General features: G+C 36.2%; 3 protein-coding genes, 1 long non-coding RNA gene and 1 pseudogene across 6 annotated transcripts; 3 read left to right on the top strand and 2 right to left on the bottom strand.

Moving 5' to 3' along the window:
* Nucleotides 1-47,829: 47,829 nt before the first annotated feature.
* Nucleotides 47,830-53,597, bottom strand: LOC122195745 (uncharacterized). 2 transcript variants are annotated; one of them, XR_006186441.2, is made up of 6 exons: nt 53,297-53,597; nt 49,786-50,861; nt 49,227-49,379; nt 49,016-49,153; nt 48,693-48,940; nt 47,830-48,609 (listed from the first exon to the last, which is right to left on the bottom strand). It is a non-coding gene; the product is annotated as an uncharacterized LOC122195745 (long non-coding RNA). The 2 variants fall into 2 exon arrangements; XR_006186442.2 differs by lacking the exon at nt 49,786-50,861.
* Nucleotides 53,598-60,440: 6,843 nt separating this feature from the next.
* Nucleotides 60,441-64,559, top strand: LOC111903588 (NF-X1-type zinc finger protein NFXL1). 2 transcript variants are annotated; one of them, XM_023899355.3, is made up of 2 exons: nt 60,441-60,813; nt 61,018-64,559. In XM_023899355.3, the coding sequence occupies exon 2, from the start codon at nt 61,024-61,026 to the stop codon at nt 64,267-64,269; it is 3,246 nt and encodes a 1,081-aa protein (XP_023755123.2). In that variant the 5' UTR covers nt 60,441-60,813; nt 61,018-61,023; the 3' UTR covers nt 64,270-64,559. The 2 variants fall into 2 exon arrangements, with proteins under 2 accessions (XP_023755123.2, XP_052622141.1); XM_052766181.1 differs by having other exon boundaries at nt 60,443-60,596.
* A 2,443-nt stretch (nt 64,560-67,002) lies between these two features.
* Nucleotides 67,003-74,096, bottom strand: LOC111903617 (uncharacterized). Its single transcript, XM_023899385.3, has 12 exons — nt 73,395-74,096; nt 72,404-72,909; nt 71,396-71,586; nt 70,986-71,147; nt 70,580-70,894; nt 70,277-70,435; nt 70,039-70,188; nt 69,749-69,952; nt 68,927-69,178; nt 68,307-68,609; nt 67,915-68,076; nt 67,003-67,637 (listed from the first exon to the last, which is right to left on the bottom strand). Exons 1-12 carry the CDS (start codon nt 73,762-73,764, stop codon nt 67,277-67,279), a joined length of 3,135 nt encoding a protein of 1,044 aa, XP_023755153.2. The 5' UTR covers nt 73,765-74,096; the 3' UTR covers nt 67,003-67,276.
* A 7,914-nt stretch (nt 74,097-82,010) lies between these two features.
* Nucleotides 82,011-89,688, top strand: LOC111903586 (protein fluG). The gene is made up of 18 exons (XM_052765979.1): nt 82,011-82,372; nt 83,349-83,600; nt 83,730-83,799; nt 83,901-84,026; nt 84,293-84,398; nt 84,524-84,680; nt 84,774-84,869; nt 85,007-85,055; nt 85,329-85,615; nt 86,585-86,757; nt 86,820-86,940; nt 87,062-87,114; nt 87,194-87,323; nt 87,417-87,562; nt 87,658-87,846; nt 88,889-89,121; nt 89,208-89,350; nt 89,422-89,688. The coding sequence occupies exons 1-18, from the start codon at nt 82,205-82,207 to the stop codon at nt 89,482-89,484; spliced, it is 2,562 nt and encodes an 853-aa protein (XP_052621939.1). The 5' UTR covers nt 82,011-82,204; the 3' UTR covers nt 89,485-89,688.
* A 1,053-nt stretch (nt 89,689-90,741) lies between these two features.
* On the top strand, nt 90,742-93,031 carry LOC111903616 (transcription factor DICHOTOMA-like; annotated as a pseudogene).
* Nucleotides 93,032-144,179: the final 51,148 nt, after the last annotated feature.

Genomic DNA, 144,179 nt, shown 5'->3' with positions numbered 1-144,179 from the left:
ATATATATATATATATATATATATATATATATATATATACATAGCACGTATTTTACAAAATACTTCATATCTATGTGTAAGATGAAAGTGACTATACACTCACACATATAAACAACTTTATATTATACACATAACACGTATTTCGTATAAAATACTTCATAATTATGCGTTAGAAGAAAGTAACTACACACTCACTTGATCAGAAGATGATCGGACAGCACTACGGCTTGTAGAAGTTTGCCCTCGACACCCTTTTATAGGGGGCTGGAAACCCATTTACGCTGGACGTAAATCTACATTACACTGGGCGTAATGTGGATCAGATCACTGACTCCCCTCATGGATAATATCGGTTAATTTATAATTAAATTAAATATCGAAAATATTTAATAAACTTCATAAATTCATATCTTCCTCATACGAACTCCGTTTTCGACGTTCATTATATCCCCGCGTAGGTGAGACTATGCTCTACAACTTTCGTTTAGACTCCGTTGGCTAATTTTGAATTTATTTTTATTATTTATTTTTAGTAGGCCGGGACAGGAAAACTCCGTTATAAAATCATAACTTCTTCATCCGACGTCCGTTTTCGCCTATCTTTTTGTCATTTTACTAAAATTAATGAGATCTTTGATTCTCATTTAGATTGTTTCGACTAAAAACCGCTCGGTCTCAAATCGAGTATTCGGGCTGCATACCGCTAAGTCGAAACTTCGAAAAATCATAACTTCCTCATACGAAGTCAGATTTGGGCGTTCTTTTTATGCACGCTCACGGTTTAATGTATTCTATGACTTTCATTTAGATTGCTAAGGCTAAATATCGCTCTAACGTAAATTCACTTTTTACGTCGCGCTGTGTCGTGTCGGTTCTGTCGCGAAACTTCGACAGGTCATAACTTCTTCGTTATAACTCGGATTTCGGCGTTCTTTATATGTACGGAATCCTTGTAACATATACTACAACTTAGTTAAGATTATTCATTCTAAATAATCTTTCATCAAAAATTCATTTTTGACGCCTATCGTCTCTAAATTGACTAGCTCTGATCTACGGGCGTTACACTATTGCTCCCATAAAATAATTCTTGAAGAAGGTGCAAAGCCAGTTGTGCAACACCAAAGGCGTTTAAACCCACACATGTAAGAGGTGGTCAAGAAAGAAGTTGTCAAACTTTTAGATGCAAGGATTATTTACTCCATTTCTGATAACCCATGGGTTAGTATCGTTCAAGTGGTGCCAAAGAAAGGGGGAATGACGATTGTGATAAATGAGAAGAACAAACTTTTACCAACAAGAACTGTAATCGGGTGGCGCGTTTGCATCGACTATCGAAAGCTTAATGATGCTACATGTAAGGATCACTTTCCGCTACCATTTATTGATCAAATGTTTGAAAGGCTATCCGATCATCTTTATTATTGTTTTCTTGATGGTTTCTCGGGGTACTTCCAAATTCCAATTAACCTACAAGACCAAGAAAAGACCATTTTTACTTGCCCAAGTGGGACATTTGCATATAAACGCATGGCTTTTGGGTTATGCAATGCACCGGCTACATTCCAAATGTTCATGATGGCTATCTTCCATGATATAATCGAGAAATTTATGGAGGTTTTCATGGATGACTTCTCGGTTTTTGGGTCCTCGTTTGAAGATTGTTTATCTAACTTAGACCTAATGTAGGCAAGATGTGAGAAGACAAAGCTAGTCCTAAATTGGGAGAAGTGTCACTTCATGGTGAAAGAAGGGATTGTGTTAGGACACAAGGTTTCAAGGTTGGGGATAGAGATGGATAAAGCAAAAATTGATACCATAGCTAAATTGCCACCCCCAACTAATGTAAAAGGGGTAAGGAGCTTTCTAGGCCATGCGGGATTTTACCACCGTTTCATTAAAGACTAGACTTTTCTAAGATAACGAGGCCATTAACTCAACTTCTTTTGAATGATGTCCCATTTGACTTTTCTAAGGAATGTAATGAAGCATTTCAATTGTTAAAAGAAAAGTTGACTAGTACTCCTATCATGATAGCTGATAACTTGATTTTTTGTATATATTTTAGCAATTGTTTTCTTTTACTTTTAGCATTTTTAATATTCTTTTTGCATTAAATCGTTAGATTTATTGTTTTGAATATTTTTACTTGTTTAAGCTATTTTTGTGCAGATTTGTACGGGTAAGATGGTATTTTGGAGCATTGTTAAAGCCACATTGAATGCCTTATAACCAAGATTGAAATCTCGTAGCAAAATCCGGGAGTGAAAAGAAAAACAAAGCGATATAAATTAATTTTTTGGATTTTGACAGCTTTGACCGACTTTCTTCAAGCGATCAGACAAAAGGGCAAACGTTTTCCGATTTAGCTGAAATTTTACAAGCATCTTCCCAACTCGTTGATTCAATCTCACAAAAATATGAGCACATTTGGACATGTTTTGGTTGGGTTTTTGGTCTGATGAGCAACAATGCAGATTGCTGCCATATTTAGTTTTGGCAGCCCAATACATGAAGTCCAATATGTAGCCCACGTTAGTAAATTATGGCAACCCAATAGAACAATTATACAGCCCCTTACTTAATACTTCAGCAGCCCAATTTATAAGTTGAGTATGGAGCCCATTTTGAACTTGTGGTGGGAATTGAACGCACAGCAATCAAAAGATGCAATAGGGCATCTCATTCATTTCGTCGACGGTAGGAGTAGAGGGAGTGACGGCGCCTTTGGTGTCTCCTCCTTTCTTTTCCTTTCTTATTTTTGGAATTCAAATAATATTATCATTGATATATTTATCATTGATTTTATTATCTTGTAATTAGTTATTTACATTAGATTAGGTTAGGTTAATTTTTGTATTAATACTTGGATTACGAATGGAGTTTTTTTGGAGCAACAAAAAGTGACGATTTTCAAGAAGCTTTATCATCTTCATTTTGTAATCGGTATTGGTATAATTTTTATTTTTTTATTGTCATTATTATTATTATTGTGTGTAGTTAGTTTTTATTTTCAATATTGGGTGAATCTATGGAATAATTAATTGATTAGGAGTAGTTTTGTGTGGTTTTGATGGTATGTTATTAAAAAAATTTCTAGTAAAACATCTATTTATGTTCATATATCTTTAATCATGAGTTTAGATATGTAAATGTTTAATTAGTTGGCTAATTTCTTGATTACGTAATAGATCTTCAAATTAACAAGCAACAAATGGTTCTTGTGATTGTTTTTCTTTCACACAATCATAAAAAAAATTTCTCCAACATGGTAGTGAAAACATTTTGACTCCTCTTGGATTTGGTGACTTTTTCATTTTTAGTGCTAGTTAATTTTCATTAATTACATGTTTCATGGAAATTATGACTTTAACTAATAAAATGTGTTATGAGCTTCTCTAACCATTGTATCAACTAAGAAAAGTCTTGGTGATCTCAAGCTTCTTAGATTGTTATAGTCAAATTAATATCCATTAAACTCATTGCACCACAAAGTTATGATGATTAGTCAAATAGTTGAACTTATGATTTATCCAAATATCAAAACGTTTTATTTTATAGATTTTGTATTTTTCCATTTTAGTTATTTTTGCAAGAGTTTTTATCGTATTTATTATTACAAGAACCCCCCCCCCCCCCCCCCCCCCCCTTTTTTCATTTTATAATTTTATTTTATAGAAACTGAATGCATAGATTTCATTCGAACCAATCCCGGTGGATCCAATCTCTATTACCACTACTACAATTCACTTTTGTATGTTGTCGTGTTTAGTTTTTTTTTTTTTATTTGGTGGTCTCGACACCCACAAAATTTTTGGCACCTTTGCCGGGAATTGGTTATTTTGATCGATTTTTTTTCTAGGCTAAAGTTTCTATATGTATGTATTTTTTATGTCTTACTTTTGTTATTGTTTTCGTTTTCATGCATTTTAGGTCGTACATATAGTTGCATTTTAGATCATATTTTATCGAAAATTCCAAAAAAAAAATTTATTATTTTTAAAGTTTTCATTTTAGCATCGCATTTAACTTAAGTTTTTCATGCATTTTTTTATTTATTCACTTTTCTCATTTTATCTAAAACCCAAAAAGATTTTAGTTTCTTCTTTTCAAATTCTTTTAGCATAACATTTAGTTTAGGTTCATTCTCATGCATTTTTGTTGTCTTTTTATTCTCACATCTGAACATCTTTAATTGGATGTCTTAATACGCCAAATGTGCAAATCTTTTCAAAACATTAGAATTGTTCATAGGGACCTTCATTTGTCACATCTCTTATAACACACATAAGGTAGAGTACAAGTTATTTATGCAAATGAATCAACTTATTGCAAGCATGACATGACGTGTGAGACAAGTTAGCCCTAAAGCCTTAGAAACCGTCCCCCACAAGCGTATTATTTGTTAAGCATATCGTTCTTCCAAAGAAAGGAACAAGAACTAGAACTTGCTAATTTGAGTTCTTTTATGTCTAGTTAATACATTCCATGTCATCCTACTTAATGATATAGACATATTTTCTCATTTGATCTCAATTTAATTTTTACTTAGTTTTTGTTTTGCAAGTTGTAGCTTGTATATAGTTGTGCTGTAATACCCTGTTCATTTATTAGATAAATAAATAAATTAATGAACGAATGGTAGCCTAAAATAAATAATTATATATGTAGGGTGTTGGGTTCAAGGAGTTAATTGTCACCATTTTAGAAGTAGAGGGTTAAAAGAGTAAGTTACAAACCCAATTTGTAAGTAATATTGAAGGCAGGGACTACTTAGTAATTAGTGGGACTTAATTTGAAAAGATTTCATGGAAGTCAGGGGCTAAAAGGTAAGTTTGAGGCTTAATTTGAAAGGGACCATGTAGGGAGGGGCCAGACTTGTAAATATGTCAAAGATTTTGAATGGTCGGGGTTTAAAACCCGCCACCTTCACCATACAAACCCTAAACCTAACATCTTTCAGCCGCCTCCATTCATCCTCTTCATCTTCAACCTCCGACAGTCGTTACCTTGCTTGCTGCCTCGTCGATGAAGCGCGATCATCGTTTCTCTACTGTCGGAAACCACCAAGGGTTGTCGTGTTATTTAGCCGCCGGTGTTGCTGTCCTCGTGGTTTGATGTCGCTGCCGCCGCCATCACTGTAGAAGAAGAGCCGCCATCCTGCCTTCGCCACCTTCCCTCTCCTTCCCTCTCCCGATTGTTGCTGCTGCTCGCACACCGGAGCCACTGTTTCTTCTTCTTCATTTTTGGTGTGATGTTTCAGCCGCGACTGCCGCTGCCACAGCTCCGAGCGGCTGGCTTGTGCTCCTGTTGCCTCCTGCCACCACGAAGGCACTATTGTGGGGTTTCGTGTGTATCTTCGTTGAGTTTCGTGTGGGTATGTTTGCCCGGCTGGGAATTGGAAGAACCTCCGCCACCACTATGAGGTGGTGGCTGTTATTGCAAGGTGTTGTTATCGCTGCCGCTGCTGCCATCGTGTTATACTTCTGCCGACGCCAACCACCGCCAGGAGGGTGGATGGGTTCTCTTGCAAGAATTCCTCGTGGGTGTGTGTTATTTCAGTGAGGTGGAGTTGGGTTGCGTGACCGGAAAACCGAGAACCGCCACTGCCACCACCGTGAGGTGGTGGCTGCCACCTTCTACCACCACCGACCACCATAGGGTGGTTGTGTGTGTGTGCTTATGTTGTTTAGTGTGTGTGTGTGTTTATTTTGAGTTTCAGCATTGTAAAGTGTAAATTACAAATTGAATAATGCAAAGAAATTCGAAACCACCACCACCGTGAGGTGGTGGCTGCCGCCTCCTGCCGCTACTGGCTGCCGTGTCCGGTGGCGGTGTGCTTTGATGGTGTTTGGACTCGTTTGTGGTGTTTGGATAAGGGACATAAACCTTAATGGGCCTAATAGACCTTAATGGGCTCAAAGAAGCTTAATGGGCATAAAAGCCCAAACATTTGATTAATGGGCTTAAGGAAACCCTAATGGGTCTAATGGACCCTAGTTAACCCAAAGAGACCCTAATGGGCCCAATAAGGCCCATAGTGACCTAAATGCCCAACCAATGGGCTAATGGGCTAGTGTTGGGTTTGGAAAACCTTAAGGGCATAAAACCCTAATTCTGAGAACTAATCGGGACACAAACACGAGAATTATTTAATAGTTTGAAATATTAAATAATAATCATTGGCAAAGACTAATCTAAGCAATATGGGACCTAATCATCATTTTATGTGAAACCCTAATTTCATTTAGGTTTATTGTTGGGCCTTTCTATTGGGCCTTAGTGATTGGGATATCAAATGGGCTATCCACGATCAAGCAAATGGTCTAGAGTAATTTAATGGGCCTAGGGTAAGGCCCATGTAAGGGGCTTGGGCCAATTTGGAAAATTGGGCCATAGATGGGCCATAGTTTGGGCCATAATGAGTATATGATGTTGGGCCTTAGAATGAGACCATGTATAGGCCTAGGCCTAATTTGGAAAATTGGGCCATGTGTTGGGCTTTGAGTCCTAATTGACTTTGGGCCTATGGATTGGGCCTTGGGCTTGAATAAGCCAAGATAGGGGTAATGTAGTAATTACCCAAAGAATGTACTTATGGTTATATATTGGGACCCAATTATTAATTGGGTGTTATTTTGGTGTTAACAGTTCGGGAATCTGTTAGCCGGCAGCCGGGGTTGAGTCTGCAGGACTTCAGCAGTGTGGGATTATATCTACGGGACTTTAGCAGTGTGAGGTGAGTTACCTTCCAGTAGCGGTGGGTCTACGGCCACTATGCGGCCCACCAGTAGGAGTTGTATGTTAGATGATTGTCTTTGTGATATCATCTAGGTTTGCTACTACTTGATATGTTATATGCTGACATGATATGTTATATGTGATAGTGGTAGTAGGAGGGGAATAGTCCCCAAGTTCGGTTGTTAGGACCGAAGGGTAGTTCAGACACCCCAGGTATGTCTGATAGTATGTTTGTATTATGATATATGTGATAGTAGCTGAGTGTGGGCGAGGCCCGTATCTCCCAGCTAGCGGAGTGTGGGCGAGGCCCGTATCTCCATGAGTGTGGGCGAGGCCCGTATCTCCTAGTTGTTCATTATATGATTGTATATACTGGTATGTTATGGTTTAGTAGCTTAGTGTGGGCGAGGCCCGTATCTCCATGAGTGTGGGTGAGGCCCGTATCTCCTAGCTATTCATTATATGATTGTATGGTATGTGGTATGATGGGGGAACTCACTAAGCTTTGTGCTTACGGTTTACAGTTTTGGTTTCAGGTACTTGTTTTCAAAGGAAAGGAGCCGGCTTGATCGCAGTGCATCACACTATGTTTTCCGTACATGAGATCCTTGGGATTACACTCTGATATGGTTTTATGTTTTGATTACTAACATTTTGGTTTGACACGGGATGTTATTATGAATGTTTTATACTGATGGTTTTATGTAATAACTTATTTAAAAACGAAATTTTTGGCCTTGAAATTTGGGATGTTACATGTGCTTTGTATTTTTTATTAGATGTAATATTTGTATAACTCCTTGGTAAACCAAAAAAGTGAGCCGAAAAAAAATGAAAAAAAAAACAAAACAAAACAAGAAAATGAAAAAAAAGAGGCAACTACCCCTTTATAGTATTGTTCATTTTGTTTATGTAAGTGTCTTTGTAGTTATTTTTGTGTTTTGTAAATCAAATGCTAGTTGTTTTAAAAAATCGTTCGGAAAATTTTGTACTAATTTTCGACAAATTTTAGTAGAAGCCTAATAATTAGTATGTGTTATATGAAGTCTCAAATGTTTTTATTGTTGTTAGAAAAGTCAAGTTTTGATCCTATCTTTCTAGATAAAGTTTGAAATTCGTTTATTTATTTATTTTAGTCTTTAAAAGTCTTTAAAAAAACGTTTAAAAAAGTCGGATATTATCGCAATCATACAATGCGAATATAGTTAGATTTTTTTTAGTATTTCTCTCATTATGTATCTATAGATTTTATGTTAGTAGTTTAAGTCTTTGTATTTTTATTTGTAATCGTACATTTGGGGTTTTGTTGTCTAAAAAAAGTAACAAAAAAAAAAGTAAAAAAAAAAAAAGAAAGAAAGAAAAAAGTAAAAACAAAAAAAAAAAAGTGGTCGGGCCAAGGAGTTGCATCTCTTTTTTGTTCATTAGATGTTTAGATTAAATTTCTTCTTATATATTTCTTTTCCGTTTTGATATTTTTTTAGGCTAGAATTCGTTTTTTGTTGACAACTACAATAGTGTTCCATTATCATCTTTTGCTGGGGTATCCTCTTTACATGGATCTCATTTTGGTATGAGCATTTGTATCTTTAGATGAGTGTAGTTTTGTCAACCTTTTTATATAGCTCGTTTCTCATTTGTCTTTAGATTCGAGTTATTTTTCTTGGTCTTGTTCCTTGATTTGGAAGAAAGTTATGAATGGTGAGTAGTATGCAAAGGGGGGATAACCTCTTGTGATGTGAAGGCTAGATCAGAACACAAATTGTGTCATGTGCGCCATATTAGTGAAGTATGCATAAATAGTTTTGTATCTCTTTCATATGTGTCCCTTTGCTAGAAGTGTAACAAATGTTCGTCATTTAAAGTGATTCTTAAATCTAAAATGATGGTTTTTATTTCTAAATGGTGTTGTTTTGATTTGCTACCGAAGATGTTCATTCTTTTTATTTTGCTTGTTTTCTCATTCCCGTCCCATTCTTGTTTTCCTTGAGGACAAGGAAATGTTCAAAGCTTGGGGTAGGATGCTTTATTTATTTTATTTTATGCTTTATTTATTTTATTTTTAATTATTTCATTTTTTTCATTTAGGATAATTTTTTTATGCATTGTATTTAGTTAATTTCATGTTTTTATATGTCAAAAAAAATATTTTTTTTAACATTCTCATGTTGCATTAATATGATAATTTGTTTTTAGAATGTACTTTATGTTTATTTAGTTAATGTATGTTTGCTGAATTTTCACATGTTAAACTTAGTGGTTATGTTGCTTATCTCAGTTTTGTTGAAATTTCTAATTTCCGTTTTTTTTGTTTCAACAATTGGGTATAAGTTAGATTTTTTTTGCATGCTCATTAAGATGGTGTCTTAACTGCAACTTACATAATCTTGGTCAAGCTTTATTTTATATTAAGTATTTGAAAAAAAAGATTTTTTTTATTACTATTGATAAATTTGCATTAGTCGTATTTTTATTTTCGTTGTTTTTCTTCGGTTTGACTTTTCGTTATTGTTTTCCTTGAGGACAAGAAAAGGTTAAGCTTGGGGGAATAGCCCCAAATTTGAGTCTTCCTTTTGAACTAATGTGTGATACTAGTGACTATGCGGTGAGCGTTGTTTTGGGACAAAGAATTGACAAACATTTTCAACATATCTACTATGCAAGTAAGACTTTAAACCCAACTCAAGAAAACTACACTACTACAGAGAAGGAGTTACTCGCGGTGGTTTATGCTTTTGATAAATTTCGCCCATATCTAGTTTTGTCAAAAACAATTGTATTTACTGATCATTCTGCCCTTAAGTATCACTTTGCTAAACAAGATGTGTAACGTCCCATTCCTTGTACACATCTAACTTATTTAAGTGTTTATTCTGTAAGAGCTACTCGGAGAGTTGGTAGCCCTAACTCGTCGAGTAGATGCCCGTTTCGACGTGGGATTTAAGTGGTCTACTCGACTAGTCGAAAGCCTTGACTCGATGAGTAGGCTCGTCAGGAGGAAACTCTAATCTTTAGGGTTTGTACCTTATTTAAGCATCATGTCAGGCCTCCACCCCAGCCTCCATCACTTCCACAGACCACTATCGAAACCCTAATCAACCTTGTGCGTTATTGAGCTAGTTTCTTGCCATTTTCTGATTTGAAGCTAGAGGAAAGAAGGAAAGGCTAGAAGATGTGTGGAGAAGGTAGAAGATCTAGATCTTGGGTTGCACTTCAGACTTGTTGAAGGTATAAAGCTTATACATTGGCTCCTTTTCACTTAGATCTTCGTTGTAGCTTGCTTGTTGGCATTTTGGGCCATTTCCGAGTTGTGAGCTTTTGGGGATGTAAGGACTTCAGATTTGGTCACTCTTGAGCTCTAGAAGCTCAAAGTTGCCACCTTTATCCAACCATGTTCCCATTACATGCATTAGGTCTTCATTCTAGTTAGGTTTTGGTGTTTTAGCTTCATAACACCATACATGCACGTAAAGTTAGCAACATTACGTGTTATGCTAACCTAGGGAGTCTAGGTCTGTGAGTTGGGAGCATTAGAATCGATTAGAGTCGACTATATGGTTTTGGCATGCAAGGGACTCGACGAGTTGTTCATGTGACTCGGCGAGTCGAGTTGTGGTCCCTAAACATTTTCTGTTTTCGAGTGAGCTCATTGAGTTAGGGAGTAAATCAGCTAGATGGATGAGGTCTAGACTAAGAATCTGAAGAACTTGGCGAGTCTGTAAGGGGACTTGACGATTTGACTCGTTTTGTACCGAGTTTGTACTAGATAGAACTCGGTGAGTCTACGAAGGGACTCGACAAGTTGACTCAGTTTATCATGGGTCTGATGGCGTAGAACTCGATGAGTTATCAGATAACTCGGCGAGTTGGGTTGACTGGGAGTTGATCTTGGCTTCGACTTTGACCAGAGTGTAGACTTTGACCTAAGGTAAAATTGTCATTTTATCCTAAGAAGGATTTTTAGATATTAACTAAGTATTATTGTGATTTTGATAGTCTGGGAGACGTTAGAGCAGCTATCAGGTATTCCTCATCGCAAGATTTCACAGACAGCTTTGCGAGGTGAGTTTTCCTCTAGTAGGAATGGGTCGAAGGTGCCAATGCCGACCCGTTTATGTATTTAGATTATGTCGGACTTCTGTCCGATGACCGGGTTAGCTCGATGCAAATTATTTGTTTCCGGACTTCGGTCTGATGTCGTAGCGGTCCTGAGAAGAGTATATGCATGCTTGATGTCTTTGTGATTCATGCATGTTATTTGTTAAGTGTTCCGGGGCAAGCCCAATGCATGCTAGTTCTATGTTATATGTTATGTTATGTGTTATGTATTCTGGGGAAAGCCCAACGCTTGTTAGTTATATGTTATATGTTATATGTTATGTGTATATGATATATGATATGTTGTGTATGTGTCGGGGCAAGCCCGGTGTCGGGGTGAGCCCGATGCCAAACGTTGTCTGATGCCGGGGTGAGCCCGATGCCAGACGTGGTCTGATGCTGGGGTGAGCCCGATGCCAGGCAGGAGTCCGATGTCGGGTTCGTCCCGATGCAGTTGGGCGTTGTCCCATAGTTGTATTATCTGTTATATGATATATATGTGTATGGTATGTCGTAGTTTGGGGGAGCTCACTAAGCTTCGTGCTTACAGTTTTCAGTTTGGTTTCAGGTACTTCAGCTAGCAAAGAGAAAGGCTTAGGGTGATCGCATGACACACATCATAGTTTTCATCCTGGGATATTTACTCTGATATTTGATACATGTTTTGATACATTGACATATTTTTATGATGTTTCGAGTTACATGACTTATGTTTTGATGTGAATTTTGATATTCATGGTTTTTGGTAATGATTTAAAACGAAATTTTTTGGGTTGTATTTTTGGGATGTTTCAAGTTGGTATCAGAGCCTTGGTTTGAGGGAATCAGGCACACTTTCGGGTGTGTCTGAACTCAAACTAAGGAATTGGTATAGAATTTTTTAAAAGAAAAAAAAACATTTTATAAAAGGATTTTGAGAAAAGAAAAGAATTTTAGAAAAAGTAAAGGGTTTTAAACAAGAGAAAAAGGGTGTCATGCATGCAATCAGTCGAGCTCAAGTAAAGGGTTTTGATTTTTGGTTATTACTTGATGGACATTAGATTAATGCATGGATGTATGTGGGTTAATTACCCTAGATGTATGATAAATAATGTTGAGGTGTCATCATATAGTTCCATGCAAATCTTTTTTTATTAGTTTGGGCCGAGAATTGGGCTTGGAAGAAGGGATTGAAGAAATTTGGGCCTTCACTTGACTTGTTCGAATCTATGAAGCCCAATTAAAGGGGTTTACGGCCAATTAGGGCAAATATAATCATTTATGGCCCAATAAGGCCCAAATGCTAAAATCTTGTGGATGTGGGTCCAATTAGAGCCCAATTTGGGTTCTTAGGCCCAAAATAGTCAAGTTGAAGGTTTATTGATTCATCAAGCCCAATGAGAGAATCCTAGTTCATATTAACTTGAACCGGAATTTTTAGGGTTTCCAACTCATAGTTGACTGTATGAGATGTATTGAATTTGGTTATGGGCTTCTTGAGTAAAGTTTGATTCAATGGATGATTTTTTATTAAGCATAAAATATGATATTCACTTAGAGTATATGTCTTACAATAGATGTTTACATGAGAATGGAATTTCCGAGCTAAAATGCTAGTTGTGTCAAGATCCAGACACATCAACATAAAATATCACTTCATACGACATCGGATAGAAGAAGGACTCATCGTAGTAAAGAGGGTATCATCAGAGGAGAACCCAGTAGATCCCCTTATGAAGGGACAGAGTAGGGTTAAGCACCTGCAGCACACTAAGAGCATTGGGCTGAAAGACGATATTAGTTTTAGTGATTAGATAGTTGTTTAGAAACTTGTAATAGATAAAATGTAATTGACATTTGATGATTAAATAAAAGGAGTTTTATTTATGAGTAAAGTTACTATCTTGTGTCTGTTGTTTACTATTGTTTCATTTTGTATGTTTTGACTTCCAGAATAATAAGATTATTCAAAGTATCCACAGTCGATCATACTTTGGAAGTAGGTATTAAGGCAAGACTGTCATGAATTAGGTAGTAGATTGTCTAAAGTGTTTAGACATAGCAAAAAGTTTGCTACAACATTCATAAGTGCTCCTGAAATAATATTTGAGTATTGGGTTAAACCCACGCTCACATGAATCACTTCATGGAATTTATCACAAGTGATTGTGAGACAATAATATCATATAATCTTCAAACCAATATATATGAGTTGTTGATTATGAGTTGGTTATACATTGATAGTGCGAAAACGCATCAGTGACTTGATGTTATAAAACGTGCTGTTGTGTATGATTTAACAAGTGATTATTACAAGCATATAAGTCGAATTTTATTTGTTCCTTTTATCCTAAGAGGATTAAAAGCGATATCTTGGGCGCCTCGATGATTTTGTCTTGACTTATGTGACGGGCCCGGTAAGGACTCAATTGATGTGTTCACTTAAGCTCTATCTCAAACAAATCGGAAATCGGGAAACAAAATTTTGGACATTAAGTATGACTGTGTTCCATGTATTTGTCCGCATGATATCTTGAAGAACAGAGGACTATATGATCCCTTATCTAAAGGACGCGTCATAGTTTGACAACGGCTTTTGAGAGCAACAATTGCTACTCGGTTTCACTTACAGTTATAGATATTAGACTTATCCAAGTGGGAGACTGTTGGATTAGATGTCTAAGCCCATAACTATAATTCGTATGTACATGACCTGATAGTAGCATGGTCTTTTTGGGTTGCATCCACCAAAACAATCTGATAGGATGGATATTTGAGAGAGAGGTTATTTGTGATTTATTAATATATTATAAGTATGATATATTAATTGAGAAATCATATTATTTAATTAGTATTGATCAAGAATTAATTTGGAATTAATTTAGTGATCAAAAGAGACTGATTAAATTAACGGGGACTGATTATGTAAAACGGTGATACATTAAGTTTGGGCTAATGATCCATGATTGATTTGTGATGGACTAAGCTTATGTGAAAGTCCATGAAGTGTTAGTCCAAATAAGTTATTGGATCATAACCCTAAGTATATGAATTAGGGTTTATATGTGACTTTTGGAATTCTACACTATAAATGTAGCCCCTTAGTACCAAAATCGGTACATACAAGTATTCTAAGAGGATATAGCTGATTTTGGTGCTCCAAGCTCTCTCTCATTGTCATCCATATGTTGGTGGTGTTTGTGATTTATTAGAGGCATCACATTTGAGGTGCTAAGCTCTTAAAAGGCCAACTTCTACAAGCTACAACAAGAGGTAATCATCTAACTAGTTTTTTATGTATCAAATACCAAGTTTGTATGCTAGATAGGCTTAATGCTTTAGAAAAAGAATGTTGCATGTATAACTAGAGAAAACATAGATCCAAAGCATTAGTGTTATATGTACACCATAGGGTTGTTATAGTGCTCGAAATCCAACAGTGGCCATGTCATAAAAGTGCTCACAATGAACCGTTACGAAGACTATTTGGAATTTGCTTTAAAAGCTAAGTTTACAAAGACACTGAGGAAAACCTATGAGGAGTGTGTGAACCCTTTGCCAAGTCCATATGAGTGGGAGATCCCTGACAATTTGATGATTATGAAGCCATCCATAATGGAGAGACGTCAGTCGAGTAGGCCAAGAAACACTGGACGTACTCCGTCGCAAGGTGAGTGTCGCATACGACAAGAATGTTCTACATGCAGTCAGTTTGGACACACGAGGAACGATTGTATGGGTAAGGGTTTGGGGAGCGGATCTAGGGGGATGAGAAAATCGACACAAAAGGGGATAATGACTGATGAATTGGCATCCGGAAGCGGGTCACATAACGAAAGTGTGTACCTTACTTTTGATTTCGACAACACATTTGATTTAAATTGTCCTTACATTAATGTAGGAAAGTAATGAATTCAAATAAAAGAGCCTTATACATGAAATATTTGTTATTTTTAACTAGAATCCAAGCATCTCATACTCAAAGTAACTACCCTCGTGCTCGAAAACATAATGATCTTTAACAATTTCTAAAATATCTTCCTCGTTGTTTGTATAATGATAACTAAAAGATCTTCCTCGTTTTTTGTACAACATAAATTATCATTTTTAGCTTACCATAAAAGTGTGTTTTAAGTCTAATTTTCATGTTTATATGTTGATTACGTTTTTTGTACATAGTTGTTCTCCGAAAAATATCCGGATTTCAAATCCGATATCGTTACCTCATTGGTATTATCCTCTAACGTATGCTCCGTGTTGTTATAATCGATATAAAATAACATAAATTGACATTTTTAGCTTACCATAAAAGTGTGTTTTTAAGTCTGATTTTCACATTTTATATGTTGATTACGTTCTTTGTACATAGTTGTTCGTCGGAAAATATCTGGATTTCAAATCCGATATCGTTACCTGATTGGTTTTACCCTCCAAAGAATGTTGTTAAAATCGACATAAAATAACATAAATTGTCATTTTAGCTTACCATAAAAGTATGTTTTTAAGTCTAATTTTCATGTTTTATATGTTGATTACATTCTTTGTACATAGTTGTTCATCGTAAATTATCCGGATTTCAAATCCGATATCGTTACCTCATTGGTTTTACCCTCCAAAGTATGCTTCGTGCTGTTAAAATCAATATAAAATAACATAAATTGTCATTTTTAGCTTACCATAAAAGTATATTTTTAAGTCTGATTTTCATGTTTTATATGTTGATTACATTCTTTGTACATAGTTGTTCGTCGGATAATATCCTGATTTCAAATTCGATATCGTTACCTCATTGGTTTTACCCTCCAAAGTATGCTTCGTGCTGTTAAAATCAATATAAAATAACATAAATTGTCATTTTTAGCTTACCATAAAAGTATGTTTTTAAGTTTGATTTTCATGTTTTATATGTTGATTACGTTCTTTGTACATATTTGTTTGTCGAAAAATATCCGGATTTCAAATCCGATATCGTTACCTCATTGGTTTTACCCTCCAAAAATGTTTTGTGCTGTTAAAATCGATATAAAATAACATAAATTGCCATTTTTAGCTTACCAAAAAAGTATGTTTTTAAGTCTGATTTTCATGTTTTATATGTTGATTACGTTCTTTGTACATAGTTGTTTGTCGGAAAATATCCGGATTTCAAATCCGATATCGTTACCTCATTGGTTTTACTCTCCAAAGTATGCTTCGTGTTGTTAAAATCGACATAAAATAATATAAATTTTCATTTTTAGCTTACCATTTAAGTATGTTTTTAAGTCTGATTTTCGTGTTTTATATGTTGATTACATTCTTTGTACATAGTTGTTCATCGGAAAATATGCGGATTTCAAATCCGAAATCTTTACCTCATTGGTTTTACCCTCCAAAGTATGTTTTTTGTTGTTCGTCGGACACATTACAAATAAACATAACATAAAACTGAAAAGAAATTAGAATTACAAATACACATAACATTACTAATAAACATTACATAAAACTGAAAGGAAATTAGAATTACAAATAAACATAATAATTAAACATAACATTAATAATAAAGATAACTTAACATTCTACTGGCGTGCAAATGGTGGTAAGACGATCATATTTTCAACTGGTATTTCCCAATGCAGAAGGATTGGAATAGGATTGACTGTCTCAGCTTGGAATGCATTTCGATAAACCGCAGAAGTCAACTTATAATTTACCAATTGTTGTATTTCTTCAACTGTAAGCCTACTTAGTGATGTTATACCATGTTCACAGGGTATGCTGCATTTTTTCCATTTGCTGCAAGTACAAATACCACATTCAACTTGTACCGTTTTCAGGCGAGTTAAATTTAAACTCGCTTCAAATTTGTCACTACCAATATATGTAACCTCATAACCATTAGACTGGTTCATTCTTCTTTCAAGCACGTGTTGTGCATAAGGGGTAAGATGACCATGCATTCCCTCTGTGAAATTAATTGAGTTACAATTAAAATGGGGGTATATTAAGGGAAAAGTTAAATAACAAATATTTATTACCTCCAAATTCAGCTCGTTGGGTGTACACTATTGGTATTGACTAATGGACCACTTCAATGATTGTCGTTATTGGTAACTTGTGCGTGTTTGTTCTTAGCCAATTCAATCCAATCGGAATGCTAATGTATTTCACATTGAAACGAACTTTAGAAAAAAAGGCTCGAGCCCATTTTGCAATTGCAATATTTTCAAGCTAGTGAAGATCATTCCCGTTAACCTCATTTCTTAATTTGTTCATACAAACGTAAAATTCAGACACACTATACGTTTTGCATGTCTTCCAGAACTACTGTTCGACAATGGTACTTCGTGTAGAAGCCTGACCTTTATCTGCTATATTTTTACAACAATACCCATGATACGAATCTGGATATACTTGCCTAATGGCGTAGTCTATGGAGTCAGATATATGGCTTATAAAACCAACTTCAGTAGTATCACCTAAGCATTCTTTCAACCTTCTCATGAACCAAGTCCAAGCCTCGTCACAGTCAATGCTTCCCAAAGCGAATGTTATGTTGTCCAAAACAAATAGTGTTGGTATCATGGATGTGAGAAAGGTAGTAATCTGCAAGAAACGATACCAACATTAGGCAAATATGAAGTTGAAATAAATAATAACTTACTATAGAGAAGGACTTACCACACATCCCAATGCAACAAAACAAAATTAAAACCTGTCTCTCATATCTTTCTTAATGATTGTGAAAGAGTTACGATTTGTTCTTTCAAGATTATGAAAGAATATCGGTAGGTTGGAAAAACTTTTTTTGTATATCTCATTGAATCCACTCATTTTAACAATTGATATGTTTCAATGAATAAGTTATCCAATATAAATGGATTTAATTTCAAATTGAATGCAGGGTTAATTATTTGTTTTTAGAGTAGTCATTTCAAAATGACAATACATTATAAATAAAAGAAAGTAGTCAAAGTATATAAAACAGTAGTCAAATAATGTCAACGAGTAGTCAAATTGTCATATAACTTACACAAAAATACTGTTTGAAATGACAATTTTACTATTTTAAATGACAATACATTATACATGCTAGAAAGTAGTTGTCAAAATCTATAAAACCATAGTCAAATAATGTCAAAAAGTAGTCAAATTGTCATATAACTTACACAAAAATATTGTTTGCAGTTTTGAGCCTATATTTTTTTACAACTACTTTTTCTTAAGCATGTTAATTTTTGTTAAAAAAAAAGGTAGGTGTTGCATTTATATAAATATAACTTAAACAAATAAAGTGCATTGTAATATAAGGTAAGGTTTTATAAAATGGAAACTTTTTTTATTAAAGGAGTATCTCACAACCTATTACATAATTAAATTGGTTTCCACTAATTAGGAAACTGTTTGGGATACAAATTTTGTTCACGATCGATAAATTTCCCTCTAATTCTAACAACATTTGTTAGACGGTCCCGTTCTGCTTGAAGCTTATCAAACTCTGTATTTGCATCTCGAATCCACTTCTTGGCCTCTTTGATTTTTTTGTGGTTTCAGCAATCCATTTTTCTTTTTCAATTACTTGATCTGCTAGGTCGTTTACACGTTGGTTGATTTTGCGACTAATTTGAGAGTCCCTTTTGTTGGCTTCTTCGGCAGCCTTCATAGCTTGGAAAATGTCATCAAGCATGTTATCTGGAAGTGGGAAATCTGGGCCTTCCGGAATTGGGTTGTTATCCGAACAAACATAGCAATCTTCTTCTTCACAATGCCAAACACCAAACTCAGATGAATTCATTCTCAATTTTTGAATGTTGTAATGTATCACGTTTAATATGTATGTTAGTTGCATATTAATAGTGTGAGAGACCAACATATGAGCACTGTTTCAAATGACAATTTTACTGTTCGAAATGACAATACATTATGCACACTAGAAACTAGTAGTCAAAGTTTATGAAACCATTGTGAAATAATGTGAAGGAGTATTCAAATTGTAGTATACCTTACAAAAAAAATATTGTTTAAATTTTACAATAACTATATATTCTAGATGCTATTATTTGTTAAAGAAGAGTAAATGTTGCAACGCAATTTATTTGAATTTTACCACCTAATGTTTAGTAAATATGTTTTTGATTTACAATAACTATAAACGATATGGTTTTGTAAAATGGAAATGTTCATTACCAACTACAATTTCGCTTACAAATGTAAACAATTACGATTATATGCTTACATAGGGATTTAAACCACAATCTTAAGTTACAATAACATAGGGATTTAAACCGTAATCTTAAGTTACTTCACATCTATTTAAAAAGACGACACATAAAGTAGTAGTCAAATTTTAGTAGACAGTAGTCAAAACCTATAACACAGTAGTCAAATTACAATCATGTGTCTGAAATTTACTATTCGATAAGACAACACGTAAAGTAGTAGTCAAATGCTAGTAGACAGTAGTCAAAACCTATAACACAGTAGTCAAATTACAACCATGTGTCCGAAATTCACTGTTCGATAAGAAAACACGTAAAATAGTAGTCAAATGCTAGTAGACAATAGTCAAAACCTATAACACAGTAGTCAAATTACAATCATGTGTCTGGAATTCACTGTTCGATAAGACAACACGTAAACTAGTAGTCAAATGCTAGTAGATAGTAGTCAAAACCTATAACACAGTAGTCAAATTACAATCATGTGTCCGAAATTCACTGTTTGATAAGACAACATGTAAAGTAGGAGTCAAATGCTAGTAGAAAGCAGTCAAAACCTCTAACACAGTAATCAAATTACAATCATGTGTCTGAAATTCACTGTTTGATAAGACAACACGTAAAGTAGTAGTTAAATGCTAGTAGACAGTAGTCAAAACCTATAACACAGTAGTCAAATTACAATCATGTGTCTGAAATTCAATGTTCGAAAAGACAACACGTAAAGTAGTAGTTAAATGCAAGTAGACAGTAATCAAAACCTATAACACAGTAGTCAAATTACAATCATGTGTCCGAAAATGTAGTCTAATGGTAGTATATAATTGAAGAGATTTAGTTGTCCCCACTAAGAAAAATTTCATTCTCATAAACCAATGAAAATGGAAAATTGCAGTTGTGGGGCTCAAGGTATTATAAGGACCTCAAGAACTACAAACAACCCTGGAAGATTATTTTATGCTTTGTGACAACCCGAAATTTCTATCTTGTAAAGTCAAACAATTTAATCAAAAGTCATACTTGTTTATGTTACATTTTTGCCTTGTTAAGGGTCTGTATGAGAGTTTCTAAGCCTAGTACACTCAAGAATTGTGTGATAGGAAGTGTTAGCTTGAGTTCTTGGAGTTGAAATCAAGCCATAAACACCATCAAAAGGAGTTCACAGCCGTGAACCCATCCTTGGCCGAACATCCTCTATATATATAAAATGGTTCATTATTTCTTCACTTCTTCAACTCTAGCCGTGAACACCACCCATTCTCTCTACACTTTCTTGAACCGTGAACACTCCAAAGGCTTCCAATAAGTAAGTTTCTCATCCATCTTCTTCTTGTCCATTAGAAGCACTTGATTCCACATGAAACAAGCACCACTTTGCATGAATCTTCAAGAGTTCACGGTCGTGAACCCTTCATTGGGTCGTGAACACTTCATAAGATCAAGCTTAGGCCGTGAACCCTCCTTCCATGGCCGTGAACCCTTCATAAGATCAAGGTTGGACCGTGAACACATCATGTGTTCTATGGCCGTGAACCCTTATAAGGTCGTGAATACTCCTTGTGTGGCCATGAACACCCTTCATTCAATCATATGTGATTCTAACACTCTATTGAGAGTGTTTCCTAGTTCCTAAGGTTGTTTCCCTTACATGTTAGCTGTTATATACACTAATTATATACATATACGTGTTATTATATGCTTAATAGGATCCGTTTGTGCTCGAGACTTCACTTGGCATACTTAGCATCCTATATCAATCTTTCAATCGAACCATTCACTACAGGTGAGTTCATACCCCTACAACTACACTTTTAAATGCTTTAAGAGGGGAATACAAGCAGAACACAATGAAATTGTGTTAATCATTTACATGTGAAGACAACAAACAAAAGGATTTCTTATACTCTAAACTTGTTGAAAACTCTTTTAAAGCTTTTATAAACTTCTTTTATATCAAATCATATTTGTCTATTTATTTACGTATAAGTATGCCTTAACGGACTTAAGACTACTGTTGGATACCTTAACTCTTGTTCCTTGTTTGGTTGTGGGCTCAGGGTAGGATCACTAGTCAGAATGTCGGCTAAACCACAGTTATACATACTAAATACATACATGAATATTAAACCCATTTTTAAGGTACAAACTTAACTTAGTTGCTTATGGTGAGTAATTTAGTCTTTTCTACAATTAGTAATAGTTCAAACACACATACTAGTAAACTATAATAGGTATAGTTTAGAAGTCACTACATACTATTTCTAGAACAGAGAAACATACAAGAGTCAGTACATCCATACTATACATTACAATACATACTATGACAAGACCAAAAAGGAACATACATACTATAACAAGAGCAGAAAGGAACATACATTCTATAACAATAACAAGATAAAAATAATGTGAAACCACTATTTTTTGGCATAACAATATACTTGTTGTGTCATGTTTTGTAACCAGAGTCTCCTAGAGGGAGAGCATGAGTTTGTGTATAGATCTATATGGGATTGACCATCCTACACCCTGTTGCTAGCTACAGTGGGACCTACAGGTCTACGTGTGACAAATGCCATACCATTTCGACGTCAGTAGAACTTCGTGTTTTATACTAGTCAATCAAGCATGGTTATAACTTCTCACATTTTACCTTAATTAACACATTGGTTTTAAGGTAGTTAGTGTGTCAATAATTATTTTATACAACACTATTGTACACTTTTATTTTTCCATTACATTCATGTTGTGATATTCTCACTTGAGCAATGCAAACTATTCTCTATTAATGATAGTCTTAAACTTGGAAAACATATATTTTTACGAGAGAACAAACATACAAAACAGTTGAGTCTTGGTAAAAGACTACTTTTAGTAGAAAATATAGGATTTTCTAGGAAGTATACAAACATTTACATCCAAACACTTACAAACATTCTTCATGAAACAGATACAAACTTTTGACACTAATATATACTTATGAACTCACCAGCTTAAATGTTGATCTACTCTTTCAAAATAACTTGTATTCGCAGGTCATCAATAGACAGGTACACAGGACCAAGTTAAGAGAAGATGGTGCTTGTTCAAGACTTGTCTTTTATTCTGATATACTTTGGTGTCTTAAAAACTATACTCAGAACACATGTATAAACTATACTATTAATCCAATGGATGATGTTGTTGCTTGTTTTACTATTGTGCATTGTTATGATACTATACATGACATCCTTCGCCCCCGAACGTTTCTGCCATTCTCAGTTTGGGGGTGTGACAGATTGGTATCAGAGCTTTGTTTATAGTGAATTGAGTATATCAACCCATAAAAGATATACAACTATAAACACATTGGGATTAAAACACTCTGACCAAGAGTTAATACTTTTAAAATAATAAGATATTTTAGTAAAGTATACATATATGCATTCATACTAGGATAAGTGGCATACTAGGATAGAACAAAAGTATTGTGGTTGTTAAACAACACAAGTAGGCTTGGGTACATATGATCAGGTATGTGATGGATATAGCCTAATTAACTATATCTATCCGAGAAGTGATTAGCATGTTCTTAGGAATGGTTGTGGTGTTGTAGCAAGTCTAAAAACTTACCAACTCTACTACAATGAAAACTCTATAACATAACCTAAACTTAAAATACTATAGGAGTGTTTTGTGATACTATAACTGCTTGTGTGAAAACTAAAAGGTCTTTACTAGTAGGTCAATAGTTGGTGAGTGGATACGCCAAGGTTATAAGTGACTAAGGTGTCATAGACTTAGAATCTGTGATCTTTGCTTTACTTTATGTTCCTTGTTTGGTTGTGGACTTAGAGTTAGGGTCACTTATTCGAAGGTCTATTCTATCTTGGTTACGTATGACTGGTATGCACTACGCAAATATTGAAGTAAGTGGTAAAGATCATCCTATAATTATCTTAAATAGTACATCTATTATATGTTTCTTACATCCCTTTTCTCGCTTAGATAACATGGCTGGATTCCATCTACCTAGCGATCCGTACTTGCCCAAGCAAGGAGTCGGAGGATGGCTCGAAGATGAACCCAAGAATGAGAACCCTATGGTCCCAGCAGAAGAAGATCCTGAAGAGAGTTCTGATGAAGAGAACGATGAGGAAGTCCAATAAGACTCAGACTCAAAACCTGAGGTCTATAATCCACCCCAAGTTGCTCATAATCCTAACCCTCGTCCGGCTTTTCAAGGCCCGACGCCTCTGTGGACGGTGAAGCTTCTACAACATGAATGAGGGAGGCTCAGCAGACAGAGTCCTTCCTATTATGGTTCGTCGTGTCGCTCGCAATGTCGAGCAAGGAAGATCAAACTTCGACCAAGTCATGGAGATCTGTGCTAACTCCGGAGTCAACACGGTTCGTCTTCGTCATCTGACCGATTACCAGGAATTTGAAAGGTCTCGCACTGACGCCCTACAAGTGGAGCTGAATGACTGTCGATCTGAAACTAGGGATCTTTTTCAGAACCAGGTGGAACTGCAAAGGCTGGTATGGGAAGCGGAACAGCAGCTAGCTGAGTCCAGGGCTGAATCAAGTACCAACCAGAACAACTCCCCTCGCGAGTAGAGCCTACTCTACTCTCTCTTTTGGATATAAATTAGGTCTATTTATAGACTTTAGTATTAACTTCTTGTTTATGTTAAAGACCTTGAACTTTCAGTCTATTAGGTCTTTGTTCTGTCAAAATTTTCTCATTTCTAGTATGATGTAAGACCTACTCCAAGGTCATTTTTCCCAAACTTGTTACATCTTTAATACCAATAATATTGACAGACATCTAATCTTGTGGGGAAATCCTGGCCCAAATGCTTTCATCCTTCTATTGTTAGATCTCTATTACAATCACACTCTCATCTATTTGTTGAACTATAGTGATTTAGTTCATGGATCATCTCATTATTCTTACTATTGAATGCTTACTATCATCTTCATATTTGTAAACTTATAATTGAAAGATGCCTCCATGTAGGATAACAAGGAGCAACCCTCCGATAACTCCAACTCAACCACCACCTCCTCCTCAATATGATCCTGTAGTCTTCCAAGCTGTAGTGACTGCGGCTGTTACGGCAGCCTTAACTCAAATAAACACTAGCGGTACTAGCGGAGGTGGGACGGGTGTTAAATCGACCCAAGGTGACAGTCATGGACACCTTAGGGATTGTTCGTACAAGGACTTCACCAACTGCAAGCCCAGGACCTTCAACGGGACTAGAGGAATCATTGCCCTCTCGCAATGGTTCGATAAAATTGAGTTGGTCTTTGAGATCTACTTCTGTCCGGAAGGAAGCAAAGTAAAATTTGTTTCTTGCACCTTCTCGGACAGAGTCCTCACATGGTGGAATAGCCATGTCAAGTCACTTACTCTGATAGTGGCTAATGTAATGGGATGGGAAGCACTGAATGAGCTGATGATTGAGGAGTAGTACCCGAGGGGCGAAGTTCAGAAGCTCGAACAGGAACTTTGGAGCCTAACCATGAAGGGCTCCGAAATAGTTGCCTACACTGTCAGATTCAGCGACCTGATGGCTCTATGTCCGGGAATGGTCCCCGCTGAGGGGAAGAAGATCGAGAGGTATATTTGGGGGCTATTACCTCCATTTTAGGGGAATGTTCTAGCTTCAAATCCCACTACCTTCGATAGTGCCAAGCGATTGGCACAGCGGCTCATCAATCACGGAGTCCGCACACCGACAACAACAACCCCTGATGTCCCAGAACCATCCAAAACAGTCGACAACAAGCGGAAGTTTTGGGACAGGAAGAAAGACAACAAGACACAGAACTCTGCCAAGAAGCAGCAGGTCGTGATTGTATGTTGTGTCGGTGAAACAGTATGCTGGGAGCTTGCCAAAGTGCAACAAGTGCAGCTTCCACCACAACGGACCCTGTCGGGATATGCAGTGTGAAACTGCAACAGGAAGGGGCATACAGCTCATTTCTGCAAAGCTCCAGCTAGGCCAATCACCCAAGTCCCCGACGTTGGAGTAGGCTAGGTTTGCTACGGATGTGGCGAGGTGGTTCAGTATAAGAGGAACTGCCCGAAGGCAAGAAATGTCGGCGGAGTGGGAAGGGTTTTGGCGATAGGCCATGAGGAAGTCGTGGCAGACCCTACATGTAGCACCCGGTTCCTGGTACGTAAATGTTATTTGAGTATTTCCTTTCTTTTAGCCTTGGACTCGGCGAGTCATAGGTCCGACTCGCCGAGTGGATGCGGGACCCGGGACACGTTTAAGTTAGTGACTCGGCGAGTCCATATCCTGGACTTGGCGAGTCACAGCTGTTGGATGAAACCCTAAGTTTCAGGGGTTTGCACCCTATTTAAAGGACTTATCAGCCCCAAGTCGTCCCCCATTCACCCTTAAAGCCCTGTATCTCTCGTTCTAAGCTATTCTTTGAGAGTTTGAGGTTAGTGTGTGTGTTTTTGAAGGCTTTGAAAGAGGAAGGAAGTAGATCCAGAAGAAGGGAAGCTATCCAAGCGTTATTTGTGTTCTTCCAGCAGTTCCTTTGAGGTATAACTCGTTTTCCCCTTGATTCCATGCTTAAAACTTCATTTGGGTCCTTCTTGGTCAAATCCCCAAGCTTGTATGTGCATTGTATGTCGTAATAAGGCGTTTGGCCTTTGGATCTAGGCAAGATTGAGCTCTAGGGGCTCAGATCTGTTAGCTTTTTGGCCCCATGTTGCTTGTTAGCCCTAGATCTACCCTTTTGAGACATTTTGAGCCCTAAAATCCATATTGGTGAATATCCACATGTAAAGTTGGAAACTTTACGTGTGATTCGTGTCCTAGAAGTCCAGATCTATGAATGGCATGGACTGGAATCGAGCAAATCCGTGTATTCAGTAGGTGCATGGAAACGACTCGGCGAGTCTATTCGCGAGTCTCCGAATTTGTCCCCTTTTCGTAGTATCAAGTGAGCAGTGAGTCACGGGGTGTGACTCAGTGAGTCGGAAGCTTAACTCATCGATGGAGGTACTCGGCGAGTCAATGCCCTGACTCGGCGAGTTCAAGGCAATCTCCTTAGATCAAGAACAGACTCGACGAGTTGTTCATACAACTCGGCGAGTCTTCGCATAAGTGTTCATCGGATGAAGATGAACTCGACGAGTTGTTCATATAACTCGGCGAGTAGGATGAAGGACTTGAATATTGGTTAAGAAGGTGAACCCGTCGAGTCGTCGCCTAACTCGACGAGTAGGATCAGGATTCAGGGCAATCGTTTGCGTAGGGACTCGGCGAGTTGGAAAGCCAACTCGGCGAGTCGAGGTCAACTGAAAAGTTGACTCTGATTTTGACTTAGGGCAAGGTTAGGGGTAAAATGGTCATTTTACCCAAAGGTCAGTGAGCAGTGTTTGATTGAGTATATTGTGGGAATTGCAGCCGGAGGGTTTCCGGAGCAGCAGCAGTAGTAGTAGGTGATCGATTCCCACACAGACCAGCAGCTATTTCGAGGTGAGTTTCCTTTCTAGTAGGAACGGGTCCAAGGCACCAAGGCCGACCCGTGTAGACGAGATGCTAGTACTAGAGTGTGGGCCGAGCCCGTATCTCTGGGTTTAGTCAAGTATGATATATGTGTTAATACGATAGAATTGCTTATACTTGTTGTCTGCGTGATACTTGTATGTTATGAGTTAGCGGTTGAGTGTGGGCAGGGCCCGTATCTCTCCGAGGTTGGAGTGTGGGCTAGGCCCGTATCTCCCAGATAGCGAAGTGTGGGCAGGGCCCGTATCTTCACAAGTGTGGGCGAGGCCCGTATCTCCCGGCTAGCGAAGTGTGGGCAGGGCCCGTATCTTCCCGAGTGTGGGCAAGGCCCGTAACTCCTAGCTGAACAATGTTTGTTATATGTTGCATGGTATGCGGTATTATGGGGGAACTCACTAAGCTTTGTGCTTACAGTTTTCAGTTTTGGTTTCAGGTACCTCCTCAGCTAGGGGAAAGGAGCCGGCGCGGTAGCGGCACGTCACACACACACACTCTCCGGTTTCCGCATTTACGAGCTTCATTGGGATTTGTACTCTGATATTTTGATTGAATGTATGAATTGGCTTTTAGACATGGTTCACTTGTGTGATAATTCGATCACACAATGTTTTAGTTTTTAATATTTTCTAAAAGTAATGTTTTTTTTTAAACGAAATTTTTGGTCATGAAAATTGGGTCGTTACACTACAATGGTCACAGGTACGTTTCTCCTCAATAACCCTTATGCATGCATATTATTTGATAGTGGAGCGGAGAGGAGTTTTGTAAACCAAAAATTTGCACACTTACTTAAACAGCTACCACGAGTACTAAAAGAACCGTTCACCATAGAAATGGCTAACTGGAAAGACTAAGAGCACTAGCTGTATATACATAGGTTGTACCCTATCTCTAGATAGCCATTCATTTCCAATCGACCTCATGCCTGTCTCAACTAAAAGTTTCGACGTCATTATCGGCATGGATTGGTTGAGTCTTCATCGTGCTGACATCATGTGTTATGAGAAGGTTGTTTGTCTTAATCTACCATCTAATGAAACCCTAGTTATCTATGGCGAAAACCAGGCACGAACCTTCGAATCATTTCAAGTATTCAAGCCCAGAAGTACTTACGAAAGGAATGTCATACATTACTTGCTCATGTAGTCGATATGAGCCAAGAGACGAAAGACATAAGGAACATCCCATAAGTACACAACTTTCCCGACATTTTTCCTGATGAACTATCAGGATTGCTACCACAACGTCAAGTTGAGTTCAGAATCGACTTAGTTCCAGGAGCTACCCCATTAGCCAAATCGCCTTACCGTCTAGCACCAGCCGAGATGCAGGAGCTATCAGGTCAACTGAAAGAACTGCTCAGCAAGGGCTTTACTAGACCAAGCTTCTCACCTTGGGGAGCACCAGTCTTTTTCATAAAGAAGAAAGATGGATTGTTCCGTATATGCATCGACTACCGAGAACTAAACAAGCTTACTATCAAGAACCGATACCCTCTACCGCACATAGACGACTTGTTCGACCAATTGCAAGGGGCAAATTACTTTTCAGAGATTGATCTGAGATCCGACTATCACCAATTACGAGTGTTAGAGGAAGATGTTCCCAAAACAGCCTTCCGAACTCGTTATGGACACTACGAGTTTGTAGTGATGCCATTCGGATTAACCAATGTGCCCGTTGTTTTCATGGATTTAATGAATCGGGTGTGCTGTCTTTACTTGGATCAGTTCTTCATTGTATTCATCGATGACATACTTATATACTCTCGAAGTAAGGAGGAGCATAGTCAACATCTATGTCAGGTCTTGGAAACACTACGATTGGAGAAACTCTACGTGAAGTTCTCTAAGTGCGAATTTTGTATTCGAAGGGTCGAATTTTTGGGTCACGTGGTTAGTGAAGAGGGAATTCACGCGGATCCTTTCAAAATTAAGGCCATTGAGAACTAGTTAGCTCCAAGGACGCCTACTGAAATTTGTCAATTTCTAGGTCTCGTTGGCTACTATCGTAGGTTTATTCATAACTTCTCTAGGATCGCGAAACCGTTTACTACATTGACCCAGAAAGGTGTGACCTTTAACTGGGAAGAGAAACAAGAGAAAGCATTCCAAACGCTGAAGGGAGCCTTATGCAGTGCACCGATATTATCCCTCCCAGAAGGGATAGAAGATTGCATGGTTTATTGCGACGCATCCAACCAAGGGCTTGGTTGTGTTCTTATGCAACGAAGAAAGGTCATCGCATGTGCCTCAAGGCAGCTTAAGACGCACGAAGTCAACTACACTACACACGATCTGGAGTTAGGAGCAGTGGTATTTGCTCTGAAGATCTGGAGACACTACTTGTATGGTACGAAAAGCACCATCTTTACAGACCACAAAAGCCTTCAACATATTTTCGAACAGAAGGAGCTCAACATGAGACAACAACGGTGGATGGAGCTACTCAATGACTATGAATGCGAAATTTATTATCATCCTGGTAAAGCCAACGCAGTAGCTGACGCCCTAAGTCGGAAAGAATACTCTGGTCGTAGAGTCAAGTCATTAAATATAACTATCCATTCATATCTATCCACACAAATTAAGGAGGCTCAGCTAGAAGCATTGAATCCTAAAAATGTGGCGGGTGAATCCCTTAGAGGGATGGATAAGAACTTGGAAGTCAAGGGTGGCGGAGCCTTGTACCTCATGGATCGGATCTGGACACCGAAGCTCAGTGGTTTCAGAGACATGGTCATGACCGAAGCGCACAATACTAGATATTCCGTCCACCCAGGTTCAGATAAAATGTATTTGGATCTCAAAAAGTTAAAGTGGTGGCCTAACATGAAAGCATAGGTTGCTACCTTCATGAGTAAGTGTCTTACTTGCGCCAAGGTTAAGGTCGAATACCAGAAGCCCTAAGGTTTACTACAACAATCGGAAATACCTGAGTGGAAGTGGGAGCGGGTCACAATGGACTTCAAAACTACTTTTCCCAAGACAACGGGTGGTCTCGATACCATATGGGTGATCGTAGGCAGGTTAACTAAGTCTGCACACTTCCTGCCGATCAAAGAGACAGACAAGATTGAGAAACTGACAAGAATATACATTAGGGAGATTATACGACTGCATGGTGTTCCCGTATCTATCATCTCTAAAAGAGATAGTAGATTCACTTCAAGTTTTTGGCAGTCGCTACAAAGTTCCCTGGGAACTACGCTGGACATGAGTACAACCTACCATCCTCAAACCGATGGACAAAGTGAGAGGACTATTCAAACTCTAGAAGATATGTTGCGAGCCTGTGTGATAGACTTTAGAAAGGCATGGGATACTCATTTACCCCTTGTCGATTTCTCCTACAATAACAATTGTCACACAAGCATAAAGGTTGCTCCATTTGAAGCTCTTTATGGCCGAAAGTACAGATCCCCTATGTGTTGGGCTGAAGTGGGTGACACGCAGTTAGCTATAGGACGAGTTCCTGACAGCACACTCACAGGTTCGAAAATCATTCGGGAAACGACAGAGAAGATCGTTCAGATTCGTGAACAATTGAAAGCCTCTAGAGACCGACAGAAAAGCTACGCTAACAAGAGACGGAACCCTTTGGAATTCCAGGTTAGTGACCATGTTCTATTGAAGGTCTTACCCTGGAAGGGCTTGATAAGCTTCGGAAAGTGTGGGAAGCTGAATCCAAGGTATATAGGGCCTTTTGAGATTATCGCTAGAATCGGCCATGTAGCTTACAAGCTCACACTTCCCCAAGAACTTAGTAACGTACACCCTACCTTCCATGTTTCAAACCTGAAAAAGTGCCTATCCGATGAGACTCTTGTTATCCCACTCGATGAAATCGAGATTAATGAGAGCCTCAACTTCGTGGAAGAACCAATAAAGATCATGGACCGTGAGGTCAAGCAAACGAAACAAATTCGTAACCTGATAGTGAAGATTCGCTGAAATGCGAAGCGGGGACCTGAATTCACTTGGGAGCGGGAGAATCAAATGAAATTGAAATATCCTCATCATTTCCCTTAGTTTATCTGTATTTTCTTAAACTCTAATTTCGGGACGAAATTCCCTTTAACGAGGGGATGACGTGACAACCAGAAATTTCTATCTTGTAAAGACAATCAATTCAATCAAAAGCCAGACTTGTTTCTGTTACCTTTTTTCTTGTTAAGGGCCTGTATGAGAGTTTCTAAGCCTAGTACACTTAAGAAATATGTGTTAGGAAGTGTTAGCTTGAGTTCTTAGAGTTGAAATCAAGCCATAAAACCATCAAAAGGAGTTCACGGCCGTGAACCCATCCTTGGTCGTGAACATCCTCTCTATATATAAAGTGGTTCATTATTTCTTCACTTCTTCAACTCTAGCCGTGAACACCACCTACACTCTCTCAACTTTCTTCAATTGTGAAGACTCCAAAGGCTTCCAATAAGTAAGTATCTCATCCATCTTCTTCTTGTCCATTAGAAGCACTTGATTCCACATGAAACAAACACCACTTTGCATGACTTTACTTGGCATACTTAGCATCCTATATCAATCTTTCATTCGAACCACTCACTATAGGTGAGTTCATACCCCTACAACTGCACTTTTAAATGCTTTTTAAATGCTTTAAGGGGGGATACAAGCAGAACACAATGAAATTGTGTTAATCATTTACATGTGAAGACAACAAACAAAAGGATTTCTTATACTCTAAACTTGTTGAAAACTCTTTTAAAGCTTTTATAAACTTCTTTTATATCAAATCATATTTGTCTATCTATTTACATATAAGTATGCCTTAACGGACTTAGGACTACTGCTAGATACCTTAACCCCTGTTCCTTTTTTGGTTGTGGGCACAGGGTAGGATCACTAGTCCGAATGTCGGCTAAACCATAGTTATACTTATTAAATACATACATGAATATTAAACCTATTTTTAAGTTACATAGTTAACTTGGTTGCTTATGGTGAGTAATTGAGTCTTTTCTACAATCAGTAACAGTTCAAACAAACGTACTAGTAAACTATAATAGGTATAGTTTAGAAGTCACTACATACTATTTCTAGAAAAGAGAAACATACAAGAGTCAGTACATTCATACTATACATTACAATACATACTATGACAAGAACAGAAAGGAACATACATACTATAACAAGAACATAAAAGAACATACATTCTATAACAAGAACAAGATAACAATAATGTGAAACCACTATTTCATGGCATAGCAATATACTTGTTGTGTCATGTTTTGTAACCAGAGTCTCCTAGAGGGAGAGTGTGAGTTTGTGTATAGATCTATATGGGATTGACCATCCTACACCTTTCTGCTAGCTACAGTGGGACCTGCAGGTCTACGGGTGACAAATGTCATACCATTTCGACATCAGTAGAACGTCGTTTTTTATACTAGTCAATCAAGCATAGTTATAACTTCTCATATTTTACCTTAATTAATACATTGGTTTTAAGGTAATTAGTACGTCAGTAGTTATTTTATACAACACTATTGTATACTTTCATTTTTCTATTACATGCATGTTGTGATACTCTTACTTGAGCAATGCAAACTATTTTCTAGTAATGATAGTCTTAAACTTGGAAAACATACATTTTTACAAGAGAACAAACATACAAAACAATTGAGTCTTGGTAGAAGACTACTTTTAGTAGAAAATATAAGATTTTCTAGGAAGTATACAAACATTTACATCCAAACACTTACAAACATTATTCATGAAACAGATACAAACTTTGGACACTAATATATACTTATGAACTCACCAGCTTAAATGTTGATCTACTCTTTCAAAATAACTTGTATTCTCAGGTCATCAGTAGACAGGTACACAGGCCCAAGTTAAGATATGACAATCCAAGTTGTCTCGTTACATTTCCCCGTTACCGTTAACGGAATATTCCACTGTATAAAAGTTCCGTTAATTAGAGGGCATCAATTTAATAAACATTCCATTTGATTACCTTTAACATGCCGTTAAGTCGTGATAAAAGGGAATAAAAACTCAAGACACACATTTCCATTTATTGAGAAAATGTCAAGTTTTATTATTACGACCACTAAATCGGGTGCGACCAAAAGCCCCGTCTAACGGCAGTATAAGGTAAAATTCCACTGAGCCCCGACTGTGAAACCCATATATGGGTGAGTGGAGTCCATTGGAGACTTTTTACACTCTCTCTCTAAACTCTCTCTCTAGACCCGTTTTCGCCCCGAATTCGCAACCAAACGCTTCCAAATTGTAAGTCCGCCTACCCTAGCTTATTCTAAACATAGTGATTCATGTTTATAGCCCAAAAATCATCCAAGAAGGCATGGTATAAGGAGTTTACGGCCCAAGAACACTCTAGGGCCGTAAACCCCTAAAATGGTGCCAAACATGCCTCTAAACTTGTCCATAAGCTTGGGAATAATTAGGGGATATAGCCTAGGAGTGTTTAAACATTAAAAGGCATGATTTTAGGACTCAAACAATAGTTTACGGCCCAAGCACAAGCTTAGGCCGTAAACTCCTCAAAATCATGTCAAAAGAGCCCCAAAACACTCCCAAACTCATCCTAGGGCTTATTACATAATTTAGGGACTTATCCTCATGAGTTTAGACACTTGAAACACTCCAAAATGATTTAAAGAAAGGAGTTTACGGCCCAGACAAAGGTCAAGGCCGTAAACACCCTAAATCATGCCCAAAAGTTAGTTTTTGCCCCCCAAATGACCATAGGCTATCTCTATAAAATGCTAGGAAGGATTTAAGGGCTTAAACACAAGGAAAATGAGGGATTTCTTGGAGTTTACGGCCCAAGCATTTATCTAGGCCGTAAACTCCCCAAAACCCCCTCAAATGTTGGTTTTAATCACCCAAAATGGCATCACACATCATTAGAAATCACTAGAAAGGCATTAGGGGCTTGAAACATCACAAAACTCAATGATTTAGAGTTTACAGCCGTAAACTCCTTTAGGAGTTGTTCTTAGGCCTTAAACTCCATTATAAGTCCCTTAGAAACCTCAAACCCATTCATGCCTTTGAGGAAAAGTGCTTAGAATAATTCTATGAACAAGCTAGAAGCATCAAACATCCAAGAAATTGACCTTAGGAGTTTACGGCCGTAAACTCCCTTAGGTTGGGCCGTAAACTCCTTGTTTGGTCCATGTTGGTGTTTTAAGTCCATTTACACACTAGATATGTGAGTATAGCAAAGTCCCACAGCTGATAGGAGACCCTTAGCACCCTTAAACGCTACCCGGGACCCCAAACACTCAACCAAAAGTGTTTTCCACTCCTTTGGGTGTGTATAATTGTTTAATTAGTATATTATATGCTAATTGTATGTGAACATATGTTATCATATGTTAGAATAGGTCCTTGTGTGTGTTTAAGTCATTGCATGACCCCGAATGCCTAAACGGCACTTCCGTCGGACCTACTTACACCAGGTGAGTTCATACCCCTGAATTAACCTTTTAAAGACTTTTAAATGTTTTATAGGGGGGATTACAAGTTAAACATGCCAGTTATCATATCAATCACATGTGATTGATAACCCGCATGCACAAGATTTTAACACTGTACACTGTTTTACCGAGTAGGACACTGTAAATGGCTTTCAAAAAGGGTTTTTAAATTGTTCAAGTTCTTACTTTCATAGCTTATCAAAGATTCATTTTCAAACTGATTTATAAAAGATTCCCAAAGATTTCTAAAGGTTTTCACACCTATTTTATCAAAGAATACAAATGCGATTTTCCTGAGTAATAAAGTCTTCAAAGGTTTTCATGAATACTTTTAATTGTTAGATACCGTTGCTTCGCTTATACTTATTTTATACTCCTACTCTGTAACGCTTTCTCTTATACTTGAAGTCACTTATACCTGATGACGCTTATACTTATTCACCCTCTTACTTAGTGATACGAGTCTACTTCGCTTATACTTGAGATCGACTTTACTTCACTTATACTTGACATGCTCTTACTTCACTTGTGGCCATCTCCACTTCGCGATGCGCTTATACTTATTCAACACTTATACTTCACTTGCGACCGCTCCTACTTCACTTGTTAGACACTCCTACTGCACGAGAATCACTTTTACTTGATACCCACTCAAGCATAGTTAGATGTATGTCTGTGCTTGTGTAGACGCATATAAATAATGGTTGAAGGACTTAGGAAGGTTGTTCGCCCTATTTCATTTTCTTCGTTGAGATGTGGTCTGGTGGGATCGGATGTCCATCCAAAGGTCGTTTGATTCATTAGTTATATACTATGTATACAAGCTTAGACATATGGGTCACTTCAGTCAATTCAGTTAAGAGTCTCTACCTCTATTTTACACTTTCATTAGAAACCCACTATTGGGAAGTCTCTACCACTAGTTCAGCACTTTCATTTGAAACCCACTATTTGGGATGCATCTTCAGGACACGGCCTTCTCCGTCGTCTAGTTGGTAACCAGAGTCTCCTGTAGGGAGAGCGGACATTGTGTGTATAGATCTATAAAGGATTGACAACCCCGCACCCTGACTGCTAGCTACAGTCCACGGCCCACCAAGCCAAGGGGTGACAAATGTCAAATTATATAGATGCTTGTAGGGCGTCTGGAACTCTAGTCAGTATGGTTACGAGTATCCTGGGTTGCCTTATAATTCATGGCTTTAAGGTAACGGTATTTCGTCGGCCATTTACACTGTATGCTGATGTCACTTTTCAGAGTCACATTGTTTTGACCCTGCTAGACGTATCTTTTATTTGATACTGTCTGGGGTCTATAGTCTCTGTTTCGACCTTGCTAGCTGTATCTTTCATTTGATACTGTCTGGGGTCTATAGTCTCTGTCCGACCTTGCTAGACGTATCTTTCATTTGATACTGTCTGGGGTCTATAGTCTCTGTCCGACCTTGCTAGACGTATCTTTCATTTGATACTGTCTGGGATCTATAGTCTCTGTTTCGACCTTGCTAGCTGTATCTTTCATTTGATACTGTCTGGGATCTATAGTCTCTGTTTCGACCTTGCTAGCTGTATCTTTCATTTGATACTGTCTGGGGTCTATAGTCTCTGTTTCGACCTTGCTAGCTGTATCTTTCATTTGATACTGTCTGGGGTCTGTAGTCTTTGTTTTGACCTTGTGAGAGACACCTTTCGTCTGGTATCGTCTTCGGTCTATATTCACTGCTTTAGGTACCTTTCATTTGGTACCTTCTGGCGTCTGTGTTCCCCCTTTGTTAGATTGAACCAGGCATGTCGTTAGTTCGATACCTTCCTGGAGTCTATGATTCTTTGCCTTAGTCAGCAGTCCTCACTGCTGAGGCATATGTTATTCCCTGATATCTCTTGCTTTCTTTAATAATCAAATTCAGTATTTTGATAATAATAGCAATTGAGGGAAAACTACCTTTGACCGCATTACACTGAACAGTCTTGGTAGAAGGCTGCTTTATTTAAAGAAAATATAGGATTTTCTGGAAAGAACACTGATGCACTGAAACCACTTAAACTACTACTTATTAATGTTATTTGACTAAATGACACTAATTACTTATGAACTCACCAGCATTTGTAAAAATGCTGATACTTGCTTTTCAAATAACTTGTAATCTCAGGTCAGCAATTAGACACGTACATCCCCGGAGCTGCTGATGAAGATGGCTTAAGTACCTTGCTGCACTTTATATATGTTGCTTGTATTACTTTGATACTATGTAATGTAACCATGTAAAATTATTCTATTAATGCAATGTTTTGTTGTACTTTGATTACTATAATGCATGTGTTGTGATACTTGACATGACGTCATCCACCCCAAAACGTTTCCGTCGTTCCGGTTTTGGGGTGTGACAGATTGGTATCAGAGCATTGTTTATAGTGAGCTAAGTATATCAATTCATAAAAGATATACAGCCTATAAATACAATGGGATAAAACACTCTGACCAAGAATTATACTTTAAAATATAACCATATTTTACCAAAATATAATAACATCCAGAATCTAAACACTTGAACAAAAGTATCACAAGAAGAACAATAATAAAAGTCTTCGGATGTTGAGCACTACAGTCAAACCTGGGTAGTTATGTAATCGTAAGCTGGGATAAATGTAACCTGATCAACTACATTTATCCGAGATGCGATGAACGTGTGCTCGGGAGTGATAGTGGTGTGCAGCAGGTCAGAAACTTACCAACTAGGAATGCTAGAGCCAAACATAAAGTTAAAATACTATAGGAGTATTTTAGAACGCTAAAAGATCCACACTAATCCCAGAATCATAATCAGAGGATAAGACTCAATCAAGAATTAAAATACCTTGGGGGTATTTTAGAATCTATAAACAACCTTGCGTGAATAACTAAAAAGATCCTTGTTGATATACCTACAACTACAGAGGGTATACTTCCAAGATTTTATATAATAAGGATCCCGTAGGCTAAGAATGTGTGGTTTCGCACTGTTTCCTTTTCCTCGTTGGGATGTGGTCCTAGAGTAGTATCACATATTCGAAGGCCTATCGGATCTAAGCTATATAGGATTTGTATACCCTGTGTAATCGTAGCAGGACTCGATATGGATCATACAGTGAAATGTTAATAATCCCTTAGGATTCTTTAGACATTTCCATTCTCGCGCGAACCCTGTAGAAAACCCTACCCACTTCAGTGCTTGACAGAAGAGTTGATTCCGACCCCGAGGAGATTCATTGAGAAGATTTCCTGTTCGGAAATAAATGAACTGGGTCAAGACTATTGAATGCACCAAGTGCTCATATTCTCTTAGGGACAGTGGTGAGAGATTCGCCTAAACTTCGGAGATTCCCAGTCATCCATCATGAAGTGATGACACCCACAGTTGGAATCAGAAGGAAGGTGGAGTAGAAAGTCGATATGTCCATATGAGAAGAGAACCCTAAGAAACTACCCCAAAGGAAGCCAACGCCGATTCCAGTCAAAGATACGAGGCAGACCGAGGGAGCTAGTACATGGAACCCGGGAATTGTCTTTTCCTCGTATTCGTCACGATAATTCACCCTTAAAATAATGCAATTTAGTGAGTTAGTGGTTACACTACTCACGCTATGTGTTAGGTAAATCGTCGTTTCCCGTTGCCAGATACACGATTAGGGTGGATCCCCGCATCTCTATTGAGAGAATTTTAGCCATTTGCCCTTGTGAGCCTCTCTTTCCACGATTTCGTTCCGAACCGTTCTCAATTCTCTCCAGGCCGGAGAGTGAAACCTTTCCCAGTGTAAAGGTAACTTAGTAGGAACGACTCGCATCTTATGGCCTTTTTCCGATACTCATACTCTTACCTTGATTACCAGGACTACATCATAGGGATGTAGGTCGACACTCAGACAACCAGTACCCGAGGCACGGGAAAAATTTATGCCTAATACGTTCAGGACATAAATGTACAGGGTTAACCATCGTCTCTCATTACCTTGTATTCCTTTCCGTGTAGGAAAAACCATGCCACCGAAGAAGCGTAACCAATCCGCAAGCAAGAAACCTGCCCTCTTATTCGATGAAGCTACGTTCCAAGCTGCAGTCTCAGCAGCCGTAGCAGCTTTCATGGCTCACCTGAATGCTAACAACGCCAATGTTAGCAAGGGCCCTGTCGGGATTTCCAATCCTGGCAATGGACGGCAGCAACCCACTCTTCCACACTCAGCCACCCAAGAACCTCCATTGAACCCACTAAAGAGAAAACTCAAGATAGAGGAGGGAAGTACCTCGGCTCCAGGACCTTCCGAAGGGCAACGAGCTGAGGCAGTCTATACACTTGTCGATCCTTCCCTCCCGACCTCAAGAAGACCATACCTAGGAGACCTTCCCCACTGCAGCAAGTGCAGCTACCATCATCATGGTGCTTGTCGGGAACTCTATTGTGCTAGGTGCCACATGTTGGGGCATACTGCTCGCGTCTGCAGAACCCCGGTTGAGTTCATTACATCAACCACCAATGTGGCGACCCATACAGTTTGCCACCTATGTGGTAAAATGGGACACTTTAAGAGGGACCGCCTAACCGAAGAGAAAGACAAAGACACAGAAGGAGCCTGACACTACTGCTTAGGGAGAAGCAGCAAGGAAACTCGTTAGATTTTGGTACGTCTCTCGATCTCGGATAACTAAGCTAAGAACAATAAAAGACTAATTCAAGTATAAATTCTTTCCAGTAAGGCGAAAGTCGCAGCACTGTTATAAAATTTAAATTCATTAGGTAAAAACTATAGTGGCTAAACATATACGTTACGGCCATGTATATTCAAGATGGACAGACCTAGAGTGAGCGAATGCCGCCTCATTTCCTGTTCCTCGTTTGGTTGTGGAATTAGGGCAGGGTCGCTCAGTCAACAGTCCTCCCCACCTTAAATATACATGACTAGTATATGTGAGGCGATTATAGAAATGCCTCGTGAGAATCCATTCAAGAAAATGACACTCTATTCGGAAGCGCTTAGAACTCTCTATAGTTCCGCGTCGACTCTATCGGTCCACGTATCCGCGGTAGCGATATATAGGACAAAACTCGAGACGCCTAGAACTTGTGTGCCTGTTCGGCACATGACTCTATCGATCTTCACTTTATATCATGTCGAAGTGTGCCAACTTCGACGACTCTATTGATCATGGTTTGACTTCGTGCAACCGTGTCTACGCCCTTAGTGCTGTGCAAAAAGAACTTTCTCCGAAGCCCTGTCGGCAAATAAAGGTTCTCCCGAACCCGAACCTAACACAACTAATCACATCTAATGCAATCCGTCAATCATCCCTCTTATCTCAAACCTTCCGAAGTACCCAAGTGAGGGTACCCCGCACTATGGACCGACCCCTCGTAGTCAGATGAACACCGAAGCGAAGGACACTGCAGATACTTTAGAAGACGACAACCAACCGGAGCATACTCCTTAGATTTCCCTGGGAAATCCGTCGCACCTCGCACATTAGGTTCGTGAACCCAGAGAATAGAACTCATGAGGTTGACCACTATAACCAAGTATAATGTTGGCATCCATCAAGTATTGGCGGTTAAGCCAAGCATGAGCTCTACCACGAACCTCTTCACAAAACACTTTCACCCTAATCGATAACATAGGGGCCGAAATCAAGAGAACTACTGCGGATTGAGCTAGTAAAGTTCCGAGTGAAGAGACCCTATGCCCACTAGATTTGACTTAGACCGAGAAAACTTAGAACCTTCGGAAGAGTAGTTGCAATTGATGCTCTGGCTACTCAGGCACCTTGCCCACCCAGTTATAGGCAGGTAGTGCTTATCATCCTCCACCCTCTCGCAAGGAGGAAAGCGTCGTCGCCCTATAGACGATGAATTATATTTCCGAAGTAAACACTAGGATACCGAGAACCACAGGATAACCTTCGCAGCCAAGAATACTTGGTCAAGTGCGAAGTTAGTTGCGTTAAATCTCAGGACCCGGATCCCAAAGAGATTATGGACTCGACACCAGCTTTGGTGTTAGTCGAGGGATTATGCAGGAGCACGCACTTTCCACGCTAGAATAAACCACAATCTTAGAGATTCCTTGGACTAATAGGTGTTCCACGAATACTGTCTCAAGCAGAGATAGTAGAATCACCTCCCAAGATAGTCCGACACTCGTCTGGTGAAAACCCTATCTCCCCGATCTTCAGGGTTTCCGTATCTCAAGCGTCGTTAGTGCAGGTCCATTTTGCACAAGCTTGGGATAGACACTCTATAGCAAACCGATGACCATAGTCGCGCAACCCACTTGACGATCTAGGAAGTCTCTATCAGCCAGTTGACAGAAAACACGAAACTGAAGACCACTTAAGATTCCTAAGAACCAACCCGAAGGACTACACTACCCGTACGAGAGAGAACGTTAGGAACTTCGGAATGGCGATCACGCTAATGATGATCTTGCCATAGAAGTACACTATGTTCTAAGTACTGAAAGGCTCTAACCTTCTGAGAGCGTAGGACCATCCGAGAATACTCATGGAGACATGGTCCAACCCTTTTCAGGGCGCTACTACCTTCGGATATGCCACAATATTCACACTTGATCGATCCATTTCTTAGACTTGATATGTGATTTCCCGACAACACTCTTCGTGCCTCACTCATCTTGATAGAATCCATCGAGAACCCTGACTTCATAGATACACCAGTCGGAACCCGCTAGCTACACTAAGACGGAATCCGCATCCCATATGTGAAGGTCTGTGAGAGCAACAAACACAGACTAGAGATCACTTGGGATTGCGAGGACAACCGCATAGGGAGTACCCTCTTAGCTCTACTTGGCCATTCATACCTATTTCCTTGCCTAGACTTGAATTTCGGGACGAAATTCCCTCTAACGGGGGGATGATATGACAACCCAAGTTGTCCCGTTATATTTCCCCGTTACCGTTAACGGAATATTCCACTGTATAAAAGTTCCGTTAATTAGAGGGAATCAATTTAATAAACATTCCATTTGATTACCTTTAACATGCCGTTAAGTCATGATAAAAGGGAATAAAAACTCAAGACACACATTTCCATTTATTGAGAAAATGTCAAGTTTTATTATTACGACCACTAAATCGGGTGCGACCAAAAGCCCCGTTTAACAGCAGTATCGGGTAAAATTCCATTGAGCCCCGACTGTGAAACCCATATATGGGTGAGTGGAGTCCATTGGAGACTTTTTACACTCTCTCTCTAAACTCTCTCTCTAGACCCGTTTTCGCCCCGAATTCGCAACCAAACGCTTCCAAATTGTAAGTCCGCCTACCCTAGCTTATTCTAAACATAGTGATTCATGTTTATAGCCCAAAAATCATCCAAGAAGGCATGGTATAAGGAGTTTACGGCCCAAGAACACTCTAGGGCCGTAAACCCCTAAAATGGTGCCAAACATGCCTCTAAACTTGTCCATAAGCTTGGGAATAATTAGGGGATATAGCCTAGGAGTGTTTAAACATTAAAAGGCATGATTTTAGGACTCAAACAATAGTTTACGGCCCAAGCACAAGCTTAGGCCGTAAACTCCTCAAAATCATGTCAAAAGAGCCCCAAAACACTCCCAAACTCATCCTAGGGCTTATTACATAATTTAGGGACTTATCCTCATGAGTTTAGACACTTGAAACACTCCAAAATGATTTAAAGAAAGGATTTTACGGCCCAGACAAAGTTCAAGGCCGTAAACACCCTAAATCATGCCCAAAAGTTAGTTTTTGCCCCCCAAATGACCATAGGCTATCTCTATAAAATGCTAGGAAGGATTTAAGGGCTTAAACACAAGGAAAATGAGGGATTTCTTGGAGTTTACGGCCCAAGCATTTATCTAGGCCGTAAACTCCCCAAAACCCCCCTCAAATGTTGGTTTTAATCACCCAAAATGGCATCACACATCATTAGAAATCACTAGAAACGCATTAGGGGCTTGAAACATCACAAAACTCGATGATTTAGAGTTTACAGCCGTAAACTCCTTTAGGAGTTGTTCTTAGGCCTTAAACTCCATTATAAGGCCCTTAGAAACCTCAAACCCACTCATGCCTTTGAGGAAAAGTGCTTAGAATAATTCTATGAACAAGCTAGAAGCATCAAACACCCAAGAAATTGACCTTGGGAGTTTACAGCCGTAAACTCCCTTAGGTTGGGCTGTAAACTCCTTTTTTGGTCCATGTTGGTGTTTTAAGTCCATTTACACACTAGATATGTGAGTATAGCAAAGTCCCACAGCTGATAGGAGACCCTTAGCACCCTTAAACACTACCCGGGACCCCAAACACTCAACCAAAAGTGTTTTCCACTCCTTTGAGTGTGTATAATTGTTTAATTAGTATATTATATGCTAATTGTGTGTGAACATATGTTATCATATGTTAAAATAGGTCCTTGTGTGTGTTCAAGTCCTTGCATGACCCCGAACGCCTAAACGGCACTTCCGTCGGACCTACTTACACCAGGTGAGTTCATACCCCTGAATTAACCTTTTAAAGACTTTTAAATGTTTTATAGGGGGGATTACAAGTTAAACATGCCAGTTATCATATCAATCACATGTGATTGATAACCCGCATGCACAAGATTTTACCACTGTACACTGTTTTACCGAGTAGGACACTGTAAATGGCTTTCAAAAAGGGTTTTTAAATTGTTCAAGTTCTTACTTTCATAGCTTATCAAAGATTCATTTTCAAACTGATTTATAAAAGATTCCCAAAGATTTCTAAAGGTTTTCACACCTATTTTATCAAAGAATACAAATGCGATTTTCCTGAGTAATAAAGTCTTCAAAGGTTTTCATGAATACTTTTAATTGTTAGATACCGCTGCTTCGCTTATACTTATTTTATACTCCTACTCTGTAACGCTTTCTCTTATACTTGAAGTCACTTATACCTGATGACGCTTATACTTATTCACCCTCTTACTTAGTGATACGAGTCTACTTCGCTTATACTTGAGATCGACTTTACTTCACTTATACTTGACATGCTCTTACTTCACTTGTGGCCATCTCCACTTCGCGATGCGCTTATACTTATTCAACACTTATACTTCACTTGCGATCGCTCCTACTTCACTTGTTAGACACTCCTACTGCACGAGAATCACTTTTACTTGATACCCACTCAAGCATAGTTAGATGTATGTCTGTGCTTGTGTAGACGCATATAAATAATGGTTGAAGGACTTAGGAAGGTTGTTCGCCCTATTTCATTTTCTTCGTTGAGATGTGGTCTGGTGGGATCGGATGTCCATCCGAAGGTCATTTGATTCATTAGTTATATACTATGTATACAAGCTTAGACATATGGGTCACTTCAGTCAATTCAGTTAAGAGTCTCTACCTCTATTTTACACTTTCATTAGAAACCCACTATTGGGAAGTCTCTACCACTAGTTCAGCACTTTCATTTGAAACCCACTATTTGGGATGCATCTTCAGGACACGGCCTTCTCCGTCGTCTAGTTGGTAACCAGAGTCTCCTGTAGGGAGAGCGGACATTGTGTGTATAGATCTATACGGGATTGACAACCCCGCACCCTGACTGCTAGCTACAGTCCACGGCCCACCAAGCCAAGGGGTGACAAATGTCAAATTATATAGATGCTTGTAGGGCGTCTGGAACTCTAGTCAGTATGGTTACGAGTATCCTGGGTTGCCTTATAATTCATGGCTTTAAGGTAACGGAATTTCGTCAGCCATTTACACTGTATGCTGATGTCACTTTTCAGAGTCACACTGTTTTGACCCTGCTAGACGTATCTTTTATTTGATACTGTCTGGGTTCTATAGTCTCTGTTTCGACCTTGCTAGCTGTATCTTTCATTTGATACTGTCTGGGGTCTATAGTCTCTGTCCGACCTTGCTAGACGTATCTTTCATTTGATACTGTCTGGGATCTATAGTCTCTGTTTCGACCTTGCTAGCTGTATCTTTCATTTGATACTGTCTGGGATCTATAGTCTCTGTTTCGACCTTGCTAGCTGTATCTCTCATTTGATACTGTCTGGGGTCTATAGTCTCTGTTTCGACCTTGCTAGCTGTATCTTTCATTTGATATTGTCTGGGGTCTGTAGTCTTTGTTTTGACCTTGTGAGAGACACCTTTCGTCTGGTATCGTCTTCGGTCTATATTCACTGCTTTAGGTACCTTTCATTTGGTACCTTCTGGGGTCTGTGTTCCCCCTTTGTTAGATTGAACCAGGCATGTCGTTAGTTCGATACCTTCCTGGAGTCTATGATTCTTTGCCTTAGTCAGCAGTCCTCACTGCTGAGGCATATGTTATTCCCTGATATCTCTTGCTTTCTTTAATAATCAAATTTAGTATTTTGATAATAATAGCAATTGAGGGAAAACTACCTTTGACCGCATTACACTGAACAGTCTTGGTAGAAGGCTGCTTTATTAAAGAAAATATAGGATTTTCTGGAAAGAACACTGATGCACTGAAACCACTTAAACTACTACTTATTAATGTTATTTTACTAAATGACACTAATTACTTATGAACTCACCAGCATTTGTAAAAATGCTGATACTCGCTTTTCAAATAACTTGTAATCTCAGGTCAGCAATTAGACAGGTACATCCCCGGAGCTGCTGATGAAGATGGCTTAAGTACCTTGCTGCACTTTATATATGTTGCTTGTATTACTTTGATACTATGTAATGTAACCATGTAAAATTATTCTATTAATGCAATGTTTTGTTGTACTTTGATTACTATAATGCATGTGTTGTGATACTTGACATGACGTCATCCACCCCAGAACGTTTCCGTCGTTCCGGTTTTGGGGTGTGACATAAGAGAAGACGGTGCTTGTTCAAGACTTGTCTTTTATTTTGATATATTTTGGTGTGTTACAAACTATACTCAGAACACATGTATACACTATACTATTAATGCAATGGATGATGTTGCTTGTTTTACTACTTTGCATTGTTATGATACTGTACATGACGTCATCCGCCCCCGAACGTTTCCGCCGTTATCGGTTTGGGGGTGTGACACGCTTGTCCTAAAGAGGTATTTGGGTTATCATCTAATTATTTATATTGTTATTTATGATTGAATATTTACACAATACACATAATGTTTTTGATATTTATTTATCAGCCACCATAGTTTGGGTTTATTTGTTGGGTGGATGAAGCGAGAGACTATAATTCGTTGATAATCTCTAACTTATCTCGATCGATGAAGAAGCTTCAAAGCAAAATACTGCACGTGAAGATAGCGTTACTTTGTAGTTGGATTTTCTTTTTTGGTGTTGTTGTCTATAAGTTGTAAGCTAAATATCTATTAACTAACTTTATGTATCACTTATTAGTAAAACAATATAAAATGTAGTAATGTATGTTATAATTTGTAATGGTTTATGTTTCCATGTATGGGAATGTGTTGTGTTATCTTTTCTGCATTGTTTTCTACATGTTGTAATCTATTTTTTTCTGATTTCGTTCGACTCTACAACACATGTTGTTTACTAATAAAAAAAGTCAAAAATAGCAAACAGAAACATTGTGTTGAGTAACCGATAAAACAAACATGAATTCTGGAATATCAAATATTTATTTCTTCAGATAGAAATTAGACTTAGGGAAAGGAATATCTAACATAGATAAGCTCCCTACCATACATTTTAAGCTACAAAACAAACTTCATTCGTAATTGGAAAATAATTAAAAATAAGGTAGATTCTTCATAACATTCCAAGACTCAACATGGACAAACTCTCTACCATTAGATTCCAAACGAAATAGCTTCATAGCCGCCAGTAAAATTGTTTGTCCATCCTCATCCGGACGTGCATTTTCGATCTCGCTATGAATTCTATGAAAGTGCTTCACATGTTGTTTCACTTGTAACATTTTTAATTTTACATCTTTTTTTGTGCAGTAATACCTCGACCCATTTCATAATGAAACAAGTGAAAGACGCGCATCCAAAAAGAACCAATACAACATTATGGGGGACCATGCGAATAAGCTTCTTCTATGATGGTAATCCAAGCACATATCAAAATGCTTCTTCTTGGGTGTTCCATGTTAGTGGTACAATAGGATCCATCTTTTATGATACAAACTAATGTCATATTGCATAATTGTTATATAGACAATTATAGAATCTTATAGGACGCATATAGTACATGTTATTCTGTGAAATCTTACACAAAAACACATCATAGATATCTAATTTACTGTTCAAAATAAATTACAATACAATACTCATTAAAATACAATTACTTGCATAATTAGATTACTAAACATAGGTAAACCAAAAACTCTTACATATTTTTTATCTAACCAACCACTAATAAAAAACAAAGATAGAGATATATCACCTTAAAATTACAAATAAAAGACATACATAGAGATATATTACCTTAAAATTACTTCAACAAAAAAGCACATTATTAAAATACTACTCATCTTCTTCCCACATCGGAAACTCGTACGGATACTCTTTTTTCATAGCAATGACTTCCTTTTTTGTTTTCTCCAAATTGTACTCACGAAGTGCTAATTCATTCTTTATCTTTCGAACAATTTCTTCACTAGAGCGGATCGAACGCTCGATATATTGGATTTCTTGCCTAGTACTTATAATCCAATTCCTTTACGGTCAATTTCATCCCAATACTTGTCTAGAAGGTTTCGTTGGAAAGCATAATCATTATAAGCCTTATCCACATCAGCTTCTTTTTGTAACAACACTCTTTTCACTTCCTCGTCCATCTTCTCCCCTAATATAGGAAGATCAACGTGGGGAGGGGATTGGTTGAAACGTTATGGGAAATTGACTCCAAAGGAGACTTATTGGTGGATGTAGATGGCCAATTAAATTTTGTCAGGATCCTTTTCATCTCCTCTGATCTTTCTGTCATTTTCACACTTCAATTTTTTTTATTGTTTCTTTGGTTTCTAAATTGAAAACAAATTTACATTAAATATGACATTAAATAATAGTCAACAACTAGAAGATAGTAGTCAAAACCTATAAAAAAGTATTCAATCAAATAAAGTAGTAGAAAAACACTAGTAGACAGTAGTCAAAACCAATAAAAAAGTAGTCAAATAATAATCATGTGTCGAATATTCACTGTACGATAAGACTACACATGAAGTAGTAGTCAATGGCTAGTAGACATTAGTCAAATCCTATAAGAGTGTAGTCAAATCCTATAAGACAGTAGTCAAAGCCTATAAAAAAGTATTTAAATTGTCAATTATATATAGAGACTTATATGTATGCGTCTGAGATTTACAAATCGTATACTACTCCTTATTCTATAATCGCCATAGACATACAATCATGTCCACCTCTCAAGAAAATTGGTGGTTGATGCCACAAAAGAAACGATTACAACTTTTAATAAAAGAAGAAGAGATCAAGAACGAGATTAAAGGCATTGAAGAAGATAGGAAACGGTTGGATAACTTACAGTCCGATATTTGGTCTAATATGAGGTCGGTTCAAGACAAAGAACGCAACATAAAAATTGCAAGAGTTTAGGCATGAGATGCTATAGAGTACGCCAACAAAGAAGAGGTTAAAATGAAAAAGATTCAAAAAAACATACAAAAAAATATGACTGGCTAATTCAAGAAAAAGCAAAATTTCCAACTGATTTTCCAAATGTTTGAATTTAATCATTTTTTATTAATCAACTAGTAAGTTTATGTATTATTTATGAGTTTATCTATGTAATAAGTTTTATATATGCTTGTTTGTTATGATTAATCTATCTAATGAGTACTATTCTCTTGCTAGTTTGTTTATGTAATAATGTTTATGTTTAATAATTAGGAGACATTCTGTTAACATAAACAAAAATAGAACGTTACCAATCATGATGAAATTGTACACATTAAGTGTCACTACAAATCTATAAATGAGACTAATTTAAAATCGACTTTCTAGAAGATACATAATATATCATGCCCATTCTAGTGCGAAACTGCATAGCAGCAATAACAAGTGTCGTCGATATACCAATCGATCGACCTGAAACAAGCTGCTCAATGTACATCAACATAAATACACCGCACTCTTCAAACATCCCTTCTTGTTGGGGCACGTCCGTAACATCCGTAACATTAATGGATGTTTTCTGAGGAGGAAAATCCATGTGGTTCCAGTAGCCAATGCCACGTAGAATGTGGTTCATAAGCTTTTCAAACCGCACAAAATCAATAAGGTTCACGGCCAAAAGATCGCAAGTTGTCATACAAATTCAATGATAACGTGTCCATCCATAACTCGCCAAGTACCCAATGATATGGGTTGATGCAAATCGGAAAGTAAACATGTTTTAACACACAACCGTTACAATTAATTACAACGTTTAATTAGTGTAATATGACAATTTAATTGACTCATATATATATTATTTCTTTACTACACGGTCAACTTCTAGCCAAGATTTTGTGTCATCCAACGGGTCAATCGGATTTCCCATTGCACTTCTTGCCCACTGGAACATCTCAAATGCACCGAAAAATGACGATGGCATGATTGTCCATCGAGCATTGTTCGGTCTACGCTCATTCAAAAGTCTTCCCCATATGTCTACATGTTGCATTTAAATTTAATTTAAACATAAAGAGCTTATAAATTATTTAAATTTTAAATATAAAGAAATGTCTTCATACCTCTTCATCTAAAAATCTCAAGCCACTTGTATAAAAAAGCAGATCCCAAAACTTCGCTTCCATTTTTTCATTATATAACCGATGTTTCATAAAAACAGCTGGTTTGTTTTCCATGTATAGAGAAGGGGCGCTACAACCCGGCATCACATACGGCTCTAATAAAATTGTCAGGGGATCGCTGACAGATACGTGGGTGGTGGTTCGTTGCGTATTACCCCACTTGTACAATATCGGGGGGCATTTTGAACCTACATCATATACGTAGTCAATAACTATCTATATAGTAATAAAATTATAGTAAATATAATTTTTAACATACGTACTGAAATGTATGGAGAGCTAAGATATTATGAAGGTTTCAATAACCTAGCCGGGCGACTTGGTTTTGCAATAGGAGGTCCGGGAATATGATTATCCGCATCCACAATGTCCCTATCAACAACCTTCTTTTTCTTCTTCTTCTACAAAAAACATATTAATTTTTTTAATATACTTTGAAAAAATAAAAAAAATAATTTACAAAAAAATTATAACCTCTTTCATGATTTGTTTTTGTTTTCTACAATCAAACTCTGGTGGATTATGCACATCATCATCCTCGTTTACTCGATTTGATTTCCGTGGACTACCGAATTGTTGACTCACCGGGCCTAGCATCCGATAAGTAGCATCCACATTCTCATTCTCCTACATTTAAAGAAAAAATAATTAATAAAAAAGCAAAGCAAATTTAACAATTAATTGAAGAAGGAACTTCAGACGATTCACACTTCAAACTAGTAATATATGACAAATAATGTGCAGTAGGACTCGGCATCTGAGGCGATCATTTTTTTTTTTGGGTTGATGTGCCTCGTCCTGGTCAACATCACAAACTTTCTCCCAAGATAACCTCCTAATATGAAACCACCGCAAGATATGATGATAGAAATTATTCCGTTGTATCGCAGCACTTCCCCGACTATTGGGAACATCTCTCATATCCATATATTGTAATAAATATACATTAATTTATAAGTGTTGGACTAACTAAAATTATCAAAAAAAAGACCGAAAAATTTATAAATATATTTTTTTAATTACTTAAATATACCTTCAAAGGAATAACAAAACCCGATAATGTATACACATATGGCTTTGTTGGATGCTTGCACATATGATCCTCAAATTCTTTAAACATACTCGACGATCTAGGGTATGATTTAGATCATAGATAACTCCCCCAAGAGAGCCTTTATTATAAATATTAAATTGACAAATACCTATTCCATTGATCCAAGTTCTCCACCACCCACGAAAATTCCTTGGTGACTTTATCATTAGGCTTTTTTCCCAAAAAAAAACCTTGATTGATAATATATAGCAAAATGCCACGGACACCGTCATGAGCATCATTGAACTGTTGATTCATGATAAGGAGCTCTAAATCTTCTACAAGTAAACTAGTGTCCATGCGATATGGGAACACTCTTGACCAAAATGTATTTTCACCATATCCGTGTTTATACATAGTAGAGAATTCGATCCTTGATCTAGGACACTGGCCCATGCAAATTCAAGGCACAAAACAAAACTCCTAGGGCCCAAATGACAGTGTACGTCTAGAAAACCTAAAATGTAGACATTGCGTCCGTTTCTGCAGTAGGGTCCAACATATGCAGGAACAGCCCATGAATAAGAAGTCTGTCTCCGGACTGAGTCGGTAGGTCCAACAAGTAACCGAAGCTAGTTGTTGAAAAAATCTCTCGCACTGGTTCGTTCAAGCCACTCAAAACTTTATGGTAAAACTAACGAAACTCGTTAGTTTTGGTAACCCTAAATCCTCATTAAATCCGGATTAACATTACTTGCTTCCAAAGCAACTAATGACGGCCCAACCCTAATGAAACCCTAATCTCGTTTAATATATAAACAGTTCTTCCTCTTCAGAAGAGGGTCACGATCTTAAGCTCCCGTTTTCATCATACTTTCACAAAATCCTCTAGCATATTGGCTTACGATTTCTGTGCCTAGAATTGTAAGTGTCCACTTGGATTATCCTAGGCTAAATTTCTTGTAACCCAAACATATGGTAGAAATATCAGTTCGGAAAGTGATATCACGATCCAAGTTGGTATCCAGATCTCCACCATAAGCCCTATACTTCCCTACAATCCTTTTGTTTGGAAGCTACAAAATTAAATAAACATTAAGGTTAAATAAGGTTTTATAAAAGAAAAACAGTGTTAAAGAAGTAGAGAGATCACACAATATAACACTTAATTATTTCATATATTCTATTTACTTTGTATAAAATACCAAAGGAAATTAATTGACAACATTTTTTCTATTCTCTATACTAATAGTACACCAAATATAGCATTGTACTTTGAAAATTGTGTGACAATAGCATGTTTTATCACAAACCTGAAACTACAAAAACACAATGTTATTTTATCAATACATTATACTTCAAAGTATCTACCAATTATAAACATAGAAAATTCTTCAAATGGATAGTACATTGCTATTGTATGCTATAATCGAGCATAGAAAATAACATACTTTATCACAAAATGGAAACATGGAATCATAACATATATACAATCGTTAAAATTTCGTAGAACCATTTATTTTATTTTTTTTGAAAAAAAAAAATTAAATAAAAAACAGTAGGTTTTAGGAAACCTACGGTTTTATACAAACCTACGATTTCATTTTTTTTCAAAAAAAAATCACGGAATCGACAATATATGGTTGTACACCGTAGGTTTCCAAAAAACATATAGTTTCGCAAAATTTTTTTTATGTTTTCTGAATAAAAAATCATGAAATAATAACATATATACAATTCCTTATATGTTACATCAAAAAAAAAACGAAAAATAATTTTTGTACGGTTCATACGAAACTGTATGTGTACAAGCCGACATTGCGCAATTTGTGCATTGAGCACTTATACACCGTAGGTTTCGTATGAAACCTATGGTTTTATTTATTTTTCGGTTTTTTTTCAAAAAAAGAACGTAACCGCATATACAAAAACTACTCCTAATCAAGAACACAGTAAAATTTTGATGAAAAATAGACAAACCCCGTTGTTTTTCGGGTGCTCTATTGATAGAAAAAAAAAATAGGCAAACCAATAAAACAATAGTAAAGAATACCTCAATCTGAAAAATTAAACATTATATATTTTTTGCTAATGGGCCACGAAAAATTAAATGGGTACTGAAACAGTAGCGCATTGCCACAAAATAGTAGGTTTCAAGCATTGACCGTAGTCAACCATGTCCAAAGTACTCTTTCGTGGGCTAGTTTTGCTAATGTGTTTTTTTGGCTAACTTTGGATATGTAATTAAGGATTTTGGCTAGATTAATATTTTTCTCAAAAGTTATTGTGATATTAATAGTTAAATAATTGATTTGTTAATTTATATAATTGATAAATTAATGTAAAATCAATAAAATTAAATAATTATTAATCAAAATTAATCTAAAATTGATTCAGAATTAATTACAGGTCCAATGGTTGAATTGTAATTGTTCTTAATTAAGCAAATAATGAAGATTTTAGAACCCATAGGTGGTATTAATACATGTAAGTTGTACATTATGAACATTAAAAAACACAGCGCTTATCCTAAAATCCTAATACTAGTCTAGTTGACTTAGTTAACTTGTTGACTTTGTTTGACCTAGAATTGACAATTGTCACACTATATCTATGGATTATTGGTAAATCTAATTATTAAATAATTTTTTTCATAATTCATTAATCTCTTGAGAATGTTAGGGGGTGTTTAGATTAGCTTATTAGCTTATTGCTTATTAGCTTATTAAAATTAGCTTATTTAGCTTAATAAACTGAATTTTATCCAGACACTCAAAGTTAGCTTATTGTGGGAATAAGCAATAAGCACCTTTTTTTTTCCTATCCAAACACCCTCTTAATATACAAAAAACATGTATACATATGCAAATATATAGCTGCATGAGCTAACATCGATTATAATAACACAAGGGCTCCCTAATTTCAAGCCTACTTTCAAACTTAGCTAAAAAGGAATACAATATTACTTCAATATGGTATGTTTGCAATGAAAAAGAACATCCATTGTGATTGAAAAAAAAAAAAAAAAAAAAAGAACAGTAAAACATAAAAATGGCTTTTAAATGAACGACCTCTATTAAATAATGTCTATTGTTTACGATGCCCTAAAACACTTCAGACTAAAAAATTGATTTGTTAAAATCAAACATGCATCAAGGAACAAACACGTAGATGGCCTTCACTGAAATGGTAAAAAGAAGAAAGCAAGGCATAAATTTAGGAAATTGGAACTTACAACTTCAGCAAATGGCCAAATAAACACCCCTATTAAAATATGATATAAAAATTGATTAAATGCCTTATTTAATGATGAAGAATAATGTTTTCGTCAAGTCGAGGACTAGAATGATAAAGTTTCGACATATCTAGGGTACAAAACTTGAATCTTTCCAGATAATCGAACATGATATATGAAAAAGGACCTAATTTTTTCACACAAAAAATAAAACGCACATCAAAAGTTTAGGTATTTCCACAAAAAAATAAAGAAAGATGAAGAAGAAGGTTTTACTATATTGGACTGGTGATGGCGTTGATTTAAGGTTCCACAACACGCAAATAGAAAAAAGCCAACCCTTTGGTGGTCGGAGATGCCGAGATAGAAGGTGGTCAACAACAAGGATGTGGTGGCTGGAGTACTTGAGAAAGAAGACCGAAGAGACGAGAGGGTACAGACGAATATGAGTAGCAAAGATTTACAAGTAAGGCAAATCAGAATTATGACGAAGGTAGCTCGGTGGTGGCCGATGGTGTTGGTCATCCCTCTTTGTTTTTTTCTTTGATTGTTGGTGGGTAGCGTTAGTGAAGATGAATGAGGCTTGATTAAAACTGATTTTCCTATTTAATTAATTTAACAATTTACCATAAATAAATAACAGATAAGATTACAATTTTATCTTTATTTAAGTTTTTGAAATGATTAATCGTATATTGATTCCTTCATGCTACATCCATACAATAAATAATTATAATACATGAACATACCTCCTAATCACATTATCTCATGTGATTAGTCCTTGCAGAATGCATGGTTTACCTTTCTTTAAACATAAAATACAACTTAAACTTAGGTATGTCAAAGGGGGTAAACGGGACGGAGATTTCATCCCCCGCCCCCGCCCCCGCCCCCGAAATCTCTAGTCACCCCATCACCGCCCCCGCCCCCCGAATCCCAGGAGTACCCCCCCCCCCCCCCCCCCCCCCGCCTCCGTTTGGGTTGACTTTTTTTTGGCGAACGAAGGTGTTATTTAGGCTAAAAGAAGTTATTTTTTGAACTAAAAGAAACTATTTTGAATAAAAATAGTTATTTATAGCATAAGTTTATATATTTAAAATAAAAATATTATAACATCTTAAAAATGTTATACTATAAACTTAAAAACATGATATTTAATTGAATTTTGGAAGTTCAAAATCATTGCTATTATTTATTATATTTTTATAATTAATATATATATATATATATATATATATATATATATATATATATATATATATATATATATATTAATATAAATAATATATTAACGGGGTTCCCATTGGGATTTCGGGACGGGACTACCCACCCCCACCCCTGCCCCCGAAACTAAAACGGGGGTTAACATTGCCCCCAACCCCGCCCCCGTCCCCGATTTTTTAAACAAATATTCCCCATTCGGGATCGGGGTCCCACGGGTTCGGAGTCCCACAGTACCTTTTGACATCCATACTTAAACTCTTGATAGAATCGTTTAATCGCCCCCTACATGATTTTACGATAGGGATTATTGCTTAGCAACCAAAATATCCCAACGTTGTACCGTGAGGCTGCTACAATATTATATTATGCATCAGCAACGCAACTAATTTATATAACTACTTGACTTATGCAAGTAATTTAATTAAATAATATAGAAGTCGATGATAAATTTAAATATTGTTATTGGAAATTGAAATAGATAGAACATTTATAAATGACTATTTTTTTATACACACCAAACTATCCCACATATCAATCTAATCTATTTTGACTTTTATCTGATTTTTTTTAAGGATTTGTATCCAATGGGCAAGTATTATATAGAAAGCATTCAATTCAGATTTATTAACCTTTTTATTGTATATTCCCAATATTTATGTTTTGAAGACTGTGTTTTATTTCTAAAAATCTAAATTATCTGAATATGAACAAACTACAAAATATAGTTATATTGAACACTGAACATCATTAATACATTTAAACTTCCAATAAACCACGAGATTTTATATAAACAGAAAATGAATCATTTAAACAGTATATTAACAATATTTAAAAAAAAAAAAAAAAAAAAAAAAAAAAAAAAAAAAAACTGTTCACCATCGGAATCAGCTTCAACCAAAGAACTGCGGCAACAACTAACCGGTGGTAACCAAATAACGTCGGAGACAAAACAAGAGAAAGAGAGATCGTGAGAAAAGACCACCGGAACCACCATTTACCATCGTGAACCACCTAGACCAGATTGAGAAAAGCGAGACAGTCATCATTTACGTCGGAGAAAAAACAATAGATCGCCGGAAAGAAAGAAGGAGAGAAATAGCACCGTAAGAAAGTCCGCCGTCGAAGCATCAAACCAGTGGCTACCGTGAAAACCGACCGTCGTCGCTGGAAATAACTTCATCGTCGGAAATCGCATCAGTCCTTTCTCACTTTTGGCGGCTCAAACATTTTTGTTAGGGCTCGATCAAAGTAAGCCTTTATATCTTATCATTTTATATAAACAGCCCTCCAAAATTTGAATATAACACCTTAAATTTAAACCTTTTATACTTTCTGCATTATTTTATTTACTTTAAAAAAGTGTCTATAAAAGGAATTTCTACACGAAACATTAAATATAGTATTAATACTAGTTATCAAACCCGTATATTATACGGGTTGATTAAAACAAAATATTAAATAAAAACGATTAAATGAGAAATTTATTTGGATTTTGAAATCTGAAATAAATAAAAATTATGAGAAAAAAAACATGCAAAAAATAAATAAATTAAAATTATTGTTTAGTTATCAGACTCGTATACCCGTATACTAAACAGGTTAATTATAACAAAATGTTAAACACAAAGGTTTAAACTGTAAAGTTATTTGAAATTAAAATTGAAATTTAAAATTTAAAATTTGAAATTAATATCATTATGTTAGGTTTAATTTATGGAAACTAATTAATAATATATTAGAAATGGAAAATGAAATAAATGACAAGTGGAAAATAAATATATCTCTAAATTATGACAAAATGACATGTGACAAATTGAATAAGAGAAGGACATGTGGCAAAATGATTCTTATTTATTAGAATAGACTAGGTGTGAGACCCATGTATTACATGGGTTTATTTAAAAAAAATTAAATATAAAATTTTAACAATTTGAAAACTTTAAATTTATAAGAAAAATAAGAAATTTTTTGAATTATTAAAATTAATGAGACTTTAATGCATTAGATACATTACATATATAAACCATTTTCTAATAAATACCTTACATATATATTACCTTATATATTAAATGTGGATTTTAATTTAATAAAATCAAAAATACAATAAAATGACAAGTGGAAAATAGAAAATTTTAAAATTTTTAGAAAATGTCATGTGTCCAAATTAACCATAATAAGGTAGATTATAATAATGAATAAATTAACCATAAATTTGAATTTTGAAATCGGAAATTAATGGACGTCCAATTTTGAATTTGATGATTCCATATTCACTAAATTTTTAAAACTAAATTCTAGTTTGAAAATAAAAAGTTGAATTATTTTTTAATTACATATCATACAAATCAATTTGTTAATATGGATTTTATGGTTAAAGAAACCACCATGGACCACCTTACATGCAAATTAGTTTATATGACAATCATTTTCTTAAATATGGTAGCATAATTAGTTTATATGACATTATTATACGATATCATTTTTTAATTACTTTTTTAAATTATTTTTAATTAATTTTTTTAATCGGTTTTTATTAAGTTTTTTTGTTGTTTTATTTCAATTTTGCAAGGAAAAATGGCTACTATTTCGGAATTTTCTACCGATGAAGTATAATTTCTAATCTTATATTTATATGTGTATATTTATTTGATATATTTATTGATCTTTTAACATTAAATTTTTCTCTTAATTTTTAGGTTTTTAGATTTCTTGAAGATTTGAAGAATTGGGTACAAAATATTGCACGTTCTCAAGGTTATGTTACAGTCACTAAATGATCGAAGGCAACGACTTTTGGATTCAAATCTAAAGTATTTCTTTGTTGTGATCGTAGTGGTATATCCAGAAGTAAAAATGTGAAAACAAAAAAAAAATTAATTGTCCATTCGAATTGATAGCAAAGTATTTGAAGGCACAAGATGGTTGGAAGTTATAGGTCGTACGTGATGATCACAATCACGAACCATCAATGTATATAGAGGTTCATTCATTTGCAATGCGATTGTCGGATAAAGAGACTCATTTGGTCCATGATTTGACAGAGTTGAATGTTGAACCACTAGATATTTTGTCAACAATAAAGCAACAAAATGAAAATAACATGTCTTCACTAAAAACTATATACAATTGTCGCCATAAGTTTACAATATCTCAACGAGAAGATAGAAGCCCGATACAAAATGTCATGCATATTTTGCATACTAAAGGGTATAATTATGAGTATCGTTTAAACGAGAGCACTAACGAGTTAGAGGAGTTGTTTTTATGCACCCAATATCGTTACAGATGTGGCAAGCATTTATGTATGTGGTGTTGATAGATGCTACATACAAAACAAACAAGTATAATCTTCCTTTTCTGGAGATTATTGGTGTCACTTCTATGAGACTGACGTTTTCCATAGCCTTCGCATTCATGAATAGCGAAAAAACAAGAAACTACAGGTGGGTATTGACTTGTTTGAAATTGACGATTAACGATTCTTTTTGTCCTCGTGTCATCGTCACCGATAGAGATTTGGCGTTGATGAAGGCGTGTGAAGATGTTTTTCCACAAAGTAGGAAACGTATCAAATCATATAAGACTTGGGGTTCTCTTCATCCAATGTGGAAGAAATTAGTCGAATCTCCGACATCAAGTGCATATATGCAAGCGTATGCAGACCTTCAATCGTTATTGTACAAAGATCCAGGTATCATTAATATATATCCTAAACTCTTAATTTCTTTTATAATTATTATTAATTCAACCATACTAATTTGATTTTTCTGATTGATGTATACAAGTGCAAATGTAAGGACACTATGATTTTGAAACTCACTAGGACCTCTCCATAGAGGGAAAAAGGTTACAGGGCCCGCTGTGGTAAAAAATTGGACAATCACACCAAACCTGTTGGTTATCAGGATACCTGTCTCAGGCATAAGCATATAGTGTTCTGGTGGTGTTGTCCTATCTGTCATGAAGAAAGACAATGAATCAAGTACTCCATTGCATCCAATGAAAACTCTAGAATAGTCTTCATATGACGTCAATAACTCGTCATACAATTGCTGGCAAATGAAAAGCCACTCATTTTCATCATACCCAAGACAAACAACTACCGATCGAAAACCAGAATTTCCATCACCCCATACATTTTGTATACGCGTGATGTATGGATGAAATATTGATGGAATTTCTTTCAACAATGAATTATGTTCCATCACTGCTTTCTCTTTCAAGTCAAACCGGTACGACCATTGGCATGTTGGTTCCTCATTCAAGTCAAACTGGTACGAACATTGGTCTATTGGTTCCTCGTTCATGCCCATGAAGAATGAACTATGCCTAGCTGGTTCATTGTTCAAGTCAAAGAATGATGAATTATGCCTAGTCGGTTCATCGTTCAAGTCGAAGAATGATGAATTATGCCTAGTCAGTTCATCGTTCAAGTCGAAGAATGATGAACTATGCCTAGTCGGTTCATCGTTCAAGTCGAAGAATGATGAACTATGCCTAGGTGGTTCCTGATTCAAGTCTAAACAACTGTATCAGTGAGGAGCTTGACTTTGATGGTGACCACGCTTCACTTTTGGGCGTCCACAATTATTTTTCTTAACCGAAGGTTCATTGATCATAATTTTTGAAGGATTGATTATCTCTTCCATCTTTCTTATATAACTGTATTTGACATGATCTGGTTGATTGTTGAATTTTTCCTTCCACCTTTGCATATGATCATCAACATTAAGATTTCCATAATCCACAAATACACAAGGCTTAAAATCAAAGCGTTCTCCAAAAAATATCAATTGAATCCAACGGAATAGATGAACCTATAGTAAAAAAGTCAAAATGTTATAAAGTAATTATACATATAAAAACTTGTCAATTTAATACAATACATTTGACATACCTGCATCAACATACATCGCAAGTTCGTGAGCGCATGGTAAACCAAAACATGTTCGTAGTTGACAACCACAATTCTCTGGAGTTGGTACAAATCCTTTTAATCGATGAAGCTCTTCTAAGATTTTATCCAAAGCATGCTCTGAAACATGATGTCATAGTGAATTGAATATCTCATCCTTAAATTTTGGTTTATGAATGATTATGCTCCTTGTGAAACTCTCTTTGATAGTTGTGTCTTGTGACTGTACAACTGTTTCAATAACATATATGAATTTATCCAAATCACGTTTTCGAGATGCTAGGTGTTTTTTTAGCTTAGCGTGCTGACTCTCAACTCTATTTGTTGTTGAATTTCCAAAATCGGTACTTTTGTCGGTCCACAATGATACAAATTTGTCGGGATACTTCTCCAACCAAGTATTGTAAAGATATCAAAAACCAACTAAAATATGAACACTATGTGATAGTTAGAAGGAGAGTATCCGATGTCTCCTATTTCAGCATTATGGATCCGCCACAAAGACCGTCCGCAGCCGAATGACAAACTATGTATAAGTCGCCTCTAGATTTTTATAAGTGACTCATATCTACGGAAAGTTCTTTTATGACTATAGATGATTAATTGTTGTTTATTTTTTTCTCGGATTTTTGTTATGTAATATTTAAATTAAAAAAAATGATGAAGATTTGTTCGAATTTTATTTCTTATAATATTATTTATAATATCAATGATATTAGGTTGACGAAAATTTATTTATAATTTATTTTTTTATAATATTATATATGTTATTATATTATAAAAACTATGTTATTTTTTTATCTTAATAAAAAATAAATATAAAATTATTAATATTAATTAAGTTAGTAAAAAATGTAATTATTAAATAATAATGATTTGTAGATTATGTAATAATAAACTAATAATAAAAGTTGATCAAATAATAATTATATTGTGATGATGATTTAAAAAGTAAAGTCAATAATAATTATATGATGATAATTACCACCATTCACCTAAAAAGCAGACCTAACATATAGGTTGGTGTTGTGTAGAGTGGTGTATATAAAATAGGACCTCTAATCGATCCCTACACGATTTATAGGGATTATTGCTTGGCAACCAAAATATATCATGAGGCTGCTACAATATTATATTATGCATCAGCAGTGCAACTAATTTATATAACTACTTGACTAATGCAAGTAATTTAATTAAATAATATAGAAGTCGAGATAAATTTAAATATTGTTATTGGAAATTGAAATAGATAGAACAATTTATAAATTAGATTGAAGGAGAAATTGGTTTGTGTGGTTACCACGCATAATACAAGTGGTCAATCGATACACGATTCTATCGAAACCTTCGTTTCGCTTGCTCCCCAAGCGTTAATCGACGATCTCTTTGTCGGTCTCCCCTATAATTCCGCTCGCCGCTCCAATTCGTACCTCATCGGTAGGTTAAACAGATTTCCATTTTCACCTCCTAAACTTTCTTTCCCATCGCCGATTCCTGTTATCATTTCAAGTTTTCAATCAGGAAAATCAGTTTGTGAAGTTAGCTTTGATTCATAAGATTTGGGATTTTGGCTATCGATCTTCATTTGTTTATCTGTATAGCCGATTCAATCTCGACAATTTCTTTTTCAAACCCGCCTCCGACTTCCAATCAGGTAAACTGTCCTATCATTTCTTTGATAGGCATGTTCAATCGTTTTTCAAATTAGGTTTTTCAATTTAGATTTCCAATTTTTTGATTTCATTTTTTCCTTTCACCGACTCATATGAACCGCCTTTGATTTGCTTTAGGTTTTATTTATACCTCATCTACATTGAAAACAAACATGTTTGAATCTAACTCTAGTTAATCTTAATAGGTGGATATGAGCTCTCACGTTCGAAGTGATAGAAGAGATAACAGACCTAGGTTTCCTCGTCGTCAAGAATGGATTCCCAGAGGATCCACTGCCACGGTCACAACCACTGCAGTGGATGCTAATTCCTCGTCAACAGTTGCTCCAATTCCAGATGCAAATGGTGGGGAACCTAATATTAGATCAGGTCCACCGCCTCAAAACGCTCATAATAGAGGAAATGTTGGGGTACAGAGAAGGCAGCAACAGCATATGCCTCGGGTAAATCAGACTAGAGATAGAAGAAAGGATGCTCCTCGCGAGGAGAGAGGTTCAAAAGGCACGACAGGAGCTTTACCTCAACTTGTTCAAGAAATTCAAGACAAACTTCTAAAAGGTACGATCGAATGCATGATATGTTATGATATGGTGAGGCGTTCTGCCCCTGTTTGGTCCTGTTCAAGCTGCTTTTCAATCTTCCATTTACATTGTATCAAGAAGTGGGCTAGGGCACCTACTTCCATCGACTTATCTGCAGAGAAAAATCAAGGATTCAATTGGCGATGCCCTGGATGTCAATCAGTTCAGCTCACGTCCTCAAAAGATATCCGTTATGTTTGTTTCTGTGGAAAAAGACAGGAACCACCTTCCGATCCATATCTAACCCCTCATTCTTGTGGTGAACCTTGTGGAAGACCACTTGAGAAAGAAGTTGTTGGCTCTGGTGTTAGTAGAGATGATCTTTGTCCTCATCGTTGTGTTCTCCAATGCCACCCTGGACCATGTCCACCTTGTAAAGCTTTTGCCCCACCAAGACCATGTCCATGTGGGAAGAAAACCATCACCACAAGATGCTCCGATCAGAAATCTGTTCTCACGTGTGGCCAAAGATGTGGTAAACCCCGTAAGTGTCTCCGCCACCGTTGTGAAAACACCTGCCATGTTGGTCCTTGTGATTCATGTGAAGTTCCAATTGAAGCCTCTTGTTTCTGCAAGAAAAACACAGAGGTGGTTGTTTGTGGAGGCATGTCTGTGAAAGGTGAAGTAAACGTTCAAGATGGTATCTTTTCATGTTCTTCCACTTGTGGGAAGCCTCTCGGATGTGGTAATCATCTCTGTAAAGAAACTTGTCACCCTGGTGTTTGTGGAGACTGTGATTTGTTGCCTGGAAAGGTGACATCATGCTACTGTGGGAAATCAAGCTTACAGGAGGAAAGAAAAACTTGTTTAGACCCAATCCCTACATGCTCACAAACATGTGACAAAACCCTCCCTTGTGGATTACATCAATGTAAAGAAACATGTCATCCGGAGTCATGTCCACCATGTCAGGTAATGGTTACTCAAAAATGTCGGTGTGGGTCAACTTCAAGAACTGTGGAATGTTTCAAAACCAGCATGGAAGTGGACACTTTCACATGTGATAAACCTTGTGGGCGTAAAAAGAACTGTGGTAGACACCGTTGCAGTGAAAAATGCTGCCCGCTTTCAAACTCCCACAATTTGCATCGGTTTGAGGATTGGGATCTACACATGTGTTCAAAGCCGTGTGAGAAGAAACTAAGATGCGGGCAGCATGATTGTGAATCTTTATGTCATAGTGGCCACTGCCCGCCCTGCCCGGAGACTATCTTCACCGATTTAACCTGTGCTTGTGGAAGATCTTCAATCCCACCACCACTCCCCTGTGGTACACCACCACCTTCTTGTCAGTACCCGTGTTCGGTTCCTCAACCATGTGGTCATGTCTCTTCCCACAGCTGTCATTTTGGGGATTGCCCACCATGTTCTGTTCCTATACCTAAAGAATGCATAGGTGGACATGTGGTTTTAAGAAACATCCCATGTGGATCAAAAGATATCAGATGTAACAAAATTTGTGGGAAAACAAGGCAATGTGGGATGCATGCTTGTTTAAGGACATGCCACCCGTCTCCATGTGATTCCTCCGGTGGTTCCACTTCCACTTCCACTTCCGGCGTGAAGGCTTCATGTGGTCAGACATGCGGTGCTCCCCGGAGAGACTGCCGCCACACGTGCACCGCCCTTTGCCACCCGTTCAACCAGTGTCCAGATGTAAGATGCGAGTTCCCTGTCACAATCTCATGCTCTTGTAATCGGATCACCGCCACTGTTCCTTGTGATGCTGGCGGCAGCAATAGTGGCTACAACGCCGACACTGTTCTAGAAGCTTCCACAATCCAGAAATTACCGGCCCCACTTCAACCGGTGGAATCAAACGGAAAAAAGATTCCACTTGGACAACGGAAGTTGGTTTGTGATGATGAATGTTCGAAAATGGAACGGAAGAAAGTTCTCGCGGATGCTTTTGGTGTCACCACTCCAAATCTAGACGCGCTTCATTTCGGTGAGAATACTGCTGTTGCTGATATGGTAGGCGACTTGTTTAGACGCGATCCGAAATGGGTTTTGGCGGTGGAGGAGCGGTGCAAGATGGTGGTTCTTGGCCGGAGCCGTGGCGGCTCGGCGGCGGCTCTCAAAGTCCATGTGTTTTGTCCGATGTTGAAAGAGAAGAGGGACGCGGTGAGGCTGATAGCAGAGAGGTGGAAGCTGTCGATAAGCGCAGCCGGTTGGGAACCGAAACGCTTCATTGTGGTTCATGCTACACCCAAGTCTAAACCCCCGGCTCGGATTCTTGGAGCCAAAGGGGTGAACCCAACGAGCATGGTGCAACCGCTTGGGTTTGACCCGTTGGTGGACATGGACCCGAGGTTGGTTGTGGCTTTGTTTGATTTGCCTAGTGATGCGGATGTGAGTGCTTTGGTTTTGAGATTTGGTGGTGAATGTGAATTGGTGTGGTTGAATGATAAGAATGCATTGGCGGTGTTTAGTGACCCGGCTCGGGCGGCAACCGCCATGCGCCGCTTGGATCATGGGTCGGTTTATTACGGTGCAGCGGTGGTTGGGGTCGTGTCGAATGGTGGAGGTAATGTTTGGGGTGCCAGTGGTGGGTCGACAGCTAAGGACCATGTGAACCCATGGAAGAAAGCGGTGGTGCAGGAGTCGTCCACCACCGGAGATTGGGGGCAGAGTTCATGGAGTGTTTCCGATGAGTGGGCTGGTGGCAGCTCGGCGGTGAAAGAGGTTCCGATCACTTCGTCGGCGAATAGATGGAGTGTTTTGGAGTCAGAAGGTGGCGGCAGTTTGGCGGAGGAGTCTGGGAAAGTTGTGGTGGGGGAGGGAGAGGGTGAAGCAGCGGGGAAACAGGAGGAGAACTTGGAGGTGGTGGAGGACTGGGAGAAGGCGTATGACTGACTGAGTGGTACTGGGTGGATCTTTTTGCAATTTGACCGAACTGCCCGTGATTTTGTTGCAACGTGAGGGTAGAGGATCATTAATGGTTTGATTTGGGTTGATGTTGCATTGTTGGCAGATGTACTTTTTTTTTTTCTTTTGTAAAGTGGCTATGCTATGCTACTAGACTAGCAGCAGCCAGCTGTAAGACCATTTAAAGGGTAAGTGGTTTTAAGTGGGATATGTTTTTTGTTCCAATGTTGATTCTTCTTGAAGGTTTAGTGAAATTTGTTATATTAGGTTATAGTTTATTTACTCTTTTTTTTTTTTGGCTTATGGTGACTCATGTAAATACATAAAAGGTTTTAGTTATAATGGAGTTGATGTTGAGAAATTAACGATAACTTAGTACATTTGAAGAGAAGTTTTTCGGTGATGTAATGCTAGAATAAATAGTTCCAACTTCCATGCACATGCTCCATTATAAAAAAGTGTAATAATTTTTATAACTGGTTCCACTTCCATATCAGTATGTCATTACTTATCAACTACAATTTAAATGACAGCAATTTTCATATTTCATGCTTAGCTCTCACAAAATATTTCTGTTGTTAAAACAGCAACCCTTCTAAAGTATGCTACCGTCGATACCTCATTGTTAGGTCGGTCTCTTTAGCCGGATTACAAGAAGCCAATTGTTTTTTAATAATTTGTATACTTGCCAAAATAGCAAAACATACAACTTCCAATTATGTTCACAAACAGTGCACAAAATTTTCCAACAATCTAGTGTAGCATGCAGTAAGAAGAAAGTATTCACAAGTAAGATGTTGACATATCGATGTATCTCCACAAAATCTACGGAATTTGAATTTAATATCCAATCACGACATGTTTGGTTGTCAAATGGATAATTATATAGTTAGGGATGGATGGGCTCAATTCAATTCCATTCTCCATCTTTATGAAAATTACATGTACTACATTCTATTGAAACAAATAAATATAAAAACTCCACTTTTACACATAAATATGGATCATTTATTATCAAATTTGAACCGGTCCCCGCTAACCACAAATGCATGTAATAGATTCCAACTATTTCAAAATTTGATTCATTTCGAGTTTAATTTCTTCAAAAACAATCGAACACTGTGACTTACCTCCAATCCTCATTAGCTATATGACCCGTTGGTGAAAAGTCCCCAAAACCATAGAAAAAAAAAGACTATGATTTAAATGCATTTTATAATGTATTCTGTTAGAATTTATTTATATAAATGCATTCTGTTAGAATGTCTTTCAGAATGTTTGTTAACAACAAGTATATTTGTTTAACTGGTAATACTAACGAGTAATGTATCTTATTATTTCAGAATTGCATGGAGAAGGAATCAATATTGATCATACAAGAGAAATGTTTGGAATCGAGTTCAACAAGTATATATATGTGAAAATCAAGTTGATTATATAGACCATTGAAGAGGATAAAGTATATATTCAAGAATGCTTTTGTTTAAGAATTTTATTCAATTTTTATGATATTCTGTTAGAATGTATATAACTATATTAAAATGTATAAGGATATTAGTCTATAAGAATATTTATAAATTTGTATTTAATTTCGGATGTATATTAATAATAAAATCATAAACCCGAATTGGATGTATATGAATAATATATTTATCTTAAATCAGGCCAATTATCATATATAACTGTATTAGAAATGTATTCTGCAAGAATAAAATCAAAAATATATTTACTAATTTATGGCTGGTATTCTGTCATTTTGACAGCATAAAATCGAATTTTTAAATTTGAATTAATTAAAAATATTTAGATTTTAACAAATAAGGAATTAATTATCCCTAAAAAGCTGAAATTTTCCTTTTTCAATATAGGCTAAGTGACTAAATGTCTTTATGCTAAAATATGTGTTATTATATATTACATGTTACCCTATTATAATATCATAAACCTTAAGATCATTGACCTTTGAATCTAAATTCTATCCGGTGGTCTAGATCTATGCGTTTTAGCATACAATAGTTAGTCAAAACAATATATATATATATATATATATATATATATATATATATATATATATATATATATATATATATATATATATATATATATATATATATATAAAAGGTTAGGTTATTTTGTTTTGACTAGACCAATCATTTTAGTTATTTTAAGAAAGTAATTAATACATATTACATGTTGAAGATATAATGAGTATTAATTACATCTTCAGCATTTAATATGCATTAATTACTTTTTTAAAATAACTAAAATGATTGATCCAAATTTAATCATACATGCACACAATAGATAATGAAAACATTTGAACCTATATATATATATATATATATATATATATATATATATATATATATATATATATATATATATATATATATATATATATATATGGTTAGGTTATTTTGTTTTGACTGGACCAATCATTTTAGTTATTTTAAGAAAGTAATTAATACATATTACATGTTAAGATATAATGGGTATTAATTACAACTTCAGCATTTAATATGAATTAATTAGTTTCTTAAAATAACTAAAATAATTGGTTCAGATTTAATCATACATGCACACAATTGATAGTGAAAACATTTGAACCTAAGTCTATATATATATATATATATATATATATATATATATATATATATATATATATATATATATATATATATATATATATATATATATATATATATATAACAACTCAACACATGTTCAAAGTTGTGGCATCTTTCCTATATAATATACTCACTGAAAAATATACTTTGAATGTAAAGAAAACAAAGTAGCAAACCCCCCCCGATATGATATAGACAATTCCTCCTCAGTCCTCACATCTCAAACTTTGGACTCATCACTCATTATACAAAATTCTTTTACCTTTCTTTTAAACATAACCTTTTCTCGCAACATCCAAATCAAAACCCATCTCACCCTACTCGACCTTCAAAGATATGCTAAATCAAAACAATAATAATATTTTCATTTAAGTTTTCCTTTTCTTCTTCTTTAGTTTACCAAAAAAGCTACCAATTGTCTCTTCATCTCCAATCTCATCATCATCAATCTTACTACAACTTCTCCTCTTTAATCTACCAAAAAAGTTACCAATTGTCTCTTCATCATCTCCTTCCTGCATTTTACGTTTTCTAGGTGTTGTATTTGAAGGTGCCTTTTCGATGGGTGGTGCTTCGGTCGTAGACGATGGTGAACATATATCCCCACGATTACAATTGGGATTGGGATTGGGATTGGTTTTTTTATCTGAAATGGCAGCAACAAGAGGTTCAAAAGCTTCATCGCTCTTGTCATGTTGCTTGTTTCTGTTTTTCTTCTTGTTGCCCCTCCTGCACGCCACAAACAGTTGGATTGGATCCTCAACTCAATAATCAGAATTCACAAGGAAAAAATATATGTGAAGTTATGTTGTGATATTACAGTGAAGTTGTGGCATGTTTCTTTTTTTCCAAAATGAAGTTGATAAATATTTAGCAGTTAGTAGTAGAGTAGAGTTATGTTAGGTGAGCAAGAAACAGCATCTTAGGGTATCAATATCATCATCCCTCCATGAAATGAAATGCAAGTTTAAGAAGTGAAGAAGTTTTTTACTCACTCATTTCATACCTTTGTGTTTGATTCCAGGTGTGGGATTCGTGAGCTTGAGCATTGATTATCTCTCCGGATGAGATGTTTGACTTGTTGTTTTCGGTTGGAAGAGACAGATGGCTTCTCTTGGTCTTCTTTTGATTTAAGAAAGTTCCATCCTCCTCATATTCTTTGTTGCCTCTGCAACCAAAACCAATGAAGATCATATTAGATAGAATCAAAGCAATTGTGTTCAAAGAAAAAAAATGTGAAAAGTTGGGAGTGAAAGAAAGAAAAACAAAATTTGTCTCTAAGTCTAAGTAAGGATGAGGAATAAGAACAAGTGTTTGGGAAAAATATATATATATATATATATATATATATATATATATATATATATATATATATATATATATATTGACCATACATACCTTGGTTTCCGCTTGCGCTTCCCGGTGGCTGTTTTGGTTTTAAATGGCGTTGATCCTGCACCATTGATTGGATCCATAGATAATCCCATCTGTTGGTTTTGCTTGTTTTCAATATCATTATCATTATCATTATCAGTGATGGTGGTGATGGCACCCTCACCCTCACCCTCTGGGGATTCGATTTCAGTCATACACATGTCTGGAGATGCTTCAGGTTCATATATGTATATGGGTGGTGTTTCTCTACACATCTGGGAATCATTTAAGATATTCATATTCATCTCCTTCTCTTCTCTCTTGCCTCTGCAACCAAAACCAATCACCATCACAAACCTTCTCTTAACTCCTAATTAATCAATAATATGCTATGCATAATCAATGTGAAATGCCAATCACTTTACTTTTAGCCTAACATACATCATTTCTTCCTATTTCACCATTATTCTACTGTAACTGTACATTGAAAACTACCCTCCCTCTCTCTCTCTCATCCACATATTTAAAAAAAAAAAAAAAAAAAAATCAAACTACAATTTCTAATGAGAAAAAACTTCAAACGCAAAGAGTTTAAGGATGTTATAATCAAAACAAGTTTTTTTTTTTTTTAAATAAAATCATACCTTCGTTTCTGCTTCCGGGCATACTTTTTAATCTCAGAATTGTCCCCATCAACATTTAGATCTGACAATTCACTCTCTTGAGATGAGATGTTTATGTTTGGGTTGTTTTTTGACAAACTTTGCTTCCTCTTTGATATTCTATTATTATTACCTTTCATGTCACCATCATCTTCATCTTCATCAATCAATTTCAATACTTTTTCAGTAGGATTTACCTTTCTTGCCCTCCTAGATCTTATTCTCGGAACAGCTCTGCAATTTCACACATAACTTCATCATCACCAATAACTTACTTCTTCTAACTACTATTTTATTAAATAATACAATATATGTACAAGTTTAACACTATGTTATTTTCATTATTGCAATAAAATCTCATCAAACCCAAAATAAAATCATGATAACATATATATATATATATATATATATATATATATATATATATATATATACTATAATCAAAATCATGATTTTGTTTAGAAGATTTTCTTTCATTAAAACTAACATAAAATCACATTCCTTTGGGAATGGTCCATTCCATTTTAGTTCATCATGCAAAACAAACAGGTTTTTCATTCCAATGGAATGAAAAATTCTATTCCTTCTCTGATTCCATCATACCAAAACAATAAAGGATTATGAGAAAGAGACAAGGGGCAGACAGCTTAAAGTTTTGCCCATGAAAAAGACAAATTAAATGCATTTTACAAAAGAATTGTGAAGAAGGAAGTTGTTTTTTGCAGTTTTCATGGGACAAGAGTATTGGATCCCACATGGATATTGAAATGTGAACACAAAGAAACAGTAAAAAAAAAAACATACCTTTGGTTTTGATTGTCTGAGGTTATATGATCTTGATTAGGTTCAGGAGGCGACTCAAGTAGTAAAGGGGCAACAAAGTCATTGACAGTAAGAGCAGGGCGTGCGTGTTCCCGATCCACAAAATTAGATATTAAAGCAGCCTTTTTCATCTTTCTGGCTCTTTGTAGCATGGGAACTTCATGTGGAAGCAACACCTTCCATCTCCTATTCACACACACACACACACAAAAAAAAATGAATAATAAATAAAAGCAAATACTGGGTGTTTGTTAAAAAAGCTAGTAGAGTACCTGAGACATTGACTATCAGTTCGTGGAGGAACACATGCAGCTACTTTAGACCAGAGATATCCATGTTCTGAAATTGCATGTTTCAACTTTAAATCCTCCTCTGGTGTCCACTCGTTCATGTTAAGTGCAGGATCTAAGCAATTAACCCATCTGTCACACTCACACAAACAAGATGTAAAAATCAACCAAACATATCTCTGATAATAAGATATTAATTATAATTTATAAATTATAATACCTTTCTCGGCATTGTACTTGTGTCCTACCAGGCACAAATCTAGCAATTTTGTTCCAGTTTTTAGCCCCAAATAGCTTCACAGCTATTTTGAGATGCTTGTCCTCATCTGGGGCCCACTTCCCAACTCTTTCCCTCATTGGGTTCAATGACTTCTTCCATCTGAACACAACACAGAATAATCATTTTCTCAAAACTACGTCGTTTTTAAAAGAGTAAATTGAATAAAATACTCATTTCGTAATAGTTACTGCATATCGTCTAAAAAGTAGAAAAAATAATAATAATAATTGTTAACTGACTGACCTATTCGAGCATTGGGTACCAGTCCTTCCTTCAAGTGTTGAAGCAACAAGCTGCCAATTGGTCTCCCCATATTCAGCAACAGCATTACGAAGCTCCTCATCTTCAGGGGGAGTCCATTCATTCTTTATGATAGATGCATTCAGACTCCTTTGAAAACGCGATAAACATTGAAAAGGCGTCCTATTTGTCCCCAATGCATCAGCAATATCAATCCAGTTACTCAACCCACGATTCTGAACAGTATACAAAAGCTTCTTATCTTCAGTCAGACTCCATGGCTCACGGTTTATTAAAGGATCTTCACTATTCATCCATCTGAATCATCATCAATTCACAAATCACATTTTATAATAATATATATTTTTAAAATAGCAACTTATTAGAAATAGCAGTATATTATGGATACCTTGATTGACATTCAGGACCAGAGCGGGCTATGACATACATGGAAGCCAGGCGTTCCCAATTGACCTTGGGAAGGAATGACCGGATTTCCTCTGCTGATATTTCACGATGTGTGATTTCTGTAAGCATGTTGTCCATATCATGGCAATCTACATCTTCACCACTGTCATATGTATATACTTACTATTAGCAACATACATCTATTTCTTTATTAATAGTATATTTAATGCTATAAATAAAAGGAGAGATTTTTCATACTATAAACAATAGATTTAAAAGTAAAATGCAGTAATCAACAGAAATTAAAGTATAAATGCTATTAAGTACATACAAGTCAAGTGTGTTGCTATAAGTAAGAACAGGACTTGCAAACTTCAGTAACGTTTTTCAAACTCATAATAAATAATATACCTGAAAAGGTTTTGTGTTAGCATTTCCTGAAACTGCTGTTTAATTCCCTTCAAAAGGTTCTCATTCTCCTCTGTTGACCAAGGTTCCCTAATCAAACAGAATGGATATTTTGACATTGCATCTCTATAATCTGCAACATGGCAATTTTCAGCAGGGCCTTGATTAATTGCATGTGTTTCTTTATCCTTAGCCTGTAATTCCCAAAGTGTAAAGATTTAAAATGACAAATTATCATCAATGAATATATATATATATATATATATATATATATATATATATATATATATATATATATATAAGCAAACACTTTATCCCAAGCCATTCGTAATTAACTAAACTGATCTACTACCAAAAAACAACACCAACTTACCCAGTCAGTAAAAAGGGGAGCATTTTTAGGGTTTAGAGTTTACAGCAGACATATTTTATAGAAAACTCAATAGTCAATACTCAATAGCATACAATTTTTAATTGATTAAGGAATTTTTAGTGCATCGCTTACATAAAAACAAAGGCCCAATCATGACTTAGAGAAAAAGTTCATAAAGACAAAGGCACAAAGCTACCTTATTAATTACCAAAAACAACTAAATAGCCATGAAATGCCCTCACCAGCAATAACTTGTTCAAAAAGACCAAAACCACCCTAATAGAAGCAAAATTCCTAATGGAGACTTGGGGAACTATAAAGCTAACATATAATATTATAGGCCAAATGTGAGAGATGCATAAACAAACAAAATAAGTGTAAATCCCCATTTCACTAGTAACAATCTTAATGACAACCAATGCCTAATTCGATATCATGTGAATACGAATTACACTCTGCATAGTTTCTTGAGACTCTAATCTTGTTATCCATCAAACAGTTACATTCTCAAATTTGGATTCTTCCCAAATGTCAACTAGTCACCACAGATATTATGGAAATGTGCCATCAAAATTTTCAATAAAAGACAAAGAAAAGATGTATCAGAAAGAATAAAGATCATTTGCATGGAGACTAACCGCATTAGATCTCTGTTTTGGAACTGAAATCAGCTGGATGCGTGGATCCTTCTTCTGAGACAATGCTCGGCCTGTTTTTTTCCTACAAGCCACCTGAAAGTCTTTTAGGATTTTAACACGCTCCCTCAATTTTTTATTTTCTTCCAACCTTGCTTCAATCTGTCCTATTTTATTACGTATAAATTTCTGGCATATCCTGTTCTTCTTGATGGCTTCAACAAATGCTTGTGCAGATCTTGGAAAACCACAATCCGGGGCTGGAATAATTTCAGAACCAGGCTCATGCCCTTCACTGTCATTTGCATAGGGAGTCTCAGGGGTAATGTTACTGGATAATTCCAAATTCTGATTGGTGTTGCTTCCATCTACACAATCTGGAAACCCTTGTCCATTGTTAATACTCTTTACAAAAAAATTAGGGGAAGATTCCTTTTCCAATTCTATGTTAGTTGCACCAACCTGCTCTGGTCTCTGTACATAACTCTCCTTGTTGTTGTTCTTGCTATCTGGTTCAAAAATCAATAAACAAATTTTAGTTGCATAAAATAAACCAGATACAACCAACTAAAACAGCTTCAGTAAGTGGCAACAATGAAGCAGGCAGGAAGCATTGCAAGCATGTTCTGTGAACATGCATCTATGCTAATTGCAACAATAACTTACGAACAAAGACTGATGCAAAAATGATGATGATGATGATGATGTTTCTATCCTTTCCCTCAAATTCTGATCCCAAATGCTTTTTTATTCTTGAGTAAGCGCAGTATTTGGCACCTTTGGCTCAACTAGTCCACAGGGTTCATGCAAAGAACCCCACTAGGCCTTCCGGCCAACAGAGGTGGCCCCTAAGTCCCAGGTAGAAACGAATGCGTTTGATTATTCACAAAGGATAAGCATCGGGACAATGTAACATAACATTCAACAAAAAAAATTCGGTAAAGAATAGTGACTCAAGCAGACGAAGAGAAAAGAAAATTCGCAAAACTTTTACCGTGGTACTGCGAGAATCGTCGTTGAATAGCACGGAGAGTTTCAAAATCTTCACCATAATCCTCATTCTCATCCGATAAACCAGAGGGCATAATGATGCTTAACGGTTTCATAGAAATAGGATATTGTTCACTGCCAATATCGTTGGTTGGAACAGAAAAACGTTGTTGAATGCTACGCAGTAATTCTATGTCTTCATCCTCAGACGCATAGGTGTCACCAGAATCGCTACAGGTGGTGGATGCTTTGGGGGGGTCGTCGACAGAATCGTCGACACCTGTGACAGAGCAGGCCTTTCTTAGGGCTTCCATATCTTCGTCAAATCCGGCATCGGAGTCGCTGCCGGAGGATTCGTCTTCATTGTATGGCATTTTGAAAGTTAATCTGATCGAATGACAGACCTTGGATGCAATTTTGGGATTGGATCAATTAGGGTTCTGGGTATATAGGCTGTAGGGTTTAATGAGGAAGAGGCGACCGCCTTCCAGTGCTGTTACAACTAATCGTTTGTTCATCCCCTTCGAAACACACTTTTTCACAAATTTAAGGGCAACTTTACTTAACTCATTCAAATCTCATGAGCTTTTGGATTAGGGTTCATATGAAGAAAAGGCGACCGCCCTTCGGACAACTAACCGTTTGACCTCATTCAAATTTCATGAAATTTTTGTTTTGACTGTCTTTAATCCGTTAGGCAAAATCATATAGAATTATGTAATATTTTCATGTTCATCATGTTATATTATCTTTAGACTTTTAATAGAAAAAAGTCTATAGTCTTTCACTCTTTTGATTAATGAAACGAAATGATAGGATAACAACAATAACAAATCTACCAACCCTCTTGAGTTAAAAAAAAAAAAAAAAAAAAAAAAAAAAAAAAAAAAAAAAAGATAATGTCATCATAATAAGTCTTAAGTTTGGTTATTATTGACGAAATTTTGGTTCGTTTATATCGTATACCGGACATAATTTTGTATTTATTGCAATTAGTTGTAAAGTATGTTTACCGATTACCGTCTTATCTTATGGTATTTTTGTTGACTATATCTCTCCACCATCAGGAAAATAATATCCCCATTATATAACCCTCGTTTTGTTGGAATAGGAAATGTTCTACAATAATGTTGAATGATTTGTTATGTTAGGAAATCATTTTATATGAAAAACATATTTCATTCATTTGTATATAAAGTTGAGGAGTGTGATCATTTGTATGTGTGAACCATGTAGACATTAGATTAGAGAGTTTGGTCGGGGAATTCTCCCTGACCATGAGTATTGTTCATGTAACATTTGATATTTCTTTATCTATCAATTATTAGTTTCAGCACTTGTTTATCACTGTTAAACGATTATTCTGCATCAAACCAATCAATAAATGAGATCTACACCTTCTCTTCAACCAAAACCACAAGCAAATTTATCCACCAATGTTTAAATGACAACATCAAAATCAAATTCAAGCTCAAATGGAACTTCAAGATGAAAAAATATGGATATAATCAGATGTAAATGTGTAATTTTGATCTCTCTCCACAACACTGTGTTTTCACTTTAAAATTAATAAAGAAGAAGCTTTAATTTAAAAAAATATAAAGTAAAAATGTATTTGTGTTTTAGTAAAATTGATCAACATGAAAGTTGTAGTAGACGAAATTACGAACTTATAGATACAAAGAACGTTGAAAACGGGGCACCTATGAGAAAGTTACAATTATCCAGAGGTTACGAGAAAATAGCATAACCCCGACAAAGTGGATAGCTGTCAGCATTAAATCCCACTAGCTAACCATGTAACATCCGAAATCAAGGTATTTTCCTTTAATATTTTTATTTTAAAGTTTTTGGCTAAGGACCCTCCCCTCGTATGTTGGGCATACGCGCTTGTGCGCTTAGCGTACAAGGGCGCGCATCATCGAGCATCGAAGCCTCGTACGCGGGGCGTACATGGTATGGATAGGAAACCCTAAACTTTAGGTCTTGTGTCCTATTAAACCCTTTTATGACCTTTGGACCTCATTTCTATCAGCCTCCATTGCCTCTCAACGTCCCTAGAAACCCTAATTGTCATTGGAAGTGAGTTTGAGCTTGGAGTGCCAAAAGGAAGCCATTTTTGGGTGTGTTTGTGTAACGTCCATGTTTCTAGGCTACACATTAGTATAATGATGTAATACTCAAGGTCAACCATTATAACTCATTTTGAAGTAATAAAAAAGAATTATTTGAGTATTATGTGAATTATGTGAATTTATGTGCTTTATACTTGTTTATAATAATATAATAATTTAAGAATGAAAATAAGCGTCAAAAATAAAATATTATATAAACCCTATGAAGAAAGTTTTAGTGGTCGTGACAAGGATTCCGAAGATATAAAGAACGCCGAAATCCGAGTTATAACGAAGAAGTTATGACTTGTCGAAGTTTCGCGGCAAAACCGGCACGACATTGTGTGACGTAAAAAGTAAGTTTGCGATAAAGTGCTTTTTAGCCTTAACAATCTAAACGAAAGTTGTAATATACGTTAAATCGAGATCATGCATAAAAAGAACGCCCAAATCTGACTTTGTATGAGGAAGTTATGAATTTTCTAAGATTTGGCATAGTAGTGTGCAACCCGGAGTTCAAAATTTAGATCGAGCGATTTTAGCCGACACAACCTAAACGAGAATCGGAGATCTCATTAATAGGAGCTCAACGATAAAAAGAAAGAGGAAAAAGGACGTCGGATGACGAAGTTATGAATTTTTAACGGATTTTTCTTGTCCCGGCCTGTTAAAAACATAACTTCAAACCAACTCCCTCTCTCGAGCTCTAGCAATCATGTCTTCCAACATCTTGCAGCTGGATCGGCTAACAAACTAGCGGATTTCATTCCGCAACATCTCATAATATCGGGCCTTTTTCATCTCTTCGTACGCTGTGTACTGCGGAACGAGAAGAGCCCACTCCCTGAACATATCGGTGATCTCGGTCACCATCTCAGCGTCTGCTGGAGATCCTAAAACTCCCTAGCAAGTTGTTGCACCTCAATCACAGGCGCAAACTCGGCCCTGAACCTGGCTATGAAATCACTCCAGGTCATCGCATTAAGAACTACATCATCCCTAATGGCTCATCCGACCTCCTCCCACCAATCATGTGTCATGTCCTTCAGAAGACAGGCCACAAGTCAGACCTTGTCCCCCTCGGGACATCTGCTGTTGCGGAATGCGTTGGCAACAACCGCAAACCATCTAGTGCTCGCAATGGGGTCCCGAGCCCCATGGTAGTCGGGAGCTCCCAAGCTTCCCTGAAAGTCAGTGTACACGACCCCATCATGGGCACCACCTCGGTGCAGAAAGCACTAAATCTCTCATACAAAATCTCTAAAATACCCTCCTTGATCGTTCCAAAAAATCACAGGAGTCTGATCCATAATACTGCGTGATCTCAGAGGAGATGAACTCCCTAGTCTGGTCGTCTAGTTGCCCGGCTCCTGAGCCCGAGCCTGATCCCTCACCGGTGCCTGAACTGTCGACTGGTCTAGTATGTAGTACCACCATTCTGAAAATACACCATAAAAATCATCAGAAACTCGTCATACTTAAGGGATCTACCATACTACAAGTTTCCCAGATTCATCTCATCCCTCCTTGATTCAAGTACAGATCCTTTGCTTTCAGTAGTACGGGCCCATACTACCTTCCACATCTATCTGTACTTTCCTCAAGAATTGCCTTGACTCCACCAAGTCCCTTATACTACTACTGCTTCACGTGCTAATCTCATCCTAGGCTTGCCTTAGGGTAATCTCCGACCTACTCTCCGTCATCAGCTACACAATAAGTCCCTATTACCCTTCCCTAACTAGCTTGTGAATATAGTTACATATTACTTAAACCAAATAATTCTTTGAATGAGAGATCCTACCCTACAACGGTTGGACTCAAACGAGAGCTGCGAAGTAGCGTTAGACCTAACCTTATGAAATTATTTAGTCCTCGCAACATGTAACTTAACGTATTCGTTTACTAGTTAGCAAAGGACAACTAGAACTCCTAAAAGCACAAAGCAAACAACATTCGAGCATTGAGTAACCATAACTAAGCATAACCTAATCAGGTTATCATATCACTGACTAATCAATACTTAGCATACAACTCAACAAACACATATAGCAGACATATAAGGCATCCTTCTTAGATCCTTAGCTCTAATTTAGCATGCGATTTTCATACACATAAAACAAGCATACATGTCATCAATTCCTAGATCCTTAGCCCTAGTCTAGCATGATGATCACATAATCATATCATATCAAAATAACTTGTATGGATAGTTTGGGAGACTTACTTGAGCTCGGCTGATTGCATGCACCGCACCCTTTTTCTCTTATTCAAAGTTCTTTTCGATTTTCTAAAATTCTTTTCTTTTTCTCAAAGTCCTTTTTATAAAAATGATTTTCTTTTGAAATTTCCATACCAATTCCTTAGTTTGATTTCAGACACACCCAAAAGTGTGCCCGAATCCCTCAAACCAAGGCTTTGATACCAACTTGTAACATCTCAAAAATACAGTCCAAAAATTTCATTTTTAAACCATTAATAAAACCCATAAATCTCAACATCATCTAAAACAAAAGTCGTGTAACTCAAAAATATCATAACAACTGTAAATGTATCAAAATCATAAATCAAATATCAGAGATAATCATCCCAGGCTAAAACTGTGGTGTGTGTCATGCGATCAACCCGAGCCCTTCCCTTTGCTAGTGGAATTACCTGAAACCAAAACTGAAAACCGTAAGCACGAAGATTAGTGAGCTCCCCAAACTACCACATACCATACACATAACATATAACATAACTTTGGGACTCTGCCTAGCTGCATCGAGACGAACTCGACATCGGGCTCCTGCCCGACATCGGGCTTACCTGGCATCGTGCTTACCCCGACATCAGATCGTGTCTGGCATCGGGCCTCGCCAGACAACGGACTTGCCCCGACATACATACAACATATCATATAACATAATCACATAACATAAGCATATAAACATTCATCGGGGTTGCCTCGACATCAGACCGAAGCCCGGAACACATGACACATTCATCGGGCTTGCCTCGACATCAGACCGAGTCCCTCAAGGACCTAGATCTGCAGTAGATACACCAACTCATGCTTGCATTCATGAATGGTTCCAACATGTACTCCAAAATGCCCTAACTACCCCATAAGAAGATCTAGAAAACAAATGGCCAAGATATAGATTTGATTACCAGAAAGTGAAGGAAATGTGATGTTGCTTCTGGATCTACAACCTTCTCTTGGAGTCCTCTAGCTTATTCTTCTTCTTCTCACAAGCTACAAATCACACCAAACCACTTAAAAATGGTTCACAAACTCACACAAAGCTCAAGCTCACTGATTAGGGTTTTCTGGACAATGGGAGACGATGAGGGAGGCCACAAAGGGGTGTTATGTTCTTTAAATAGGGTGCCAAACCCTTCAAATTAGGGTTTCATTCTAGCAGTCCGACTCGTCGAGTGGACTTCAAACCCCGCGTCCCTCTCTATCTATACTCGACGAGTTTGCGGCTTGTGAAATTGATTAAATTCGTACTAGGGATCTAGGTGTTACACTTCTAGCTTCCACTCCTTAAAGGAAATATTAAAGAATCTCTCTCCTTTCACTCGCACACACTCAAAAGGCTCAAGATCGCGAATTAGGGTTTTGCTGGACTGAGGGAGGCGATGAGGGAGGCAACAATGGAGTGTTAAGGTCCTTAAATAGGGTGCAAACCCTAAAAACTAGGGTTTCACTCTAGCAGCCCCCTACTTGTCGAGTTAAGGCTTCTCAACTCGTCGAGTAGACTTTAAGTCCCGCATCCCATAAATCCGTTTATACTCGACGAGTTTGGGGCCTCCAACTCGTCGAGTCCCTTCGCAAAAATGAATAATTCTTATTAAAATACATACAAAGAACCGAGCGTTACATGATGTATGACATGATTAAAAATAGAATGGACTACAACATTTGCATTCACTCCCTCCTTACTATTGTCCATGACTGGATCCTCATTTGTGTCACCGTTCTCCCTATCTGGACACAACTTATTCAGGAAGTCATCGTTAACAATCTTATTTAAAGGAATAAAACCATCTGGAATGATTTCATCTTCTAAACCAATGTCTTCAAACATAGGGTCTGTTTCAAAAGGTTCTTTATCCTCACCCTGGATTACAGAACTAGTTTCATCATCACCTGAATCGAACCAGTCCTCTTAATTATCCCCTGTATGGTCTATATATATGGATATATGGATTTCTAGGTCTTTATAAGCTATATCTATAAAGTGAGCATAGTCCAATTCGTTTTCTATGAACATAATGCCAGTCGCTAAAGGAGGATTACGTAAAAGAGTAACATGATTTCTCAAACCCCACTTCAGTAAATCATTTTAGGAAAGTCACACATCCAACCAAATTCATTCCAACAAAATTGACACTAGTAAACAAGTAATGCTTACCTCCAACATAAGAACATGGGTGGCACAAAAAAATCGAATTTCCAGGTATAAACATGGATTCCGCGGAGGTGAGCTCTGAGGCCTCCGTAAAATTAACTGTAGCTCCAAGGAATCCGTGTGGCAAAAAAAAAAAAAAAAACTGAAGCAATTCCTCGAAAGGAGCTCTGCAGAATTGTTCTTCAACGTTCATTCCTCGAAAGGAGTTCCGCGGAATTGTTCTTCAACTTTTTTTTGACGGATCAATTCCTTAAAAGGAGCTCTGCGAAATTGTTCTTCAATTCTTTTGAAGGATCCATTGCTCGGAACTAAACTTAAGGGTTGTTTGATTTCTTGCTGACCCGGTCCGGTCAGACATTTTAACTGATCTGGTCCAGTCAATGTGTTTGATACCCTCTATTTTGTAGCTTACTCGGTCCACAGTCGGTACATATTGCTCTGATTCGGTCTGCTAAACAAAAAAGATTGACTGAAAAATAGACGCCTTTTGCCCTTGCCCATGGCTCTCCAAGTCTCGACCTCTTTCACTCCAAGCAACTTTTCCTTCAACGGACATCACTCGTCCTTTCCATTGCTTTTGTCTATCCTCTGCCGCCGCCATCCTCTTCACCGTCGGCTACCTCTTTCATTGTCGAACTCCCACCCCCTGAAGCATCGTCGTACATACCTACATCCCCATCGTTCGTTCATCGTCTTCCTCTTCCACCGCTAATAAGGAATTTCCTTTTTCTTTTCATCTTTTTCGTTCTTTCATGCTTGAAGATGTTTTTCAATTTGTACCGATTGGGCTGTAGAACACGATTTGGCATTATGGGTATGTTGATTTGGAACGAAGATAAGGTAATTCCATCTTAACTGGGTCGATTTATTTTCAGTTGCAATCCATTACTTGTTGATTCCTTCTGATTTTACAAAAAATCGATTTCTTTTTGGCCCGAAAATAGATAGTTGATGTGATCAAATCAAAAGCTCAATAATTAACTATGAGTTCCTGAACTCTAGCATCTGATTCGCTTAAGCTTTGTGCTTGAATTACTCTGGAGGTTCTTTGCAGATAGGCCGAGATAGAGTTTTTTTTAAGCTAGGGATAGAAATGGAATATAGTAATGGATAAAATTCAAGTAACTAGTGATTTGAAAAGTGATCCTTGAGATTTCTTGTGATTAATTTAGATCAAAATCTGCAAAATTGTATTGGTATTATGCTACTTTAAACTTGGAGTTATACTAATGATACCTACTAGATCTGTAGATCACTTATGTATTTGATTTCTTGATTATGGTTTTGTATTTGGATTGTTTCTTTACCCTATTACATTAGAGGTTTGTTATCTTGTTATCCTAAAAAGACACTAGAGGTTTGTTATCTTGTTATCCTAAACATATTTTTTAGAGTAGAACAATATTAAACAGGTGGGTTTCTGATCAATGTTTACCATCAATTGAAGAACTTATGTCATAATGTTTGTGTGTTTTCAGGATAGGATTTTACTGGTGTGTTTGTTGTTAGAAATTTGGATACATCACAGAACTAACTATTTGAATCGCATAATTAGGTGACTTATAAGTGTGACAACCCCTTTCCCTGAGTTTAAGTTTTTTCTTTTGTAGTTTTATGATTTGTTTTTATAAATTGTAACCAAGATCGTTGTATTTCATATTTTATTTATGTGATTGTTGCAACAATCTTGATAAATAACAACCACCTATGATAATGGCTCAAATCTAGTACGTATGAATGCAAACATAAGCTTTTTTGTCTTTTTTTTTACAATTGGTAAGAAGAAGGCAAGACAATCAAAAGATATGTTGATTTTTTTTTCTTTTAATCTTCATGTTTTTTAGATTACTGTATAAATATAGTTAATTAATAATATATTGTGGTTTGAGATTATTGCTTAAATGCATCAATCAGTTTATTACCCAGTCAACTCTAACCCAGTTAACAACTATCAAACGACCCCTTAATTACGCATAGCCCATGAAAGCTCACCTCCACAAAATGTCTATACCTTCTTATTATTATTATTATTATTTTTGTCCATTTCTTATTCAACCCCAAAATATATCCTACAACATATCCCTTGTTAAAATATCGTCGTGATAATTTGTAGTTTTTATACAGACAGATGGAGACTTGTTAGGGAGCGAATGTGACTGATATCTCCCAACTCCCAAGAGTCCAAGACACATGAGCGAAACATGATCCATAACTTCTGGCAATGTTGACTCCGTAACATTTTTCTATCCTGACATATATACGAGTCTCCGAGAAACCGATAACCTTCAACTTGTAGAGAGATGGATGAAAAATATGCAGAGCTGAGGTTAGCGGTTGAGACGGCGGAGCTCGTTGACGCCCACGCTCACAATATCGTACCACTTGATTCTACAATACCGTTCCTCAGTTGTTTCTCTGAAGCTTCCGGCAAGGCTTTATCCTTTGTTCCTTCTACACTTAACTTCAAGGTCAACACCTCTTTCTTTCTACACATTTCTTTAGTTGCTAAATTTGAACAAGATCCGTTTATTTCGATTTGTTAACTAAATCGAGTCAATTTTGTATGTTCCCCTATTCTGGAATATTCTCTTTCTTTAGATTAGTTTTAAATTTTCAGTTTCAAAAATCTCTTTCTATGTTTCTTCAAAGTTGCAATGTTTGCACTTTGATTCGGTAAATCGATAGATAACGCAGATAGGTAAGTTTTCTTTGAAGTTTGACAAGAAAAGGAAATATTCGAAGTTTTAAATACCTTCCAAAATGAAAATCGTTAGAAACTGTAATAAATTTTTTAGATGCCATTTATGACATTTATTTCTTTGAAATAAGTTCAGGAATTACAATTATGCATTCTTCGTTATTTGAGAAAAACTAAATAATAAATCCACTCATCTGGGTCCAAAACCTTCCTTTAATTCTTTGGGCTGGTAATATTAATATTTGGTAGATAATCAATCATATAGTATTAACTTTAGGCCCAATTTTTAAAATAAAGTGTTGTCATGTTCATAAAAATATCTGAGAAAACGAGGGCACATTTGGTGAATTGAAAAGGTAAAACAAATAAGGTTAAGATTAAAATGTCAGGACTTTATGGAAAGTCTCCTTTCTTTAACTTTGGATACTAAAATTACGTAAAAAACAACATCTATATAAATTTCAATTTTCATGACATGGAAGCAACATAATAACTATAATGAGGTGGGGGAATAATACAATTTGAAAGGCCTATATAAATTTTAATTGAAAGAGCAAATTTGGATACGAAATTAGACTCTAAAAAGAGAAGTTCATGAATGGAAAACATTTCAAATAGAGTTTGTTTTATTGTATTTTTTTTCCATAAGTTTGTTTGGATAAATATTGTTCAAAATCTATCTTATTATAAGCCTTAAATTGTTGCTAGGGATAACTTCAATCATGGGTTTGTGTTGAAATTGACAGAGAAGCCTGAGGGATATTGCTGAATTATATGGCTCTGAGTTATCTATTGAAGGAATCCAAGAATATAGAAATTCCAAAGGAATTGAAACAATCAGCAAAAGGTGCTTCACAGCTGCAGGAATCTCTAGTGTACTAATAGATGATGGATTTGAGTTAGAAAAGATGCTACACATTGAACAACATAAAAATATTGTACCATTTGTTGGTAGAATACTGAGGATTGAGCATCTAGCTGAACAAATCCTTGATGAAGTAAGTTTTTTAGTTTCTTTAGTCTTTTAAGGGTTAAATGCAAGAAAAGTTTCATTGATTTGTGTTTTTTTTACTAAACGACAATGCTTCCTTTCATATTATATATATAGTAAATTTTTTTTTCTTCAGGGAATCAGAAATGGGAAGAGTTGGACAGTAAATGCATTTACCGAAATTTTCTTATCAAGATTAAAATCATATCCTTTTGTGTTTTTTTTTACAAAACTAGAGTTTTAGGTTTCTTTTGGTATAATATAAAGATAAGAGTCTGTTAGTTCCTTATCATTGTGTTGTTAACATTTGGTGCCAAAGATGCGGTGAAAGTTTTTGGTCTAAAAAGTATAGCTGCATATCGAAGTGGTCTTGAAATTAATCCAAATGTCACCGCAAAAGAGTTTGAGGATGCTCTTGCTGAAGTTTTGCTTGGTGAGTTTAATTAGGTCTTGTTTGCTATACATGAACAAGATAGCGTACACTTTCTTGGACTATTTTTGATAAGGATGAGGGCATTTACGTCTTTTACACAAACAAGAGACTTAGAGGGAAAGTCTCTGTCCCACCTTTTTCGGTGGGACAAAAAGTTGCAAATTTTGTCCCATTGACATCGGTCAGAGTCAGAGTTAGGACAACATGACACTCGGTATTGTACTACCAATTGAAAGTGTTATTTGACAATGAATTTGTGTTTCCAGATGGAAATCCTGTTCGCATCACAAACAAAAATTTTATTGATTATATCTTCGTGCGTAGTTTGGAGGTGGCCTTGAGTTTTGACTGGCCTATTCAGATACATACAGGGTAAAACACTAAATTGCTTTAACATTTTTCACTTTAGAAAATATAAAAACAGTTTTGGAGAGAATATTTATTGTGATATTAGTTTTTCTTGACTGAATAAAATGTATTGATTTTTTTTTTGGTAGGTTTGGAGACAAAGATTTGGATTTGAGGCAGGCTAATCCCCTTCATCTCCGGAATCTTCTAGAAGATGATAGATTTTTGGACTCGCGAATAGTGCTGTTACATGCATCCTACCCATTTTCAAGAGAAGCATCGCATTTGGCATCCATATATCATCAGGTCAAAATTTTAAAATGAAAGGATAAATAAGTGAGATCCTAATTCTGATATCAAAATATGAGTTTATAAAAGAAGTGGTATAATCGATTTCAGGTTTACCTTGATTTTGGTTTGGCAATTCCAAAGCTTAGTGTCCATGGCATGATATCAACAGTGAAAGAACTTTTAGAGTTAGCGCCAATAAAAAAGGTGATAATGAGATTTTTCTTACATTTAAAATATTTATTTCCATTTCCATTTCTTGTGTTTGTTTTAAGCCTGTCTTTAATACGTGTCATTTGATTAAACTCTTTTTTTTTTATGTTGAACCAAAATGGTATATGCAGGTGATGTTCAGCACTGATGGATGTGCATTTCCTGAAACGTTTTACTTAGGTTTGTGAAACCTGAACTATAATCGATTATTTATTTATTTCAGTACATATATAATGAGGGTATTTTGGTCTTGTAATTTAAATAAAAAAACGGAACTGAATTCCTCCCACCCTCCCATAGGAATAATGAAATCCATCAAACATGTAGTTTGAAGACTATTGAATTATGTCCATCTGGCAACCAAAAGCGCTATGGAATGGAATCTTGAATTCCAATTCCACCGGATTTTGCGAATATAACAACAGGAATTTAAAAGAGATGTTGGGATGACAGGTGCAAAGAGGGCACGAGAAGTTGTTTTCTCTGTTCTACGCGATGCATGCAATGAGGGTGATCTCTCGATTCCTGAAGCTCTTGAAGCTGTTACTGATATCTTTTCTGAAAATTCAAAAAAGTTGTACAAGATTGATAGTGATGCCACATATAGGGTTCCTAGACATGTTTCTGAAACCTTAAAAAAGTCCAATAATCATGAGAAACAGGAGCTTAGCTCTACACAACAAGAAATTGTGCTTGTTCGTGTTTTATGGATAGATGCTTCCGGACAACACCGATGTCGTGTAAGTGATTTTATTTTTCCTACACTTACTTTTTTCACTATCTTGAGACATTTTTTGTTTCCAAAATGTACTTACATTTCTATAATCAAAAAGCAAAATGTACCTTTTGTTTTACCTATAATAGCATACACTTATATATTTTGCTACTAATACAGGCTTTGTACTTTATTTGTTTGGTATTGCTATTATTGTAACTACATTGCTATTTTGGATAATAATTATAAGTACGTTGCTATTATGTGTAAAGAAAATGATAATACATATTACTAGTTATATGGGTAAAGCTAAAGTATATTGCCTATATCGGTAAAAATAGTAATGTACATTACTACTTCCTACAATTTGCTCTTTCTTAAGTTGTTCTATGAAAATACAACAAATAGCTGAATGTTTTTGCTAGTGATTGCTTGATGTACTCTCAGATTACATTTCTACACAAATTTTAAATGCCAAGATTCTCTGAATATAAAGCTAACATTATATTGCTGTTGTTATGTTCCCTTATTTACAACTTCCTAAAATTTCGATTTTTTTTTTCCTATTGACATTACATTTTGCAGTTTTTGATTATAGAAATCTACATTGCAGCTGTTATCTTTACTGTAAGCTGAAAGACATAATTGTATAAGATTAGTCCATTAAGTTCTGCACTGGTAAAGTGCTGCCTGGATAATGATGTTGTTTTTACAAATATTGGAAAAAATAACAGCACAAATGGGGAAACGGATGGAAAAACTTTGCAAACCGTTATGAATTTCATAGAAAGCCTGCTTTCCCTGAAAAAGGACCACCTGTATGTAATAAGTTAATGGAATAAGTCCGGTGCCCCTTAAGTCAAAAAAAGAAAATTAAAGAACACCATAATCTTGCTCTGCAATGGTCTTTTTATTTGGCTTCATGTAATCAATCAATCAATCTAAAAAAGCCTTTGACTTTGTAATTTGTAATTTGTAATTTGTATGGTCTCAGGTTGTTCCACGAATTCGATTTGATAATTTTGTGAAGGAGAATGGATTAGGTCTAACATGTGCCTCTATGGCCATGAGTTCATCAATGGATGGTCCAGCTGAAGACACCAATCTCACAGGAACCGGTGAAATCAGACTCATGCCTGATTTGTCAACTAGATGTAGAATCCCATGGTAAAATCATGATCATCTTTTTTATGTTTAATAACAGTAATTTCTGATACTATTCACTAAAGGGTGATGCAGGAAGAGATGGTTTTGGCTGACATGCACTTAAAACCTGGCCATGCATGGGAGTATTGCCCAAGAGAAACACTAAGAAGAGTTTCAAAACTCCTCAAACAAGAATTTAACTTGGTATAATCAGATAAATTATTCACTCAACTTAAAACTTTGTTGCATTTATTTATGTCTACTACATTGAAATGGGATCCTGATGAAGTACTTACTTACCATTTGAATGCCTTTTATTATTCAGGTAATGAATGCTGGATTTGAAAACGAATTCTATCTATTAAAGAGTCGTGTTAGGTATTTATTATGCATATGCAGTTTTCTTCTCCATTTTATCTTATAATAATTTTTTAAATTCTCTAAACAAACTACACAGGAATGGTGAAGAAGAATGGGTTCCATTTGACACGTCACATTACTGTTCAACATCTGCATATGATGCTGCTTCACCTATTTTACATGAAATTGTTAATTCACTAGACTCATTAAATATTGATGTAGAACAGGTAAACAACTCAACTTACATAATGTATGCATCTATTTGAGATCTTTGAGATTTACTAATCTGATTCTGATTTTTTTTTTGATAATGTATGTAGCTACATCCAGAGGCTGGAAACGGTCAATTTGAAATTGCATTACGTTACACAACTTGTACAAATGCTGCAGATAATTTGATTTATGCACGTGAAGTTGTTAGAGCTGTTGCAAGGAAGCATGGGTTGCTTGCTACTTTCATGCCAAAGTACGTATTTTTTTATTCTTTTTTTTGATGAAAAATATATGGCCATGTTTGTTACAAATGAAATGACATACAATGCTTATTTGTGGTGAATTTAGGTACAATTTAGATGACATTGGGTCTGGTTCACATGTGCATATTAGTTTGTCTGAAAATGGACATAATGTATTTGCTGCATCTGATGGATCCTCAAAACATGGAATGTCTAAAATTGGACAAGAGTTTATGGCTGGTGTTCTACATCATCTCCCTTCACTTCTAGCTTTTACAGCACCCATCCCAAACAGGTAATAAATAAGTTTTTTTTTTTTTTACTATTGTTGGTAATATGAAGAGTGTGTAAGAACATTAGGGCAACAAACTTTCATTGATTTGTTTTTGTTAGTTGTTATAGCATTCTATTTATTTATTTTTTATTCCTATTACTTCATTGTAATTTGTTTTCAAAAATTTAACCAACTTTAGCAATGCTATCCAAATTCAAGGACATACAAATTTCCAAAGTATAATGTACTAATAGGAAAAAGTTTGAGAGTAGAATGCTATAATTGGGTATGTTTTTTCCAGAGTACAATGTCCTTATAAGAAAAAAAAAATGAAAACACAACGAGTAACAGTAGAAATGATACTAGGATGCTATAATAGTAGAAAACTTACCCAATTATAGGCATCAGTGTCCTTGATAACTTTTTCTTAGAGTAAATTACACGAATGGTCCCTATGGTTTGGGGTAATTTGCGTGTTTGGTCCCTAACTTATTTTTTTAACTCGAAAAGTCCATGCTGTTTGTTTTTGTCACGCGCTTGGTCCCTGCTGTTTGTTTTTGTTACGCGTTTGCTGTTTGTTTTTGTTACGCGTTTGGTCCCTGTCTTTACCTAAAAAGACTATTATTTAAATAGGGAAAATGGTGGGGTAGGTAAGGTAAGGTGAGGTGGGTGGGGTCGGGGGTGTATTTATTTAAATAAATTAAAAAATCAAGGGCAAAATGGTCTTTTTAGGTAAGACAGGGACCAAGCGTGTGACAAAAACAAACAACATGGACTTTTCGAGCTAAAAAAATAAGTTAGGGACCAAACGTGCAAATTACCATAAACCATAGGGACCATTCGTGTACTTTTCTTATTACTATACTTTGTAAATTGTAATTGTCGTTGAATTTTGATAAAACACTACTAGAAGTGGGTTGATTTTTCAAAAGTACAACGCATGTAGAAGTTGAATTGTAGCAAACAGATCAATTCTACTAATTCTTGAATTAAAAGAAATAAGAAGCAGAAGCCTCTGATCCGAATTTCAAACTATCATATTTATAATTGTACGTAACTGTAGTTACGACCGTATACAACCCAATATGTGGAGTGGGGCCTACCTTTGCTGGGGTAAAGAAAACCGAGAGGCTCCTCTCAGAACCGCATGTCCACCTGGCGTTCCAGATGGCATTGTGAGCAACTTTGAAATCAAAGCATTGGATGGATGTGGAAATCCCTATCTTGCCCTTGCTGCTGTTCTTGCTTCTGGAATCCATGGTCTTCGCACACATCTCTCTCTCCCTGATCCTATTGGTAAACACTCTTCTAATGTTCTTCCATATTATTATTATTATTATTATAATTAAGTTAAATTTATATTGATGTCTGAATCCAAACAGATGATAATCCGGATATGCTACGTGACAAACTTCAAAGATTACCAGTCTCCCTTACGGAATCAGTAGAAGCTCTTGAGAAAGATGCTGTTTTAGAAGCTTTATTAGGAGAGAAACTACTTGTTGCTATAAAAGGGGTTCGCAAGGTACTTGTGATATTTTATATTTATTATTTCTATCAATTTTCAGCAAATAACGGAGGTAGCTTATTTTACAGGCGGAAATTAAACATTACTCTCAAAATAAGGATGCATACAAGAAACTCATACACTACTACTAACTACTATAAGGTTTGATTTGATTCTACTATAGTAATATTATAATGGATGGATGTTTAGTATCTCATAAAGTTGGATGGGTTTTATTAATTTAATGTTTAAATGTTTTTGAACCAATTAAATGATTTCATTAATGGTTCTGAGAACTAGTTCTGCCTATAATTGGGTTAAGTTTTCTACTATAATAATATCATTGCCTTTACATACGAGTGATGATGTCAAAAAATAATATTGCCTTTACATACAAGTGTTTGGGTTTGCTTATTCAAAACAACTAATGTTTTTATTTTATTTTATTTTTTAAATTATTATTATTATTATTATTTTTATATAAAAGTGTTCATTAGCTTATCCTATAAAAAATAAGTGGATAAACTTGTTTTGTTTTGTTTTTTTTGGTTGTTTTGTAAATCTTGTTTATATATATAAAAGAAAAAACATCATAAATGGTCCCTGTGGTTTCTCCAAAATCTGAAGTTTAGTTCCCGTGGTTTAAAAACGTCATAGATGGTCCCTGTGTTTTCAAAACTTTTGACGATTGGTCCTTATTACTAACACCGTTAACTGAAGGGCATTTTCGTCATTTCACTACCACAGTGACCATATATGATGTTGTCACTTATTTAAAAAAAATAAAATAATATACAAATGCCCTCTCTCTCTCTCTCTCTCTCTCTCTCCTTATCAACTAGGTTGGTCTTCCTTCACTTGTACTGCTCTCCTTGTATGATACAAAGAGAATAAAACATCTGTCTTCTGTGGGTTTTAGGATTCACTCTTAAGTTATTTGATTTTGACTTTCATCAAACATCAACAAAAGAACAATAATTCGCCTTCTTCAATTTACAATTTGATTAGGGTTTTTCGTTTTCTGCTTCATCGATCCTTTCTTTCTCTCCCGAGCTCTTGTTCTGTAGGGTTTTTCTTGAGTAAGAGTGGTGGAAGATTACATGGGCCAAATGAGAGAGAACAATAGCAGCAATAATATGGGCACACCATCTACTAGACTACTACTCTCTTATACGGGTCGGGTGGAGGATCGGTTCTTTCCCCAGATACCACCAATACTTCTTTGTATGGGAGAGGAGGAGGCACTACTATCGAAAGTGGAGGTACCTAAAAATTTCGTAATTACCCATCTGTGATGAGCTTTCATAACGAAGATAAATCTCTTAAAGCTAAATATCATTTCCCACCCTCACTATTCCAACCTTCTTCAAGCGTACATGGACTGTAAAAAGGTGACCTAAATCCATATAATTCTCAAACTCAGAATAATTACAGGTTATATACACAATATTACGAAGAATGACAATGGGCTAATTTACCTGATAAAAGTTGCAGAGAGATTCTTCAGGTTGCAAGATATGCTATGGTTCGATAAGGCCAACAATATTGTCGACTGGCTGCTCGTGAAATCAAAACCTGTTATTCAAGATCTACTCCCCCAATAGTTAGATCGTACTTGCAATCTCATTGGTCTATCAAACAACGGATCTTCTGCATCAGAAAGTGAAGTTATGTATGGAATTGATGATCAATTCATGGAGAAAATTAGGGAATATAAGGTGCTTATAGTAGGTAACGCAAAATCGACTTCCTCTAGCAGTAACAAAGAGAACAAAAAGCTTGATAGAGAAGTTAGGAAAAGTGTGTATCTTCATCACTCTCTTGCTAAAGAAACTAAGGAACAAGCAAGAGTAGGGGCAAGGAAGAGGACAATTGAAAAGAGAAATAACAAGATTGGAGGGGGTGATGTTGGTGGTTCTGGCTCTGATAAGGCGATGAATCAAAATGTAAATCGATTAGGGTCTTGGATTCCCTTTGGAGAAAACCAAGCTCAAACAACTGATCAAGCGGAATATCCAAATTCCCATTTTCAATATAAGAGAGAGAGAGAGAGAGAGAGAGAGAGAGAGAGAGAGAGAGAGAGAGAGAGAGAGTGGACAAAAGTTAACGGTGTTAGCAGTAAGGACCGATCGTCAAAATTTTTGAAAACATAGGGATCATCTATGACGTTTTTAAACCACGGGGACTAAACTTCAGATTTTGAGAAACCATAAGGACCAATTTATGATGTTTTTTCTATATAAAATGTCCAAAAGAAAGTTGATAAAGTTGATTTTTTTTAATATAGTTTATCAATTTTCATTTATAATACTATTTTTGATAGAAAATTCATATCAACAACATTAAATTATATTTTTCTGCAACTTTGATTATGTTTATAAGATTCTTTTAGAAATAAATTATTATAAAATAATGCTAGCCACATATTAACAGCCCATGATATATAATATATATTATATTTTCAGAGTAGTCTATAATGTTCCAATAGCCATAGATTGAACACATACAATATTTCAGTTACCAAGATATAATTTTCATTTTGTAAAAATGCTTTGGTACAAACATAGCCTATATAAATTAAAGAAAATAAACTCTGAGAGAAAGGAAGATAAGATAGTAGAACAATAAAAATAAAATCTAGCGGTTTAGAATGTGAGAGAGATAAACGGTAGACTTTTTCTTTGAGAAGATAGTTAAATTTTTTTGCATGGTGAATGATTAAGCCGTAAAAATGTTTTATATAGGGTTTCTTAGGTTATAATAAAGGGTAAAAAGGTAATTAGCAATCTTATCTAATAAAGAGTTTCAAACAAGGAAGGAGGAATTCACTTATTAGAAATTTTCTCCTATGTAAATAACACTACAACAAAACACATCCACACACAACTCTATCCGTGGGTAATGTGTTGGTGATTTTATTACCAAATATATTTTAATGTAATGGACTTAACAAATGTTTCAAGAATAATGTTTTAGTTATAATACAAGTTAGAAGGTGCGGGAGTGCACACTTGTATTTACTAAATATTATTAGTACTGAACCCTAATCTACTGTGTCAAGGTATGATTTGTCATTCTTGAAAAGACATTACAAGGTCTGATTTGTAATTCTTAAAAGATAGAAACTGCTGTGACTTATCCATTGATTGGATAAAACTGTGAAAACGGCTATTGAAACACATAAGAAAAACGCAAAACGTTCTTTCACTTCATCTTCTTCAATTGTTCTGATTTTGTGCCTTAAATCAGAATTGATGCATAAGGAATTATCCCAAGTTTGAATTTCGTGATACCCAAGGCATATAGGGTCGAAATATCAAATAAAGAAAGTGTTAACACGATTCCTGTTTGTGATCCAGATTTCGAATAACCCTAATTCGAATTTCCCCAACAATCTGTGAGTAATGGTCTTTAACCACAAATTTTCCACGAAACCATATTCATGGGTAATTATTTTCCATAGATTACCCTCGGAATTATCCGCAAATTATCCACAAATATAATACCTATAGATTTATCACATATTTTTTACCTACAAAATTACCCATAGTCTATCCACGAACATGTTAATTGTTACCCACGACTTATCTACGATGAGATTACTCACGGAGTATCTACATATTTTTTTCCCACGACTCTATTACCCACGGTTTATACATGGATTTTTACCTACGAATTATCCATGGATTATCCTCAAAATATTACCACATATTTTCAACATATATCTTTTGTGGATGATTCTGTGGGTAATATATATATATATATATATATATATATATATATATATATATATATATATATATATATATATATATATATATATATATATAAAATCCAAATTTTTGTAGCTAATATAAAAATTATGATATGAAAAACTAAGTTTTAACAAAATCCATAAACTTAATCCAAAAAGTTTCAAATACCAAATCCATAAACTTAATCTAAAAGGTTTCAAATACTAATAACTACAAACATAAAACTAACTATTTGTACGCCACTTGGGATGCATTTCATCTAACATCTTCCATAGTGGCTTGGCGTGCTTTGGATGCATCACATTCTTTTCTTGGAAGTTGTTCTGATTCTTGTTGATGGCGGGCTTCAGACTAATCGGTCGGGTTTCCAAGTCCCGTGTCTAAAAAAATGGTAAAACAAAAACGATCATTAGTAAAGAATATAGAGACAAAAACAACAATGGACTTTACTAATTTTATGTAACATTCTAAAAATCAAGGTAAATTTTTCATTTTTAAAATCAAGCCAAAAACCATAATTGTTACAAAACATAGTTTCCAAAAGTTATAATCAAATAAGAGTATCCCAAAATCAAATATCATAAAATCTGAAGGATGTGCACGATCATGCCTTCGTCTTTCCTTGATCATCTGAAGTACTTGAAACCATAACAATCAAACTATAAGCCAAAGCTTACTGAGTTCCCCTAAAGTACCACACACAACAAATACAGATAACAACATGCACATATGAGCCTTCATCCTGACTGGACCGCTTTGCAGGGCCTACAGCCTATCTGGACCGCTCCCCGGCCTTCGCCCTGACTGGATCGCCTCACAGGCCCTCAGTCTATCTAAACCGTGTCGGGTGTCTTGGCCTTCAACACAAAGAAGGGCCGACTCAACCCAACAAACCATAACATGTCGACATATACAATAACAATCAATAACCAACAATACAGGTAATCATACAGATCTACCAATCTAACGCATAATCAGTATAACAACAATCCAATATACGAGGATACAAAATCCAGTAGGCCGGCCTTGGTGCCTTCGACCCACAAGTATAGTGAGGAAGACTCACCTCACAATCTGAAAAGATAGTTGAACACATCACAACTCCAACTACTAACTCTACCGGTCACCTATACAACAAACAATAACCTAGTCTCAAAATACTACTCAAAATACCCAAAATACCCCTAAGTCAATCTTGGTCAAAATCCTGGTCAAAGTTAAGTAAAAAAGTCAAACTGACTGAGTACGCCCTGCATACTCAGTCACTATGCTGGGTGTAGTCGAGACTCACCCAAACCATGAGGTTCTAACCCAATACACACAACATACCACTTGGTACACCAGTATACTCCACATGGGTCCAAATCTTTTCATTAAGTGCTTATTCCTTAAAAACCTTTCATCCAGATTCATATCTAGACCCAAAACATCATTCTAAGTCATAAAGTTTCCACCTTTATGACTTTCCATGGCTAGAAAAGGCCCAAAAGCTAAAATCCTAACTTAATAATCCATTAAGACATCATAACTCTTGCATGAAGGGGACAGAAGGACCAATATCATATTTTTATGGTTCCTAATAGCTTCATAATGGATAAAGTGTCCAACTTTAACTTTATCCATTAGGATGGTCTAAATAACCAAGATTTAGTCTTTAAGTTTCATAGGGACCAAAAATGCATCTTTCTCAACTTAATCCATTAAGTCCAAGTCTCTAACCTTCACATCTGAATCATTATGATGTTTAGATGGATAAAGTTTCTAACTTTATCCATAAAAAAGTTACAAACTTTCAAGATCTAAACCTTATGCACTAAAGTGACCAAAAAGTGACTAATATGAAAATTAACAAGATCTATATATGAAACTAATGAGCAAGTTTGAAGTTTTTTACTCACAAAGGTCCAAAAATGATGTAATCTTGTTGGATCTATGCTTGAATCCTTTTTCCATACACTTTGCTACTACCTTGTTCTTTAAGATCCCGCCTTCTAATGGCGAAATAAGCTCATAAATGATGCTAAGGCTCAAAATAAGTGAGAGGAGGCTAGGGTTTTGAGTTAGAGGCTCAAAAGGGTGGAGGCTTATGGTAGGAAGGACCCCCAAGGGGTTAGAGACCTTAAATAGGGATCAAAACTATTAAATTAAGGTTGTAACACTGCAGTGGTACGCCCAACGTAACACCCTAAAAGCGTGTTCCTTCAGCCTAGTACTCACAACGTACTACCTAGTGTACGCCCAACGTACTGCCAGGCTTCCTTTTCCAGCTTAACTTCAAACAACCACAACTTCTTCGTTTCAACTCCGTTTTCAGTGATCTTTATGTCCATAGAAAGGTATCGACGAGCTCCACAACTCTATCTAGTTACTTATGACTAAAAACATCTCGAACTAAAATCCTTAATTCATGCAAGAAGCCCGAAACATTACCTTTCCCACTTTACTCTTTAGCTTCCAACGAACAACCTAAGGTTTAAATTACTTATCCAACACCATCAACATCCAAAAGAGTCTTGATGAGTTTAAGAAACTCTTTGATCGTTTAGATCTTATAACAGGTAAATCACGAAAGCGAAAAACAGCGATATAAAACACAAGAATGAATCTGAATATGTCGAATGATTCAATTGATTCAATCCTCAACAGAGCTCGATTAAGAACTTCCGCTGTAGAGGATATTAGGGTTACAAAAGATAAAGATCAAATACTTGACAAAATAATTTCCAAATCTTACGTACTAGGATGCATGCAAGCACCTATAAATACAAAACCCTATAAAATAACTCACGGATGGACAGGGTCATACCGAAGACTAAATGGACTAAATAGCGAGCCCAAGACACAACACCTTCTGGACCTAACAATCTCCCCCTTTGCGTCAATTGGAGCGAGACTATCTCTTCGGCTTGCTGGGTCCAGCTGCAGGAACTTTCTTAGTGGTATCAAACAGACGTGGGATGAGAGCAAGGATGGTCTGTCTGAAGCGAATGTACCACTGGATCATGTTATCGAAGTACTTCTTGTCGTCTGCTGAATTCTGCTTGCATCGATGAATGATACCTAGAATATGTTCCAAGCATGCAGTGGTGTAAAGGTGTTTGTCAGCCAAGGCGAACATGCATTTTTGGCCTTCGTTCCTTGTAAACATGACAGAATTCCGCTTCGGGTCAATTCTTCCCATCTGCATCATGTTCAAATCACTAGCAGAGCTGATAGGAGAAATAGTAGGCTTTTTCTTGAAGATGCTAGCGATCTCCTGATCCATCTTGACAACCTCCATAATGTAGCATACGAGCATCCTTTTGAAGTGATCAATAATTGGACCATACTCAGCTTCGTTGGTGAGGAGGATGTTGTGCAAAATAATCCAGTCATGTGGATTCAGGTTGGGAAGATCAGCAAGTGATATCGCGTGTTCGGTTTTAGCAGAACCTCTCAGCACTTTGAACTGAACGTTCGTGAAGTTCCCCTCACGAAACGGCTTGAGGACCCGAACGTTGACGATCTTCTGAGCGCTCCAAGTTTGATACTGTGGTTGAGTAGACTTCAGATAGAATTCGATGAGTTCCCTATCAACCTTTGGATGAGGATGAGGGACATCGACAACGTTATCAAAGGCATGAAAGATGAAGGCTTTTCGGGTCAGTGGCATGTCGAACTGAGAATCGACAGAGTTGATACGATCCAATGAAATCACTGGTTCGAGCCAAAGAATGCTAGGAGTTTCAATAGCCTCTTTCAAAAGCTTCTCAAGGGTCCACGGAGGAAAAAGAGTTTTCCTACTCTCAAGAAGGTCATGAGCCTCCTTCATTTTCCTTTCGGTCGCCTCAGCCTCTCTGGCAACACGAGCGCTCATGTCAGCATCTTTATCACGGCCTTGTTTCTTTAAGAGATCTGCAATCGTCTCTTTATCATCATCATCACTGTCTTCAACAATTTTCTTTCCTTTGTCTTTGACACCCGAACCTGAGGCTTGACCTGCTGGAGGAGGTTCGGTTGCTTTAGTTGCTGTAGAAGTGGGAGGCGGTTGGGACTGAGACACATCTTCTCCCCCTTGTTTCGGATTGGACACGAACTCCAGGAGCGCTTCAAGTTTTCTTAAGAGAGCAAGGGCAGGAGCAAGCTTTTCTGCAAGAGTGCGCCTCACTGAGTAGTTCAGAATCGGATCATGGGCTTCAATGATGTTGGAAAGGGCGGCGTGGACATCCGAAACACATGAAGAAATAACTTCTCGCTCAGATCAAAGAGATTCAACTTCCTTTTGAGAATGGAAAAGCTGAAGACTCTTAACCTTGAGAGCAATGGACTTACGAGCGAGAGCGTCCATTACTGAGTTCTCGGCAGCTAGGTCTTCATGCAGCTTAGTCAGGCGCTCCTCAATAGTCGCCTTAAACGATGTGTTGTCATCACTGAGAGTTTGACGAAGACTGGCAAATGACTGCAGTTCAGAGGCAACTGAGGTAGCCAGCTTGTTGACAAGAGAGTCAAGCCTCTCTGCATTGGAGTCAGCAGTTCCCTGTAAAGACTGTAAAAGAGAAGTGGCGTTATCAAATAGTTTTTCGAATTTTTCGGTCGCAGCAGCACACGCCTTGGTGGAGGCGTCAATAGCGGCAGTGGCAGAGTTGATAGAGGCTTCATGAGCCTTAGTAAACGTATCAACAATCCCCTGAATAGCAGCCTCTGAGATGGTAGACTGTGAGGAAGAAGAGGAGGAAGCAATGAGAGAATCAATTTTCTCATGAAGCTCCTTGAGATGCTTCTTGGTGACTGGAGCATCATCGTCATCATCCCTCTGCATTTGATACGGACTGTAATAGACCGAGTCAAATGTCATGTTCTCTCCGCCAAAAAAAAGGTTCTTCATTATCTGCTGAATGAGCAGGAGATGAGGGAGAGGGTGAGGGTGGAGGCTCAGTTGTGGAAGTGGGTTCGGGTGCGGATGTATGTTGGGTAGTGGGAGTGGTTTCGGGTGCTGAAGTAGGAGCCCCCGTATTAGATACGTTGGTTCTAAGTCCAGCGGTGGTTGTTGTGGTAGCTTCAGTAAAAATGGGAGGTGGTACAGGGATAGAGGTGGGTGGTATTTGAGTAGTGGAGGTTATGGGGGGAATGGAAATAGAGATGGAGATTGGGGGAGGAGAGACAGGTCTAGTGGAAACATGTACCTCAGGGGTAGGCGAACGTGGAGGAGTGTTACCACGTAGGGACTCTTCGGAGTCTGAACTCTCTTCCTCAGATTCACTGGAGGAGGAGGCAAGAATAAGCTTTCGCCTAGGTTGAGTCTTCCTCTTCTTTGGTGGAGGAGAGTGAGCTGCTTTGGAGGGTTTGCGTTTCTTCGGAGAAGGACCTTTCGCTCCTTTGACAACCTTCTTGTCTTTTCCCTTGTCATTCTTCTTTCCCCTGGGAGCAGGCCGATCAACATCATGAATTGATTGAATCATGGCAGGAGTGAGCTCTCTAGGACCAGAGCGACGAAACTCCTTGTAAGTTCTGATGATCCGGCTGTCGCTTGGAACATCCCCATACATTGACTTAGGGATTGAGCCAATAAACTGAAATTTAGAGGAATCAGAGACGATAATCTTCGTAGTGTGGAAAGTACCTATCGAAGAAAGTGGAGAATCAACAACAATTGGAACGTGATACTTGTCCATCACCCACTTTGTGACCAGCGTCCAGAATCTAGCATAGGAGATCTCTAAATGGCGAGATGTAGAGGCTAGACTCTGAATCAGCTGCTTCCATAAAACTGACCCATAATCAAGGTTGATGCCGTGATACAACCCATAAAGAATGGTCATAAACAGAAGACTCGCCCCGTCTGAACCTGCACTTCGTTCTGATAGCCCCTTGAACAAGACGGTGAAGAAGCCGTTCCACTGAGGAGGTAGGCAAGACTTCTTGAATTTGGTCACCGTCGTCAGAATTTCAGTGTATCCCATGTTATAAAACATGGAAAACAACTGTCTCACTGGGATGGATTCAGGGTTCACCCTAGATTCATCGGGTTCAAACCCTAAAAGCGAACATAATCGCTGCTTGGAAATGGAGGCCTTGTGATCAAGAATGTCGAAGAAGATTTGATCGACAGACTTGTCATAGTGGGCTGTGGAGAATATTTGCGAGAGACACTCCATTGGAACTGTTTCGACCTTGGTGAGAGCTGGAACCAGCGGCGAATACTTGAGACATTCCATGATTGGAAACATGAATGCATTGTAAACTTGAGGAGTGAGGTCGATAATCAAGCTTTGTTGAGGACAGATTGGCAGAATGTGAGAAGTGTTTGTTTGGTTTCCCGTTGAATTACGTTCAGACACTTATTAAGAAGTGTTGAAAGATATCTTTTAATAAGGCTAATTTGGGTGGCTTTCGCTTCAGTGCAGAATTCCTGATCTTGACATAAGACAGAAATCAACTGAAGTACTTGTGAGACCAATGTAGTCTGTGGAACAAGTAGGTGTGAAGAGAATTTAAGTGGCAGTTTGAAAATACTTTTAGGTGAAATCTCAAAAGAAAATAGAAACTGGATTCCAAGGGAAGAAATGTTATGGGATTTAACAAGTTCATAGGAATCACACAAAGAGAAAATTCAGAGATTTCAAGGTACAACCCCATGGATGAATTCGTCAATTCTTTAGTGAAACCTAGAGCAAATTTAATTGTTCACCGTCAATGCATAGTAGGTATTGAATTGTGGGTTTCACTTAGCACGTAGCTAAGATCATGAACACAAAAATTGTGTAACCATAAACCTCAGTGGTAATTACTGAGAGTCTCAAGGGCTACGTGTATGAGGCGAATAGGATGGAGAAAAGTATTGGAGATGGTGTAAAGAAACCAAAGTACCTCTGCTATTAAAATAAGGACCAAGCAGAAAACTCTTATCTCATGTGAGAAGAGAGTAAGGTAGCTCATGATTAGAATAAATATAAAAGCCTAATTGGGAAGACAAGGGTTGTATATACCAAGTCAGTAAGGCTATTATTCAGAATCAGGTGAGGATTTGGACACATACAACAACATGCTTCTAGGGACACTTAACTATTAAAAACGAGAGAACAAGAATTTCTCCACAATTATCCACCAATAAAAATTAACGAACACAAGCAAACAAAAAAATGTTTTTGGAGTTTTTGATTTAAAGAGAAAAACAAACAAAAAGATTTTTGGAGTTTTTGAGTTAAAGAAAGAAAAAATAAATAAAAAAAAAACTTTGGAACTGAACCCGAAATAGACCGAACGCTCGGTTCATTTCGGTTAAAAAAAACTTTGAAAAAGAAGCTTGCAAATCATGATTTTAAGGTGTTTTAGCATGAGGTTTTCAACATCATAAGCATAAAACCTTTCATAAACATGATGGTGCATGCAATTATCCAATGGGTAAACGAAACTTGACTTGTATTCCCCCCCCCCCCCCCCCCTAAAACATGAAAAACACGAAAAACATGGGGGTATGAAGCTCACCTTGAAGATTTCGTGAGTTGAAGGAAGGAAATGAAGAAGGTTTCGAGCCTAGCCTTGCACAACTTGAGGAGCTTCTTGAAAGTCAAGTGTTCCAAAGAACTACACACGAAATTGTGTGTGTGTAAAGGTGGAGTTTTAGCTTAAGGAAGTATAAAAACACTAGAGGTTTTTGAGAATACTTACCAAGTTCTTATGAGTTTCTTGAAGAAATTGCTCTTGAAGATGGTATACGAAAATTGGAGAGGGAGGTGAGAGTGTTTTGGAGAGTAAGATGAGTGAAAATGTGTTTAGTGTGTGTGTGTGTGGGTGTTTGCGGCCGAACACCCTTAAATGGGGAGGGTGGATTCCTTTATTGATGCATGATGGATATTAGAAAGCCATGCATGGAAGTTTGAAGGATCAAAGCATGTGAGGTGTGGTTGTTTGTGGGTTAATAGAGTGTAAAGCACTTAGGTGGAACCCTTTTTGTGATTTCTTTTTCTCTTTTTTTTGTTTTACTTGTGCCCAGAACCGATTTTATCAATTTAATAGAGGGACTTTCGGTTTTAGGGTGGACGAAAACACCCTATATTCTTAATGGGTTTTCGGTTTGGAGTGTGTTTGGGCTTTTGGGCTTAATTGGGTCCAATAAAAGGGTTTTCGGTCCAGTAAGGCTCAAGGAAGGGAGTTTTCGGCCTAGGTGTTTGGGCCGAGAACTCTAGGGCAAAGGCCCAAAATTGATTTTGTTTAGCTATAGGATCAATCTTGTGCTTACGAGAGCCTATTTCAACTTGATTCCTAAATGTATGCACACATGAATTCATATAACATTGTAGTTTGGATTTCACTAATTTGATGTAATAGGGTTACATAGAGGAATTGTTTTGTACAAGCTTCACAATCTCAAACCTAAATTGCTAGTTGTGACATTATCCCCTGTTAGAGGGAATTTCGTCCCGAAATTCGTTCTAAGGTAGCTCTCAAGAAGTAGGGAAGAGATGGGGGTACTTCTGCATCATCTGGTCTTCATGTTCCCATGTGGATTCAGGTCCGCGTTTGGCACTCTATCGAATCTTCACAATGGGAATACGACTTTGCTTTGTTCGCTTCACTTCCCCGTCCATTACTTTGACGGGTTCCTCAACGAAATGTAGGTCTTCGTTCACCTCAATCTCATCAAGCAGAACACGAGTGTTTCGTTAGAAAGGCGTTTCTTTAGGTTTGATACATGAAAGATAGGGTGTACATTGTTGAGTTCTGGTGGTAACTGTAGCTTGTAAGCTACTGTACCAATCCTGGCAAGGATTTTGAATGGTCCGATGTATCTAGGATTCAATTTCCCACGCTTCCCAAAGTGTATCATCCCTTTCCAGGGAGAGACCTGGAGCAATACGCGATCACCTACCTAGAATTCCAAAGGCTTTCGTCTCTTATCCGGATAACTCTTTTGTCTATCCTTAGACGCCTTTATTCGTTCCCTAATCTGAACGATTTTCTCAGTTGTTTTTTGATGATTTTCGGACCGGTTAAGGTGTTGTTGAGTACTTATCCCTTTGCCAATTGGGTGTCTCCCACCTCAGCCCAACAAAGAGGTGATCTGTATTTTCGTCCGTATAGGGCCTCAAAGGGAGCGACCTTGATGCTTGTGTGATCGATATTGTTGTACGAGAATTCAGTCAACGGAAAATGTGTTGGATAACGTGTATAAGTCCATAACTATATTTGGTATGTACTTGACCCGAGAGTAGCATGGTCCATTTGGGTTGCATGGCATCGGAACAATCTGAATGATGGACAATTGAGAAGAGGTTATTTATGATTTTTAATATATTATAAGTTCTAATATATTAATATGACATCATATTATTTAATTAGTATTGATCAAGAATTAATTTGGAATTAATTTTGTGATCAAAAGAGACTAATTAAATATATGAGGATTGATTGTGTAAATCATTCATTCTTATAAAGTGGGCTTATGATCCATAGTACTTTATGTTGGGATAAACCCATGTGGTGACCCATGGATACTCCATGGAGGTTAAAAACCATGGAGCCTAAGGAATGTGGAAAGTCATGCACATTAGGGTTTGCATGGTGTAACCCTAGTTGTGTCACACTATATAAGAAACCTCATGGCTACCAAAATCGGTGCTTAAGTGAGATACAAGAGGGCTAACCGATTTTTGTGTGTGCAAGACAATCTCTTCTCAAGTCCTCCATTGTTGGTGGTGTTGTGTGAAGCATCTGAGGCATCACATTTGGGGTGCTAGGCTCTTAAAATCTTAAGGTTTCAAAACTACAACAAAGGTAAGTCATCTAACTAGATTTTTGTAGTGTATATATTCCTTAGTATGCTAGTTAGGATGATGCTTTGGAAAATTGAAAGTTTGGATGTATAATAGAGAAAACATAGATCCAAAGCATCTAGGGTTGCATGTACACCATAGGAGTGTTAGAATACTCAAAACCCATCAGTGGTATCAAAGCCTATGATTGTTTTCCATTATACTTGATGCTACTTGTTTTCAAAACTTGAAAAAAAATCGATTTTCTGCTTTCTTGATAGTGAACTCACCGAGTCCACTGACAGACTCGCCGAGTCCACCCTATAAACTGACCAACTCGCCAAGTCAGTTCATGCACTCGACGAGTTGGTGCTCTAGAATGCAGAATTTCGAGTTTTAAAGCCAAAATTGGACTAGAATCATTACCCTAAACTGTTTTTGAACAAATAAACCTGTTTTTGATGTGGTAATGATTGTGCTTATCCAATTTTAAAGATAATTTTCAAAGTTTCATGTTTTGTATTAGGCTAATTTCATGAAATTTGTTTGATATGAATTATCTTGTTCATATGAGTTTAATTGAATTATGTATGAATTATTTGATTATTGTGTTATTTAAAATAATTGGTTAAATGCTTTTAGTGGACTCCATAGCTTGTCCTCAAGTTATGGAAAATGAAAGGTTTTTCTTTTATGAGATCATTAAACTCATATGTTATGGAAATGAAAAGTTTTGACATGTTTTAAAACTTGCCCTCAAGTTTTGGAATTTGTAAAGTTACACTTTTGCTTACTTTAATTCCAAACCTTAGAATTTTAAAAAATTAAAATTCAAACCTTATACTATTATAATATTATAGGTTTAATATATATATATATATATATATATATATATATATATATATATATATATATATATATATGTATGTATGTATGTATAAGACAAGTCAGTCTTACCGTTAGTAGACCTCATTCACGAAGTCGGTCTATAAGGGGAGTATAAGGTTACTGCCTATAAAATGACAGTTTAATGGGTGTCCACTCTCACCCACCGCTTCCTTTGCTGGTGGAGGGTCGTTAGCCGAACGGGTAGGACATGACATTAATTCTCATTATAAGTATAATGATAATTATAAAGTAACTAAACCCTTTTATAAATTCCCAATCTTAGTTACTTTAGGAAAATGTGAAATTGATGCTAATCCATGACATTGCACTTTGCACCTTGCCAAGTCGTTAGTGGAGCGTGTGTGGTTAACCGGCACACTAACATGGACTAGTAAGGGTGGCAAAGGGTGGCTTGATGTTTATCACACCTTGTTTGTGATCCTCGGTATCCCAGACCTGAAGGGCATAATAGAGATTTAAACATGCCATTGAATCGTTCAATGAATCTTAATGGATCTAGGAATTTTAAATCTAATTAAAACTTAATAATTAATTTCGTTTTTCATGGTGGAAAATGGTAAATCGTCATTTACCTACCTTCAAATATTTTTCAAGTTGGATTACGACATCCCTCTTACAAATTGGTAAATTTGGATGAACCTAACAACTACAAGGAAGCCATGGTGGGCCCGGAGTTTGCGAAATGGAAAAAGGGGATGGACAAAGAGATTCAGTCCATGTATGACAATCAAGTTTGGAACTTGGTTGACAATGTACCAGGTCGTAAGACGGTCGGGTGCAAATGGATCTTCAAAAAGAAGACCGACATGGATGGGAAAGCACTCACATATAAGGCGCGGTTGGTTGCAAAGGGCTTTACTCAACATGAATAACCATCACCAAAAGATCGATAGATTCATAAACATTGTCACGAATCATGGTACTAACCTTGCCATCTACCCACATACAACTCCTTAGAATCCTCATGACTTCCCTCGATTCGAGTATGGATCATGTGCTTCCAGTAGTATGGGCCCAATACTACCTTTCACACCTATCTATACTTTTTTCAAGAATAATCCCGAATCCTCTTAGTTACCTCCTCATAATGAGACTACCAAAACCCACTAAACAACGTACCATGCATACTACAACACTTCCTAGGCTATCCTAGGATGCCACCTCAACCTGCCATCAGCTGCCGGAAGACCCCCATTAGTGCCAATTAACTAACTACTTCATGAATACAATCACATGTAACATAACTTAATTAATCTTAGATTAAAAGACTCAACCCTACAACGGCTGGACTCAAACAAGAGCTGCACAATAAGGTCAAACACTTCACTCTAAGATTATTTAACCTTTGCAGCATGTAACTTAACATATACGTTTAGTAGTTAACTCACACCCGAAAGGGTCCTACTAAACATCAAGCAAGCAACATTCGAGCAGAAAATCTCTATAGGAAATTAGGCATCATAATTCAGGCAATTCTATCATGCAATTCCTAAAGATCCCTGCCTTATATATAGCATGCAGTTTATCATAATCATCATAAGTAATAACAATGTGGGTATCTTGGAGTAAACTTTCCTGCTCTGGATGATCGTAGACATCTCATCCTTCTTTGGTTACCTTTGAAAACAATTTTTGAATTTTTTTTGGAAACTTTTACAAATCCTTAGTTTGAGTCTGGATTCACATGAATGCTCATACAATTCTCTTAAACCAGGTTCTAATACAAAGTTGTAACATCCCAAAAATCAAGGCAAACTTTTCGTTTTTAAAATCAAGCCAAAAACCATAATTGTTACAAAACATAGTTTCCAAAAGTTATAGTTACGAATCAGTGTATCCCAAAATCAAATATCATAAATCTAAAGGATGTGTACGGTCAAGCCTTCACCTATCCCCAATCATCTAAAATATCTGAAACCATAACAATCAAACTGTAAGCCAAAGCTTAGTGAGTTCCCCTAAAGTACCACACACAACCAATACAGATAACAACATGCATATATGAGCCTTCATCCTGACTGGACCGCCTCGCAGGTCCTGCAACCTATCTGGACCGCTCTCCTAGCCTTTGGCTTCACTGGACCGCCTCACATGCCTTCACTCTATCTAGAGAGCGCAAGGTGTCTTGGCCTTCAACACAAAGAAGGACCGCCTCAACCCAACAAACCATAACATGTCAACATATACAATAACAATCAATAACCAACAATACAGGTAATCATACAAATCTACCAATCTAACGCATACTCAGTGAACAATGTAATCATATAGATTTACCAATCTAACGCATACTCAGTATAGCAACAATCCAATATACGAGGATACAAAATCCAGTGGGTTGGCCTTAGTGTGTTCGACCCACAAATGTATAGTGAGGAAGACTCACCTTACAATCTGAAAAGATAGTTGAACACATCACAACTCCAACTACTAACTCTACCAGTCACCTATACAACAAACAATAACCTAGTCTCAAAATACTACTCAAAATACCCAAAATACCCCTAAGTCAAACTTGGTCAAAATCCTGGTCAAAGTTAAGTAAAAAAGTCAAACTGACCGAGTACGCCCAGCGTACTCAGTCACTACGCTGGGCATAGTCTTGACTCACCCAAACCATGAGGTTCTAACCCAGTACACACAACATACCACTTGGTACACCCAACGTGCTTCGCATGGGTCCAAATATTCTCATTAAGTGCTTATTCCTTAAAAACCTTTCATCCAGATTCAAATCTAGACCCAAAACATCATTCTAAGTCATAAAGTTTCCATCTTTATGACTTTCCATGGCTAGAAAAGGCCCAAAAGCAAAAATCCTAACTTAATAATCCATTAAGACATCATAACTCTTGCATGGAGGGGACAGAAGGACCAATATCATATTTTTATGGTTCCTAATAGCTTCATAATGGATAAAGTGTCCAACTTTAACTTTATCCATCAGGATGGTCTAAATAACCAAGATTTAGTCTCAAAGGGACGAAAAATGCATCTTTCTCAACTTAATCCATTAATTCCAAGTCTCTAACATTCAGATCTGAATCAATATGATGTTTAGATGGGTAAAGTCAAGGTCACAAACTTTCAAGATCTAAACTTTATGCACTAAAATGACCAAAAAGTGACAAATATGAATACTAACAAGATCTATGAAACTAATGAGCAAGTTTGAAGCTTTGTACTCACAAAGGTCCAGAAATGATGTAATCTTGCTGGATCTATGCTTGAATCCTTCTTCGATACACTTTGTTACTACCTTGTTCTTCAAGATCCCACCTTCTAATGGAGAAATAAGCTCATAAATGATGCCAATGCCTAAAATAAGTGAAAGGAGGCTAGGGTTGCGGGTTAGAGGCTCAAGAGGGTGGATGCTCATGATTGGATGGACCCAAAAGGGGTTAGAGGCCTTAAATAGGGATGAAAACTATTAGATTAGGGTTTTAACATTGCGGTGGTACGCCTAGTGTACCAAAAGTTACGCCCAACGTAACACCCGAAAATCGTGTTCCTTCAACTTAGTACGCCCAACATACTACCTAGTGTACGCCCATCGTACGTCCGGACTTCCTTTTTCATATTAACTTTAAACAACCACAACTTCTTCATTTCAAATCCGTTTTTAGTGATTTTTATATCCATGGAAAGGTATTGACGAGCCCCATAATAGTTACTTATAACTAAAAAGATTTGGAACTAAAATCCTTAATTCATGCAAGAAGCCTGAAACATTACCTTTCTCACTTTACCCCTTAGCTTCTAACGTACGATCCAAGGTTTAAATTACTTATCCAACACCATTAACATCCAAAAGAGTCTAAACTCCATTCTCTTGAAAACCAAGGCTTACATGGTTGAATTACGATCCATAAACCCTGAATTAAGAAATGTCCCAAAACAAGATCTTACATTTTACCCACTCGACTCCTCTTTATACACCAACCTTGATTTTTAACTTGCTTTGAGGCGTGTCATGCAAAACACTTTATCCCAAGTGGGTTGTTGCCAGTTGTTCTCCTTCGCCTGTAAAAGAAAACACAATGTAATTTATCTATACTATTATATAAAACATATTGATCATTTCATGAAATTGCTTTTTTTTTTTATCCTAAAAGAATTATATGCATTAGGGGTGACTTCAAATTACTAAAGTTTTTCAATACAATTAGTTTACCAACTTCATGCGATGTTGTCCCATGCTAAAACTTTCCTAGAAAGACATTTCCGACCCTTTAAAAGAATACTCTGAATAAAAGAAGTTGATAACGCCATCCAAGATACATGAGGGCTTCCTGAACATTCTTAGAACGTCAGAAAACAAGCAACCAAGGCAGCTAAAAGGGCTGTAAATGTCTTTCCAAGGAAGTTTTAGCATGGGACAAGATCGCATGAAGTTGGTAAACTAATCGTATCTATAAACTTTAGTAATTCTGAAGTCGGCTAATGCTTATAATGCTTATAATGCTAGAAAACAAGCAACTAAGGCAGCTAATGCTTATAATGCTTTTAGGATAAATAAAGCAATTTCATGAAATGATCAATATGTTTTATATAATAGTGCATATAAACTACATTGTGTTTTCTTTTGCAGGCGAAGGAGAACAATTGGCAGCAGCCCACTTAGGATTAAGGCCTCATGCATCTTTAAACGATCAAACATATGCTCCTGAGTGACATTAACATCTTTGTTTCAAACATAAACATAACAAATTAACAAACAAAAACATACAATTTTTACAATTTAAAGCAAGCAAAGCATACCGCTTTAATAATCTAGCAAAACAAAACATGGCATTTAACAATCTATCAAACCAAAACATAACTTTTAGAATTTCAACAACCAAACATAACTACTTAAACCCTAAGTTTAACAAATTCAAAATTTTAACAATTTCAACAATCAAACATAACTACTTAAACCCGAAGTCAAAGAACATATATTATTCTAACACATAAGAAAACCCGACCTAAAATTTTGGGAATTTAAGACCCTAGTATTTAGAATTTCAAAAAATAAAAAGTTAGGGTTTTACCTCAAATTTTAGAAATAAGAAAGAAATAATCAACAAAATCGAGATAGGAGGCGGTCCGACTTTAATGGAAGCGATGAAGGTGGTTTCCATGGTGAAGACAACGATGGGGGTAGCAAGTTATTGGTGGTGTTGTTTTTTTTTGTTTTTTTTTTTTGCCTCAGACATGAAAGACTGGAGACAGAAAGAGTTTAAGTAACCATTTATATATTTTTTATATGTGTTTTTTTTGTTATCGTTAAAATTAATCTCAACATTTAAAAAGGACCCAAACGTCTTTACATGAACATATATTAAATAGCACACTAATATAATTAAACTAGTCGAATCCCCGCGCGTTGCGCAAGAATAGAATTATATAGTTAAAATAATAACTTTTACCAAATTATTATTTAATATATCTACTTTGAAACAAAATTTTAGTGGTAAGCAAACATATAGTTACCATATTAGTTTTATTAAACATTATAGTTTAACTTTTATGTCATTGTGATATGTACAACTATTTGATAATTTTATTAACCGTTTAAAATTGTGTAAATTATATATACAAAATGAATGATAATATTACGGGTAACGAAACATATGAACAAAAATATGAACTGCAACTTTTAAAAACATAAAAATAGAAAAACATATATTATAACATTTGTATTAATATATATATATATATATATATATATATATATATATATATATATATATAAAACGAATAATAAAAAATATAAAAATAAACACTATAACTTTTAATAACATAAAAACACTAAAACATCTATTATCACATTTATATTAACTCTTCATATTTAAATCACAAATCTCTTCAAATACATTAATGTTTTTAATGAGCAAAACTTTACAACCTTATAAAAAAAAGGAAAAAATAAAAAGTATTATTAGTGATTACTAATTAATAATCATAAGTTAAAAACTCTTGAGTTGTAACTAATAAATATACATAAATTAGAAAACTCTTAAGTTGTAGTGTGAGTTTCAAATTAATGCGGTACTTGGAAATGTGTATTTATTATTATTATTATTATTATTATTATTATTATTATTATTATTATTATTATTATTATTATATTCGTCTAAATAATTGGTTTTGATGCATCATTTTAATCTCTTCAATTATTAAACATAAAGATATTTAATTATAAATTTATAACATACATAGGTGCATATACATGTTAAACAAATCACATATAATATATATATTTTCGTAAATGTCATATTTAATTCTTGTCGTAGTAATATGGATAAATTACTTTCATATGAAGAACATATCATGATAAGTCTATTATAATTACATATCAAATGTTAAAAATTATGTTATCTTTTAAATATTGTCTTTTAAATATGTTGTGTAGGATAACCCAACAAAAAAATAATAGAAAATAAACATAATCAGAATAGAACAACTACAATAAAATCAATAAGAGCATTGGGTGGTTGAATATATAAATAAAGATGTTACATAAACATACATTTAAATCAAAAGAAAAAACTAATATTCATCATCTTTGATCAAACAAAAAAAAACGATATCCGTTTTTTGAATCTTCTTTCTTCATTTAACACCATTCAACCATAGAAACTTGATGACAATTCTTCACTAACCTGCAATCAAAATATTTTTCTTAAAAAAGAAGAATCAGAAAGATATTCTAAGCAAAACATTGATGTTTGGAGAGTCACATTCAAGATTGAGTAATACCTACAAATCACATATAACGATTAAATGAGAAATTGAATATAAAAAAAGAATAGAAAAACTTCATTTGTTTTGGTTGAAAGATATTCCAAGCAAAACATTGATGTTATGACATCCTTCTTACATGTAAGATTTTACATAACACAAAAGACATAAAAGATTGACATTTTTATAGTAAACTTTTCACTAAATGCTAATTAAACATAATATAAGTTATAAAACTTTTAAGTGTTAAATCATAATTAAGAAAATTTTTGAGTTGCATTAGTTAAAAAGGGAGGGTTTCAAATGAATGTGGTTTGAGGAAGTTAAAAAATGGGGGTTTCAAATGCATGAGATTCAAGAAAAAATGCTAGCTTTATAAGTATGTATGCTAGGAGCCTTCAATTTTGAATTTTATTTAATAATAACTAGGAAAAGGCCCGTGCGTTGCACGGGTCATTCTTTTAGAAAAAAAACAATGGTAGAAGAATATGATAGACGGAAATTACAAAGAATAAATAAAATAGATTGAATTTTGCAATTTTTTAGAAAACATATGACAAAAGTCTGTGTTAAAAAGCTTGAGTTGATAATAGAAGAAAAAAAGTATCAAAATAGAATAATGTTGAAAAATAAGAGAAAAAACTGTAAATAGATTAAAGAAAAGGAACATTTTAAGAAATATAAAAAACATGTGAGAAAAGTCACAACTAAATCGTTTTAGAAAAAATAAATAAAGAATAAAAGAATATTGTTAAATAATAAAGAATAAAGAAAAAGGGTTGTAAAGAAGTAAAAGTGAGAGTTTAGTTGCAAAAATATAAAAAAGTAAAAATAAAATGGCAAAATAAAATGATAAGTTTGTTGAAATTTTAGTGGCAAATTTGTAAAGAAAGAAAATAATGTGGTAAAATTATAAAGGGGAGAAGTTTCCTGTTGAAACTTTCCACGTCCTTTAATATATATATATATATATATATATATATATATATATATATATATATATATATATATATATATATATAATCGACTCTATTTATTTATCAATTAAGTTGTTTTTAAAATTAATCAGACAATGGTAAAAGTTGAAAAAAAAATAGCGTTTTCGTTATATTAAATTTGAAAAGAAAAAAAACCAACGCTTAACGGTCAAAAAATGAAAAAATTATGAAATATGGGTACTCCGTGGATAAAATCATCCACAGATTTCCTACAGACTTGAAAGTTTTTCTAGTTTTAACCATTAAACCATGTTTTTGGGTTCTCATTCATAAAATTTAATATATCAATATATTTCTTTGTTTCATCAAGTTATCATATAAATACATGCATACATACTTAATAAATCAATGTATTATTTGATTCATCAACTTATTATACGCATAAATATGTAGGTGTATTAGTTTTAAAAGCTGATGAAACAAAGAAATGCAATGTTTTATTAAATTGTTAGAAACATAGAATGAAAAAAAACGTTTAAGTGTTGAAAAATAAAAAATATATTTTGGTTTGTGGGTAATCCGTGGAAAACCACCCACAAATTACCTATTGACCACAATCGATTTTTTTTACCATTAAACGTTGTTTTATTCATGCCGTATTTAACACAACTTAATCAATTAATATATTGACTTGTTTGCAAACTTATTTCAAAAATACACTTCAAGACACATAAAGACACTTATGCATGCATACATACTTAATAAATTGCTATACTCCTTTGTTTCATCAACTTATCATACATATGCATACATACTTAATAAACTGATATACTAATTCGTTTCATCAACTTATTATACATATACACACATATGTATGTGTGTGTATAATACGTTGATAAAACAAAGCAATTCAATTATTTATTAAGTTATGTCAAATATGGAACGAAAAAAACAACGTTTAAAAATCGAAAAATGAAAAAAAAACAATTATTGTGTTTGGGTAATCCGTGGATAATCACCCACGGATTGAAAAAGTTTTTCCATTTTTGATCATTAAACGATGTATTTTTTTGTTCCATCCTTAATAAAGTTTAATAAATAATTATACTTCTTTCTTTCATTAACTTAGTATGCACATACATGAACACATACTTAATAAATCAATGTAGTGTTTATTTCATCAACTTATTACACACATATATGTACGTGTTTTAGTTTAAAATTTTGATGAAACAAAGAAATGAAATGATTTATTGAATTCTTAGAAACATGGAACGAAAAAATCAACGTTTAAGGGTCGAAAAATGAAAGTCGGCTCTGGTATGTGGGTAATCCGTGAAAAATTACCACATACAGTAATCGTTTTTTTTTTCCTTTTTTTGACCATTAAATATTGTTTTATTCCTTCCATATTAAACACAAATTAATCAATTAATGTATTGATTTGTTTGCTAAAGTTATTTCACAAATACACTTAAACATACATAAATACACTTACACATGCCTACATACTTATTAAATCGATACACTCATTTATTTCATCAACTTATTATATACATACAATAATATGTATTGTATGTGTATATTAATTTGATGAAACAAAGCAATGCAATGATTTATTAAGTTGTGGTAAAGATGGAACGAAAAAAACAACGCTTAAGGGTCGAAATATGAAAAAACATTACATTCTGTTGGTAATCGGTGGATAATCACCCAAGGATTTCCCACCTTCTTGAAGAATTTTTCCATTGTTGACCATTAGACATTGTTTTTTTGTCCCATCCTTAATAAACGTTAATAAATCAGTCTATATCTCTGTTTGATAAAGTTACTATACACATACATGCATACATAGTTAATAAATAATGTATTGTTTGTTTTATTAAATTATTAATCATATACATATGTATACGTAGAAGTATAATAAGTTGATGAAAAAAAGATTTGCAATGATTTATTAAAGCATTAGGAACATGGAACGAAAAAAATAATGTTTAAAGATTGGAAAATGAATAATCGGTTTTCGTTTGTGGGTAATCCATGGAAAATCAACCACGGATTACCCACATATGATAATAGTTTTTCCATTTTCGACCATTAAACGTTGTGTGACATCTCCATTTTCATTGTCAGAAAAGACCGATTTAATTTGCTTATTTAATTCAGAGTATTCTTTTGAAACAATTATTTATGCGAAATTTGCCCCAAAACGTGGTAATGATATTATCGAATTATTTTCAAAGTAGTGTGTTTTATTAAAGATTTCGGGATGTCATCATCAATACGGAAACATAAGCATAACGAAATATTAAAGACCTTAGATTAATTATGTAACGTCTCGATATTCAAGACTAAAAATTTCTTTTATAAAACAGTACTTAAAACATAACCATCAATCCATAACATAATCAGAGTATTAATTTCCAAAACATGTGTTCATTATCAGAGTAAAACATCCCAGGCTGCCTAATCTGTGGTGTGTGCCATGCGATCACCCCGAGCTCTTCCTTACGCTACCGGAAGTACCTAAAACCAAAACTGAAAACCGTAAGCACGAAGCTTAGTGACTTCCCCAACCTACCACATACCATGCATATCCACATACTGCACATACTGGGCCACACCCGCTATTCTGGACCTCGCCCCCTACATCAGGCCTCGCCCGCTACAACGGCCCCGCCGCTCCAGGCGCCTGGCTTTGAGCCCCGCTCGGATACAAATCAGTTTCGTTTAGGCCTCGCCTGTCACTGGGCCTCGCCCGCCAACATCTACTAACACATAACATATCACAACACATAAACTAAACATATACTACCGAATCCTGTTCTCAAGGCCTCGCCTATCTTGGGCCTCGCACATGTCCTGCAACTGATGAGTCATGGAACTCCGTCCACGCTCCTACTGATAGTGAGATACGGGCCCGACCCACACTCACTCTTTTCCCTAACCTGGGCCTCGCCCTTACTCTGCTGCTAATGAGACATGGAACACCGTCCATACTCCGCTGTTGGTGAGATACGAGACCTCGCCCACACTCACCTTCCTACCAGGCACATACATGTGTCACACAGACAACAAGTATAACTATCATACAAACCATTCCTTGGGCACCCGCCCACTACACTGGACCTTATCCTGAATATCGTACTAGCATACTGTGCCTAGTGCTAACCCCCCGGGTCTTCCTACTCATAACTACATGGGCAGGCATTGTGGCCGTAGACCCATTCACACAAGGGGAGACTCACCTTCACTTGCTGAACTTGCTGATAACCCCTCTAGCTGCTGCCCGACAACTCTCAGAACTCCTGCTCCACTAGCTCCCCGAGCTACCAACATCAATATAACACTTAGTTTAATTGTCCTCCGAAAGTCAACTAAGTCAACTTTGGTCAAAGTCAAAGTCCTGGTCAAAGTCAACCTTCCAGGTCAACCTTACTCGCCGAGTTCATATGCTCGGAGTCCTTCCATTCACGACTCGAATCGCCGAGTCAGCCCATGACTCGTCGAGTCCACCGATTTCCGAGTCCTGTCCTGTCCAACTCACTGAGTCTCCACCCGACTCACCGATTCGGGTCTTAACTCGAAGGGTTCGGGGTTTCGCGACCTGACTCGCCGAGTCCAAGAACAGACTCGCCGAGTTGTTCATCCAACTCGTCGAGTTCCTCCTAATCTTCATACTACTCGTCGGGTCCACTCGAAGGACTCGCCGAGTCTATCCAGTCCTTCATACATTCAGAAGCTTTTTGAGTCATGCAGGGACTCCAAACTGTAGATCTACTCTTCCAAGACCTATTCCTCACGTAAAGTTGCAAACTTTACGTGTAGCTAAGGAGATCTAGGCCCAAAACACTCTATACTCGGGTTTAATACAACCATGCTTCACTTACACCCCCAAAGACTGATACTTTATGACTCTCTAGGCCATAATACACTTAGATCTGAAGTAGCAACTTCAGATTTGGGCTCCAACTCGAAATGATTCAAGGACATGGCATAAAAGCCCCAAAACTCATAGCCAAGATAGATCTAGATGCAAATGAGTCCAAGTACTAGTTTATTACCTCCAAATGCTCTGCAATGTCTTCCCAATCCCAGATCTATAGCCCCTTCTCGCACCTCCAAGATCCTTCTTCCTTCTCCAAGCTTTAAAGCACTCTTCAAGGCAAGAATTAGCCCAAAAATGGATATGGTGGCTAGGGTTTGGCGTTCTAGGTTAGAGAGGCAGTAAAGGAACCCTAGGGAAGAGAATGAGACGTTTAAATAGGCTCCAAGTCTTGGATTTAGGGTTTCCCTCTTCAGACCGGACTCGCTGAGTCCATACTCCGACTCGCCGAGTCGGTCACTTACTCCTCGACCCGGATCCCGCTTGGACTCGTCGAGTTCCTCCTTGGACTCGACGAGTTGACCCCCTAGACTTAAGGTTCTCTTTCCTTTCTTGGTCTTTCTGATTTTGGGTGTTACCAATTAAACTAGTGACCTAATTGGGACATCCCCAAAATCTCGGCCTGAAAAGACCGATTTTCATTTATGCTTTTAAAATAATTTCAGAGTAAATCCTTTTGATTTGAAAGAGTTGCGGAATTTGTTCCCAAAAACTAAACGTGATAAAACAATATTTATCAAAGCATTTCATAAAGAAATGTATTTTTATTATATAATAGAAACTCGGGATGTCATGTTCCGATACAGACCATAAAGCATAAACGATAACAATTACAAGTCATTCAACAAATATATACATATACAGACTTGTAAACAAAACAGCTTGATGATTCATCCATCTTACACCCTTGCGCCACTTCCTGTAATACAAATAAACTGAGTGGGTTAGGTTTGGGAGCCTGGTGAGCATATAGGGTTTTCAACCCACAATAAATAATTATATTTAATTCCACCAACCAACGATAACCCAATTACCCATTCTCGTTATTCTCACTTTACGTTCCTAACACAACTAACACAAGGGACCTAGTCTTAGAATATTTCATCGGGGCGACAACACATGCATTCGGGGGTTTCCCGGCAATATATGTCAAATAAGGCAACCATGAAGGGGATGGAGTACAACGAATGAACACCCAAGTTCATTAACACCTACAGGTGGTGAACCTACTAGCGTTCCATAGGATTGTCTAGAAAAGTCTGTGGTCGTCATCTAAACTCCGCTAGATGACTGAATCAAAAACAACATCGAGGCCTCTCATCTGTTTATCACACGTCAACTATCTACCCATGTTCTACCCAACATATTAGTAGATAAAAATATATATTTTTATACATAGTTTAAAACCAGTATAGCATGTTCAATCAATACATATTCCACATAACAGATGAGGCACCCACACATAACACGTATTTCATAGAGAATAAATCAGATCTATGAGATAGAAGAAACTGAATATACATTCACACATATAACAACAAAATATACACATAACATGTATTTTATATAAAATACTTCATAATTATGCGTTAGAAGAAAGTAACTACGCACTCACTTGATCAGAAGATGATCAGACAGCACTACGGCTTATAGAGGTAGTATTCTTCGGCAGATCTGGAAGATCTTCACAAAAACCGGACTCCTCGTGGGCAGAGCTTCGGCTCGGGAATCGCACTTCTCGGGATCTTCGGGACCTCGGGACTTGCTTCGAGGCTCGGGAATGATACAGGGGCTTCGGGATATTTCGGGCACGAAAAACAATGCAAAACGGGAGAGAGAGAAGAGAAAAAGAGCAAAAATATCGGCAGCCCTTGCAACCCTTTTATAGGAGGCTGAGGTCTCGTAGTACGCTGGGCGTACTGCCTCGGATCGTCATTGCATGCGTCATCGGAGCACTCGAGTCCGAGGCGGTGCATGCATCGGGGTACGCTGGGCGTACTCAACTATGCTGGGCGTAGTTCGGATCAGAACGGTGACTCCTCCCCCCATCGGATATTATCCGATATATATATATATATATATATATATATATATATATATATATATATATATATATATATATATATATATATATATATATATATATATATTAATTATTTAATAAACTTCAAAAATTCATATCTTCATCGTACGAACTCCGTTTTCGACGTTCTTTATATCCACGCGTAGGTGAGACTACGCTCTACAACTTTCGTTTAGACTCCATCGGCTAATTTTGACTTTATTTTTATTATTTATTTTTAGTAGGCCGGGACAAGAAAACTCCGTTATAAATTCATAACTTCTTCATCCGACGTCCGTTTTCACCTATCTTTTCATCATTTCACTACAATTAACGAGATCTTCGATTCTCGTTTATATTGTTTCGGCTAAAAACCACTCGGTCTCAAATCGAGTATTCGGGCTGCATACTGCTAAGTCGAAACTTAGAAAATTCATAACTTCCTCATACGAAGTCAGATTTGGGCGTTCTTTTTATGCACGCTCTCAGTTTAACGAACTCTACGACTTTCGTTTAGATCACTAAGGCTAAATATCGCTCTAACATAGATTTCACTTTTTACGTCATTCAACGTTGCCGGTTCTATTGCGAAACTTCGATAGGTCATAACTTCTTCGTTATAATTCGGATTTCGGCATTCTTTATATCTTCAGAATCCTTGTTTCGACCACTAATTCTTTATGCAAAGATATCGGGCTTATCTCATACTTTAATTTTGATGCTTATTTTATTCTTAATTCATTAAATTATAATAATTAAGAAAATAAACACATAATTCACATAATTCACATAATTCACATAATACTCAAATATTTCATCATTAATACTTCAAAAAGAGTTACAAGGGTTAACCTAGACTATTACATCAAGGATAATACCTAGCCTGGAAACGCGAGCGTTACACTAATACTCCTCGAACCTCTTAGCATAATGTATCGCTACATGTGGTATAATAAACTAAGTGGGTCAGGTTGGGAAACCCGATGAGTACATAATGTTTTCAACCAACAATAATATAGTTAATATGTTTAATTATCAAAAAATTAACCCAATTTTCCCATCCCCATTATCTTCTTTATCTTTAAGAATCTACCCTAATCATCATTTTGCTGACAGTACTAATTTAGGGATTCATCCGTGATACGTGTCGGTATGTTTTCTTCTATATTCATTCCTAAGGATTTATCCTAGGGATCATCTTCTTTGTTGACAATATTATTTTAGGGATCCCGCTATACATGTCAATAGGTTTTAGAGTACATATGGTGAGCACATAGTTCAAAAACACCCGAGCGTTGCGAGCCTATTAACATTTCACTAGACTGTTTCAGTTTGAAAAGTTGATGAAAGAAAGAAATGTAATGATTTATTAAACTATTAGAAACATAGAACGAAAAAAAATCAAAGTTTAAGGGTCGAAAAATGAAAAACGGTTTTGGTATGTGGGTAATCAGTGGAAAATCACCCTTGGATTACCCACAAACCACAATCATTTTTCTTTTTTCGACCTTTAAATGTTGTTTTATTATTTCCATCTTTAAGACAACTTAATCAATTAATGTATTGATTTGTTTGTTGAACTTATTTCACAAATTCACGTAAACATACATAAATACACTTACACATGCATACATACTTAGGAAATCGATATTGACATTTGTTTCATCAACTTATTATATGCATACATGATACATACATGTGTATGTGTATCTGTATATTAAGTTGACGAGACAAAAGCAATATAATGATTTATTAAATTATGATAAAGATGGAACGAAAAACACCATGCTTAAGGGTTAAAATATGAAAAAAAGAATTCTGGTATGTGGGTAATCTGCGGATAATCACCCACGGATTTCCCATAAATTTATAGAGTTTTTCATTTTCGACCATTAAATGTTGTTTTTTTCCGTCCTTCATAAAGTTTAATAAATCAATATATTTATTTGTTTCATTAACTTTTTATACACATATATACATACATACATATTTAATAAATGAATGCATTGTTCGTTTCATTAACATATTATACACATACTTATGTAAATGTATGAGTAGAATAAGTTGATGAAATAAAGAAATGCAACGAAGTTATTAAATTATTAGGAAAATGGAACAAAAAACAATGTTTAAGGGTCGAAACATGAATAAACAGTTATGGTCTGTGGGTAATCCATGGAAAATCACCCAAGACAAGGAATGTTTTCCTATTTTTTGAACTTTGTGGGTAAACCGTGGGTGATGACCATATTTTTCCCATGGATTTTCCACAAATTTATTTATGTGGGTAGTCCATGTGTACTCCGTGAGAAGTACTTTATAATATTATGATTTTTTAATAGTGGAAAATCCATGGCAAATGTGTGGGTAATTACCCACGAATTTTGTCCATGAGTAATTTTCGTGAGTGAAAGTTCATTGTGTAGTAGTAAGTGCTTATCATATTCCCTTATCCGACCATTGAAAAGAACTAATACATGATGCCAAACAAAGATGCTATAAATTGCAATCTCGAATACCCCTTTAAACAAATATACTATAAATTGAAAATAACTTATTTTCTTGGGTGAAAGAACATTGTGTAGTAGTGTAAGTTGTTTAAACAAGCAATTTCAAATAACCCCTTAAACAAATATACTATAAATTGCATATACACATATTCCACTCCAACCAAAATATATTTTATGAGAAATTTGACACTTAACATAATTAACAATAATACATCATTAATCACTTAAATGAATGGTAATAAACATGGAAATGCTACGTGACATATTATCAATTTAATATAAAGGTTATAACAAAAAGAAATTAAGTAATCCAACCCATATAGATGTGATTGTATATAAAAATAATATTTCTTTTTGGTAAATTGACAATATTGTCCAAAATAAAGCATTCCGGAAATAAGTTTGGAATTTCAGAACACCGGAGTGACATTCCATATATTATTACTTTTTGTTTAATTATGGTTTGGTTGTTAAAATTTATATGGTCACTAAAAAAAGATGTATTTCAAAAAAATACCTTAAAATGTATGAAAACCCTCAACTCTATTACAAAAAAAATCTTTAAAATAATTATAAAAGATGTTATTCAAATCAATATGGTTCAAGATAAATCATATATCTTGAACCATATTCATTTAAACTCACACTCTTTCATTTTATACTAATTAAATACCTTATTAATTAAAATATTTTGTCTATATAAAAAGATTATTTTATGTTTGGTTACCCACAATGAAAGAAAGAGTAACTAAATATGGATATGATAGTCAACAATTTGAAAGCCTAAAAAGTATTTGGATAATTTTCTAGGTTTCAATTTATATTTACATATTTTCTGTGTTACTTTTGGTTAGATTTCAAAAAAATATTTATCCTTGTGTATTTGAAGCAAAAAAAAAAAAAAAAATGACTGTTAAATCTATTCGTTACAATTAATTGAAGATGTATGCTCTTAGTTTGAAAAATCTTACGATTTTTTTTTCTGATTCAATACCATTGTCGGATATGTAACTAATATAATTATAAAAGTGTAATTATAGTATTCATGCTAATTTAACTCGAATGTATATGATTAAAATTTTTTGACAATATGATGATTTGTTCAATTTGAATGTAAAAAAGCCCAAAAAATGAAAATAATTCTCCATCTTTATAAATCTTATAAAAGAAACAATCCAAGTGAATATGCTAAATATGTATAACATATTCATTTTAAACATCCACAACCTTTCAAATTTCAACCAATTAATAGTGATTACTCAAGAGTTTAAAACATATCTTATAATTACTTAACTAAATGATTTTTTATGTTTCTGAAATTAATGTCATTTACTAACAACTTTTTTGTTATCTCCTTATTTATACATATTATTAATATATAAGTAAGATTCACCTACAAAACATTCATATATTTGAAGTGCTTTGTGATTCAAATACAAAGAATTGAAAAATATGAATAGTTGAAGAAATAGTTTTAGTCACAGAAAAAAGTAAGAACTTTATATTTTTCTTAATGTACCAAACATATTTATAGATTATGTTGATTTCTCTCTCTCTCGCTCTCTCTCTCTCTCTCTATATATATATATATATATATATATATATATATATATATATATATATATATATTATTTTTGTGTGATTTTATGAATAGTTAATATTTTCTTGAATATAAATTTGGTAATATATGCTTTGTCATTTTTATGTTAGTTAATCATATAGTACTTCATATACTTTATTACTTGTTATATATAAAATTCAAGATATGTATTATATATATATATATATATATATATATATATATATATATATATATATATATATATATAGGGTTAAGTTCAAATGAGAACACTATTTAATGTGAGAACGTGAAAACACTACTTTATGTTACTATTCTACTATGAATTTAATATGTATAGTATTGTAGTAATTATAATATGAATATATTCAATTTTATATTGCTATTCTACTATAAAATTTTTATATATATGTAGTAATTTGGTAAATTCTAATGTGAATGTTAAATATGTGATTGTTTATATATTCGGTGATGAATAATGTCATAAAGCTGTACATACAAAATTTTAATGTGAATATTAATGTGTGATTGTTCGTATATTTGTTGATAAATAATGCGATGTCGTTGTATATACAAAATTCATAGTTGAATAGTAACATAAAGTAGTGTTCTCACGTTCTCACATTAAATAGTGTTCTCATTTGAACTTAACCATATATATATATATATATATATATATATATATATATATATATATATATATATATATATATATATATATATATATATATATATTAAAAAACTTTTAAAAGAGGTCATCCAAGTGAATATGCTGTAAGATATGTTATATACTTACACCATATTTATATGGAACCTGCACAACCATTTCAAGTTACAACCAATTAATAACAACCACTCAAGATTTTTTTACTTCATATACTATAACTACTTAACTAAATGATTTTTCCATTCAGTTTTATAGAAAACAAAAATGTACAATGTGGAAAATAGTTAACATTTAATAGGGTATATGCATCATATGAAAGATCTATGTCATACACCTTGATAACAACATACAACGAACAACTAAACCTAGTATAACCCTAGTGTAATTCAAAATTACCAAGTGTAGAGTTACATACCTCTTGATTTGTTGTAATAAACAAATCACTTTAGTCTACTAGTAGTGTAGGTCCTGGAAAGCTTAGCACCAAAAAGATGGTGCCTCTAATGGCTTACACCCAAACCCTAGAACTAGAAGACATGAGGAGAGAAGAGTGATCAAATTTTCAGCCAAATTACCTTCTTGGAAGAGTATGAACGAAAACTGATGGCCTTAGGGTCCTATTTATAGTTTAGGTAACTAAGGGACAAAGAAAATTTTGAATACTTAAATAATGGAATTAATTTCAATTCAAATCTTTTTCCTTATTTACTACTAGGAGGCTTCGGGAAACCCTAGAATCCCTCCTAATTTCGTTCACCACCTATATGGGTTCTAGAATTTTCATTCCTTGCTCATTTATGAACAATTACAATTCAACCATTGGGACCTTTAATTAATTCTAATTAATGCTGAATTAATTCCAAATTGATTCCGATTAATAATTAATTAATTCTATTTGACTTCATATTAACTTATTAATCATATAAATTAACAAATAATTTTCTATTTCCAATTAATATATGTATCATATAATATATTAATAAATCATTTCCTCATAGTTTCTAATTAGTTTATTAATCATATAATAATCTAATAAATCATCCTCTATCTACAAATGTCATTCTATCCAAATTCTAGTTATGAGGGCAACCCTAAAAAGACTTTGTTTATAATTACAAGAATATACCAATTTAGTTACTGGCATAGACACATTAATCAAATAGTCTCCCACTTGGATAAGTCTATAACTACAATTGCAAGTATAGACCTTGAACTAAACAACATAGAGTGCTTTCCAAATCCACTACCGAACTGTGATTCGAATCAAATGTTAGCTATTCCATCATTCTACAAGATATCACATGGACTTGAGACATGGATTAGAATAAGTCTCATAGTCCAAGATTCTGTTTCTCGATTTCTCGATTTATAATGACTGGATTTAGACCACTAATTGAAAACATCAATTTAGTCCGAGCTCGGCCAAGCACTTCAGATGTCGGCAACAAATCATCGAGGGGCCCAAATATATCACTTTTCCTGTTAAGTCAAAAGAAACTTATTACTTTGACTTATAGTCATACATTTTACTAACCAAATCGTGCATGAAATTACTCTTTATAACACCCAGTTACGAGTTGCGTTTGGGTAAACCAATGCACAACTAATTCGTAGACTACAAACTATATATCTCCTCTTAGGAATAGTAGATATTATTGTCTTAGAATTACTCGTGATAAAATTGATGAAGTAATCTATAAGTGTGAGTTTATCCAATACTTAAAATCTATATTTTCAAAGGACTCATGAATATTGTAGCAATTCCAATTGCAATGTATTAATCTCAATCGTCAATCTACAATTAACTCATGACAATATTAATTTACTACTTACTTCCAAAAGTATATGCGACTGTGGAATTTTTTAATAATATTAAAATTACTCATGGAAGTAAACATACAAAGTGAAACACAATAATTAATTAATTAACTACGTTTTCAAAATTACTGAATATAAATAATTCCTATTATTTAATCACTATAACAATTACGAATTTATTCAATGTATAATGTTTCAAGTAATCAACTAACCACTTGAATTAGATAACATTGGTCATGCTTATGTTATGAGCATGCATACTATGCGTCTCTATAGTCCTTCTATTGTGAACAGATCCATTAGACACTATCATATTGATGTATATTTCACAATTCCAAATTCTTGTTATTATTGTCTAACATGTAGCGGAATTCGAACTTTTCATGCATTGTCTTACTATGATGTCAAGGTTCTTAAGTCACTAAGCCTTTAACATTACAAAATGTTCAACTAGAACTTGTCATAAGAAACAATTCTGTGGTTATGAAGCCTTAAATTCAAGATAAATTCCTTGAACACCTCTCTTGAATTAAAGGTTCCAACTCACATGTAGATTTTGAAAACATATTCCGTTATGGAAACATTTCCATATGCCATATGACGACCAATTATGACCAAGAATCATCTTAATTCAAAACGCGTAATCATGGTCCATCCTATAATAACATACTTCTAACTGTCCACAAGCAACCAATTCTTTGGTAAAACCTTAGAATGCTCTTGATAGTTGATTGACAACTTCAGTCACATGCAATTCTAATCCTTTTCACATAATGCTAAAATCATTTGAAAAATAGAACAAGCAAATATTATAGCAGATGTGATCGATCCTATATCCAAAACATATGTGACTCGAATCATTATTACAAGGGTCCAATATATGTACATCTCCTTGCTATAATATTTCCATATACTGAATCCCCAATGTTGAAATATTTCAACATTCTATTCATATATGTATTTAACTAAGTTCTATTAAACCATTCAATCTAAACTTTAGATTCGTAATGAAGTATGAGTGTCCTCTCCTTTATGCCCACTATAACGAAACACTTCCCAACTTTTGCAACTTGCAAATTAGAGACATTGTTCCCTATGGATAGTATTGTCAACAAAAAATCATAAAAATTATGCTCCCACTAGATTTGAAATATACTTAGAAATCAATTGGACTTCTATAAATCAATACCATTGACTTTCTCATGGAAGTGCTGCAACGCCCGCAGATCCGGGCTAGTCAATTTAGAGGCAATAGGGGTCGAAAACGACTTTTCGGCAAAAGATTATTTAGAATAAATATTCTTGACCACGTTATAGTATATGTTAGAAGGTTTCCGTACATATAAAGAGGGGATAATGACTTGAAAGGGTAACAAACTTTCGACTTTTATCATATTTAGTCACTAAACTTTTTTTCGTTATCTATTTGCCATTGAACTATTGAAACTATTCATATATTACCCTTATGACCGGCTGTTACCGGTCATAAGGGTAAAATGTGAACAATTTCAATAGTTTAGTGGCAAATAGATAACGAAAAAAAGTTTAGTGACTAAATGTGAAAAAAATCGAAAGTTCGTTTCCCTCTAAAAAGTTCAATGACTAAATGTGAACAAACTTCCTATTGTATTATGTTTTAGCAAATTATTTATTTTTGTTTAATTGTAGCAACATTTGTTGATGAAGAAATCTATGAAATAAAAAAACAAAATGTAACATCCGGATTTCCAAGTATCATAATTTAAGTATTTTTCTTTTGAGTTAAGAAGAGAGACTCGACGAGTTGACGCCTCAACTCGTCGAGTAAGGTCGCAACTGATGACTCAGATTAATGAATGGACTCGACGAGTCGGTGAGGCGACTCGACGAGTCCGCGTTGTTGGCAGAAACCCTAAATCTTTGGGCCCGAGCCATATTTAAAGGCACTTATGACCTTCAATTGCGATTACCTTTCCCATAAGTAAGAACCCTAGCGAGCTTGAGTGTGTAGAGTGAAAGGAAGAGCTATCTTGAGCTTTTTGGTGTGATAGATCTGGACCCTTCTAGGTCCAGAGAGCCGAGAATATGAAGTTTTAGTAGAGTAAACCTTGGGGTTCGAAGTTAGGAAGCATTTATGGGACTTTTATGGTATATATAGTTATTTTCATCTTACACATAGATATGAAGTATTTTATATGAATTACGTGCTATGTGTGCATATTATTTGAATACTTGTTGTCTATGCTGGATGAACGATTTTATACATGTTTTAAAAGATTTAAACGGTATATTTATTTTATATCTACAAATATGTTGCGGATGAAACATGGGTAGATGAAATAGTTGGTGTGTGATGAAATAAAATGATGAGAGATAGGTAATGATAAAAAGGTGATGATAATTAGGTAAATCGATGATGATGAATATGTGATGTAGGATGAAAGGAGATACCATAACCTTAACCGACAATGTGGCGATGTAGTCATCTACCAGAGTATAGATGACGACCACGGACTATTCTAGATAACTCAGTGGAAACACCAGCAGGCCCATAACCTGTAGGTGATGAATTATGAGTTTATGCGATGTTGTAACTACGTATTCATGCGATGATACTCTAACCCCTTACTATGAATTACGAGTTCAGATGATGTTGTAACTACATATTCATGGGATGTCACAAATTCCGCATGCCAAACTAATGGTCATAATTCACATCAGTGAGAATGGTTCATTTTTTTTGTAAAACCAAAATCAGATTGGAAATTTTGATTTTTTATTTTGGAAAATGTCAAACCATTGGTTTTTTATTTCAGTTTCGGTTTATTGTTTTTTTTAAATATATTTTAAGGGTTCTGTTTTTTTTTTATTTCATATATTTCTTCATCAACAAATGTTGCTACAATTTAACAAAAATAAATAATTTGCTAAAACATAATACAAGAGAAAGTTTGTTCACATTTAGTCATTGAACTTTTTAGAGGGAAACGAACTTTCGATTTTATTCATATTTAGTCACTAAACTTTTTTTTCGTTATCTATTTGCCATTGAACTATTGAAACTGTTCACATTTTACCCTTACGACCGGCTGAAAAAAAACTTAGTGACTAAATGTGACAAAAGTCGAAAGTTCGTTACCCTTTCAAGTCATTATCCCTATAAAGAACGCCGAAATCCGAGTTATAACGAAGAAGTTATGGCCTGTCGAAGTTTTACGGCAAAACCGGCACGACACCTGGAAGCGTAAAAAGTGAATTGACGATAGAAGACTTTTTAGCCTTAGTTTTCTAAACCAAAGTCGTAGAGTATGTTAAAACGAGAAAATCCATAAAAAGAACGCCCAAATCTGACTTCGTATGAGGAAGTTATGATTTTTCAAAGTTTCGGCTTAGCAGTGTACAACCCGAAACTTGAATTTTAGTTCAAGCGGTTTTTGGATTACGCAACCTAAATGAGAGTTGAAGATCTCATTAATAGGAACTCAACGGTAAAAAGATGGACGAAAACGGAGTTTGTATGAAGGAGTTATGAATTCTTCAAGGTCATTTAGCAATCTAAATGCCTCCTACTGTTAAATTTGAGATCGGTCGAGAATTAGCCGACGGCGTCTAAATAAAAGTTGTAGATCTTGTTTTTACCTACGCGTGGAAAAAAAGAACGTCAAAAACGGAGCTCGTATGCGAGATTTATGATTTTTCTAAGTTTGAAGGTTGATACGCGATGTTGGGTGACGTGGCGCGATCACAGCCATTGCTTTCTCTCCAAGGAAAGCCATCAGATGATGACACATGGCACCAACTCGGCGAGTCCATAAGGATTTCACACTATAAATAGATGTGTTGGGTTCCCTCACTTCCTCACACCTTCAAACCTTTCTTTCTCTCTCTAGTTTCTCTCTCTAAGCTCCCTTAAGCCCCCTAAAGCCTAGGTAAACCCCCTAGCACCCGAAGGAATGCTCGAGGCTCCCGGAGTCCCGAGAAAAAAGCCTTTCAGCTCAGGAACGCTGCTCCAGCGAAGCCCGGTTTTCGAGAAAACCCACTGTAAGTGAGCTACGCCTAACCTATCTTTAGTATAGCTTATATTTTAATATAGTAATGTTATTAGGACCTTATAATAAGTATTTGGGCTATTATTATGAGTTATATTGAGTGTTATTTAATGCTTATATAATAATAATAATAGTCAGACTATTAATTTGTCGTGGTTATCGTTAGACTAAATCCTAGTAGTATTGGTAGTAAGTTTTATCGAAGGAAATTTTTTTTGAGAGTATCGAAGTGCTGTCCGAGTGCTGAGTCACCACCTAATCAAGTTAGTACATAGTTACTTTCAGCTTACACATAGATATGAAGTATTTTATATAAATTACGTGTTACGTGTGCATATTATCTGAATACTTGCTATCTATGCTGGGTGAACGATTTTATACATGTTATAAATGATTTAAACGTTATAATTATTTTATATCTACGAAAATGTTGGGATAAGACATGGGTAGATGTAATAGATAAAATATGAGTTGGATGATGAGTTGAGAGGTGAAATAGACCGTGAGGTGAGGGTGAGAGGTGGACGATGTGAGAAGCCTTTTTCCCAAATGATGGCCACGTCATTCAGCAGAGTATGGATAACAACCACAGACTATTTTAGATAGTCCAGTGGAACACTAGCAGGCTCGCAACCTGCAGGTGTTGTGAACGACTTGTTCACCGGTGTACTCTAAAAACCCATTGATATGTATTGCGAGTGGACTCTCGAAAATGATACTATCAATAAAACCCGACAGATGCGCCTAAAGGACTCTACCGGCAGGAGCGCCTAATAGAGAGCCTCTTAACCCCGACAGATGCGCCTAAAGGACTATTTCGGCAGATGCGCCCCATAGAGAATGTCACAATTTTGGCAGCCGCGCCTAAGTGACAGAACTAGCAGTTGTGCTTGACAGATGTGTCATTTACAATGATGGAATTAATACCTATTCCTTAGGATACTCCTTAGGAATAAATGAACGAGGAATAGCTGATTCTTAGGGTAGATCCTTAAGAATAAAGAAGATAATGGAGATGGGTAAATGGGTTGATTGTTTAATTGTTTAAACATAATAATTATATTATTGTGGGTTGAAAACCCTAAGTACTCACCAGGTTTCCCAACTTGACCCACTCAGTTTATTTACATCACATGTGTTGATATGAAGTCACATTACACTGAGAGATTAAAGAGATGTAGATCACTAGTGTAAATAAATGTAAGTTCCGTTTATGCTTATGTTCCTGTATTGACAATGACATCCCAAACGTTTTAAAATGAATAAAATACATTTCTTCGAAAATGTTTTAATAACATATTTATCGTGTTTTTTTTTCTGGGAACAAATTCCGCAACATTTTTATGAAAAGAAGTACTCTGATTTTTACAAAGCATAAACAAAATCGGTCTATTCTGACCGTGAAAATGGGGATGTCACAGTTGGTATCAGAGCATTAGTTTAAGCGAACTAGGAATATGGATTTATTTCTAGACTTAAACTTAGAATGCTAAGCGATGATTGTGAGGTGTGAGCACTAGATTATTTTAGGAATTGTGCCTAAAATGCTTTTATGTGCTAAATGTTTGTGCCTGGTATCTTGTTATTTGTTCGGATCTGTGGTCTATTGTTGACCGGATCTTTAAACCTTATGTGTTTAGGATTCTAAGTATTTAACTATGATATTAGAACTAGCATATAAACGTTTCGGGGTGATAAGGATGATTTAAACGTCAATAAAGATCTAGATTCACCTTATTCGGTGTATAGATCAAGATGGCAAGGACCCGTAGCGGAAACGTAAACGCAAATGGAAATAGGAACCAACCCCCTCAACCTCCAGTGATACAACAAATACCTGTTGTCGAAGAAGTGGCACCTGAGCCAATAACGATGGCTGGAGTACAAGCGATGATCCAAATGATGTTGGATCGTCAAATGGAGGAAATAAGGCGTTTACTTCAACAGAACCGAGAAGAACTTACGGTACCAATTGAACAGCCCGAACTGAATGATGGGTAGTCAGAAGGAGGAAACTATAGTGGGACTGTTGTGTTGGAATAGTGTCTAAGGCTGCAACTATATTAGGCAAGTATTTGACCCGGTTGTGCATGGTCCTTTTGGGTTGCCTTCACCATAGCAACTTGACAAGATGATTTATTATGAGAGAAGAAATATTATTTATATATTATGAGAATAATATAAGGAATAATAATATTGTTATTTGATTAATATAAGTCATAAATTAATTAGGAATTAATTTGGTGACTTAAAGAGATTAATTAAATAAAGGGGTATAAACTGTCAATTGTATGATAGTTAGACTTTGGGCTATAAATCCCTTAAGGATAATAGTGGACGATTTCTAGGGCTTAGGATAAGCTTAGAATTCGTCCAAGGGGTTATCTATTAGGGTATTGGATTGCTTAGGGCCTAAGTTATCCAATTAGGGTTTAAGGGTGAAACCCTAGGAGCCTTACAAGTATAAATAGACCCCAAGGATCAAGGGAAATCGGCACTTGTGCTTAGAGAAGAAACCCTGGCCGATTTGATCCCCTTTTCTCTCTCTCTCAAATCATCCTCTTGCTAGTTGGTGTTTGTAAGCCATTAGAGGAGTGACAATTGTGACTCTAAAGCTCCAAGAACAAGAAGATCAAGCAAGTGATTCAAGGTAAACTTCTAATCTCTGATTTCATATTGTTATTATACTCTATTAGCCATTAGAAGTCTTGGATTCAATGTATGTTCAATTAGAGAAACCTAGATCCAAGCATTAGGGTTGCATGTGCACATAGGAATGTTCGTATGGCTAAAACCCATCAGTGGTATTAGAGCCTAGATTGGTTTCTATTGAATTGATGAATTGATGAATTGATTGCTTGTTTGTTGCTTAAAAAATCGTTTTTTTTGTCCTCTGCCTGATGAACTCGGCGAGTCCCATGGTGGTACTCGGCGAGTAGGCTCAACTCAGCGAGTCCATCTGGGTACTCGGCGAGTTTGAGCGTCAGAAAAAGGAAACTTCGGGATTTCTTGATGTTTATCTTTGAGATACTTGCCTTAATCATATTAGATCAATATAAATCCGATTTTATGATATATATGAGTATATTCTTGACCTAATTGAAGATATTTATCAATTAATAAAATATTTGTTTCCTTATGTGATAATTGATTAATTATTTTAATTTAATTGGTAAATTGTTTTGCAAGAAATCATTAAATAAACCCAATATGGATAATTATGTGATTAATTGTTAATTTAGATTATTTTTTATTTGATTCCCCATGTTTTAAAAGGTTTAAAACTTGCCCTCAAGTTTTGAAATTTATGTTTTGTAATTAAAAGTTTAATTTAGACAATTTAAATTTCAAACCCTAGAATTTTTACAAGTTTAAAATTCAACCCTATACTAATATAATATTACAAGATTAATATATATATATATATATATATATATATATATATATATATATATATATGTATGTATGTATAATTAAAATGCTAGTCTTACCGTTAGTAGGCCTCATTCACGAAGCCGGTCTATAAGGTGGGTATAAGGTTGCTGCCTATAAAATGGCGCTTAATGGGTGTACACTCACACCCACCACTTGCTTGTTCGGTGGAGGGTCGTTATCCGAACGGGTAGGATAGGGCAACCTCATCTCTTCATTAAAAGTATAATATGAAATACAAAGTAACTACATGTTTTTAAAATTTCCCAATCTTAGTTAATTTAGGAAAAGTGAATTGATGCAATCCCATGAAATTACACTTTGCACCCTTGCTAAGAAGTTAGTGGAGCGTGTGTGGTTTACCGGCACACTAATTGGTTCTAAGCAAAGGCGGAAAAGGGTGATTCATTATTTATCATAATTCGATGGAGCGTGTGTGGTTTACCGGCACATCGAATAGGTGATCGTTACAATGAAGGCACCCTGTGAATTTGCATGGTAATTCACACCCACTTTGTGATCCTCAGTATCCCAGTCACAAACGAGAGGGGCATATCGAGATTTAAACATGCCATTGAAAAGTTTCAATGAATCTCATCCAAACCTAGGAATTCTCAATACATTTCGAACTTAAAGTTATGTTTTCGTGATGGAGAATTAGTGAATCGTCATTCACTTACCTTCAAATTGTTTGCATGTTAGATTATGGTATCCCTTTTCTAATATGTAAATATTGTTGGTTGATCCTAGCCCTAATTTTTCTTATTGGGTGATAATTAGGGATTCATATTCTAATCTATCTTTGTCCTTTCTATTTGTAGATGTCGAACGCAAACAACGTTGCTGCTGGTTCATTCATATTGATGAGCCTTTGTCAAAAGGTGAATTTCGATGGGACGAACTTTAGCGAATGGATAAGATACATTCGCACAATTGCTCGCCATGAGGACAAGGAGTATGTCCTAGATGAGAAGCTCGAAAAAAATCAACCCAGAAATCGCTACTCCGGCTGAAATGACTGCTTTTGAAACTCATGAACGTGATGCAACGAAGGTACATTGCATCATGATAGCCACCATGAATGCCGAATTCCAAAAGTCCTATGAGGACATGTATCCGTACGAAATGCACCAAGACCTATTGGAGAGATACCACCAAAACGCGAGGCAAGAGCGTTACGAGATTTTCACTAACATGATTTCCGCCAAAATGGGTCATGGAGAATCTCTTACCGTGCACCTGCAAAATATGCAAAGATATGTCGACCGTCTTCGCAAGTTGAATGTTGACTTTGGGGAAGACTTGGCGATCGACATGGTGCTTCACTCTTTGCCTCCGTGTTACAATCAATTTAGGATGACCTACCACATGAACAAAGAAGAGGTCACCCTAAGCAAGCTCCAAGGTCTCCTTAGGGTTGCTGAAAGCAACCTCAAGGACAAGTCTGTTGCACCCGCTCCCAATCTACCCGCTGCTCCTGTTTTGGCCATAGGGCAAGGAAGAGGCAAGAAGAGGAAGGCTCCGTCTAAGAGCCACCGCAAGGGAAAGTCCCGAGATGGTTCCTCTTCTAGTGGGACCAAAGTTGATCCTGCTAAACCCTGCCCTAACCCTAAGGAGGCAGAGTGCCATCATTGCCATAAAATAGGGCATTGGAAGAGAAGCTGCCCAGACTACCTGCAAGCCATAAGAGAAGGAAAGATCAAGCCATCTTTCGCAGGTATATACACAATTAAATCTAACGATTCATCTCATGCTATTTCTTGGGTCCATGATACCGGTTGTGGTTACCACATTTGTTCTGAATTGCAGGGACTAAGAAGAAATAGGGATGTGGAGCATGGAAGAATAAATCTAATCATGGGGAACAGAAGATCGTCGCCTGTGACCAAGATTGGAGTGTATTCTTTAGTGCTTAGGAATGGTTTATGTTTAGATTTGAACAATTGTTGCTATTCGCCAGAAATGGCGAGGAACATCATTTCATTTCATGGTTTGTTTAGACAAGGTTTTAGATTTTCTTTTAATAATGAGAATGGTTCTATTCTTACTTATCTAAATGGTGTCTTATATTTTGAAGCAATACCGTGTAATGGAATTTATGAAACTGTTATGATTGTAGATAACTTAGGAAATGATGTTTTATGCATGGATTCTTCCAATGGTATGGATAGAGCATCCTTGTGGCATTGTCGTCTTGGACATGTCAACAAGAAGCGCATAGCCCAACTCAAAAAGGATGGAGTGTTGGAGTTATTCGACCTTAGGGAAGATGACACATGCGAGTCTTGTTTGCTTGGAAAGATGACTAAGTCACCCTTCAATAGTGCATGTGAAAGGGGTGAGGGTCTATTGGACCTAATACATACCGATGTATGTGGACCGTTTAGATCAACCACGAAGGATGGGAACCGCTTCTATGTGACTTTTACCGATGACTATAGTAGATATGGGTATATCTACTTGATCAAGCAAAAGTCAGAAACGTTTGAAAAGTTCAAAGAGTTCAAGAATGAAGTGGAGAATCAATTGGGCTGGAAAATCAAGATGCTTCGATCCGATCGAGGAGGAGAGTACCTAAGTCTTGAATTCCACGACTATCTCAAGGAGTGTGGAATAGTTTCACAATTGACGCCACCTAGGACACCGCAGTTGAATGGTGTGGAAGAAAGGCGTAATAGAACCTTGTTAGACATGGTTCGCTCTATGATGAGTCGTGCTTCACTACCTATCTCTTTTTGGGGGTATGCCTTAGAGACTGCCACCCATATCCTTAACTGAGTCCATACTAAGAAGATTGCCAAAACACCTCACGAGATGTGGACAGGGAAAGCTCCCTCGTTGGCACATATCAAGGTTTGGGGTTGCGAGGCTTTCGTAAGACGAGATACTCACGACAAGCTCGAACCTCGTAGTGAGCGATGTATTTTCATCGGCTACCCGCAGAAATCTTTTGGATATCTCTTCTATAGACCGAAGGACAATGTTGTCTTCGTTGCGAGGAGAGGAGTTTTCCGAGAGCGAGAACTCATAAGCCAAGGAGACAGTGGGAGGCAAATCGAGCTTGAAGAGATTCAAGAGTCGATAGATGAAGGAACCTCTACCGCTGGCGCTTAACCCGAGGAGGAAACTCCGGTTGAACCAATTGACGAATCCTTACCTCTTGGACGTTCTGAAAGAGTTAGAGTTCAACCCCAGTTTTATGGTTTTCATATTACTACCGAAGGGGACACGTATATTAGTGATGGTACACTAATAAACCTTGATGAACCTAATAGCTATAAGGAAGCCATGGCAGGCCCAGAGTCTGCGAAATGGAAAGAGGCGATGGAGAACGAGATTCAGTCCATGTATGAAAACCAAGTTTGGAATTTAGTTGATAATGTGCCCGGACGTAAGACCGTTGGGTGCAAATGGATCTTCAAGAAGAAGACCGACGTGGATGGAAGCATACACACATATAAGGTGCGATTGGTTGCGAAGGGCTTTACTCAAACTCCCGGAGTTTACTACGATGAGACCTTCTCACCAGTTGCGAAGATAAAGTCTATTAGAGTGATGCTAGCTATTGCCGCATTTCTTGATTATGAGATTTGGCAAATGGATGTCAAAACCGCTTTCCTTAATGGAAAGTTGGCTGAGGATGTTTACGTGGATCAGCCAGAGGGTTTTGTCTATCCAAAGCATCCAAATAGAGTGTGTAAGCTTGAAAAGTCCATTTATGGACTTAAGCAAGCGTCTCGCAGATGGAATCTTTGCTTCGATGAGAATGTCAAAGAGTTTGGATTTGTACGAAGCGAAGATGAATCATGTGTATATGTCAAAGCCAGTGGGAGTATAGTAAGCTTCCTCGTTCTGTATGTCGATGACATTCTACTCATAGGAAACGACGTCCCGACTCTGCAAGGGGTTAAGTCCTGGCTCGGGAAGTGCTTCGCTATGAAGGACCTCGGAGAGGCTTCCTATATTTTGGGAATAAGGATAGTGAGAGAGCGAAGTAAGAAACTAATAGGACTTAGTCAGAACACTTACTTAGATAAGGTACTAAAACATTTTAGTATGGAAAACTCGAAGAAGGGAGAATTACCGATACAAAGTAATGCCAAATTGAGTAAGACTCAAAGTCCAAGTACCGAAGCTGAAATAGCAGAAATGAGTCGAGTACCATACGCTTCCGCAGTTGGCTCAATCATGTATGCTATGACTTGTACTTGCCCTGATGTAGCCTTTGCTTTGAGCATGGTTAGCAGATATCAAGGGAACCCTGGAAGAGCCTATTGGATTGCGGTCAAGAATATCCTTAAGTACCTACGGAGGACGAAGGAATGGTTCTTAGTCCTCGGAGGGAGTGATGACTTGAAGGTGCGAGGGTATAGTGACGCCAGCTTTTAGACCGACAGGGACAACTACCGTTCTCAGTCGGACTGGGTCTTTACCCTGAATGGAGGAGCTGTAACTTGGAAAAGTTCCAAGCAGGAAACCGTAGCTGATTCAACGTGTGAGTCAGAGTACATTGCAGCGAGCGAAGCGTCGAAGGAGGCAATATGGTTGAAGAACTTCATTGGTGATCTTGGAGTTGTACTTGCCATAAAGGAGCCCATGGAAATTTTCTGTGATAATGAAGGAGCGGTTGCCTTGACCAAGGAACCGAGGGATCATGGTAGATCTAGACATATCGACAGAAAATATCACTTTATTAGACATAGAGTAGAAGAAGGAAAACTCGTGGTGAAGAGGATATCATCAGAAGATAACCCAGCAGATCCGCTTACGAAGGAACTGAGCAGGGTTAAGCACTTGCAGCATGCTAGGAGTATTAGGCTGAAGGATGATATTAGTATAGATTAGATAGTATTAGAAACGTGTAATAGATAAATGTAATTAACATTTGATGATTAAATAAAGGAGTATTATTTATGAGTAATGTTACTGTCTTGTGTTAATTGTTTAACTATTGTTTCATTTTTTTTTGCATGTTTTGACTTCCAGAATAATTGAATTAATTAAGAATAATCGAATTATTCAAATTGTTCCCAATCGTTCATATGTTGGAAGTAGGTATGAATGAAGATTGTCATGAATTGGTGTGTAGACTGTCTAAATGGTATTAGACATAGCAAAAGGTTGCTGCAACGTTCATGAGTGCTTATGAACTAGTTTTGAGCATTGGAACAAACCCGCGCTTGCTGGAATCACCTTATGGAATGTGATAAAAGGGTGATCGCAAGACGATAATATCATATGGTCTTAAAACCAAGATATATGGTTTGTTGTTTGTTAATTGGTTGTACATTGATAATGCGAAACCGCATTAGTAACTTGAGGTAATAAAACACATTGTTGTGTATAGTTGATTAATGAATAAGTAAATGCATATAAGTCGAAGTTTATCTGTTACTTTTATCCTAAGAGGGTAAAAGCGATATCTCGGCCGCTCGATGATTTGATTTGACTTATGTGCCGGGCCCGGTCAGAACTGAATTGATGTGTTCGATTAAGTTCTATGTCAAATAAATCGGAGATCGAGAAACCAAATGCTAGACAAATTAGTTCCATAGAATTGTCAGCATGATATCTAAACAGAGGACTGTAAGATCCCTTATCTGAAGGATGAGATTGATTAGATAAGAGTTTGACAACGTCTTTGAGAGCTATGATTGCTAATCGGAATATACTTGTATATAGTTACTAGACTTATCCAAGTGGGAGACTGTTGGAATAGTGTCTAAGGCTGCAACTATATTAGACAAGTATTTGACCCGGTTGTGCATGGTCCTTTTGGGTTGCCTTCACCATAGTAACTTGACAGGATGATTTATTATGAGAGAAGAAATATTATTTATATATTATGAGAATAATATAAGGAATAATAATATTGTTATTTGATTAATATAAGTCATAAATTAATTAGGAATTAATTTGGTGACTTAAAGAGATTAATTAAATAAAGGGGTATAAAATGTCAATTGTATGATAGTTAGACTTTGGGCTATAAATCCCTTAAGGATAATAGTGGACGATTTCTAGGGCTTAGGATAAGCTTAGAATTCGTCCAAGGGGTTATCTATTAGGGTATTGGATTGCTTAGGGCCTAAATTATCCAATTAGGGTTTAAGGGTGAAACCCTAAGAGCCTTACAAGTATAAATAGACCCCAAGGGTAAAGGGAAATCAACACTTGGGCTTAGAGAAGAAACCCTGGCCGATTTGATCCCCTCTTCTCTCTCTCAAATCATCCTCTTGCTAGGTTGTGTTTGTAAGCCATTAGAGGAGTGACAATTGTGACTCTAAAGCTCCAAGAACAAGAAGATCAAGCAAGTGATTCAAGGTAAACTTCTAATCTCTGATTTCATATTGTTATTATACTCTATTAGCCATTAGAAGTCTTGGATTCAATGTATGTTCAATTAGAGAAACCTAGATCCAAGCATTAGGGTTGCATGTGCACATAGGAATGTTCATATGGCTAAAACCCATCATGTTGGTCAAGCCAACCCACCGATACTTAGATGAAACAATCAGGATGGAGGAAATGACGGGCGTGGATGCAAGTACAAGGATTACATGGCATCTAAACCCCCGAGTCTTTCTGGAAGCCCATCACCGGTGGAAGTTATGGATTGGATCTTCGAGATGGAGACAATGTTTGAGAGTTGCGAGTCTAGCAACAAACAGTAGACCGCCCTTGTGGTCCCTCTATTAAAGTCTGGAGTACTGAGCTGGTGGAAGCTACTTGCTAATTCAATGCCTAAGGGAGAAGCTAGTAAGATGTCTTGGGAGGATTTTCTGGTGCAACTGAAGATGCAATACTGCTCTGAGCAGTATCTTCTGGAAATCAACAATGAGTTCCAGAACCTGGAGAAGGGAAGAATGAGCGTTACAGAATATGCCGCAAGCTTTACGGAAAAGATGAAGCTGGTTCCTTACCTACTCCCAACCGAACTCTCCAAGGTTAACAAGTTTGCCCATGGATTACCAGCAGACTTTGGTCCACTGGTCAAGCAAGCAACCACTTTGAAAGCTGCCATCTGGGCAACCAGGAATGTTGAGACCCAGATTAGGGAAAAGGGTCTGGAGAGAGCCGATGTTGGCGAAAAGAGGAAGTTTGAGGGGTCTGTGAAGCCCGATGAGAGAAGCAAGTCCAGTACAAGGAAGTTTAGGAGAGGAGGGAGTGAAGAAAGATGGTGCGAGAAGTGCAAAAAGAAACACTCTAGAAAATGCGGTGAGGAAGTGACTTGTTTCAAGTGTGGGAAGCATGGGCATTATGCCAACGAGTGTAAATTCAACAAAAGGGTGTGTTACGAATGTAATGAGGAAGGGCACTTCAAGCAAGATTGCCCAAAGAGAGAGGGGGCTACAAAGCCAAATGTGTCGCCAAATCCAAAGGCGAGAGCATTTCAAATGATCGTTGGTGAAGCAGATGACAATGCGAGGATTCAGGAGTGAAGGCTTGACATCCGAAGTTCGAGTTATGAAGTAGCCATATAATCATATGAAGTAGCCTATTAGAGGCATAGCCTAGGGTGAACTTGAACACCTATGTAATAGTTTCAAGGAATAATAAAAACCTTCGTTTTGATATTTGATGTGTTAAGCTGTTATGTGATTTTCTTGTATGGTGACTTGGAAAAACTGTGGGAGAATACTTGGGATGAGTATGAGTAGGTGTGAAAGGTAGTAGAGGCCTATACTACCGGAAGCACAAGACTCACACTTGGATCAGAGAAAGTCACAAGGTTACCAAGAAGCTAGTAATTGATTTCATTTTATTCAAGTATGTCGTTACCATTGTTCCGGTAATGACTAAGAAAATTGTTGATATTCCGACCCTAGTGGTCATATCGAATCGATTCAGACTACGGTGATTATGTTGTGTGGTTCAGAGAACCAAGTTCGATGTAGCATCTAACTTAAGACGGAAGATTCGAATAAAAAGCGAACAATAGAGGTATCACGAAAAGTTGCTTGTAGCTAGAAATGCTACATGTTAAAGTGTGATTATATCACATTAGAACATGAAGGAAGGCATAGTCTGTCTTAGAATTTAAGTCTAAGAGACCTGAGTCTAAACGTGCATCACATGATGATAGGTCATAATTTGGAGTCTAACCTAAAGTAGAGAGCAGGTACACGAATCAAGTACTGCTTACTGTAAATAAGTCTAAGAGATAGACTTGAAGGAATATAGAAGTTATAATTATTGCCTAGGATGAAGAGATGACATATGGAGTCATTATACGAGCCCCGTTTCATTAATGATTCCGGGACGTAATCATCCAAAGGGGGAGATAATTGTAAAGCCCGCAGATTCGAGCTAGTCAATTTAGAGGCAATATGGGTCGAAAATGACTTTTTGGAAAAAGATTATTTAGAATAAATAATCTTAACCAAGTTATAGTATATGTTACAAGGTTTCCATACATATAAAGAACAACAAAATCCGAGTTATAACGAAGAAGTTATGGCCCGTCGAAGTTTTACGGCAAAATCGGCACGGCACCGGAAAGTGTAAAAAATGAATTTACGATAGAAGACTTTTTAGCCTTAGTTGTGTAAACCAAATTCGTTGAGTATGTTAAAATGAGAAAATCCATAAAAAGAACGCCCAAATCTGACTTCGTATGAGGAAGTTATGATTTTTCAATGTTTCGGCTTAGCAGTGTACAACCCGAAACTCGAATTTTAGTTCGAGCGGTTTTTGGGTTACGCGACCTAAATGAGAGTTGAAGATATCATTAATAGGAACTCGACGGTAAAAATATGGACGAAAACGGAGTTCGTATGAAGGAGTTACGAATTCTTCGCGGTCATTTAACAGTCTAAACGCCTCCTACTGTTAAATTTGAGATCGGTCAAGAATTAGCCGACGGAGTCTAAAAGAAAGTTGTAGATCTTGTTTTTAACTACGCGTGGAAAAAAATGAACGTCGAAAACGGAGCTCGTATGCGAGAGTTATGATTTTTCTAAGTTTGAAGGCTGATACGCGATATTGGGTGACGTGGCGCGATCACAGCCATTGCTTTCTCTCCAAGGAAAGCCATCAGATGATAACACATAGCACCAACTCGGCGAGTAGGTCCTCCTACTCGGCGAGTCCATCAGGAATTCACACTATAAATAGAGGTGCCGGGTTCCATTCATTCTCACACCTTCAAACCCTTCTTTCTCTCTCTAGAACTTCTCTCTAAGCCTCCCTAACCCCCCAAAAAGCCTAGGGAGCCTCCCTAGCACCCGAAGGAAGACCCGAGGCTCCCGGAGTCCCGATAAAAGAGCCTTTCGGCTTGGGAACGCTGCTCCAGCAAAGCCCGGTTTTCGAGAAAACCCGCTGTAAGTGAGCTACGCCTAACCTATCTTTAGTATAGCTTATGTTTTAACTTAGTAATGTTATTAGGACCTTATAATAATTATTTGGGCTATTATTATGAGTTATATTGAGTGTTATTTAATGCTTATATAATAATAATAATAATAATAATAGTCAGACTATTAATTTGTCGCTGTCTGAGTGCTGAGTCACCACCTTTCAGGTGAGTGCATAGTTACTTTCAGCTTACACATAGATACGAAGTATTTTATATAAATTACATGCTGTGTGTGCATATTATTTGTATACTTGCTATCTATGCTGGATGAATGATTTTATACACGTTTTTAATGATTTAAACTATATATGTATTTTATATCTACAAAATGTGTTGGGTAAAACATGGGTAGATGTAATAGTTGCTGTGTGACAAAATAAAATAATGAGAGGCCTCGTTATAGATGTTATTGATGACCCAGTCATCTAGCGGAGTATAGATGACGACCACGGACTATTCTAGACAGTCCAGTGGAACATTAGCAAGCTCGCAACCTGTAGGTGTTTATTCGAACATTGTGTTTATTCGAACTGTGTGTTTATTTGAACTGTGTGCTGACCAGGTGTACTCCATCCTCCACATGGTTGCCTTTAGGAATTTCATTGCTAAGGAATCCCCTTAGCAGTAGTGTCCATCCCGATGATAGTCCTTAGACTAGGTCCCTTGTGTTAGATGTTTTAGGGACGTAATGTGAGGATAACGGGAATGGGTAATCTGGTTGATTGTTTGATGTTTAAAAATAATAATTATATTATTGTGGGTTGAAAACCCTATGTGCTCATCAGGTTTCCCAACCTGACCCACTCAGTTTATTTATGTCATAGGTGTTGTTATGAAGTCACATTACACTGAGAGATTAAAGAGATGTAGATCACTAGTAAGTTCTGTTTATGCTTATGTTTCTGTATTGACGATGACATCCTAAACGTTTTAAAATAAATAAAATACGTTTCTTCGAAAATGATTTGATAATGAATTTATCATGTTTTTCTGGGAACAAATTCCGCAACATTTTTATGAAAAGAGTACTCTGATTTTTATAAAGCATAAACAAAATCGGTCTTTTCTGGCCGTGATTTTGGGGATGTCACAGTTGGTATCAGAGCATTAGTTTAAGCGAACTAGTATATGTTACAAGGTTTCCGTACATATAAAGAACAACTTCTCGGCAAAAGATTATTTATAATAAATAATCTTAACCGATACGGCACCGGGAAGCGTAAAAAGTGAATTTACGATAGAAGACTTTTTAGCCTTAGTTGTCTAAACCAAAGTTGTAGGGCATGTTAAAATGAGAAAATCCATAAAAAGAACGCCCAAATCTGACTTCGTATGAGGAAGTTATGATTTTTCAATGTTTCGGCTTAGCAGTGTACAACCCGAAACTTGAATTTTAGTTCGAGCGGTTTTTGGGTTACGCGACCTAAATGAGAGTTGAAGATCTCATTAATAGGAACTCAACCGTAAAAAGATGGACAGAAAAGGAGTTTGTATGAAGGAGTTACGAATTCTTCGCGGTCATTTAACAATCTAAACGCCTCCTACTGTTAAATTTGAGATCGGTCGAGAATTGGCCAACAAAGTCTAAATGAAAGTTGTAGATCTTGTTTTTACCTACGCGTGGAAAAAAAGAACGTAAAAAACGGAGCTCGTATGCGAGAGTTATGATTTTTCTAACTTGGAAGGATGATACGCGATATTGGGTGATGTGGTGCGATCACAGCCATTGCTTTCTCTCCAAGGAAAGCCATCAGATGATGACACATGGCACCAACTCGGCGAGTAGGTCCTCCTACTCGGCGAGTCCATCAGGATTTCACACTATAAATAGAGATGTCGGGTTCCCTCACTTCCTCACACCTTCAAACCTTTCTTTCTCTCTCTAGTTTCTCTCTCTAAGCTCCCTTAAGCCCTCTAAAGCCTATGTAAACCCCCTAGCACCCGAAGGAAGACCCGAGGCTCCCAGAGTCCTGAGAAAAGAGCCTTTCAGCTTGGGAACGCTGCTCCAGCGAAGCCCGGTTTTCGAGAAAACCCACTGTAGGTGAGCTACGCCTAACCTATCTTTAGTATAACTTATATTTTAATATAGTAATGTTATTAGGACCTTATAATAAGTATTTGCGATATTATTATGAGTTATATTGAGTGTTATTTAATGTTTATATAATAATAATAATAGTCAAACTATTAATTTGTCGTGGTTATTGTTAGACTAAACCCTAGTAGTATTGGTACTAGGTTTTATCGAAGGAAAATTGTTTTGAGAGCATCGAAGCGTTGTCCGAGTGCTGAGTCACCACCTAATCAAGTGAGTGCATAGTTACTTTCAGCTTACACATAGATATGAAGTATTTTATATAAATTACGTGCTACGTGTGCATATTATCTGAATACTTGCTATCTATGCTGGGTGAACGATTTTATACATGTTATAAATGATTTAAACTGTATAATTATTTTATATCTACGAAAATGTTGGGATAAGACATGGGTAGATGTAATTGATGAAATATGAGTTGGATGATGAGTTGAGAGGTGAAATAGACCTTTAGGTGAGGGTGAGAGGTGGACGATCTGAGAAGCCTTTTTCCCAAATGATGGCCACGTCATTCAGCAGAGTATGGATGACAACCACAGACTATTCTAGACGGTCCAGTGGAACACTAGCAGGCTCGCAACCTATAGGTGTTGTGAACGACTTGTTCACCGGTGTACTCTAAAAACCCATTGATATGTATTGCGAGTGCACTCTCAAAAACGATACTGTCAATAAAACCCGGCAGATGCGCCTAAAGGACTCTACCGGCAGGAGCGCCTAATAGAGAGCCTCTTAACCCCGACAGATGCGCCTAAGGGACTATTTCGGCAGATGCGCCCCATAGAGAATGTCACAATTTTGGCAGCCGCGCCTAAGTGACAAAACTAGCAGTTGTGCTTGACAGATGTGTCATTTACAACGATGGAATTCGTACCTATTCCTTAGGATACTCCTTAGTAATAAATGAACGAGGAATAGCTGATTCTTATGGTAGATCCTTAAGAATAAAGAAGACAATGGGGATGGGTAAATGGGTTGATTGTTTAATTGTTTAAACATAATAATTATATTATTGTGGGTTGAAAACCCTAAGTACTCACCAGGTTTTCCAACCTGACCCACTCAGTTTATTTACATCACATGTGTTGATATGAAGTCACATTACACTGAGAGATTAAAGAGATGTAGATCACTAGTGTAAATAAATGTAAGTTCCGTTTATGCTTATGTTCCTGTATTGACAATGACATCCCAAACGTTTTAAAATGAATAAAATACGTTTCTTCGAAAATGTTTTAATAACGTATTTATCGTGTTTTTTTTTCTGGGAACAAAGTCCGCAACATTTTTATGAAAAGAAGTATTCTGATTTTTACAAAGCATAAACAAAATCGGTCTTTTCTGACCGTG

The sequence above is a fragment of the Lactuca sativa genome, chromosome 8 (genome assembly GCF_002870075.4).
Source record: "Lactuca sativa cultivar Salinas chromosome 8, Lsat_Salinas_v11, whole genome shotgun sequence".
NCBI lineage: Eukaryota > Viridiplantae > Streptophyta > Magnoliopsida > Asterales > Asteraceae > Lactuca > Lactuca sativa.
This window is presented reverse-complemented; position numbering and strand designations above follow the sequence as displayed.

Coding starts and splice junctions, on each gene's coding strand:
- LOC111903588 (XM_023899355.3), top strand. CDS start 61,024: ATGAGCTCTCACGTTCGAAGTGATAGAAGAGATAACAGACCTAGGTTT.
- LOC111903617 (XM_023899385.3), bottom strand. CDS start 73,764: ATGCCATACAATGAAGACGAATCCTCCGGCAGCGACTCCGATGCCGGA. Junction 70,895..70,985: donor GGTCCTGAATGTCAATCAAG/GTATCCATAATA, acceptor ATGATGATTCAG/ATGGATGAATAGTGAAGATC. Junction 69,179..69,748: donor TCAGACAATCAAAACCAAAG/GTATGTTTTTTT, acceptor GTGAAATTGCAG/AGCTGTTCCGAGAATAAGAT.
- LOC111903586 (XM_052765979.1), top strand. CDS start 82,205: ATGGATGAAAAATATGCAGAGCTGAGGTTAGCGGTTGAGACGGCGGAG. Junction 82,373..83,348: donor CTTCTACACTTAACTTCAAG/GTCAACACCTCT, acceptor TGAAATTGACAG/AGAAGCCTGAGGGATATTGC. Junction 84,870..85,006: donor AGTTAGCGCCAATAAAAAAG/GTGATAATGAGA, acceptor TGGTATATGCAG/GTGATGTTCAGCACTGATGG.